We start from the raw sequence: 144,179 nt of genomic DNA, 5'->3' as shown, positions 1-144,179 counted from the left end.
CTGCGTGGCTCTTTTTTTTTTTTTTTCTGACAACTGCTCCCTCACCTGGCAGTGTCTCCTCCTCCTCACAGGAGATCTCTCACTCATAACCCCTGTCTCCTGTTGTCTTCACAATGTCTCTCCTCACTCAGGCTCCTCATAATGGCTCCCTCTCTTCACAATGGCCCCTCTTTTCACAAGGGCTCCTGCTCCCCACAGCAATGCTTCCCTTCATCACCATAGCTCCCTCACCTCACTATAGCTCCTCCTCTCTGTAGCTCTCCAGACTTGCCATAGTTTCCCTCTTTAGACCTGCCCCCCATGCTTCCTCACTGTCCTCACAGTGGCTCCCTCTCCTCACAAAGACTCTCTCTCTTCAACTACAACTCCCCTGCCTTCATGGCTCCCTGCTGTCCCCATAGTGGCTCACAGTGGCTCCCAATGGCTCCCGATAGCTACCCAATGGTCCCAGTGATCTGGCTCCTCTTATGTCTTTCATATCATCTCTCCAACCTCTCTTCTCATTCTTTCTACTTCAACTCTGCTGATCTTCTTAGTCCATGCCCAGGGTAGGCTGGCTCCTCTTTAGGCTTTGTGCTCTTTGTCCCCTCTGCTGGGAGTACTATTTCCCAGATACCATCGTGGCTCACCACCTCACTTCCTCAAGGGCTACTCTGTCAGTGAGGCCTACCTTGACCTTATGTTTGAAATGAAGCCCACCCCATGCATACTTTTTCCTTTATATCATGCTCACCTTCTAAACCACTATGGCAATTGTTTACTAGTGTTAGTTTTATTTTCACCTTCCCCTTCTAGAATGCAAGTTCCATGAAGCAAGAATCTATGAACTTTTTTTTGAGCCAGACATAACTAAAACAATACCTGCTACATACTAGTTGTTTAAAAAAATATTGTGGAATGGAAGAGGTGCATGAGGTAACACCATTTTTTATTATGAAAATGATTTTAAAGAGATAAAATACTAAGATGTTCTTCTACATCTGTTGGATTCCTCCTAAATTAATTAATTAATTCCTCCTAAATTATTTCTAACATTTCTTGCTTCTTTCAGCTCAGCACTTATCCTTAGACAACTCCTTCCTCTCCTGTATTTTAAAACACAAATGTCTCTCCAGTCACTCCCACATCTATGTCTCAGTTCAGTACACTGTCCAGGCTCCAAACTCTTGCATTCTGCAGCCCAACAGGTGTTCTCTCTGGATATTCTCAACACCTCTTGGGTTCTACATGGATGAACCCCATCTTCATCACCTGTTTCTCAAACTTATTTTTTATTCTGTACTTTCCATAAGGGTAATGGTCAAAGCTATTCTCCGATGGCCTCATATAGGCAGAAAGTCAATTTTCTTTGCTCCACGTCAAATTATAGGCCCCTGGAATTATCTTGGATGCTGGATCTAGAAACAAAGGAAGTTGTCATCAGCCTAAGATCTGCAGTTGCAAGGGAAGTGATGATCATGGCATCTGGAGACATAGCCATGGGGAGAGGGCCTCACCTCTTGATCAGAGGATGCCACCAGCTCAAGAAAAAGTCACAAACGATGGATCTCGCCTGCCTTCCATCTCATCTTCTGGAATGTTCACCATTGTTCAGACCCAGCTGAAGCAAAAGGGACAAGGGTCTGTTGAAGCAGCTTCTCCAAGTCAGCCTGCTCCATATAAACTGTGATATCACAAATGTGTGTTGGTTGAAGGCATTACAGCTGTGGCAATTTGTTCTCCAGAGGTAAATAACTTATTCTGTTTTATTTTTCTCCATAAAAAGAGCACAGAGCAGGGATGATGTCTTCAGAGTAGAAGGCAGAGGCACTTTGATGTCTTTGCCAATGACTTCAGCCTGCCACTGAAACCATATGTCACCATTGCCTGCCTTGGGGCAGGATGTTCCTGTACCTGAGCACCCCTTTGGCTCATGGTCTTACATTTCCAGTCTCATGTTATGAAGTTATATCCTCTACTAATTATTCTCACCTCCTCTACCTCATATGAGCATGTCTAAGCTATTTTATGTTGATTTTACATGTTATATATAACAGATTGTATAATTACACAATAATAATTGTATATTATCACTTATTATATTATGTAATTTAAAACATATTTATATTTAAAGTATATTTCAAACATGTTTCTGGCAGACAGACCCTAATATGGCCCTTGATTATTTTTGCCTGGTAGTGTTTATGTCCTTGAGTAACTTCCTCCTAATTTGGGGGGTGAAACTCATGACATGGTCCTAACCCATAAGGTATGGCAACAATGGTAGGACAGTTCTTGGGTGAGTAGAGTATAAATGATTGTGATTTCTTGTCTGTTAGAAGAACAACCCTGCTGCATGCTTTGATAAAGCAAGCTGGAGTCCCATATGACAAGAAGATGAGTGGCCTCCAGTCAACAGCCACTGAGGAGCTGGGGCTCTTAATCCAACTCCCAAACCAGGGAATTGTTCTGACCTCATTAAACTTGGAGGCAGATCCTTCCCCAGTCGAGTCTTCAGATGAAACCTCAGCCAGACTGAGGGCTTGATTGAAGCCTGTGAGAGACTTTGAGGGAGAAGATACTGCTAGGCTGTGCCTGGATTTCTGATCCACAAAGACTATGATATCACAAATGTGTGTTGGTTGAAGGCATTACAGTTATAGCAATGTGTTCTACAGAGATAGAAAACTTATTCTGTTTTATTTTTCTCCATGAAAAAGTGCTTTGACTATGCAGTGAGTGATTGAAAGTGTGCTAAATTCATTTACTCTTCATGATCCTACAGAGGTGGTAGATGGTACTATTAACACATTATAGATGGATAAACTCGAGATTTGAAAGACTCAGCCATATTACAGACCAAAGAGCAAGTACAGGACATAGGAGTTGAACTGAGACAGTCTGACTCCCAGACTGTCCCATGATTTCTGCATCCTCTGTTCCTTCTTGATTGATTAATCTGTTTCCTTTCCATGGCTGACTTCTCCCTCCTAGGAGGAGGGATCCTTGAGAGCAAAGCTTGAGGGCATGCATCACTTATCTCTCGCACTAGGCAGTTTCAATAAACGTTTCCTGAGTAGATACAGTTGTGTTTTGTAGAACCTCTTTCTCAGTGCCTAAGTACTAAAGGCAATCAGCTGAGTTCATCACGTGCAAGCAGAGCATATTTTTGTTTATGGATCACAGAAACGGGCACAGAATTCATAATTGTATGCTTCTCTTTGTTGATCCAGGACATGGAAAGACATGGCAGTTCAGCTACTCTCTGCTATGTTAGGATAATGTCACAGTGTGTCTCTCAAGGACTCCTGTGTTAGGAACTTGGTCCTCGGTGTGGTGATGAGAGGTGGTCAGAACTTTAAGGAGTGGAATCTAGTGGGAGGTTATTGGGAACACTCCATAGAAAGGAATTGATTTGTTCTTGTGGAACCCTGGCTAGTTCCCATGAAAGGGTTTTTATAAAAGAACAAGACTGAGCCCTCCTGGCTGCTCTGGCTTCCTGTGTTCCATCTGATCTCTCCTTCCTGTATGTTGTCCTGCTATCTGCTATTGTGATAAATGTGCCATGAGGTCCTAACCAGAGCTATGTTGGTGCTGGCACTATGCTCTTGAACCTCCCAAACTATAAGCTAAATAAGCCTCTTTTCTTTATACATTAACCAGCTTCAGGTGTTTTGTTTTAGTAAGGGGAAATAAGCAATAATGTCTTATTTAGAGGACCCCATTACTGTATAAGGAGAATTCTGAGCTGACAACAAAGCTTGTTGAGAACAAGAGCCAAGATCAATTAGTGATATCTGCCATGGGGCTGGAAGGGCAGCAGAGGCAGAGCACCACACACAACCCTGCCACTCTAAATGCTGTGCATTTGTTCTCGTTTTCCAGGTCAACATGTGAATAACTCTCCTTTATTTCAAAGTTAAGATCAAAGATCTGTGGTCCTTCATTGTGAGTCCTCGAGAGAGAGGACTTCAGCTCTGAAGTAAACAGTTGGATGGAAGTTAAAACTTGGTTTGGCTCCGTGATAGCAAAATCTCCCAAGGAACAATGAGCAAATACTTCCTTACACAAAAGCAAATGTTCAAACTAAATAGGTTGAACTGCTATGCCTGTTTAAATAGCATGCTTTCATAGTATCTGTGAATTACCACAGTTTCTTGACTGTAAATATCTTTCCAACCTCACTGCTTCAGATGAGGCACTTTATTTTTGCCACAAAATATCACATAACACTGGGAGGCCGCCATGGGACTTAAAGAAATGATTACGTGCATGCAACCCTTGCCATCTTGTCAACTTCACCCTGTCCTTCCTACCTAAAATAATTCAAAAAGCAGAGATATTTTTAGCTAAGTGCAGCACATCCAAATATTTCTGATGATGGATAGAACTGAGGAGGAAATGGAATGCTCATGTTTACAAATATCTTCAAATGCAATGTTTTCCCAAATGCTAATTGGTAGTTCAAATGTGTGTGTGTGTGTGCACGCATGCACATGCATGCGTAGTAGTTTGCACAAAATTAAATTGCATTTTCTTTTTTTTAATTTATTTTTTAATTTATATATGACAGTGGAATGCATTACAATTCATATTACACATATAGAGCACAATTTTTATATCTCTGGTTGGATACAAAGTATATTCACATAAATTCATATCTTCATACATTTACTTTGGATATTAATGTCCATCACATTCCACCATCATTTCTAATCCCATACCCTTTCTCTTCCTCTCCCACCCCTCTGCCCTATCTAGAGTTCTTCTATTCCTCCCATGCTCTCCCTCCCTCCTCCACTATGAATCAGCCTCCTTATGTCAGAGAAAATATTCAGCATTTGGTTTTTTGGGGGGTATTCACTAATTTCACTTAGCATTATTTTCTCCAGTCCCATCAATTTACCTGCTAATGCCATGCTTTTATATTCTCTTTTATTGCTGAGTAATATTCCATTGTGTATATATGCCACATTTTTTTTATCCATTCATCTATTAAAGGGCATCTAGGTTGGTTCCACAATTCAGCTATTATGAATTGTGCTACTATAAACATTAATGTGGCTGTGTCCCTGTAGTATGCTGTTTTTAAGTCCTTTGTGTATAGATTGAGGAGAGGGATATTTGGGTCAAATGGTGGTTCTATTCCCAAATTTCCAAGAAATCTATCACCCTGAACACGCCTGATCTTGTCTGATCTCAGAAATTGCATTTCTATTTAGCAAATTGTCTCCTCTGATTATTGCTTTCCATTCATATGAACACACTTTAAAAAGTTTGCTCAGATCTCACCAACAAGGATTCTAATAGTGTCAGACATTTCATTACTTCAAGAATGGATTAATTTATTTGTATGCAGTGCCACACCTTGAGGTCAGCAGAAAATTGATATTTCTCTGTGAAGCTTTTTTTTTTCTATTGTCAATGTCTTTGACTAACAGAAAAGATCAACAACTGAAAGATTTTTTTTATTGCCCAAATCATGATCTACTTTTCTCCTAAGACTTCTCAGAGTTTGTATGTGGAGATTTGCCAAGAAGATTGGAACCTTGTCATCTTTTCCCATGGATAGAAGGAGGTATAGAGAGCATAGAAGTGATTGGTACCCAAGCCCATATCCTCCCAGATTTATCATCCCACGCTGTGCAAACCAGGTGCTGAGAATGCCAACTGTTGGTATTTGAAACTATTTTGTAGATCATTTCCAGTTTCTTAAGTCAACTCCCCTCACGGGCAGGACAGCTGGGATATTAATATTCTATAGTCAGCTTTCTATTACTATAATGAAGGTATCTGAGATGACCAACTTAAAAAGAGAAAATGTTTACTTTTGCTTATAGTTTTGGAGATTTTAGCCCATGGTCAGTGGCCCTAATGCTTTTGGGTCTGTGGAGAGGCTGCACATCATGGTGGGAGCACATGGTGATACAAGCTGCTTACTTTATGTCACTAAAAAAAGAGAGAGAGATTAAAATGAGGGGCCAGTGTCCCAGTACTGTCATCAAGGGCTCATGAACACTAGGCCCCACACCTAAACGTTTTATCACCTTCCAGTAGCACCAAAGTTGAGGTCAGGCATGACATGGTGCACCTGTAATTTAAAAGGCTCAGGAGGCTGAGGCAGGAGGTTCACAAGTTCAATTCCAGCCTCAGCAATTTAGTGGGTCTTAAGCAACTTAGTGAGACCCCGCCTTTAAGTAAAATATTAAAAAGTGCAGGGGGCAAAGGGGGATATGGATCAGTGGTTAAGCATCCCTGGGTCAAATCCCTGGTAACAAATAAACAAACATCAACAAAGACAATAGCACCAAGCTGAGTACTGACCTTGTTACACCTGGGCCATTAAAGATCCAAACTATAGAAGTCAGTGACTGAGAAAATTTGGCAGATGAAAGCCATCATTTCCTGGTACCCTGATTAGGACCCATGGAAGGTGGGCTCTCTCTGCTCTCCCAGATGGCTCCAATGGACTGAGCTGCAGCTGTAAGCTGCTCAGTCATGTTCCCTCTGTGGGCTTCCTGCTCCTACCCAATTCACTCACTTATTCCCCTACTGGTATTTCCTGAAGTTGCCTCCAAATTAGCTGCTTGGTCTTGACTTGTCTTAGGATTCACTTCCAGGGGAAACCTTTAAAGAGAGTTAAGAGAATACTCAGGTTAGTGCTAATTCCCAGCCTATGTATTTCCAAGGCAGAGAAACATACAGACACAGAGAGACATGCTTGTTTTTTTTTTGTTTGTTTTTTGTTTTGTTTTGTTTTGTTTTTTTTTTGGTGTGTGTGTGTCTGGAGATTGAACTCAGGGGCTCTTGCTTGCTAAGCAAGTGCTTTACCACTGAGCTACACTCCCATCGAGACATGCTTATTCTGAAATTCTCATTTCAAATGCCCAAAGGGCTTCAGAAGATGGACTAGAAGTATTTTCTGAACAGAGGCAAAACTGGTTTCTCTCAGGCAGTATGACTGACATGTGCCTGGACTTTTTTTAGGTGACCTAATACATTTGACTTCTTATAAAAGTTCTATATGAGAGCAGAGGGAGAGATAAAATCTATAAAACCTATAAAAGAACTTCCTTCTCAAAGTCAGAGAAATGTAAATAATAAAATGGACCCACTGAGCCATGTCCATTGTCAATATCCTTTGAGGCATTACTAAAAGCAAGAAGTTTTCAAAGAAACAGAAAGCACTGGAAATTCTAAAGTACCCAGGAGTCTAATAGGACAGTGTGTATGGTGAGATCCCTGCTCAGCCCAACAGCAGTAAAATTCACTCAAGATTTTAAAAGAAATGTCTCTATCAATTGCATACAAGAACCAGACTACAGACTTTGAGCAGACAACTCCTACAAATCAGCCTCAATAAAAATCAAGATTCTTGTGGGTCTCAATTGGTTTCACTCACTTTAGGTATCAGAATCTTGACTACTGCAGTGCAGTAGGATTCTGATCAGCTCAGAAAAAGTCTGCAGCAATATTAGCAAAAGAAGAGTTTCTTCTGCTTGGAACTTTATATAGAGCTAAGAAAATTTGATGAGATTAATTTAGCAATTTATGAAATGTGGATTTTATACACGTTTAAAAGAATTATCTCAGAGTGACATTGGCAAAATGATGGATTAGGTAGCTCCACACCCTTGTTCCCACAGGAAAACATTAAATAAATATCACTGCACAGAAAAATATATACTTGTGAGAACTCTAGAAAACAGTTACGAAGCTATAGCAACTAAGCATCACCTAACCAAGAAAAGGCCATGCTCACGTGGGTAGGAAATGTGAGGACATTTTGCCCACCTTACTGCATCTGCCCCATGTGGCTCCATCATGAGGAGCTAGAACAGAGCTCCATGGACTCTCTTGACCTGTCATTGGTGGGGTATGGGTGGGTCTTACCTCTCCTTAGCTTCAGAAATAGTGGAAATTTCCTCAAAACACATTCCTTACTTTTACTCTCATTTTTAAATAGAGTGTGTATACACACTACACACATTCTCTCTCTCTCTCTCTCTCTCTCTCTCTCTCTCTCTCTCTCTCTCTCACACACACACACACACACACACACACACACATATCAGAACTCCTAAATATATGAAGCAAACATTGACAGAGCTGAATATAGAAACATAGTTCAATAATAGTATGATACTTCAATATTGTCACTTTCAATAATGAAAAAAAAAATACAGGCTGCAGATCAATAAGGATTACAGGACTCAAAGCACACATAGAACAATTGGACCTAATAGACAGGTGGTCCTACCCCTAGTGGATATCCTAGTGGATATGTTCCAAGACCTCTACTGGATGCCTGACACCACAGACAGTGTGTATATATATATAATCTATATCTATCTCTATATATGTGTGTGCACTATAAAGGTTAACTTGTTAGTTAAGCACAATTAGAGATTAGCAATAATAACAGAATAATTTTAACAATATACTATAATAAAAACTATGTAAATATTTCTCAAAATATCTTTTCCAAATATGTTATTGTATAGTAACATTTTCAGACCAGAGTTGAAGGTGGGCAACTGAAATTGCAGGAAGTGAAATTGTGGATGGTGAGGAATACTCTATATAGAATGCTCCACTGGAAAACATCAGAATTCACTTTTTCCTCAAATATATCTGGAAAATTGCCCAGGAAAAGCATACATTAGGTCTTGAAGCAATCTTAATAAATTGAGAAAGACTAAAATAATGCAAAGTATCTTTTCTGATCACATTAGAAGGAAACTAGAAATTAATAAAGAAAGGACAGGAAACCCCACAAATAACTGGTAATCATTTAACAATATTGTTGATTCACTTTAGAAAGCTAGAAGAGGAAGAGAAAAACTAAACCCAAATCTAGTAAAAGAAGAAAATAATAAAAGATTGTAACAGAGAAAAACAAGATGGAAAATAGAAAAAACAATTCAGAAAATCAACCAAACCAGAACTGATTTTTTCGAAAATATCAACAAAATTGACATAACTTTGAGTATGTTAGTTAAGGAAAAAGAAAGAAGAATCAAAGAGCTAAAATAAAAAATGAAATATGGAACATTACAACTGATTTTACAGAAATTTTTAGAAATGTAAGAGAACATAACAATTTTATGTCCCCAAACTAGATAACATAGTTAAAACAAATAAATTTTTAGAAATTCAAGCTTCCATGACTAGATTATGAAGAAGAAGAAAATCTGAACAGACTATGAATAGTGAGAGGACTGAATCAGTAATCAAAGCCTCCCAGAAAAAAACAAAAAGTCCACAACCAGATGGCTTCTCTGGGGAATTCTCCCCAAATCCCAAATATTTAAAGAAGAGTTAACACGAATATTCCTTCATCTCTTCCAAAAAAATTAAAAAGAAGAGAGCACTTCCAAACTAATTTGTTGAGGGCAGCGCTCTGACATCAGAGCCAGATGGAGACAGTAGAAGAAAACTACAGAAGAAAACCTTTCATGAATATTGATGAAAAAAATCCTCAGCAAAATACTAGTGAACCCAATCCAACAACCCATCGAAAGGACTGTAACCCAGGACCAAGTGGGATTTATTCCTATTTTCAACAATGGCTCAACATATGAAAATGAAACAATGTAATGACACCATACTAGCAGAATAAAGAAACAAAACCCTGCAAAATCATCTCCATTGATGTAGAAAAAGCATTTAAATTCAACATCTTTTCATTACTTAAAAAAATCACTCAACACACTAGGAATAGAAGAAAACTACCTTATCATAATAAAGGTTCTATATGAAAAGTCAACTGCTAAAATAGTGCTCCACAAGGTGAGACTGAAGACTGTTCCTTTAAGATAAAGAACAAGACAAGGATGGCAGGATGGAGGGCACCAGGTGTAGGTTGAGCCTTCCCTTTGTTTTGGCAGAGGGTATCCCTTGTTGATTTAGAGTCCAGGATGAAAACAAACCCTCCACAGTGCAGACAAATGGATTCCCTGGTCATTCTATGAAGCACTGTCACAATGCTGCCTCAGCTTTCTTCCAAATTCCAGAGCACTAAGTGGAATCCCAGTCTATGGGATTGCTGCATTCCCCCACCCCCCATAACTTCTCAACTATATTTTAAGGGACCTGAGAATAAAAGCTGTATCTTATACCTGCTATTGTAGTTTAGATATGAGGTGTCCCCCAAAAGCTCATGAGTGAGACAATTCAAGAACGTTCAGAGGGGAAATGGTTAGATTATGAGAGGCATAACCTAATCTGCAGATTAACCCACTGATATTGGTTATCTTGGCAGAACTGTGGGCAGGAACATGGTGGTTGGTAGAAGTAACTCCCTGGGGAGGATGTGGACTTTGGGGTTTATATTTTGTCCCTGGTGAGCAGAGAGCTCTTTCTCTTCTTCCTGGATGTTATGAATTGAGTAGCTTTTCTTCTCCGTACTCTTTGGCCATGATGTTGTTCTGTCTCACCTTGGGCCTAGAGATGGGGAGTCAGTTGACCATTGACTGAACCTCTAAAACTGTGAGCCAAAGTAAGCCTTTTCTCTCTAAGTGGTTTTTGCAAAGTCTTTTATTCCAATGATGAAAAAGCTGACTAAAACACCTACTTTATAATCCTCTCTCATCAATGATGGATATGAAGATTTCACAGTTACCTGTTGTCTATTGAACATAAAAAGAAATGGCCCAATGAGAACTCCCCCCCCCAACAAATGCACTGGACCCTGATAAAATGAATTAATAAAATTAAAAGAGTGGAATGAAAAATGGCATCTAAAAATTAGGAAAGGAAAAAGCAAAATAACAAGAAACCAGAGCGGGCATAAAATGTAAAAGAAAATTGAAGTTCAAATATTGACAATGGAAATAAATTTGTGTGTATTTTTAATCACCCTATTAAATGTGTAGATGCTCAAATTATATTTAAGAATCAAAGTGAATTGTTCCACTCTTTATGAGACAAATATTTCATTATTTGTAATATAAAATATAATGATAGTAATAGAAAAAGTCACAGGTAAAATTTTATTGGGTTCTTACTACAAGGAAGGTATTTTTTTCAAACACTTTAACATACACTCTCTCACCTAGAAGACAGAGAGATTGTCAGATGAGTAACTGGAAACAGTTATGCAGTGCAGTCAGGGAATTGGGTAATTGGAATCCAGAGACCTGACTCTTAAACATCATATATATATTTGGTATGGGGATTGGGAAATTTACCACTAAGCTATTTCCCAAACCCTCTCTAAATTGTGGGATGGGGTCTCACTAAATTGCTGAGGGTTTTTCTAAGTTGCTGTGACTGGCCTCAAACTTGCTATCCTCTTGCCTCAGACGCCTGAGTTGCTGGCATTACAGGTGTGTGCCACTGTGCCTGGTGTACCCATTAATTTTTTTAAATGAAAAAAACATTTTATACTGCTAATAGTTTAGACTGAATGTGTTATGTCACCCAAGGGTTCATTTATTGGAAGCGTAGTACCAATGTAGTCCTGTTGGGGGATGGTGGGATCTTTAAGAGGTAGAGCCTGGTAGGAGGTCATTCAAGCCATTGCCCTTGGAAGGAGTTAAGGTAGTTCTCTTGGTACTCTGGTTGATTCTCAAGAGAGAGTGGCTATGATAAAATGAATCTGATCCCCAAATCACTCTGTGTCTTGCCATGTGTTCACTCCCTCTTGCACATGTTCCCTCATTGATGTCATCTGGTATGATGTGACACAGTCAGAGATGATGCCACATTGTTTGTATTTTTAACCTTCAAAACTCTTTTCTTTATAACATGCTAGTTTCAGGTATTGCATTACAATGAAAGACAATTGACTAATAAGAAATTGAACAAAGGAAGAAAAAGGACAAAGAAAATACCACAAAAACAAAGCAGCAGCACCAATATTGATATTTCATGAGGAGTCATTTCAAGTCAAAAGTAAACTTACTGAGAAAATACAATGCTCAGGAATATATATGAATATGAACATGTATAAATAAATGGGAAGCATCTGCAGCAATGAGCAATAAAAAATAAGAAGAATTCCATTAAAAACATGATTCAAGCTCAGTGTTTAACAAATTCCTTTTAGTTGTAAGTAAATATTTTGCTGAATATTAATAAAAATGCAAAGCATTTTAAGAATTGCACAAGCACACTTCACTTAATAACTCTATTTAGCATTTTTACTGATCACACACATTTTTACTGAGAACACACATTTTATGAATACTCAAGTAATTTTAGCAAAAATTGATTGTTTTAGAGTCAAATAAATCCCATCAAAGTAGAAGTCTGTGTTTTCTAATTACAGTGTGATTAGAAAGAAAGTGTGGTGGTTAATTTTAAGGGTCAACTTGAGTGGGTCACAGAAGCCCAGATATGTGTTTAAACATTATCCTGAGTCTGTGAGGGTTTTTTGGGAAAGGGTCATGTTTAGATATGAGGCGTCCCCCAAAAGCTCATGTGTGAGACAATACAAAGAAGTTCAGAGTTGAAATGATGGGGTTAGGAGAGCCTTAATTTAATCAATGCATCCATCCATTTGAATGGATGAACTGGGTGGCAACTGTAGGCAGGTAGGGTGTGGCTAGAGGTCACTGGGGTGTGCACTTGGGGTTTATATTCTGTCCTTTTTGAATGGAGTCTCTCTCTGCTTCCTGATTGTCTGTCCTGAGCTGCTTTTCTCCTCCACACTTTTCCAGCACCATGTTCTGCTTCACCTTAGGCCTGGAGCATCAGAGTCATTCATTTGTGGACTGAGACCTCTGAAACTGAGCACCAGACAAACTTTTCCTCCTCTGACTCTTCTTATCAGGTCTTTTGGTCACAGCATTTGAGTTGGCCCACTGAGTAGAGCACATGGCCCTACCCAAGATGGGTGAGCACTCTCCAATCAGAAGAAAGGACAATCTGCCCTCTGTTTCTCTTTGCCTGACTGCTCAAGCTGGAATATTGGTCTGCTCTTGACCTCAGGTTGGGGTCTTCTACCATTCGCTCTCCAGGTCCTCAGGTCTTTGGACTCAGAAGGGAACTTATAACTTCAGCTTTCTTTATTCTTAGGTCTTTTGGTTCTGGGTCTCCAGAGAACCCTGACTGGTGCAATTAGAAGTTAAAACAATATTCTTTCCCCCTATCACCAATCTAATTACCTGAGATTTCAAATAATATTTTAAAAATAGCTCTTAGGTCAAACTGGAAATGACAACTAAAATGGCTTGTTTGGAAGTTACAGACAATGAAAATTAGAGCTCATAAAACCAGCCTTAAATGTTTTCATCAATGGCGAAAGATGTTTAAAAATATAGTCACTCAAAGTTACTCAAGAATGTAGAAAATGTACAACAAATTGAAGCAAAGGAAGTTGGAGGAAAGAATTTATAAACACCAAAGTATTCGTTAACTAATTTAAATTTAAACAAAAATACTCATATAAGCAAGAAGTAGGATAAATAAATAAAACCACGTTCTGCTTCAAGAAAGAAAACCAATAAGTAAATCAATTTCTTATACATCTGTTTAGGAAAAACACAAAATGCCACAGTGTCCAACCCTGCAGAGGAGTCAAGAAACAAGGAAAGACACAAAGATTTTCTAAAACAGTGCTCTGTATAAATTTCTTACAAAACATCCAAATGAATTTGATGATTCTTAGGACATCACAAATTATCCAAATTCACCAAGAACAGTTTAAAAAATGAATAGAACAAACATCATAGCAGAGACCAAAAAGTTTGTCAAAATATATCTTTTCAAAAAGTTCTATGTATAGATGGTTTATAGAAGAGTTTTGCTTCATTTTCGAGGGATAAATAATTCCTGTACATAACAAACTGCTCCAGAACTATGTATTTTATGAAGCTATGAACTGATAGTGAAACTTGAGAAGCTGTTAAAAAAATTTTTAAAAAGTCAATTTCATATATGAATACAAAGTAATAATAATAATATAATATGTATAATAATACAATGATAATATAATACAAAATAATAAATAACATACTTTAAATCCAGTATTATATTAAATGAATCAAACTTTTACAAATAGGGTTGGTTTCAGGGCCAGCATGTTTTTTAACTATTGCTGTGACTCATTGAGAGGAAAAAGAGTACATTTAGAAAATAATTCTGAAAAATCATAAAATAAATTCAAAATCTATTTCTTATGATATATCTTAGAAGCCAGAGAGGAACACCCTCCACATGACTATGGATATTTGTCAGAAATCCAATAGTGAAATGACAAGACAGTCCCACAGCACATGGGGGCAGTGGCCTGGCTGTCCATGAATCCACTCTTATTGGACATGCGGATGTGTTGTTTGAAATTTTTTTAAAAAATGCCTTTTCAGGAAATACATCTGGAAGATCTGGAAGAAAATGAAACTTATTCCTACATATTTGTAGACTTGAGCTATTTGTCGATAGTAATGTTTATATGGTGATTATATTTAAGCTTTTGTTATTGTTCTAATAAATTTTATCGGTGGTCCTTGCAAACAGGTGGGCCATCTCCCTGAGCTTAACAGATTGCAAACTCAAACATAAAATTTCACCCACGTGAAGACTCGGGAGTGTGTGAGTCTCTCTAGGCTTCTGTAAAGTTTTCAGTATCTGTAAGCCTCAAGTCAGAATAGTAAACTCATTCCCTATTAGTGCCTGGAAGACCATTTCGAAACAACAGGACATTTGGATGTTTTGCAACTTTTCCATGGGGGGAAAAAAAAACTCCTAGTGAGCTGCAAATCTCTAGTGAATTAGATTTCATCAGAGTTTAGACAAAGTGACATTTCTTAGTTTATAAGCATGCAGCATTCCCTGCTAGTCTATTTTTCAGCTTGATTTTGACAAACTTAAGTGTAAAGCAATACTATTGTCAGTTTCTGCACCAGAAATTCCTTCTTTCCTCCACTGGTGGGATTTTAATTTTCTAGAGGTTTCTTGTGATAGAGAATGACCAACCAAGTGTGTGTGTGTGTGTGTGTGTGTGTGTGTGTGTGTGTGGTGTGAAATGTCTTTCTTTTTCTTTTATTTATATATTATAGTTATTCATAATAGTTGGGTTATTTTTGACAAAATCATACATGTAAGGAATTTATTCCATTTCAGTCCCCAGACCCCAGCTTTCTCCCCCTCCTACTTCCTCCTATTCTCTTTCTTCTACTTTGTTGACCTTCCTTTCACGTATTTATTTACTTGGTACCGGGGATTGAACTCAGGAATACGTAACTGCTGAGACACATGCCCAGCCTTTTTAAAATTTTTGGTTTTGAGACAGGATCTTGTTAAGTTGCTTAGGGCCTTGCTAAATTGCTGAGGCTGATTTTGAACTTGCCATCCTCCTTCCTCAGCCTCACGAGCTGCTGGGATTATAGGCGTGTGCCACCACACCTGGCTTTTTATTTATTTTTGATGGGTTCTTTATTGCTATACATAGCAGTAGAACTCACTGGGGTCTATTTACACATGTCACATAGCATAATTTTGTCATGTTCATTCCTTATTTCTTCCCCTTTCTTGTCCCTCCTCCCTGTCTCTCAATCTTCTACCCGATATTTTCTATATTTTTATGATATTTAACCCTCACCTCCACACTTTTTAATTTCTAAGTTTGAAGCAAATGACTGCTTCTTTTGCTGAGTAAATTATGAATTTACACATGATTCTCAACAGACTGTTGGGCTATATCTTCAGCTAAATATTTTATGTAGTCCTTCAGAGAAGAAAATCTTGATGTGAAAATCCAGGTCCTAATTCTGATGCTTCTCTCCAGTTTTTACAGCAGATACAATTTATAGCATAGTTCTCATCTGAGTTCAGACAAAGCTGGTTTGCTTAGATTCTTTTGAAAGGGATTTTCAAAATACTCTGTTCTGCCAACATCAAAGAGCAACTTTGAGTCTGATTCTTCTTTCCTTCTTCTCTTCATGACTAATAGGAAGTATTTATTTATTTTTTTTACAATTTATTCATGCTAACTACTTCCCCCAAAGACTATAAACCACTTGATGTCAATAACTACTAAACAACGGTACCAGGGATTGAACTCAGGAATACATAACCACTGAGACACATGCCAACTAAAATTTTAAACCTCCTAGTCCTTTATTTTTGGTGGTAAAGAGAAATTGTACCAGGAGAAAGTCCTCTAGTTATCTGTTCTATTGAACTGAAATATAACTCTCAATTTTATACGATACAAAAGGGAAATGAGTTGTGCAGTTTTTCTTATTTAAGTAATAATCAGACTACTTTATCAAGAAAGTCAACTTTTCCTCAAGCATTTAATCTCTTAGACATATCTTTCCCTTGGATCTTCCAAAACAACAATAAAAAATGGAGTGACATAATGGATGTAATAGCCATCAGCCACTTTGAAAGTCAAGCTTTATAAAAGACAAGGCACTCAAGTAAATCCCAATTCCATGGACATATTTCTAGAGAGAGCTCAAATAATGGAGCTGACATGATATAGCTCAGAGCATAGAGAATCTGAAGTAAGACGAGGGAAAGTTTGTGCTAGGTGAGCTGTGAAAAGTAAGGATAGTTTGGGATTGAACAGTAGCCATGAAGGATCGAGGTGTTTTGGGAATCATGACATTCCCCTAAGTAAACATGGATTACTGAATCACATCACAGCTCCAATACACTGGTGACCCTGCCCTTTCACAATTCTCTTGCATATGTAGGCACTTAATAAATATGTTTAGTAGATATCTCACATTCTCTCAATAGACTGTTGTATAAAAGCCCTGTTTTCTCTCTTCATGTTCTTTTCTGCATAAACTTTTGACTGCAAAATAAAAATTAAGCATGTCTCTTGGAGGAAGCATCTTCACTGCATAGCATTCATTCTTTGGGGGTTGAGGTGAAGCAATCTGACTTCCTATTCTTCATGCCTGAGTGTCGCCATCTATTGCATAATATATGTACAGTCAATGGTCAACTGACATTCCTGCAGAAAGGCCTATGTATATTGAGAAACACTAATTTAACAGTGTGCTACATCTTGCCTTTCCTGTGAGAAAGCATGTTGGTAGATGCTCAAGTGCTGGAATGATGATTATTAAAATATCTGACCTAAGAACATACACTGATTTTTAAATAAAAGCCATTCAAGTTATTATAAATTCTACTAATTGTTACTGATGAAATCCTGAGAAAATCTTCTTGGTGTTTCGTTTTTCTGAGAGACTGAAATATGACAATCACTATCTTGGCCTTCAAGAGCCTTTTTTTTCAAGAGAAAGTGATCTCTTTCCGCAGTTTCCTGTTTAAAATTTTTGTTTTCTAAAGTTGCCTAAAGTTCTGATGATTTTCTCCTTCTTGCTCATCATTTATTAATTCACTCAATGATCTGACTGGCAGATATTAAATGTCAAAGTGATACATGAAAACCTAACATAGTCTTTCTTCTCTGAGGTACTCTGGGAAGAGAGGTCTGAAAGTGGTCAGTCTCTCCTTTAGCTGTGAGACTACAGAGAGAAATAATTGCAAACAGCTTTACAGAACCTCAGTCAAACCCAAACTGTTGAACATTCCATGTAATAACTGGTGAGTACTCATGATACATATCAAGGGCATGACAGAAGATCCAGGAACCATCACAGCTTGAGGGAGATGAAGGAAATAGAAAAATTGCATGTAAAATGGGATTCTGGATCAGATCCCAGAACAGGACAAAAAAAAAAAAAGACATGTAGAAAGACTAGCTGTTATAGTAGGATCTCGAATGTCCTTGAAGGTCCATGCATTAAAGGCTTGATCCTCAGGGTGGGATCATGGGGAGGCTGTGTAACCTAGGAGGAGGTGTCTTGGGGGAGGTCCTTAGGTCATGGGGGACATGCCCTCAAAGGTGACTGTGGGACCTTGCTCCTTCATTTTTCCTCTTTTTTGCTCCCAGGCCTTGAGCTGAGTGGAACCACATATTCCTGCCTTGATGTGCTGTCTTATTTCTTTTGCAGGAAAATGGATGGAACTTGAGAGCATTATGGTAAAGGAAATAGGCCAGACTCCGGGTCATATGTTTTCTTTCACATGTGGAAGCTAGAGAGAAAAAAGGAAAATGGGGTGGGGGGGCATGATCTCATGAAAATAGAAGGGAGACCAGTAGAGACCAGTAGACTAGAGGGAATTGGAGGGAGAAGGAAGTGAGGGAATTAGAAGGTATGGGGAATGAAATTAGCCATACTATGTTATGTACAGATGTGTACATATCTATCATAGGGAATTATAGTACATAAATTTAAAAAAAATAGAATTTCAGAGAAAGCAGTGGTGTAGAATAGACCAGGAAGAAGAATGAAAGAACATGTTTGAAAACAACAACTACAACACTTTATCTACAGTTGTTCTGAAGGTATGTGGAAGAGGTATTTGAAGTAACAGTGGAAAATAATGCAGAGTGTGTAAGGTTTGCAAGTGGAGAGGTCAAAAATTATTCCCGAGTAGAGTAGTAATAGACTAGCAATATCATTCAGAAAAAGAGTCTTAGTGGGGAGAGAGTAGATTAAAGAAGGTCAAAAGTGGACTCAATAAAACTAGGGACTTGACTAGAAAGATAATCAGGAGAGAAGTGAGTGTCTTTCAGCCAGGTGTGTGGAGGAAGGAAGTGAAGGAAAGTTGAGAGCTATTCTTTAAGGGCATGATGGATGGGCAAGAGGGCTTGCTTGACCCTCGACAAGTGGCCCATCTACTTATAGCCACTGAACAGTCTTCTGATCATTCTCTGTGTTTTGTTGGTGATAGAAAGTGGCAAGAACCTTGCTAATGAAAAGGGTTAAGTCAGGTGAGGAGTTTGGTGTCCAGTCTCACTTTTGTCCTCCTTTAGGTAGATAATGTGGGGCAACAGGAAAAGGCCACCTCTGAAATGGCTTCTTGATCATCAGTTTGTTCTTTGTCAAGCTTTGCATTAGTCACATGTGATTGAATCAGGATCCTATAGAGACACTTTCTCTTATCTGGACATACAGTTTTAGCATTTTTTGAGGGAAAAGAGTTTTAGGACATGTGCATGAGGGTTTTCTCAACTGGAAATATTGGTTAGATATTGAGAATCTTCAACCCTATATTCTGTTATCTCAGTTTCTGGAGGATGAGCATTTCTTTAGTCTAATGGCTGAATCTCTCACATTGCCTTCCTAGAGGGCATTAGTGAACTACCAGAATGTCTAGAAGAGAGAGCTCCTAGAGACCACGGGCTGCTCTGATTAGATTTCTTGGTTTACTAAATACTTCTTGCAATTGCCTTCTGATTAGCCAGAAAGACAAACAAAGATGGCGGAAAGTCATCTTAGAGCTCTTGGACTTAAGTGGTCAAATCAACATGAAAAATTCAAAGGCACCATGAAGGCAAATGATTTCCAGTTTGCAACATGTGTAACTAGGGAGCCTTATCTCTGACCTAGAAGTCTGCCATTCTTGGAGACATTTCAATCTTGAGAACTGAATGCTGGGACACGGCAGGCTATCTAAGGACAGCCTGTGGGCCCTCGTGCCTGTTAACAGCTGGCTTTTCTCTGAGGAAAGCCTTCACCTTCTACTCCAGATAGCAATGTCAAGAGGAAGGAAAAATTTAGTCGAATGGTGGGAGGTGATGATGGGAGGCTACTTTGTGAGTCATATAAACTTGACTGCTTCCTTGAAAAGAGCAAGAGACAAAGAAAAACCAAAGCCCTTCAGCACCCACCACATACTTCATTGCCAGGAGAAAAAGGCAAAAGGAAAATGATATTTTTGTACAAGAGTTGAAATGCATTCTGCTGTCATTTTAACTAATTAGAACAAATAAAAAACATTTAAAAAGTATACAGATTTTTAAGACCTTAAACAAAAAGGAAAAAAAAGTTAACATACAAGAAGAGAAAGGAGAGGGGAAGGGGGAGGAGAGGAAGACTATGTAGTTCTTGGCTGCACTGGTGTTGGAGTCCAGACAGATGGGGATTCAGATCACTGTCAGGACACAGTAACTAACCTTGCTGACCTCAGATTCTTCATCTGTAAAGTGAGGATAATGGAGGATGTCCCTCACAGAGCTGTTTAATAGTGGAATGTTCCTGGCACTTAGCCAGATATGGAGAGTCTTTTAAATGGGGTGGAAATAAGGGTAGATTTTGAGGAAAGTTTCACCACTTAGAAGATGAAGAAACATAAGAATTCCCAGAGAAGACAGACCAAGAAAGCATGTGGAAATCTTTACCCCTTCCTTCCCAGGTGTAATGAAATGTGCCTGTGCTTTAGAAATAGGTCTGGCTTCAATACTTCCTGTCTGTCCTGGAGAATCTTGCAGACTTAGTGTCCCGTCTCTGGACCCTTACCACTGCTGCTTTCACTCTGAGACCCACCGTTAACTTAGAGCTTTATGGTGGGTCCCTTTGGTTTCTCGTTGGAAGAATTGGGGCTGGCAGGACAATAAGATAAACCTTTTCCTTCCTAGAGATTTTGAAGAGGTCATTTTTTTCCAGAGTTTTCTTTAATCTGGATAATAATAAAACAAATCATTAAATAAATAATTATCTTGGGCTCTGCTTTCCTCTCCTTCATACTTCCTGCCTCCTGCTCACCTTTAAAAATTTCTCCTTTCTTTCTCTCAGCCATTACTACCATGTTAATAAGCCATATGTTATGGTGTTGGGAGATGGGGCTTTTGGGAAGTAATTAGAGTTAGATGAGGTCATGGGGGTGGTGTACCCATGATGGTATTTTATGGCTTTATAAGAAGAGGAAGAAAGCCCGAGCTGGAAGCTTGCTCTCTCTGACCCTGTGATGCCCTCTGCCATGTTGTGATACAGCAAGAAGGACTTCACCAGAAACTAGAACTAGGTTCTTGGATTCCCAGCCTCTGGAATGATGAGGTAAATAAACCACCATTCTTTATAAACTACCTGGATTCAGGTATTCAATTATAGCAACAAAAAACAGACTAAGACATATTAAAGCATACACCATTAGCATTTTGAAATGTTAGGCCGAACTGGAACTAGCATACAAGTTTCATTCAGCTGTTTGGAAAATTAGCTGTTCATCAGAAAGTTCACTTACTCAATGATATGACTCAACAAGACAATATTTTGCAGCCCTCAGGAAAGAGGGCATGCCTGGTAACGTGTTCAAGAAAAACCAACTGTATCTCAAGATTTGACCAGATTCATTGTAGAATTTACCCATCTTTTCACATGAGCTGTAAATATTGAATTATTTGTGGGCAGATATTTTATTTTTCTTCAATTTAAACTAACAATACTTAAACAAACAAATCTGGGTGCAATGGTTCCTGGATGCAATCACAGATACTTGAGAAGCTGAGGCAGAAAAACGTGAATTCAAGGCAACAGAGCAAGACCAAACAGAAAGAGATACTATCTATCTTTTCTTTATGTATAAAAAGTTAATATTTGATGAAATACATCAAAAAACGGAAGCAAAAACAAGTCCTCAATTTTACCACCCAAATTAACCTCATTGATGTGATTTTTCAGAAAATTCTATATATACAAAAAGAAATCAGAAAGCACAGAAAAGTTCAGAGTAGAAAGTGCATCTCCCAAGTTTAGTTCTTGAAAAATATTATTATTTATTACATATTGTATATACAGACATGATTGTTTTCACCTTTATTTTAAGTTTTGGTTGGATTATTATTTATTAATCTTTTTTCATGTAGTAGCTATTTCAGGCTATACATGTTCTTTAAGTTTAGTGAACCCATCCATTTTTATATGTAATGCTTCCAAATGATTGGGTCTAGCTTATCTAGACCAGCAGCTCAGGAGGCTGAGGCAGGTGGATCAAGCCTCAAAAATTGAATGAGGGCCTAAACAAACCAGTAAGACCACCTCTAAATAAAATATATAAAAGGGCTGGGGATGTGGTCAAGTGGCTAAGCAACCCTGGTTCAATCCCCCCCCAAAAAAAAAAAAGATTCATTCTAATAATTTTCACTTTTATTGTTTAGGATAAGAGTTTAATTCCAAACTATTTCTACTTTTTCAATTTCCTCAGGAATTTTCTGTGGATTCACAAGGAGTCTTCTGCGGTAAATAGTTCATTTTCTGTCATTAGAGATGCATTCTGATAGATATCTACCCATTAAGTTTTATTAGTTATTTTATTTCAATTCTCCACACCATGTTCTCAAAGTATGGTCCTAGGGCCAGTGGTCCAGCAGCAGCATCTTAATGTGGTGATCAACCATTATATTTTAACTTTTGCTTATTATTAGCTTTGAGATTTTTATTTTTTTCAATATACATTGTGAATAGCCTTTCCTTTCTTTTCTGCTCTGTTCTTTCTTCTTCTTTTCCCTTCCTTTTTCTGTTCTTTTTAGCGGTGTGTGTGTGTGTGTGTGTGTGTGTGTGCGCGCGCGCACACGCGCACATGTGTTTTGGCCCTCTGGTAATCTATAGAATTTGTGATGTATTTTTAGATTTTCTGAAAATTGTCCTTATACATGTCATACTAAACTTTCCATGTCTTGATTTAAGAAATGCAGATAGTTTCTATGGATTCTATCACACTGTTTTTGCCATTTCTTTTTATAGCTCCCTTTGCTACAGCAATGTACTTAAAACATTCTTTAACTTGGAGACAGTAATGAGAGCCTCCTTTCTTATTTTCTTCTTTGGTGGCAGAAAAAGAGCCAGAAGGGAGTTTCTTAGTCCACCACCCTGACCAGGACCCACCAGCCCCCAAACACTGACTTTAGACTGGCCCCAGCCTGCTCTTGCTGGCAAAATACCAATGCCACATCTTCCCAAATGATGCAATGCCTCCATTTGATGAGTAAATTGCAGTTGTTAATCTTAAAATTTTCTTTGTTGATTTAATCTACCCTTTGGCATGCATAGTAAATAAACAGTTTTTATTTCCAAATGATAAATGTGGGAGGAAATTAGAGGCCCTTATAGTGACATTAATCAGGTCTTTAGAGAAAGGAATGATTCATGATCATGCTGTCTGGAAAAATGTCATTGTGGCTGGTTCATTTTACCAGTTTGGGCTAAGAAATGCCAGCATACTTTTTCTTAGGTTGTTATGGTCTACTGGAAAAAAAAGTGGATCTTAAAACAACTTAGAACTAAATTCTTTCTCATATGGCTGTCTAGTATGCACAGATTTTTTTTTTCTTATAAAGTTTCAATAAAATTTAGTTTGACTTCTCTGAGTCAAAATCACCATTTCCTCCAATTTTCTTGTTGCTCCATCCCTCCTCTGGCTTCTAGTTCATTAGTTAGTACTTTGTCTTTCCTTTTCTGTACCCTGTTCTCCCAGTTTGAAAATGGAGGTTCCAATTGGGAGGTTTGGAGAGCCCCATAAGTGGGATTCAGGTAGGATTCTGCCCACCAGACCAAACTATAAATAACAGATGCCCTGAGCTTGGGGCCCCTGCTTCAATTGCCTTCATAAGAGATCACCCATGCCTGAAAGTTTCTGTTTTTCTAAATTTAAAAAGCAAGATATTTTGCTCTTCTCATGAGATCTTTGCTCACAATAGCATCCTGGTCTATGCTGTTACCTCAGTCTTGACTCCGTCATCTTTGGAAATTAGCAGGAGTGCCCCCCCACAGTGTAAGTGACTCTCTCCAGGTACTTGGATCAAAAGATTGCAGAGGGGTCTGACTAAGAGATTTCATTATGCCAAGTGGCTTCTCTCTTCCCATAAGCAGCCACTCCCTGATGTCTGGTAGCTGGGAAGCTGCTGAAAAGTGTGGAGCATCCTGAAGAAGGAGAAAAGATAGAGAGGATTCTTTTCACTCTTGATTTGTGAGATACCTTGCCCAGGTAGCTTGGCTGTGTGATCATTCCAAAGACAGCAAACCTAGAAATAGCTAGAGTTGTCTTGACAACATTTGATGAAAAAAAAAAACTTACTATTTACACGATTTTTTTTTTTTGTAGATGGTACAATATCCAATGTGTGTTTCCTTTAAAGTAATACTGTAAAATCAGTTTTCTTTCTGTTTCTGCTCTCTGGTGTTTATGGTCATGTCATTTGCTGCAGGTTAGTTGGCATCCTACTCAATTCTACAAGCAACAGTTCCCTTGTGCACTTGTTCTGATTGTGGGAACATAAATTTTATTGCCTGTATGTCATGCCAGAGTGTCCAAGAATCAATGTACCTCCAAGGATGAGAACTCATGGGCCAGAGGTTCTAAAAATGAGAATCAAACAACAGGTAATTATTAACCATAACTCTTAAGTTCTCTCCCCAAGGTGAAAGTCATCTATAGGTGTAGTCCCAGCTATTTGATGATGGGGTCATACAATCATAAAATACTCTCTTTGGTCTTGTCTGTTCTGTACCTACCTGTGTGAACTGTGGTCTTGAACAGTGTGTCCCTGTAAATGCTTATCTACTCCTTCAGCTTCTAGCACCCTGTTTCAGATTCCTTGTGAAGATTGCCCTTAAATATTTGTTTCTGACTGATGAACATTGTCTACATGGTCTCCATCCCAAACTGCATATAGGGCTTACATAATTCATCCATCATTGGCACCCTCATCACTTGTACTGTGACTGGCGCACACAGGTGTTTGTTATCTGTTTATGGTAGGAAAGAAAGTAAGCCTTTGCGTACACTCAGAGGCTACAATGATGAGCATAAGGCATCTCTCTTTCCCTTAAGTTCTCCTATGAAAAAATGATTCCTATGCAACATCAAGTAGGCAGAGCAAGGAGGCAGGTGCCTGATAACAGGGAGAAGAGGATCACAGGAAACTTTCAGGGAAGGTTGATGGACTGAGATATCTTAGTGTGGCACTCCTCAATCTTTAAGATGTATGTGAATCATCTGGTGATGCTGTTAAAACACGGATTCTAAATCATTGGTCTTGGGTATCACTCAATATTCTGTATTTCCATCAAGCTCCCATATATAGTGTTGATGATGCTGGTTGGCAGGACACTCTGTGAATGGCACCGTGTTAGAAAGTTGGTAGGTTTTTTCAAGAAAGATGGAAATTCCAAGAAGAGGCAGGGAGATACAGGAAGCTTTAATAGATTCTCAAATGATCTGGGAAGAAAGCAAATTAATTTATGTTGAGAAAAGAAAAAGAAAAGGTATATAGGGAAAACCACAAGCAAGAAAACAGAAGGCTTTTAGTGCAAGGTAGTGTTGCTTCAATTTTTTATGTTATGGGCAGTAGAAAGCCACCAGATATTTCTTAGAATAGAGTGGCTTGATGGACTTGGGATTTAGTTGGATCATTTGGTATCTGTGCTGTGAGGTATGTGTGTGGAGTTGGGGTGGAAATAGAAAAACTGAAGACCTTTGGTTTATGACCCAATACAGGAATGCAAATTAAAGATATTGAGAGATTTACCCAGGGCTATAGTGATGGAGAGGCAGAGATAGATGTGAGCAATGTTTAATAAAATGTTTCATGATACATCATATGGAAGAAAGTGTAGAGAGTAATATAAAACATGCCAGGTTTCTTGCTTGAGAAACTGATGTGCAGAGTTCTCTGACCAAGGCATCATTGACCAAGATAAAGTGTTGGAAAAGGGAAGCAGGAAGAAAATGAGTTTAGTGTTTGATTTCAAGGATCCTGAGGAGCAGCAAGACATGAACATCAACACACATGCACATTGTACACATGTGGGACTTAGTGAGCCAAGGGCACACAGTGCAATTCAGATGGCTTTTTGACAGAAGAAACTAAACATGTGAATACTTGAATTGAAGAATACAAAAAAATTCAAAGATAGGTTAAAGACAGCCTTTCCTAGAGTGCAGAGTGGTATGTGTTATACCTGCTAGTTGGATGCCTTTTGCTTAGATACTGGATATAAAGGCATCACATAGATGTTCCTGCAGTCTATCCCCGACAAGCTTTTGGACCTAGACAAGTTATCTAACCTTACTGAAGGCACCTTTCTTAATTATAATTTATACAAATCACAATTAAATATAGAACCAGACATAATTGCACATCTTGTGCTCTTTAATAAAAGATCAACATTGAAAATAAAACTCAACTTCTAAAAAAAAAGAAAGAAAGCAAGCAAATTGGAAATCTGCGTTAAGTATTTAGGCATGGTTCCCATTCACTAGAATTCCTATTTTTCTTTCCTTCTCTGTCTGATAACATTATCCCCAAAACATAAACCTTCCCAACTGCCCCACAGACAGACTAGGTAGTTCCTCATCCAGGTCTAGATAAAACTTTATAAATAACATAGTGTTGGATTATCACCCTAAGCATAAAATAAATACACTTGAGTTTATAGTAATATAAATAAATGATTGAATAAATGAGAAGAAGAGACAAAGCTTCATTATTGAAGAATTCCAAAAACATGTGAAGTGATGTGTTTCTCTAAGAGGTGGAGATTAATTTCCTCCTTCACTCAAAGTAGTCTTATTTATGACTCACTTCCAAAGAGCAGAGAATAAAAAGGGAAAATAATAATTGCAGTAAAAAAACCTGGAAGACACCACCTGTGTTAGTCTGTGTACTGTTGCTATGACAAAATATCAGGGCCTGAGTGGTTTTTATAGGAATACAAGTTTATTTAGTTCATGGTTCTGGAGGCTGGGAAGTCCAAGAGTGTGGTGCTGGCATCTGGAGAAGTCTCTCTTAGTACATCATAACATGGTGGAGGACATCACATGGGGAGACAGAGCAAGTGTGCCAGCTTGGGTCTTCTTCTTCTGGGTTTTCATATGGGTCTTCATATGGTACTAATGTTACCATATGAACCCTACCCACATGATCTCATCTAACCATAATTAACTTACAAAGGTCGCACCTCCAATTACCATTGGCATACAAATTTGAGGATAAAGTTTTCAGCACCTAAACTTTTGGAAGAAAAAGTCTGAATCAAATCATTAAATTTAACCACATCAGCAGTAAGTCATGATGATATCATGTCTCCTGTTATATGATGTAATAAGAAGGCCACTATACCTCTATCATTCTTCTCTCATTCCATAATTCCAGTCTAATCATTAACAAAACATTACAAAAACCAAATTGAGATCCAATCTGTGAAATACCTGACAAATGCTCCTTAAAATTGGTAAGTTCATGACAAACAAGGAAAGACTGAGAAGTAGTTGTGACCAAGGAGTTAGAACCAATGAATCTAATGAGAGATCCTATATTGGTTCCTGGAGGAGTATGTGGTAAATCTGGTGGAATTAAGATAACTTTATGCAGTATTTATAGAATTTAGTTAATAGTAGCATGCCAATGTTAAGTTCTTAGGTTTAAAAATGCACCACAGTTAATGTATGATGTTACTATTAGGAGAGGGGTATGCCAGAAATTGTTTATTAACTTTATGATTTTTCTGTAAATCCCAAATTATTCCAAAATAAAAAGCTTATTGATTATTAAATGCAATGTGGGGTCACAAAGTTATCAGTTGTTATATCTTTATATAATATGTGAATTTATATTTTAATACAATATGTTGCATATATACACACATGTGTGTACATATATAAATATATATACATATATGTGTGTGTATATATATGTATATATATTATATATATGATGTAATGAATTATTCTAGATAAACATGGCAGTCACCTTTCATCTGCAGTTTCACTTTCTGCAATTTCTATTAACCATGGTCAACCATCAATGAGTAAAATGGTTGGAAAATTCCAAGTGTAAATAACTCATATGTTTTAAATTGTGCATCATTTTTAGTATCATGATGAAAACTCATGCCACCCCATTTTTTCCACCAGGATATGAATCATCCCTTTGTCCAGACGGTATATACTACCCTCCCATGACTTACTGGGTAGCCATCTGTGATCAGATCTACTGTCACAGCATTGCAGCACTTGTGTTCAAGGAATAATGACCTCAAAGTGCAAGAGTAATGATGCTAATAATTTTATTACAGCATATTGTTATAATTGTCCAATTTATTGTTAGCTATTGTTAATCTCTAACTGCACTTTATTTATGAATTATCCTGTATCATAGGTATGTATAGGAAGAAATTTAGTACTTACAGGGCTCATTACTATTTATGATTTCAGGCAACCACAGATCATTTTGGAATATACTTTGGGATATAAGGGGGGTATTTTCATTGCTGAATGCAACAGAGACAACCAAAGGTGTTTTTCATATTCTTACACAATGAAAATATAATTTATTTTTATTTTGAATTATTTTTACTATATGTTCCTTGGTGATTAAGATAGTTTACCAGTTTTTTAATCCCAAAGAATCTGAGCAGGTTTTTTTTGAACCAAATATGTACTCAGTAATTTTAGAACTGAGAATTTATCAAAAAACATGAATTATTTTATGCCAAAATGTATTTCTTCTTATTGTTTATTTCTTATTTAAAATTATGAGTTTAATTGTTAATAAGTGGATAACATTTTAGTAACTTCCCTCAAACCTTCCAGTGAGAGTTTCCTTGAAGAAAGAGAAAGATTGGATCCATATATATTCTGTCTGTATCCCCAAGACTGAGCACAATGTCTGGCAACAATAGAAATGTTTGAATAAATAAATTCTGCTAAGCCAATTATTCTGCATTCCTGCCATTTAAGATGACAGTTTCTTAGACAATGCAAATATATTTGCATCATGCACTGCCAAGCTTTTCCTGAGCTCAGAAGTATAACAGCAGCTCTAGTGACTATGGACACATTTTGGGAAATCCAGTTTTTAAATGGTGTAATATAAAATTAAAATAAAGGTCATGCAAATGTAGGTAGTGTGACTTTGTCAGGAAATCAGAATCTAGAAACCCAGTGATGGTCAACTAACAGATTTCTCTGTGGACAGAAGTTGATTTGAAAATAGTTCCCATTAACTGAATAAATGGGAAAGAAACTACTGTACACCAGTCACCCTTAAGATGCATCCCACTTTGACTACCTGCCCTTATTTCCTCCCCTGGCATAACCTGCATTAGCTCTACTTTCTATGATGATTTAAGTTAAAATAGTAGTTACTACTGTAAAATAGTAGTGTCTAGTGTTTGTGGTGTTGATACTTATAGAAAGAAACAGTTGTCAGAAAAAATACGAAAATATAAATTTAGAGAATTGGTCTCCATAGGTTTGTACATACTGAGGGTTGCTAGGAGTTGCTAAATAGAAAGGTACAGTAAGAGAATAACCAAATGCAAGCATGTTGGTGATTGAGAACTTGGAAATCTTTGCAGACCTCATGATTCAAATTCATGGTCTCTCTCTTGGGCAGAAGTTAGAGTTGTAGTCAGTATTGGAGGATGAAAAACTGAGAGTGGAAAAAAAAACATGGAGGACTATACAGGTGAGGTCAAGAGGGAAGAAAGGGCAGTGAACATTTTTGGATTTCTTTGGGTCTATGCAACACAGATCACTCTCCTTTCATTTAGAATATGTTCATGTCTTCCCTGTGACTTTTTCTGGCTCCTTTCTATCATCAATATCTGCAAAGATTTCTTTTCCCATTCTCTCCTTATATCACCTCCAAACTCAGCATGATATCTGGCACTGGTGATAATTTTAAATAGATGTAATAGATACTTTTCATATTCCCCTGTATTCTTACACCCAAGATGGTAGCTTCTTAGACCAGAGTACTTCCTTTCACCCAACTCACTCTCCAGCATCATGACCATCTCTATGCCTATGACTCCCAGATAAGTCAATGCTTCTCTTCTGGATAGACTTAAAAATTTAGAATCATCTTTTTTGTGTGCCTCTAGAAAGTTAAAGCACCATGCTCCATATCTTTTACTACAGCACACGTCCATGTTCCTGTTATGGTCTTTGACATCACACAGAATTAACTTCTGAACTCTTAAAAGTCAACATATCCTTTTGTTAGTCCATCACCTTTCAGTGGCTTCACAAACTTTTAGAAAGACGTGTCTGCCCCTGTCTCACTCACTTGACACTCACTCCTCAGTCACTTGGCAGCCATCTTGAGTCACTACAAATTCTCAATGGAAACTTCTTCCCCAGTCGTGAAAGACCTCTTCACCTTGAAATCCAACAAAAACTTTTCAGTCTTTAGCTCCACTTCCTGTTGGTGGCATTGGATACCACTCATATTAAGTTGTCTTCTGTTGTCCTTAGTGGCATTTCCATTTCCTATTTCCTGTAACACTCTTCCGCCCATTCTCACTTGTCATGTTTTGTTGGTTCCTGTCCTCCCATTAAAATGTCGTTCTTGTGTTTCTCGCAGCAGTTTTACCTTCTCCCCCTCTGCCCAAATAATCCTGTGTTTCCCAGAAATATTCTGTCCTCATTCTGTCTTCATTAAGCATCTATATGCAGACTATTTCCAAATCCAGCCCACCCCATATGTAACCCAACACTTCTCCATTAGGTCCAATATAACAAGTCCCAGAATGGACCACCTTCTCCTTCCCCCCAACCTTTTCCTCTGCTACATTGACTATTCAGTAAGTAGAAACATTGCCCACCTAATTTTTTGAGCCTCAGTTTTAGTGTACCTGGGTTTTCCTTTTCCCACATTGACAAGTCTTTTGCTTTTTCCTTCCACATATTTTATTCCCAAAGACACTTTCATCATTTCTCTCCTGAGGAGCTAATAACAACTTTTTAATGAGTTTCATAGTCTGCAGTCTGGCCCCACTGCAATCCGTGATCCAATCTGTAGACAAAAATCTTTTAAAAATGTCAACATGATGATTTTCATTTCCATTTACATGAATCTATGGTTTTCCATTACCTTCACTATGAGGACCACAGCTCCCATGCATCTTAGGTGACAATCGCTGCTCACCCCTCCTCAGTTTTTTTCCATCTCTTCCCTGTGTTTCCCTCCCTCCTGTGTTGTAGCAACATTCTAGAAGACTGCCTTCTAGGAAATTCTATTTTCTCTCATACAAGCCATGCTTATTGCCCCCCCCCTCAGACCTGCCATCTTTAACCTGGTTCCTGTACTACCTTCAACCACTTGCATTGCTTTAGGAGAGGGTTTCTCCCCACCTCATAAATTTCATCTTGGTTCTAATCCTCTGAGACAATTTTCCTGAACGTTCCCAAGGCCAGAACCATAGGTCCTTTCTATTCCTCTCTGTCTCAGATAAGTTCTAGCAGAAGGAGATTCTGAGACAAGAATTCAAGTGCTAACAGTTTATTTGGAAGGTGATCCCAGGAAATACCAGTTAGAGGATGGGAAGAAAAAGGGAGAATATGGGGTTTGTTAACAGACTGGTTATCCCTTTGCGAAGACAGGGTTCATTCTCACCAGAGACTTTAGAGAGAAGCACAGAGCATTTCTGCAGAGGGCTGGGAAAGTGGAAGCTATTTCCCCAACTTCCATGAGTCACCAGTTGGGCAAAGCTCCCACCAGCATGAATCCCTGGTACTTCTTGCCTGACCTACATGCAGATGAAGCTCCTTCCTGAACCAGACACAGCTTTATATGGAGCCTTAGGGATGGTGATAGGAGGCCACAACAAGTATGGGAATGGGGAGAACAGAGTGTGTGTATGTCAGGGGGTGAAGGGTAAGACCTACAAAGAATTTATGAGAGTTGCCTTTTAACTATCTACCTCTAAATCTTAAGACAGACTCCTTTTACAAGAGAAGAATAAATAATCATGCTTGGGGAAAGTTTAGTCTGGAGGCAGAATGCAGAAAGGGTTGCATCAGAGACCAGCTGGGTGGTAACTGTAAAAATACAGGAGGTGATGGATGTTGGAAAGACAGTGACAGTGGAGGGACTAGGCAAGACAGATATGATGCAGGATGTGGAATGATTGAAGAAAGGGAGTCAAAAGTCAAAAATGAGCCTGAGATTTTGAGGCTGGAGAGTTGCAGTCATGTGGGAGGCAGGGGAGCTTGGAACTGCTGCTCCTGCTAATTAGCTGTGTCTCTCAGGAAGGTCCCGAACACAGAAAGACTTTTGTTTGCTCATGGTTTTCATGAAGAGATTGGAATATAAATTTTTAAACTTTTGTGTGCCTTTAACATGCCATGATCTTGGATTACTAATAGCAATTTGAAAATCATATTACTGAATAGAGACCTGAAGAATTCTCAATGAAAGACTGGCTCTTGGCACAGATTTAGGCCAGCGGCTCTAGGCATGGATCTCCTTACACACCTGTGCATCCCAATCAGATGGGAAGTGTGCCAAAAACATTACAACTAACACAAAAGTGCCAATGCTTGGAAGTTATTTCCTTGATTAAAATTCAAGCTAATTTTAGACAATGTTATAACAACACTGCTCTCTGCCCAACCACCATGTTGACAAGTGCCAAGAATATGTTTAAGGAATACAGAGACCAGAAAAAGAGCCTTACATCATTCTTACAGGAAGGAGGTAGACTGTCATGACTCCTAGTTAAAAAATATCTACCAATAACAGATGGAAGTACAACCTTTTTGACCTGTTCCACTCACAAAGGGCATCACCAAGAAACACTTGGTGGTACATGAGAGAGATTTCCAAAATTCAATAGGCCTTCCTAGCCTGCCTTATATACTGAAGGAAAACGCACTTCAAAAAAAAAAAAACATTTTTGCCTAGACTCCTGTCAGAGATCGCTATACCTGGGCCAGGTGTTACCCACCAATGGCAGAGTTGCATGAGATAAAGACACAGTGATGATTAGGTTGCAGCATCCAAGATCGAAGTAAATTGCACAGACTCACACAGCATGAGTCAAGGTCATCTCACAGTTCAGAGCTGGGGGCCTGGCATACAAGCCATTTATCCAGTTGTTCCATGGAGTCCTACTAACAGAAACCCAGGGCGTCATGTGTTGTCACTGATGTCTCAAGCCTGGACTTTAGGCTTGCTTGAGCAGGTGAGGAAGGTGGAATCAACAGAATAAACAATGACCAATTTCTTTTCTTCCTGAGGAACTTTCACAGAGTTTTTTTTTTTTTACTCTAACTATGAAAAATATGGAGATCACAAATAATTAAATTGCTTTATCATTTCACAAAATTGGACAGATTTGTCAAAATTTGGACACACCCATAGGAGTGTATCCCACTTGGGACAGTTGTTCCTCACACATGAAACTATAGGAAAAATTTGAGCCCCACTGTATATGCCATGTCTACCATGACTTCAAAAACTGAATGATATTCTTCATTAAAAATGAAGATGATATTCAGGAATAGAAACTTATAGCTCATCTGCTTGTCTAAGAAATCATATTCATAAGAGCAGAGAGCAAAGAGACACTGCATCCATTTACTTCCCTCTTCCTTCTTGTTCCATCATTTCCCTCCTGCTGAGTTTCATCCATATCTACAATCATTACCCACTGGCTCTGAAGATGTTACTAGCATGCTCACTATAGCAGACACCATTGAGGCCCCACTATTATCTACCAGGCCATGAGTGGTTCTCAAAATTGGTCCCTGGACCAGCAGCATCATGGTTACCTGGAAGTTGTGACAAGCACAATCTCTTAGTACCTCCCTTAGACTTGCTGGGCTATGACTTCTAAGGAAGAGGCTCTGCAGGCTATGTTCAAGAGCTCTCTAGATGATTCAATGTTCATCCAAACACACAAAAGAAGCCCTAGACATAGGCTTCCCATGCACAACCACTGCCTCCCCTGCAGGCACCTGGGGCTCTGCCTGAGGACTTGCTCAGGTATGCTCAGCTCATAGATGTACTCAGACCTTTAAGAACAGATTTCAATCAAGCTAGATGTGCTAAGGAGTTAGTGCCCTGAGAATTAGCTCTCAATCACTGATGGACAGGGATTGGAAAGTAAAAATATAATTACCTCAAACATTGGATGGGTCAACTCCGAAGCATATTCTACCTAATTTATCAGAGATTCCCACTAGAGCTGAGCCCCTGTTGTCCACAGATACAGCCAGCTCACTAATACATCCTGTATTGATTCCTTTCCCTCTTACACTTGCCCACGCCTCCACTAATGTTTCCTGGGATCAGCTCCTGCATACACTCCCACATCCCTTTCCCAGAGTGTACCTAGGAGAAAGAAAATACAAGTAATACTCATTTTAAGTGCTGTTTCAGGTATCATGACATTCAATCCCCATGAGAGCCCTTCATGCAGTTTGACATTGAGCTGATGTTCTCCAAGCCATAGAGCTTTCCATGATACAGGCAGAATCTCTATCACTTTTTGAGCAGATAAGAAACATATGCAAAGATATTTTTACTTTGGAACTTGGGCTAAGGATGTGAAGAGAAGGTAGAGCTGAATATTAATGGAGGAATTAGTAATTGAGAAGATCTGATTCATGAGGTCTCACTGATTTGGACAAGTCATTGATTCTATGGGTTTGAAAATAATATCAGGATCAAAGAGCCTCCTACTCACCAAGACAGACACAGGAAAGAATCATACCTCTGTGTTACAGATTTACTAAGGTTCTTTTTGCTTCTGTTGCTATTTTGTTCTACAGCAAATCATGAGGATGTTATGCTTTGCTGCAAATATGCATGAAACCTTTCACTGATAACTACTATAAAAAATTAGAGGAAAAGATTTTGGACCTTAAAGAGGATATGTAGTTCAAGGTCATATATGCACAAACAATGCTTAATCTTTTAGGGCACCCAAATGGAGACAATATGCTATCTATGGTTCTTCAATGATCCATCAGCCAGAAATAACATCCAGGGACTGAGTCATCTATTTAAATAACCAAATATTTTTGCAACCCATTTGCCTAGTTGCTGGCCTTAATTAGGAACATTTCTGGATCATCAAGGAAGAATTAAATTTTCTTCATCTGGATTTTTATTATAAAGGCTGTTTAATATGGTTTCCTTTGTGCACTGTAATTTATCATGAAAATCAGTTAACTAGAACTATGTACGTTCACATTTAAGATAGGAAGAAGATGAATATACATGGTGAGTGGGAGAAATAGAGAATGAAGCCAAGTCCATGATCTAGAATTCGATAAATAGAATGTTCTTATCATCCTTGTGAAAACTCTTTTTATCTAAATGTCAATATTGCCAGATTTCAAACAGGAAAATATTCCTCAATTTTTAATCAATAATGTTCACTGCTTATAGCAAAGAGTCTTTCCACTCATATTGCTTCTCAAACACATGAAAGAAAAAACAAGTACTGAAGATTTTCATTTCCTTTCAAACAATCTAAATTATTTTAGAAGACAATTGAAAGATGAAGTAAATACAACATCAAAGAAGAAAACAGCTAAAGATTTTGGGTTGTTTTACTTGAGGGAATTTCAAATTGTCTCATTAAATTCTGATCTGTGTCTTCAATATCAACCATGCTTTCCCAAAACTTAAAATTTTGCCTTAGAGGGAAGAAGTCTAAGTCTGGGTTTTCTTACCCTCTGCCTCACATTTCTTTTAGTTTATTTTCTTTAATTTATAAAAGGCAAACTATCTTCCTTGCTTTGCTTTGGAAATGGGTAGGAAATCTTAGCAATCAATTTCTAATCTATTTGATTAAAAATCAGGAAAAGAACAAATGTCAAAAAGGGTTTTTATACAGCAATGAGGTCACAGCTAAGGCAATCACAGCTTGACAGACTGAAACACCTAGGATTGGTTTCATATCACCCTTTGGACAGCTGCAAACAGGCTATTCATTCTGCAAAAAATTAAGAAAATTCTTTTAAATAAGGGAGGAAGAAAGAAAGACGATCAAGTATAAGAAATACCTTGTGGTGGTGATGGTTTCATTGGTGTCTGATGTCACCAAAGTCATCAGATTTTATAACATTAAATGCATGCAGTTTTTATTACTTCAATTATACATCAAAAAAGCTATTGAAAAGAAGTGTTAGACAAGTGTAATCACTTCTGTTTTCAAAGAGACATAGCCTTCTGGCTCTAGTTGTTTAATAGGTAAGGAGGTAGCTGACTGGAGTTTACAGTCAGCTTGCTCCACAGGCTGACGCTGACTCTATTGTCACTATCATCTCTCCTACCCACTTGGTAGCTTGGGAGCTCAACCTGTTCATTGTTCCTTCACAGAAGAGGAAACTAAGACCCAGAGACAGAGGTCTACCTTTCCACTATCAGCACCTGTGCTTTTTTGGTGACCACTTCCACTGGCCACCACAATTTTCTGTGCCCAAGTATGACGAGCAGGAAGTGTTGAAGAGTAGATTCTCTTTGGGGAGCTGCCCTCAAACCGATGCCTGCTGAAGGTGGTGAATAAATACCTGAGTCCCCTTTCCTCTCAGGTGGGAGAGCTCCAAGGTATGTGTTCACCTAGCTCCCAGATTTCCCTAACAAGATCAAGTTCTGGCTCCCTACAGTGTTGTCCTGTTTGGTAATGAACACTCCAGTCCTGGGCCACTTTCCCTTCCCAGTGTCTCTTCTTCACTTTCCTACCAGTACTTTGTGCCACCACCTCCCAAATAAACTGCTTGTCTTCTAATCTGTGTTTCAGGGCTGCCTTCCAGGGAAACTATAACTTTTAATTTTATTTATTTATTTTTTTGGTAGTGGTGCTGGGGATTGAACCCAGGGTCTTGTGCATTCTAGGTAAGCACTCTACCAAGTGAGCTATATCCCCAGCCTCAGGGAAACTATAAATAAAATAATAATTACTGCCTTCTAAAATAAAGGATGCATTCCAACAGACAAAAAATGGATGTTACCTAACGTGGCAGCAGGGAAGGGCCAAACAATTGCCCTACTTCATTCACAAGGTCTATTAAGGTATGGCCCAGCATTCCTGATTCCTATATAGGGAATTTTCCAAGACTGCTGCATTCAGTCTTCAAACTCACTGTAGTTATAAAAGCAGAACATGGTCCTTACCTAGAGAAGAAATGATGCAGAGATAGAATTATATAAGGGAAAGAAGGAAAAAAAAGAGAACAGAAATGAATTCGCTTGGAGACCTTGCCCATTTTTCTATGCTATGGGTGCTAGGGTGAAAACTGAACAGGGACAGGATGGGGCTGGTGAGGATAGTTTCCTTTATTATTTCTGTTAGAATAATTTTCCCCAAATGCCCTGAAAAATGTGGCTTAAGTGCAACCGCTGCTGATCTATTTTCCTCAAGTCTTGCCAATGCTAAGCAGTGATCATAATCATGTCTCAGTATCAGTGGGAGACTGATTGGTTCCAGGACCACCACAGATAACAAAATCCACAGATGGGCAAGTTCCCAATATAAAATGGTGGAGTATTTGCATATATAACTTATACATATCCTCCCATACACTTTAAAATCATCTTTAGATTATAAGAACTGATACAATGTAAATAATTTTTAAACAGTTGTTGAACTATATTATTTAGGGAATGATGCCAAGGAAAAAAATCTGAACATATTCAGTACAGATGTAAGTTGCAGTTGATTGACTCCATGGATACAGAACCCACAGATACAGAGGGCCAACGGTATCAAGTTACAGCTGTTAAACCCAATGAACCTAAATGTGGTGTCCTGGAACACTTCATGTATATCAATGTAAAAACACGGATTCTTTGATCTCAGTGTCTATGTAAGTACTGATTAGGCTGAAACACTGTGGTGCAGTGCAAGGGGGAAAGGAATCAGCATGAACTCAGAAATCATTTGGTAAGCAGCCGTCAAGTGCCTACAGTGGAGAGTTGTACCAGGAATTTGGATTTTACCTCTTTTACTTTAAGACACAGCTAGAAACTTTGGGCTTCAGATGAGAGAAGAAATGCATGCAGTGGGTGGAATGGCAGAGTGAAACTAAGCATGGTTTCCATATCACAAATCTCAGGTTGGCAGTTTTGCAAAGGCAGAGCTCCAAGAGAACACTTTCTGTCTCTGTCATGCCTATGGCATCCGGAGGAGAGTGGGGAGGAGTGAAAGATCCAGTGTGGTATGGTATGGCTTACGGAGATGGAAGTGAGTCTTGAAAAACAATACTTAGTAGATACAGCCTGTCTTGGTTTAATCTATTCTGGGCTTGCACAATGAAATATTTTACGTTTTAAGTTCATTATTTTTTAAATAAATAATAAAGATAGTTTATTACCGAAAAGCCAAGAAGTTGTAAAATGGAAGATTACAAAGCATTACTAATTTGTATTTGCAGAAATCACCATTGTGAGTCCTTTTGTCTCTGTCCTTCCTTGATTTCCTGATCCTTCCACATGGATGAGACTAAGCTATGTATGTAATGTCATGTCCTGAATTTGTCTCTAATTATTAGTATCATTGATATTTCCCATCTTAAGAATTCTTTAAAATTCCATTTTAGAAGCATTTTTGGATAGCTTACATAGAGAAGAGAATATGAATGTTGCAAGGCCCCAACTCTCAAGGAGCTTATAGGATTTATGGGGAGGCCTTGCCAAGTCTTTTAGTATAAGAGGCAAGTGTGTAATGAGAGTGCAAAGAAAGGGATAGGTAGGGTTTAGAACAAGATGCTCTTAAACCTAAAGAGTAACCCCAAGAAAGTTGACTCATAGGACTATCTAAGCATCCAGGCCTCAAAGAATGAGTAGGAGTAGAGAAAGGGTAGGTGTTACTGATGACAGCACAGTACCTATGTTTCTCAGACAGGCCCACAATAATAGCTCCCATTGATCCACAAAGATGTGGGGTCTAGGTCTCCCCTGCACTTCAAACTGAAAAAGTCTTTGGTGACTATTTTGACTATTGGAGTATAGCAAAGGTGATTAAAGTACTGTGACTTCCAACACTACGTCTTAGCTTTCATGTTGCTGTTGGACAATCAAGACTGGAACCCTGGGATATCATGTGAGCTATCTGATTGCCCTGCAGCTATCATGCTTGCAAGGAGCCCAAATCATTCCCTGTGGAGAGATCACATACAGCAGCCCCGAAATGATACATACAGAGAGCTGGCTTGCCAGCTCCCCAGCTGTTCTTTCCCTGTCCACCAATTTCTTCCAACTTCAGTCACAAAATGAATTTAACTAGATGAGAGACCCTCCCCCCCGAGCCAGAATTGCCTTCCCAGCACTTTCCAAATTCAGATCCACAGAGACAATGAGAGAGAATAAAATGACTGATCCTGTTTTAAACCACTAAGTTTTGAGGTTGTGACAAGCAATAATTGAAACTATGAGCAAATGTGTGGGGTGGACAGATATGGTACATCCTGAAACCACTCTCCGCCTACCAATGAGCCCTAGGAATCAGCCCATTTATCTTCTTTGGCACAAACAGCCTTTTTAAAACTGGGCTGCCATGTAAGGTGTGAACTTGGATAATGGCTAACCATAGCCTGGTGCTGACATAATTTGGTTGAATTTTTTAGTACTCTAAATACTATTTAAATATTTTTTTTTGCTCTTTTTTTTAATTATTTTATTGTTGGTTGTTCATAACATTACATAGTTCTTAACATACCATATTTCACAGATTGATTCAAGTGGGTTATGAACTCCCATTTTTACCCCGTATACAGATTGCTGTGTCACATCAGTTACATTTCCATTGATTTACAAATTGCCTTTCTAGTGACTGATGTATTCTGCTGTCTATCCCATTCTCCACTGTCCCCTCACCCCTCCCCTCCCCTCCCCTCCCCTACTCTCTCTCCATCCCCTCTACTATAAATCGTTTCTTCCACTTACATAATTTTCCTCCTACTCCTCCTTTCCTCTTATATGTAATTGTGTATAAACCTGAGGCTCACCTTCCAGTTCCATGCAATTTCCCTTAACTCTCACTTTCCCTCCCGCCTATCATCCCTGTTTAATGTTAATCTTCCTCAAGCTCTTCGTCTCTACCCTGTCCTTGGTTACTCCCCTTATATCAAAGAAGACATTTGACATTTGTTTTTTAAGGATTGGCTAGCTTCACTTAGCATAATCTGCTCTAATGCCATCCATTTCCCTCCAAATTCTATGATTTTGTCATTTCTTATTGCAGAGTAATACTCCATTGTGTATAAATGCCACATTTTTTTAATCCATTCATCTATTGAAGGGCTTCTAGGTTGGTTCCACAGTCTTGCTATCGTGAATTGTGCTGCTATGAACATCGATATAGCAGTGTCCCTGTAGCATGCTCTTGTTAGGTCTTTAGGGAATAGACCGAGGAGGGGAATAGCTGGGTCAAATGGTGGTTCCATTCCCAACTTTCCAAGAAATCTCCATACTGCTTTCCAAATTGGCTGCACCATTTTGCAGTCCCACCAACAATGAACAAGTGTACCCATTTCCCCACATCCTCGCCAGCACTTGTTGTTGTTGGATTTTTTAATGGCTGCCAATCTTACTGGAGTGAGATGGTATCTTAGGGTGGTTTTGATTTGCATTTCTCTGACTGCTAGCGATGTTGAGCATTTTTTCATGTACTTGTTGATTGATTGTATGTCCTCCTCTGAGAAGTGTCTGTTCAGGTCCTTGGCCCATTTGTTGATTGGGTTATTTGTTATCTTATTATCTAATTTTTTGAGTTCTTTGTATACTCTGGATATTAGGGCTCTATCTGAAGTGTGTGGGGTAAAGATTTGTTCCCAGGATGTAGGCTCCCTGTTTATCTCTCTTATTGTTTCTTTTGTTGAGAGAAAACTTCTTAGTTTGAGTAAGTCCCATTTGTTGATTCTGGTTGTTAACTCTTGCGCTATGGATGTCCTATTGAGGAATTTGGGGCCTGACCCCACAGTATGTAGATCATAGCCGACTTTTTCTTCTATCAGACGCCGTGTCTCTGATTTAATATCGAGCTCCTTGATCCATTTTGAGTTAACTTTTGTGCATGGCGAGAGAAAGGGATTCAGTTTCATTTTGATGCAAATGGATTTCCAGTTTTCCCAGCACCATTTGTTGAAGATGTTATCCTTCCTCCATTGCATGCTTTTAGCCCCTTTATCAAATATAAGATAGTTGTAGTTTTGCGGATTGGTTACTGTGTCTTCTATTCTGTACCATTGGTCTGCTCACCTGTTTTGGTACCAGTACCATGCTGTTTTTGTTACTATTGCTCTGTAGTATAGTTTGAAGTCTGGTATCGCTATACCGCCTGATTCACACTTCCTGCTTAGCATTGTTTTTGCTATTCTGGGTCTTTTATTATTCCATATGAATTTCCTGATTGTTTTATCTATTTCTACAAGAAATGCTGTTGGGATTTTGATTGGGATAGCATTGAACTTATAGAGAACTTTTGGTAATATCGCCATTTTGATGATGTTAGTTCTGCCTATCCATGAGCAGGGTATATTTTTCCATCTTCTGAGGTCTTCTTCTATGTCTCTTTTTAGGGTTCTGTAGTTTTCATTGTATAGGTCTTTCACCTCTTTTGTTAGATTGATTCCCAGGTATTTTATTTTTTTGGGGGATATTGTGAATGGAGTAGTTGTCCTCATTTCTGTTTCAGAGGATTTGTCGCTGATATACAGGAATGCATTTGATTTATGCGTGTTGATTTTATATCCCGCCACTTTGCTGAATTCATTTATTAACTCTAATAGTTTCTTTGTAGACCCTTTTGGGTCTGTTAGGTATAGAATCATATCGTCTGCAAATAGTGATAATTTAAGTTCTTCTTTTCCTATTTTTATGCCTTTAATTTCTTTCGTCTGTCTAATTGCTCTGGCCAGTGTTTCGAGGACTATGTTGAACAGAAGTGGTGAGAGAGGGCATCCCTGTCTTGTACCAGATCTTAGAGGGAATGCCTTCAATTTTTCTCCATTTAGGATGATGCTGGCCTGTGGCTTATCATAGATTGCTTTAACAATGTTGAGGAATGATCCTGTTATCCCTAATTTTTCTAGAGTTTTGAACATAAAGGGATGCTGTACTTTGTCGAATGCCTTTTCTGCATCTATCGAGATGATCATATGGTTCTTATTTTTAAGTCTATTGATGTGGTGAATAACATTTATTGATTTCCGTATATTGAACCAGCCTTGCATCCCAGGGATGAATCCTACTTGATCATGGTGTATAATTTTTTTTGATATGTTTTTGAATCCGATTCGCCAGAATTTTATTGAGGATTTTTGCATCTAGGTTCATTAGAGATATTGGTCTGTAGTTTTCTTTCTTTGAAGTGTCTTTGTCTGGTTTAGGAATCAGGGTGATGTTGGCCTCCTAGAATGTATTTGGAAGTTCTCCCTCTTTTTCTATTTCCTGAAATAACTTGAAAAGTATTGGTGTTAGTTCCTCTTTAAAGGTTTTGTAAAATTCTGCTGTATACCCATCCGGTCCTGGGCTTTTCTTAGTTGGTAGTCTTTTGATGGTTTCTTCTATTTCCTCTATTGTTATTGGTCTGTTTAGGTTGTCTATATCTTCCTGACTCAATCTGGGCAGATCATATGACTTAAGAAATTTATCGATGCCTTCACTATCTTCTATTTTATTGGAGTATAAGGATTCAAAGTAATTTATGATTATCTTCTGTATTTCTGAAGTGTCTGTTGTGATATTGCCTTTTTCATCCCGTATGCTAGTAATTTGGGTTCTCTCTCTTCTTCTCTTCGTTAGCATGGCTAAGGGTCTGTCAATTTTATTTATTTTTTCAAAGAACCAACTTTTGGTTTTGTCAATTTTTTCAATTGTTTCTTTTGTTTCAATTTCATTAATTTCAGCTCTGATTTTAATTATTTCTTGCCTTCTACTTCTTTTGCTGTTATTTTGCTCTTCTTTTTCTAGGATTTTGAGATGAAGTATGAGATCATTTATTTGTTGGTTTTTTCTTTTTTTAAGGAATGAACTCCAAGCAATGAATTTTCCTCTTAAAACTGCTTTCAATGTGTCCCATAGATTCCGATATGTTGTGTCAGTGTTTTCATTTATCTCTAAGAATTTTTTAATTTCCTCCTTGATGTCTTCTATGACCCATTGGTCATTCAGTAACCTATTGTTCATTCTCCACATGGTGCATGATTTTTCCTTCCTTCTTTTATCGTTGATTTTCAGTTTCATTCCATTATGATCAGATAGGATGCATGGTATTATTTCTACTCCTTTATATTGTCTAAGAGTTGCCCTGTGACATAATATATGATCTATTTTTGTGAAGGATCCATGTGCTGCTGAGAAAAATGTGTAACTACTTGATGTTGGGTGGTATATTCTATATATGTCAATTAAGTCTAGGTTGTTAATTGTGTTGTTGAGTTCTATAGTTTCCTTATTTAACTTTTGTTTGGAAGATCTGTCCAGTGGTGAGAGAGGTGTGTTGAAGTCTCCCATGATTATTGTATGGTGGTCTATTAGACTCTTGTACTTGAGAAGAGTTTGCTTGATGAACGTAGGTGCACCATTGTTTGGGGCATATATATTTATGATTGTTATGTCTTGTTGGTGTATGGTTCCCTTGAGCAGTATGCAATGTCCCTCTTTATCCTTTTTGATTAATTTTGGCTTGAAATCTATTTTGTTTGATATGAGTATGGACACTCCTGCTTGTTTCCGCAGTCCATATGAGTGGAATGATTTTTCCCAGCCTTTCACCTTCAGTCTATGTATATCTTTTCCTATCAAATGCGTCTCCTGTAGGCAACATATTGTTGGATCTTGTTTTGTGATCCATTCAACTAGCCTGTGTCTCTTAATTGGTGAGTTTAAGCCATTAACATTTAGGGTTATTATTGAGATTTGGTTTGTTCCTCCAGTCATATTTGTTTATTTATGTTACTAAACCTGATTAGTTTTCCTCTTTGGTTACTTTCCCCCCTTTACTGTCCTATCTCCCACTGATGGTTTTCAATGTTATTTTCAGTTTCCTCTTCCTGTAATGTTTTGCCAAGGATTTTTTGAAGAGATGGTTTTCTAGCTGCGAATTCTTTTAACTTTTGTTTATCGTGAAAGGTTTTAATTTCATCTTCCATCCTGAAGCTTAATTTCGCCGGATACACGATTCTTGGTTGGAGCCCATTTTCTTTCAGTGTTTGAAATATGTTATTCCAGGATCTTCTAGCTTTCAGAGTCTGTGTTGAGAGATCAGCTGTTATTCTGATTGGTTTGCCCCTAAATGTAATCTGCTTTCTTTCTCTTGTAGCTTTTAAAATTCTCTCCTTATTCTGTATGTTGGGCATCTTCATTATAATGTGTCTAGGTGTGGATCTCTTATGATTTTGCACTTTTGGCGTCCTGTAGGCTTCTAGGATATGGGATTCTGTTTCATTCTTCAAGTCTGGGAAGTTTTCTCGTATTATTTCATTGAATAGATTGTTCATTCCTCTGGTTTGGAGCTCTGTGCCCTCCTGTATCCCAATGACTCTTAAGTTTGGCCTTTTAATGTTATCCCATATCTCTTGGATGTTCTGCTCATGGTTTCTTAGCAGTCTTGCTGAACTGTCTATGTTCTTCTCAAGTTGAAATACTTTGTCTTCATTGTCTGATGTTCTATCTTCTAAGTGATCTATTCTGCTGGTAGTATTGTCAATTGAGGTTTTAAGTTGGTTTATTGCTTCCTGCATTTCTAGGATTTCTATTTGTTTGTTCTTTATTACTTCTAGCTCCCTGTGAAATTGATCTTTTACTTCCTGGATTTGTTTCTGTAGTTCCTTGTCAATGTGATCTTTCATTGTCTGGTTTTGCTGTCTCATGTCTTCCTTGAGAGTCCAGATCATCTGAAGCATGTATATCCTGAACTCTTTATCTGACATTCCGTCTGTTGCAGCTATTACCTCTTCTAGGGTTGAGTTGACCTGCATTGCTTGTGGTCCTTTCTTTCCTTGTCTTTTCATGTTGCTTGCGTTTCTTTCTGCTTCGTGAAACTGTTGTGTTTTTGAAATTTTTCCCCCTGTTTATTTTTGTTGCTTTTGTATATTTAGGATATCTCTCTTGTAGGGCGGGTAGTGGCTGTGATCCTCCTCTAATCAGGGTGATCTATATACTACGCTGGTTGGTCGTAGGTCTGCCCGCCCCGCTGGCACGGGTGGCTGCTCTACTCTGCCCCCACTCCAATTGCGGTGACGTTCCTGCCACGTCCTCGGATCATTGGTCCTGATCCGGACGTGGGCAGCAGCTCTTCTCCACCCCTACTCCAATTGATGTGACGTGTCTACCACGCTGGTCGGCCTCCAAGCCTGTTCCGCCGGTGGGTCTCAGATCTGCCCACCCTGCGGGCCTGGGCTGCAGTTCTGCTCAACCCCCACTCCCAGTGGGGGTACCTAACTGCCTCTCCAACGGGTCTCTGGGCTCCTTCCGGATGCTGGCGGCGGCTCTGTTCAACCCCCACTCCAACCAGTGTGACGTGACTGCCTCGATGCTACTCGTCCACTACACTGGCCGGCTGCCGAGCCTGTCCTGCCAGTGGGACGCAGGACTGCCTACCTTGCAGGGTCAGACGGCAGCTCTTCATGGCCTCTACTCCAAGTGGGTTGACTTGGCTACCCTGCCGTCGGGTCGCTGGTCCTGTTCCAGGCGTGGGCGGCTACTCTCCTCGGCCCCAGCTGCAGTTGGGGTGTCGCGATACCACACCGGCGGGACCCTTAGCCTGCTCTGGGCACAGGAGGCAGCTCCACTCTGCCCTCCAGGCCCCCACAGTACCCAGCAGGACCCGGACCAAGAAGCAGTCCCTGTAGGATCCCCAACCCTGAGCCAGAGCCGCTTCGGGAGCCAGGAGCCGGTCTCTCCGATCCCCGCCACTTTCTGCTAGGAGCAGGCTCCTCAGGGCAACCGCCGCGGGTTCCCCAAACCCAGGCCAGAGCCGCCCCGGGAGCCCAAGCCTGGCCGCACCAGACTCTCCCTGCTAGGTGCCCAAGCCTGGCCGCACCAAACTCTCCCTGCTCGGTGTACGCTCCCCTTGGAGCAGAGTCTAAGACGCACTTCCCGCGGGCTCTCCAGCTCCGGGTCAAAACTGTTCCAGGAGACAGAGTCCCGCTGCCCCTCGTCGCAAGTTTCACTTGTGGGTGGCCTCAGCTCGCGGTCCCCACAGGCTCCGCGGCCCTGGGCTCAAGCAGCCACGAGGGCCAGAACCCAGCCTCTCCGATCCCTGCCACACTCTGCTCGGAGCAGGGTCCACAGAGGTACCCCAACCTCAGGCCCAGGCGGCCCCCGCCCGGGCCTGGCAGCTCCAACCTCTCCCAGCTCAGTGTACGCTCAGACAGGGGCAGGGTCAAAGACGCAGTCGCCGCGGGTTCCGTAGCCCCGGGCCAAGAAGGATCTCCCGCCCTGGGCCAAAGCAACCCGGGGAACTAGAATCTGGCCGCTCAAAGCCCGGCGCCCGCCTTGCCAGGGGTGAGGCCTGAAGAGTATTCTCCTCCGAGTTTCCAATCCCGAGCCTGAGCGATCTGTCTGCGCGACGCAGGCAAATACCAGCCTGGAATCACCTGTTCTGTAGTTGAATGAGCTGAGATCAGTAGAAAGCAGGGATGATTGCATCAGCTCTCCATGATGGCGGCTGCAGTTCTCCTGCGTGTTCCGACCGGTGTCGGGAAACGAACTGGACCGATTCTCTCCTGTATTTCAAAGCTGGAATTCAGCACTCAGCGCGGCTAGTGTGCCACTGGCAGGAGCCTGCAGAATCCGCTTCGCTGTAATCCCTCTCTGGTAACTCGCGGCTAATTAACTCGGGCGCGTCCCAGACTCCATCCATGGGGCGGTCCGCCGACCAAGTACTGCTTCGCTCCGTGTGGAAAAATCGCCCGCTACCAAGCCCCTGCAGCCGAATCCCGCGCGCTGGAATTTTGACCTCTAGATTCTGGAGCACTTCAATTTCACTGGGGATTCCCACCAAGGTAGCCTTCAGCCATTTCACCTCATGTTTCTCCCACACCGTGGCGCAGCGTACTGGTGTGCTGTACTCCCTTGGCCGCCATCTCTATCTCAAAAGCTCCTATTTAAATATTGAAGGAGACCTGAGCCCAATGCAAAATATCTCTTATCATATGGATCTAGTTCTGATCTCCATATGTAGGAACCAGAAGTTGTGGGGTGTTGTGATAGTAGGAGCAAATGTGACTCCATTTTGTTTTATGACTTCATCCTATAAAACAACCATGCCAAGTAGAAGAGTCATGACTGGAGCAAGATGTTCTTTTCCTTTTGCTATAGAAACCTTTAAGAACATGGAACTACCTAATGGGGCTCTGTTTCTATAACTGGGGTGACTGGGCTAACTGTGATGGGTTAGGCTTCCCTCCACTTGACTGCACTGTCCCGCTTCTGTAACCTGGCTTGCTTGCATTGGCTAGACCCCCCGAACATCCCTTTTGCGGTTTTCAGGCTTATAAGAAGTGCCCTTGCAATTGTTTGGGGCTGATCAGGGGAAGAGCTTTATGTTCTGGTCAGCCGCCACCCGTGTGCTTCAATGAAGGCTTGATTCGATTATACGTGAGTGGTCTGGAAGTCAGTTTGTGAAACCCTGGGACAAAGCTTTAACAGTGTGGGTTAGAAAGTGACAAGAATGATGAATCCTGGAAAGGATGCTATGTTGAATGGGGTGTTATAAGGATGGCTGAGAGCTGTCTTTTGATTTTAAAGGATCGGATCTCCCCATTGTGTGAGTGAGATTGGCTACTCACCTTCTTTAGAGTTTCTGTGAAGATCTGTGCTATGGAAGCAACTAGTCCCTTTGAAGTGACATATAGTCTTTTGTTAAATCATAAAACAATTCTTGCTAGCTTTTGGAAATTTTTAAAAATAAAGAAAAAAAATAAGTAAGAAAACAAAATCTTATCAATAACTTCACCAACCATTGTTACTATGTTCATGCGCTTTTTCTAGCATCTTTCATTGATACATGTTGATTTAGGACAATGAATATATTAAAAGAAAAATGAGCTTATATAAATTCAATTCTGATGTCATAGCACTTGCTCAGGAAATATATAAATGCATACATAAATATGAAAACTTATCTATGATGTAAATGATTCTAGAAAATAAAGTCATAATGTCTATACAAGTTGTGATTTTTCTTTTCACTTCACATTGTTTCATGGACATTTGTATGGAATGAAATCATGGAGGAACAGAGAATAAAAGGTCAGTGCCTTTCCTTTCTAACTTGAATTCTGTCTTAGGCCCCTATACCTTTTAGTTCCTATATGAATCATGGGACAGTATAGGACTCTAACAGGCCTCATAGCCTAGGGACATGTCACCACCTCTGTCACTTTGGAAATTCCCTTGATACAATAATCATCTCCAAGTAACTTCAAGGAAGCTATCCCAGAGCTCATAAACTGAATGGACTTTAAAAACAGTAAGAAGGCTGAGGGGGTAAAGGGGCAGGAAAGATGATGGAATGAGATGGACATCATTACCCTAGGTACATGTATTACTGCACAATGAATGAATGAAAATGCGTTCTGCTGTCACACATACCTAATTAGAACAAATTAATTAATTAATTTTAAGAAACAGTAAGAAGGAGTGGGGAAGATATGGGGTCAATTATGTACCTAGAGTGCCAGTGGGCCAGAAGGACCCACTTCCTCATGCTGCGTTTCTAATGTCCCCAGCAGCTTTCCTTCCTTACTGATGGAGTGGTGATGAGAACCTGAGTTGGGATTCAGTGGATGGAGGTACCTGAACCCAACACTTAGTTTCTCCATCTGAGGGATGCTGGAGCAATTGTGTCTGAGGACACACCCCTCTCTGTGTTAAAGAGGGACACATGGTGTCACCAGTGAGTGGTCATTTGGAGGTCTTGTGAATAGCTGTGTATATCTTTGGCTTTTCTATGCCATTCTACCCATGTATAGCAGTGCACATGCTCAACCCAATTAGTAGTTCATGATGCCCAGGCCACCTGCTTCTGCACTTGTCTCTCATCCTTATTGGATCATCTCTCTTATTTTCTAGAGCAGAGCTGAATATTCTTGAACCAGATAGCAAACACACGTGAAGGTAGGAAAATGGCAGACTTCTGCAGATAAGAGCTGAGCATTCAGAGCTGAGTGGATGAGGCTCGATGGTCTCTTTCTCCCACTTAGAAGAACTTCAACATAATAAAAATGTGCAGGGATTTCAACAGTACTGCTGCCAACCAGGAGGAGGTGTCTCCTGGGCCATAACATGGGTTAATGGAATGGTGAAGTCAAGATAAGGAAAACAGAAGCTGCTGGGTGTGATGGCACATGTTTTTAATCCCAGCAGCTTGGGAGGCTGAAAAAGGAGGATCATGAGTTCAAAGCCAGCCTCAGCAACTTGGCAAGGCACTAAGCAACTCAGTGAGACCCTGTCTCTAAATGAAATACAAAATATGGCTGGTAATGTGGCTCAGTGGTTGAGTGCCCCTGAGTTCAATCCCTGGTATGGAAGGAAGGAAGGAAGGAAGGAAGGAAGGAAGGAAGGAAGGAAGGAAGGAAGGAAAGAAGCCATTTTGGGCATAATTAATCTTTTCTACACTTTATAATAATGATGTTATTTAAATCATGGCTTGATGATATTTAATTATAAAAAAAAGTGTATTGGACCTCTTTCTTTTAAAAAGGCTAAACTGATTTATTCCTGTTCTAGAGGCAGTTCCCGATTTCTATTGCATCCAAAATGAGCTTGATCAATTTGTGAGACACATGTCTTTTAGAGATTAGCACTTTTTATCCTTGAATCTCTTGAACAACTGGTCCTGATTAAAAGAAAAAAAAGACCTAAATACAAAATTTCCCCTACATTTAAATCTTACCTTTCAATACTTAAAATGGAAGAGCAAGAAGAAATACCAAGCAGCTCTTCCTCTCCTGTTATTTTTCATCTTGTGTTCCCCAGTGTGTCCTGGTTGGAATTAGGACAAAATCTAAAAGGTCAAGTAATCATGCTGCTCACCAGGATATTTTCAGATTAACATTTAACTCAAAATTCAAGAGGCCTGGGAAATGAGAACAATGTTAAAGCCATCACCACCCATCCAGGACCATCCAAAAAAAATCTAACTGCTTAGGAGTAGGGGATAAAGTCAAGTATTATTGAACTACAGGATGTCGAGACAAATCTGTGCTATTCAGAAAGGGGAGTGTTGCAGGAGAGAACTACTAATGAGCTGCTGACAGACCTGGAGGGCTGTGAAACATGCATGTTGATTTTCTCCAATGCCAAAAAGCAGCCAGCTCAACTTCTGTCCATGGGGTGACATGAGGAATGCTGTTCCCTGTCAGCTTCATGACCTTCACATCAGCCTGCCCAACTCTGGCAAGGATCTCAGGGAACCTGTGGACCTCAGACTCATTAGCAGTGAATGATATGTACAATCCTAATGGAAACCACCAAAACTAACTCAGATTCAGTATTGCCATGCTGTCTGTGTTCCAAATACTAACAGAGAAAAGCATCCATAAATCAGACACCACAATTAAATTTTTGATATTGTGTAGGAAGTTTGGATTGGATTTGTCTAAGTGAGAAAGCACGTGGATTTATTTAAGAAGATGGCAAAACTGACATCAGAAAACAACCATCTTTCAGGCATTGGAGTTGCATGATTCATAGACAATTGACTGTCTACTGATTATTCTTACCCACTTGTGATTGTTCCCTTGGAGGATTATTGCTGCTGTGTTACGGATGGAGTCCCAGAAGCTGTATATCCCCCCAAAGCAGTGAGGCTGCATCTCCTGAGATAAATTCTGTAACTCAAGCTTTCCACTAAATTAAATCAATGATTCAAGGAGAGAATTTTCTGTGATTGTCCTAAAATGCAATAGATATTAGAATTTAAGAGTCCATTTTTTCTTTGGAGTTTCCTGACATTTAGTGGCATCACTCCTGTATCACTCCTTATACCCACTTAAGAGTCTAGTTCTCACTTTAGAAGCCATCCCTAAGGTGGGCATGGGGATGCATGTGGTTTATTTGGAGGTGGTTTCAGGGAGTACTGGGAGTGGAGTGGGGAGGCAGACAGAGAGAGAAGGCAGTGTTACTAGTCAGTTGCGATATTGGACACCTGGGATCAGGACCATTAGGGAAGATAATGTAGAAACATGGGTGGTCTCACTAAGGGGCAAAGAGATTGGGGTGTTTATGGATTAGCTTGTGCCCCCATGGCCTGAGGCCACGTCATTGACATCTGCATTGATGTAGTCTATGGTCCATCACATTCAGGATGTCCTTTAGTGTGATGATAAAAGGAAGGACAAAAATAACTTTTGCTGCTACTCTGCTTCTGTTTCTACAGCTGTATGTAATGTCTGTACTCTAGGCCTGTTTGGGGTTGCATTCATACATCTAGTATTTCAAGATGTCCTCATTTTTAAAAGTCTCCTCAGTAATGGGGAAAACAGAAAATATAATCAAAGACAGATTCAAAGCTTATAATGATTTCCTTGCACCGGGAAAAGAAATTCAAACCAAAAAGATGAAATGCAACGCAGATAAATATCCATTTGTGTTTTTAAAGTCTCAAAGAAGCTGTACAAGCAGAGAATGAAGAACATGGGTATGAGGGGCTCTTCAGACCTGAGTAGACCACCAAGCTTAACACACTGCTCTGCAGCTGCTAAGGTGACTGTGTGTTTCAAGAGGGGAGATGGTCCTGCTCAGGGAAAGAATTGTCCATAGGGTTTTATCTTGCTCAAGCGGTAACTGAAAGTCATGGGTGGGATGAGGAGCAGAATTTGAGAAGCAGATTGACAAAATAAGGAAGGGACCAATCTAAGAAGCAGTTCACACAAATAATGATGAAGGAAAAGAGAAAATCTTTTTCTCAGAAAAGGTAATATTCATGGGAATTATAAAAAATTCAGTTACTGGAAAGGCTGTCATGTACCAAAGGGTGTCTATGGGCTCTGTGCAGTTTCAGAATACAAAACAGGAACAAACCAGAAAACATAGCAGGGGTGAGTTTAGCATTAAAGGGGCTTCTAACACCCAGGGCCACCTGACAAAGAAGGTGACCCTGATGTTTTGAGACTTGTGATCTGTTAGTGCTGCAAAGCAGTGTAAGTATTTTAAACATGGGAGTTTAGAAAAGTCCATTTTTCACTATGTTTTGTTTTGTTTTATGGAGTAGGATGGAGGGTAGGAGAAATGAGTGGCAATCTCTGGAGGCAGAAATTTGCTTTCCCCTAAGATCTGTCCCCAATACTTGCTATTACTGTTTTACACTCAATTTTAGTCTTCCCAAAGGAACAGGGATCTGATGTGTTATGCATTCCTTTGTATGCCGCACAATGGAATAAGGTTGGAGGGTGTGATGTTTGTGTCAGAGCCAGCTTCCCCATGAAGGGAATGGCTTGGTTGTTCCTGCTTAGTGCCATTGGGGCTCCTTTCAAATTTGTCTTGTGAATGCCAATTACAAAGGACTGTGCATCTCTCTTATCCCAGACCCCAGAAAATTCTGTCAGATTTGCTTAGATGGAAAACAACTAAGAAGTGGTATTTCAGCTTCTTATCTGGCAACGTGACAGAATGAAACCATTTCACTTCTCATTTTCAGCAGCCTTGGATGCTAACATCCCTCACTGGGAGTCATGGGTGTAACACTACAAATGACCAGCCAAGCTCAGAAGATAGAGTGTATTGTGGCAGGCCTGTGTCTAGGGAAGTAGGTTGGAGCACTTTATTGGCTTTAGGTCAAATGATTTTTAATGTGCACAGGGAGGTGAGCTGAGGACAAGGCAGAAGCCAAAGAGAAAGCATAGCTATATGGTTGGGTTGTGAACCTAAGGAATGGGGTGTTTAAAGGGCTGGAGGTGGGAGGAGGCTTCACTTTGGGGAATCATTTGTGAGAGACCTGAGGCAAGAGAAAATGTGAAGGGAATGAAAATCACTCAATAAGGTATAGGCGGGAGTAACCAGATAGTGAGGGGCCTCATGAACTCTCTGGGCCTCATAGACTCAAGATGTTGTAGACATGGAGACATTAGGTTGTTCTCTAGGTCAGTTTAAATAGTTAGGGTATGTTCCTGCTTCCTCAGCCCAGAGTGAGAATTTCAACTTAAAAGTCAAAGATCATTTGTTTTTTATATCTAGAGTGAGTGATTTCTATATGGTTCTCTAGATGTATGTATGTGCATGTGCATGTGTATGCTGAGAATGGGAAGGGAATGAAGGAGACTTTTGGGTTGGAAGTGAAAAAAAAGGATTGAAGGGTCATGAGAGAGCACATCAATATCACCCCATCACATTTCCCCTGCCCCATAAGATCTTTTGTCTCCACAAAATAAATTCTTTTGAAATCTCCAAGAGAAGCTCCAACACAAAGGTGGGTCTCTCCAAAAGTTGTGGTGATCTCCACTGTTGTGAGACCTGATCTCCAAAGACCATTGAACACAAAGAGCCGTCAATGCAGTCACTCACCAGGGATGGTAGTAGGTGGCTCAGCACTGGCAAGCTGAGGAGTACACGCTGTAGGAATGTGTATTGTGGCCAGTCTGTAACCCAAGAGGTACTCCAGTATCTGCTGTTGGAATTGATCAAAAATACCCAGAACTTCTAAATTCTAGGTATTCCATAGCCTCATGTTCTGACTGATATTTGCTTTTGATACTCATTATCTCTTTCTAGGCTCACAAGTCTTTCACAAAGGTAAAGTAAACCTTGGGGGGGGGTATCAAATGCAAAGACACATCTGTATTGGACATTGTACTAAGACCTCAAGCAGCTGGTTAGAGACCCAGCCTTAGACTCCTTGAGGCCCCTGGAACTTGCTATCCTGTTGGCTTTCTTCTCTTTGTTGAAAGATTTCATATGAAAACATACTTAAAATAGTTGTATGGTTTACCAATCTGCAAATATTCATCTTCAAATATATTATATCCATCCTTATAACTCCTTTATAATTGATGGATTGAGGTCATTTGATGATAACCTGCATTGCTTTTCTTGTGGCCTTTCTCTTGTTTGTTAGAAGTGGTCAAGATTCCAAAAGAATTCCTGATTTATGGTGTTATTAAGTTAGTAACTTAGGAAAACTGATCTGAAAACCTATAAAAACACCTAGGTATTTTTGTGTTTCTTACAATTCACCAATTGTAGCTTGAGGTCATTGTTGGAGGTGGACAGACTTTCAAGGTCAATCATCTCTTCAAACAAGAACCTTGTATATCCACTCTATTAGCAGAGGTTCAGCAGATTTGACACATATCCAAGGACAACTTTAAACTATTCCCCTTGGAGGACCAGATATCCAAAGGACCTTGCATCTGTTCTTCTGATACTGCTGAAAATAATCATCTCATCTAAATAAACAAATGCTGTGATATATTTCACATCCTCATTAACCTTTTCCTTTACCTCAAGGTTTCTTTGTAAATTGACAAACCCAACAGGGAAATGAAGACAATTTGTGTCTCTGTTCTCTCCAACCAAGGACATTCCTCAAGTTTAACGATACTAGCCCTTAGTAATTAGTAAAAGCTATCCTGAAATCAAGCTGAAATGTAATTATCTACTTTAGTACTTTTATGGCTATATTCCTTTTGGACCACAATAGTCCAAAGAACTCAGTGGGAGAATTCATGGTGCTTTTGGATTAGAGATTATGTTCTTAATTAGCATCACTTCAATGTGTTCTTGCAAGTCCTTGGTTTTAGACAATTACTTCCTCTTAGGCTTTTCTGGAAAAGGACAATGTCCTTCTCCTCTGTCCTGTATCATCAATATGAAGACAATTTATATCCTATCCCTGGAGATTCCTTTTTCATTGTTCATTACTAAGGAATCGTGAAAATAAACAGCAACTCTATTCCTGTTGATAACTTAGATCCTCATTTCAGCCAGTAAAAGGAACCACTAGTTTAAATAAAAGAGATCTAAATGTCAACTTCCAATTCAATAAGGCTCCTGGTTGGAGTATTCTTTCTTTGGGGGACTTAGACTTTTAAAACAATTGGTCAAAGTTTATGGAGTGAAACAAGAATTTTATGAGTAGAGTGTTGAAAGATCAATTCCTGCTAACATCCCTTGGTTTTTCCCCTGAAATCACAACCCTTATCCAACCATGAGAAAAATATTAGATAAACCCAAATTCAGGGAAATGCTTGACCCTACATCAAAGTCAATATGAATAAGGAAGTTCTGAGAAACTGCCACAGAACAGAGGAAGCAAAAGAATGAGGATGACTTAACTATAACATGGTGCCTAGATGGAGTTCTGAGACAGAAAAAAAGGACATTAAGGTAAAACCAATGAAATTTAAATGAATACAGAGTTTCATGAACAATAATGTGTTAATATTGATTCACTAGCTGAGAAAAATGTATCATTCTAATGTAAAGTGCTAATAATAGAGGACACAGTCGGCAGAATGGTTCTCTACTATCTTCATGGCTTTTCTGTAAATCTAAAGCTATTCTAAAATTAAAAAAGGGAAAAACACACTTGTTCAAGCATATGTATATAGGCAAGAACATATATTAAACATGCTAGTGTGTATGTACTACAGGGGTAAGGTGCAAAGCAATAAATGAATTAATGAATCCATCAATAGATAGAAGTAAGATAAGGGCATTGCATGGATCAACGATGACACTCAATGAACTGAACATTCTGATCAATTCAACTCTTTGTGAGACTTTTGGGTGGGTGTGGGAAAAAAGCTTAGATATAATCACACTGCTTCTTTCCTGCTTCAGTAGGAAGCACTGTCTTGAACTTGAGGACACAAGTAAATAACATTAGTGTCAGCTTTGAGTCTGTAATGGTCAATTTGAATTGTCAACTTGATTGGATTAAGAGATATTGAGGATTAAGAGGCTTATGGGTGGGTCAATGAGGGTGTGTCTAGGAATGATTGGCACGTGGGATAGCCAACTGAAGTGGAGACCCTCCCTAAGCATGGGCATCTTCATCTAATAGGATAATGGCTTGGATGAAATAAAAGTTGGAAGAACAAGGAAGCAGCAACAGATGCAAACTCAGTTCTTCTTGAGCAAGTTCTTGATTGCTGCTGTGACCTCTGAAAATATTGGACTCTTGTTTCTTCACTCTTCCAAAGCAGACTCTGCCAGTGATTCTCCTGAAGGCTTCTGTCTCATACTAGGGTAGCACTGTTGATCCTTCTTGTTCTGGGTCTTTAGCCTCTTGAACTGTGCAACTACTGGTTCTTCCAGCATTCTCCAGCCTTTAGATGGCCATTGCTGACCATCCAGCTTCTGGTCACCTAAGCCAACCTAATAACTCTCCTTTTTATAATTATACTTCCTGTTGATTCTGTTCCTCTAGAGAACCCTGACTAATACAGGGTCCTCTTGTAACACCAGAGCCACAGGGAGTGCCTACTGTGATTCTACTGCTAACCACCTTCAATGGCTATGAGTAAACAGTCCCACTTCTTACATTGTTGATAGCTACAACCACTCAGCATGCATGCCCAGGGTGTTGGAGTAGGACAAGAGTTTTGATTCCTGAAAGGTATCCATGTAAGAAAGTCTGTTGAACCCAATTTAAAGCAATAATAAGTAGGTCTTCAATTAAAATTCAGTGCACAGATTCTGAGGAGCATATTAACTTAAACAGTAAGTCACACTTTCTGTGGACTTGGAGCTATGAATAACATAAGCTGCTGCATAAATTATGTTCATTTATTTTGTGTTACATTTGTTTGATGGGAGTTGACCTGAAAAATAAGAGTTAATCTCTAATTTTTCTCCTTCGACTTTCATGATTTGTTGTTTTGTTATTGCAATTTATGAAACAAGAAGTGATTTTAACAAAGACAGGATTGTGTAGTAGTGGGGTTCTTTATCAAAATTTAAATAATGTCAGGATAAAACCCAATTTTCAAAAGAAGCTATTAAAAAGACAGGGTAATTTTAAAATTTTAAAACTCTAATTTTAAAAACAATTTTTAAAAAATGAGCAGAAAGTACAGAAAATTTCTCCATATACACTCCCTCACAATTTATGTGATTGTTGACATCTTTCATTAGTGTGATATTTAGCTGTTAAAATTGGTGAGCTAAAACTTTAGCATTAAATAAAGTTCCTGGCTTACATTATGATTTATTCTTTGTGTTGTATTGTCCTATTGGATTTGCAAAATGCATTTTATATATCCACCATGGTGATATTGCACACTGTTGTAAAAATTCCCTGAGCTCTACCATTTACTCTTCAACATACTCACAAACTCCCAGAATATTAACTCTTTAGGAAATTCACTTTGTCATTGTGTGGTGCTAGAGACTGAGCCCAGGACCTCATGAATGAGAAACAAGCCCCAGCCCAGGAAATTCACTTTTATTAAATAAATTTTTCGGAAGATTTTTCATCCTATAATCTCTAATATTTCATTCATAAATATTTCATCCAAAATGAATGTAAAAGATCTATATATAAAAGACACAAAATGTTGATGAAATAAATCATAGGGCATCTAAATAAATAAGGAGATAAGATAGAAAAACTCAATATTGTTTAGATGCTTTTCTTTGCAAATTGAATTATAGTTTTGACACAATCTAAATCAAACTCCCATAAAACCACTTGGTGGATATCAGCAAACTTATTCTTTTTTAAAAAAATTTGATACTAGGGATTGAACCCATGGACACTTAACCACATAGCCACATCTCCCTCCCTTTTTTGTATTTTATTTAGAAACAAGGTCTTGCCAAGCTCCTTAGGGCTTAGCTAATATGCTGAGGCTGGCTTTGAACTCGTAATTTTCCTGCCTCAGCCTCCCTCTGAGATCACAGGCATGTGCCACCACACCTGGCATTCAACAAACTTATTTTAAAGTTTATGTGGAAAGACAAAAATTCTAAATAGCAAACATGATATTGAAGCAGAGAAAAAGAGAGGACTGATTTTAAGATTTACTATGAAGCTGCAATTATCAAGACAGTATGATACTGGTGAAACATTAGACAAACAGATCAATAGAACAGAGAAGAGAACCCAGAAATACACCCAATGTCTCTTCAGTGCTATTTGGTTTTGTGTTTTAGTATGCCTTGTGATTAAGAGTGAACATGATGTATTAAGTAAGAGGAATGGAAATAAACAGGACTTTAGTGTGATATTTGATTTTTAAGTTTTATTAGTCCATTATAATTTTACATAAAGTGGGGTTCATTTTGACATATTAGTAATTGTATATAAGATAGTTTGCTTCACTTCAGTCCCCACTACTTCCCCTTTCCTTCCCGTTCTCCATGCCCCTTTTTCTATTCTATTGATCTTCTTTCTGTTTATTTATTTATTTTTAATTTGTGCATTATGTTTATATAAAAAATAGAACCCATTGTGATATTTTCATATATGCACATAGCATAATTTGGTCAATTTCACTCCCCAGTTTAGTGTGGTATTCGGTTTTGTTGCTTATTTATCTGGCTAGAAGTTAGGCTATATTATTGCTTGCTATAGTTGTAGGTCTCATAAGCTAAAATACCCCGTGAAGACTGTTTTTATCTCCCCTGTTGTCTTTTAGTTCTCCTAAGGATATTTTTTTTTTTTTTAAAAAAAAAAACATGTTCTCCTGTATTACAGTTCTTTCAGTTGTCATACTCCATTGCTATGCTGAGCCCCACTGATGGGATACTAAACTGTCAGGAGAGGAAGCATTCTGTAATCCAATGATGAGGTCTGGATTTTTAATAGGTCTGTGCTCCTGGATTATGACCTGCACAAATACTTCTCAGAATTTTCTCCCCTCCAGTGAGACAGTAAGTCCAGAAGAGGCTGAAGTTGGGTATTTCCCTTAACCCAAGTTGAATAAGGCTCTGGCTAAACAGTTTTCCTTGCAGGGGATGTCTTTGTTAAGGAGAAAATAATGCTCTGGGTTTATTTCAAGAGGATTACTTTTTTACCCCCTGGTAGAGGCATAGGAAAGTTTCTCTGATCTCCACCTTGTGAACTTGAAGGGCTCCTGGAGATACACTCATGAAAATGTGGGTCCCATTAAGAGTGGGACTCTAGGAGAAAACAATCTACAACAATTAGTTAATTGCTCTTCATGGTTTCTGACCAGTTGCTGGCTCCAGAAGCAGTTTCTTCTCCTAGTAATCTCTGATCCTTTGTGTCTGTTTTCTCTACATTTTGGGGGGCAGCAGTCCTGTTACATCAATGCTCAGATAAATCAAAGAAGGGAGTTAATTTTTAGTTTGTTCAGCTTTCTTTCTCATTGTGAGAACAGGAGTGATGGTTTCCAAGCGCTTCACGTGGCGGACCAGAAGGATTATTCTTCTGAAGACAAGAAATCACAAATTAAAAATCTTCAACATTATCCATCATTATATAATCATTACATTCTCTGTACATGAAAGTATTTAATAAATATAAATAAGTTACTGAGCAGTGAGAGGTGGGAATTTAAGATAATTGACTAGGGATTGTATCAACTTATAATAAAATTAAATCAGAACCAAAACCTAAATTTTAAAAGAATAATGAGAGACTAAATGCCATTTGAATATTGAAATGAGAATAATGAGGACTAAATGCCATTTAAAATATTAAATTTGACCCTTTCTACCTTACTTGCATGAGACCCTGGGTTCTATCTACAGCACTGCAAAAACAAATAAATTCAATTCCCTTAACTTGACACATGGAGGCCTAAGACAATGGAAAATAAAATCTTTTGGTCTAAGTAGTGTAAGGGTCCGGCGAACGTCGGAGGAAGAGACCACCAAGAGACCGGCTCACGCAACAGCAAAAGGGGTTCATTGCAGATCCAGCATGCTGGGGCTCCGTGCTCACTCAAGAAGGGAGAGCAGCCCAGAGCCCCAAGCAGAGGTCAAGCAGAGCTTAAGTACACTTTTTGGGGAGGGCGGGGGCTTTGCATACATCAGAGCAAATCATCATGAGGCGCGGGAAAATTGAACAACAACTCTCAAACATGATTAGTCCATTCATTGGCGGGAACAGGTCGGGCGGGGGTGATAGGTCACTCCTAAAGAGGGGGATACATTTAAACTGATTGGTTTGGGCCCTGAATGCCTACGTGCCAAGCTGCACAGGGTCCTAGGTTATTTAACAACTAAATGGTCAGTACCTGGCATTGTCTCAATTGCCTCAGGAATTTCAGGTTCTGTGTGCAGTTCAGAAACTTTACAATACCTAGTCCTTTACATTTTAACTCAGGCTTTGCAGCTTAGAAACTTTACCCTTTCAGTAGACAGATGTCCAAGTACATACCCAGGCAGACACATTCATAGACTGTATAGCCCTGTAGCAAACTTTGATACAGATCTTTGGTTTAAATTTGTTGCCACTATATTATAATGCATTCAATAGTCCATGGGATGTCTCAGGTATCTGCCCCACTCGCTGCTGATCTCTATTTTGTTTTTGTTTTTTAAATGTTGGTTTCATTTTCAGGAATGCTTTCCCTATGAGGCAAAGACACCATTTGTCCTCCAACTATGTATATGTAAATAAGTATGCCTGCCATCACTCCACATCTTTTTTTTCCCCTATTTAGCCACCCACCCATCCATATGGATCCATCCTGCCTTTTGTCTCCAGGTCATCCAATATTTCTTTGTTTATGCCTACCTAATGCATGCATGCATGCTTCCATCCATCCATCTATCTCTTGCTGAGAAAGGAAAGCATAGAGAAACAGACTGACAAGATGGGTCTGACACATCGTAGTTTAGGATGTTGACACATCATACCAGGAAACTAATTATTGTGGCTTTAGAACTTGGGAGACTAGTTCTGTTGAAAAGAAAAACGTTTCCATCTCTATTTGTTTTTGCAGTGAAATCAGCAGATATACAGTTTGCTACTACATGACTTGTATTGTTTTGAGATCAAGTGTCATACCTGAAATGGAAACCTGTGTGCCAGAACAGCTTGGTGTAACACAGCTCAGCCTTGGGCAACAAGCCAGCTCAGGTTCCTGCACTGTAGGATTCTTTTTTTTTTTTTTTTATTGCTCAAATTGACTGTCCTGATGTCTGTCTGCTACCTGGATGTCTCTTGAGTCACTATAATCTGGACATTATTTCTGGCTTTCAACCTATAATCTGGTGTGACTTGAGTGTGGATTTAGCCTTCTGAAGCTGGAGTGAGTCTGTTTACCCAAACCCTCATTTCAGAGCATGGAATTCATCCCTATTAAGATACAGTGTAAGAAAGTATCCTCTCCTCTTGCTGTCTTTGGACATGAATTTCTAGAATCCTGTGATATAAACCCATGAGATACCTAACTCTAGTTACTGTATACATTACTCTTGGATGCCTTTCCCCTTGGATGCTAACCTCCCACTGGAGGAGGCCTCATCCTGAGATGGCCTCATCATCTGGATATGTGTCAGTCTTCTGATTCCACCCTCCAGAGGAAGGGCTACTAATGCAACTTGTGCTCATTTTCCTCAGTATCTGTTTGGGGCTGCTTGGTGTGGTGTTTGTGATAGAAGGAGATCAGTGGTGGCATTGCTGAAGTTGGGAAGCTCTCACAGGGGTGGTATTTTTGTTTCTTTTCCACAAAAATGCTTCGAACCTGATCCTGCTTTTTGTTCCTTACACCCTTGCCTAAAGGGTAATTTTATTAGCCAAGGTTTTTCAGAGAAACCGAACCAATAGCTATATATTCATATAAGAGGAGATTTATTAGATTGGGTTACATAATCATGGAAGCTGAGAAGTTCCACGATGGTCATCTATAGGCTGGAGAGCCAGACAATACAGTGACAGCTTAGTCCAGAAGTTGGAATCTTCAGAACAAGGGTCTTCAGGCCAAGGCCAAAGACACAACCACCAGTGCAAGTTTGAGTCCAAAGGCTTAGAAACTTCTAGTATGAGGTCTTAGAGCAGCAGAAAGAGTAGAAAACGCACCTGATTGAGAAGGAAGACCTGGAGAGAGCAGCTATTGAATGGTGCCATCTACCATCAGGGCACGTCTTCCTACTCAGTTTGCCAACTCACATGCCAATCTTCTCTGGAAAAACCCTCACAGCCATACCCAGAAGTGTGCTTTACCAATTCTCTAGGCATCCCTCAATCCAGTCAAGTTGACACCCACAATTAACCATCACAATCCTCTTGCATGTCCTCTCTCCCGTCTTTAAGGTGATAAAGCATTTTTCATAAGCCACTTCCCTAAATACAGGGCCTGAGGTAAGAATTCTTCCCTAGGTTATTGTTGAAGGAACATTCTTAGGAGAAGAGACAGGAAAGAAGTGAGGCAGGACAGGGGAAAGATACAGGTGAAGATCAGGTGTTGGCTGGGGTCTAGTCTCAGCCTGCTCCCATAGGAAGAATGACAATATACTGCAGGTTTGAACCACCTCAAGGAAAGGAAACCAGTCCCTTGTTCCTGTCTTGGACACTCACTGACTATATACCCTTCCAGGTATTTCAGGACAAGGGTTAGTCACTGGCCAAAGGCAGTTCTCTTGAAAAGTAAGCAGCTGTAAGCTATCAGCTGCCAACACATCCAACAGCTAGGGCTGAGTACTTGGTTGAGCAAAGGACAAGGCACCAATTAGTGTTAGGAGAATCACAGCTTCTTCCTTTGTTTTTTTTTATTATGCCCTGTATTGAACCCAGGTACCTAAGAGAATTCTGTAAAGAATAATGAGTTTATTGGGGAATGAATTAAGATTTATAAATCTGGGATATGCATGCTGTGACAGACCGTAAACATCTCTAAGGAGGCTATCACAAGGGGAAGCATTTACAGGCAAAACAGAGAACTCCACATAAGTTGTTTTGAAACAACAACAAAAAAAATTGATCACAGAAGCTCATTGTAAGAGTTTGCATGTGCTATTGGCAGGACTGGCTGTTACTAGGGAAATGAATTCATAGAAAAAAATCTTAGCTGAACAGTTGTGGTTTAGCAAATGTATTTGCAAAGTTGTAGTCAGGACTGGCAGAGTAACTTAGGATAGTTCTTGTTATCAGGAAAATTATGAATGAGCATTGTCCCTTCAGGACCTCTTGGCTCTACTTTTCTGGAGTCTGATGGGAGTGGCTCCATTCTAGTACTGACAACTTTCACACCTGAGAAACTCTTGTGCGTGTAACATGCTCTTAGGGAAGAAATACATGACCCATGAGATTAGAGTCTTTATAAACAAACAAACAGAACAAAACCTTATGTCAAGGATCATACCGATGATCTCCGTGATGTCCAGCACAGTGGCAAACAAAGGTAATATTATATAAATGCAAAAAAAAATGGGTATGTTGCCAAGTGACACTTAAAGAAAAATGAGTACATAATAAATATCTCCAGAGCATCTGTACAGCCCAGGGGTGATCTCGGGCAGCAGAAAGGCAAAGAAGAAGTGGTAAATGGACTACATAGGGAATAACACGACATGCTCATTCCTGCCAGGGTCCAGCCAGTTTGTGCCTCTTTCTGTCAAAAGACATGAAAATGCTTTATTCATAGCCAGAATCATGATAAAATAATTTCAAAAGCCTAGGCTTTTCAGGTCCAAGAAATCAATTCTAGATATATCTACAGGCAGCTGGCATTTTGTAAAGCATTAGGAGGAAACAAATCCCCCTCCAAAGAATAAGGACTTTTTGCAAATTATAATAAGAACCTTAAAACAGTGATATAACCATGCAATAAATATCATACCAGGTGAGCTAAGAAGTATACGAGCTTCTTGGAAGAACAAAAAAAAAAATAAAAAATAAAGGAACATGGACAGAAGCATTCCCTTGTCTAGGAAGAAATAAATACCTGTGACAGTACCCATTAGAGTGACCTCTTGCAGTTATTGAACAAATTTATGTTTAAATTAACTTCATAGTGGAAACACATGGCACATTTTCCTAATTCAGACACTGTTGTATGGCAGATAAAGAGTCAATTAATAGAAAAAAATATTTTTTTGACTGTTTATAGAGGAAAGGAGCATGACTTTAAATTCAAACTGTAAAATGCATATCAATTTTGGGAACACAAAGAATGCGTGTGTTGTGGGGGAGTGAGGGTGTGTATTCATATTTGGGAAACATAATGATTTTCTTTCCGTAGTATAAGATCAACAATGCTCTATTTAAAGTTTTGTTATTTCACAATACTCCAAGGTAAAGAACATATGACTTGTTTTTTCCTTACCTTAGGAAGGATCCTTGTGTCAGGACTGGACAAAAACAGAGCAGAATCTCATTTTCCAAGGTCTATTCATGTCCAGGATTTTGTCTAATTAGGAGAGGACAATATCCATTTCTTGTGTCTGGACTGCATACAGGCGTCAGGAAACTGAATTGTGGAAAAGGAACTTGGAGCCCTGGAGTCGCGAGGCCCTATTCTGGCAGCGCTGTCTCTCTGGGTCTTTGGCTTTTCAGGAAGAGACATTGCTGGGGTCTGATCATCTCAGATTCCAGGAAGCGTTCTTATTATTACAATGTTTGAAGGCAGGGCTGTGGTTCCACGTTTCTTAGGGGCAATTCAGACTTGGGGCCTTCAGCATGGATGTGTATTTCCTTAGAAATCCCAGGGGGTAGAATATTTATAGTCATAGATGGAGCTGTTTCCAACTCAAGGTTATAATTCCTACAGCAAAGTTGAAAATCAAAGTATAATTGACTTAAAGGAAATTGGCGAGGCCAACCCATGTCGCTGCAATTGGTGCAAGTGTACACTGTGTCCAGTAGGATCACTACCTCTCCAGGCCTGTGGCACTGGCATAATTAATGAGTTTGGCCCTCATTAGAGGCTGTGTAGCAGATATCAGAGAGTGAGTCCTTAGGGGAGCACGAATAAATGGACATTTGAAAAAAATAATCATGTGCCTAAAGCTAATTCCTGGGTTCATTAGAACTCTTTAAATAGAATGGATATCCCCAAAGAGAACAGGGTTTAAATCTTATAGGAAGGACAAATGATATTAGCAAATACTGTTAATTTGCTACTTGTCAATGACCAACAGCTGTTGAAGAAATGAACAAAACACTGGAGCACTATCAATCCTTAATTATCCATGTGAATCCAAAGAAATAATGGATCTACGTTCCTTCAGTGGTGATCTAGACCTGTCACCTCTTTTCCTTTCTGCTATTTTTTTATAGTATATTTGTCTCAGGGGTAAAAAAATAATTGAGGGAAATTTCTTGGATTTACCCATGAAGAGCATCAGAACATTTGCCTTAAGATATAATTTTGAACACCTACTTTGTGAATCCCAAAATTCTCTCTAAAGATAACATATGAACTAGCAAATTAGTCTCCATTTACCTCTGTTGATTGTTTATCCTAGATTTCCAGCAGAGGCTGGAATACCCACTCTTTTTCTCTGAGCTAGAAAAATGGGTGTGAGTGGAGGGGAGGGTCCCATCCTTGTCAAAGAGGATATTGATCATATCCTTTTCCTCTGGGTCATCTTGGGGATGGCTGTTTCAGGAAATATGGCTCCTCCCTAATGAGCCTCAGAAATACAAGTCCACAGCAGTTCACATCATAGCATGACCCCTTCCTGTTCATCTCAGGATTCAGCCTGGCTCCCTCTGCTCTCAAGAAGCAAGACTTGCCTGGTCTTTTGTGTGTCACAAGGGTTAAGTTAAAAAAAAAAATCCACAACATCAACAGTCTGCCTCTGGTTTGCATGTTGTTGATTTCTCTCCTCACACAATTGCAAGAAATATACCTATGTTCAGACATCTTAAATTAAATGATTCAGTAGTTTCCTGCTGCTTCATAACATCAGTTTCATGCTGAGCTAGAGGGATTGTCTTTGGAACAAAGGAGGCCTGTAAGGACAGGTGCAGATCATGGTCCACACATTGGCATGACTTCCCTTTCTTCCTTCCAGCTTTAAGCTTCATGAATAGCCTTGCCATGTTCTTCCTTTTTAACTTTTTTATGTATATAAAAATGTCTATATAATTTGGAGTTAATCTTGACATACTCATAAGTGAATGTTACATAGTTTTCTCCATTTCAATCCCTGTACTATCCTCTTTTCTCTCCTCCTTTCTCCCCTGATCCTTTCCTCTACTCTATTGATCTTCCCTCTATTAATTTATTTTTTTATTTGATGCATAATAGTTACATATAAAATTGGATTGCATTGTGGTATATCTGTACATGCTCCGAGTATAATTTAGTCAACTTCATTCCTTAGTTGTTCCCCTTTCCCTCCTCTTCTCCTCTCCCTTGTTCTCCCAACTCTACTCAGCTAATCTTCCTTCTTTTTTCATGAGATCCCCCTTTTAATTTCTTTATTCTCTTTACCTTCTACATGTGAGAAAAAAAATTGACTCTTGAGTCTCAGCCACCATGGTCTGATGCCATACCATTAAGGAGTTGATAATTCAGACTTCATTTAGACTTCTGTTGGCTCCCTGTTACTTTTCTAGGTTAAGAACTGAATAAGATCTCTTCAATGAAGGGACACGGGTGGCCACACCTCTGTTAGGTGCATAAACTCTAATTTACAGGCACAGAAAACAGAAGGAGGGATGAAGAAGGCAGGCTCTTCTCTACTTGTAAAAAGCAAACTCACATGAGTCCCTCTGATTATGCCTCGTTGCTCTGTATTGCAGCCTATTCCCTATCAGCAAAACAATGGCTTTCCAACTAGGTTGTACCTTGTTCTCATTATTGGGGGATTATATAAAACACAAAGAATATAGCTTCCACACTAGTGTCAGTAATGAAAAAGCCATGGGGGTGATGTCACTGTTACTTATTTTTGAGCCCCAGTAGAATATTTAGCATTTATCAGAACAACAGATGACATCATTTATTACTGCAAGGACTTCCAGTCTTGTACCATAGATAATGTGCCCAAGGTGTACAATAAAACGAACCAGATGGTGTGTAATATGAATGTGCGGTCCTCACATGGAAATTCCTATCCTGCTCCTATTAATCATTCAGTTCTGACCCTTCATTCCTAAGGTGAAGTAATGCTGTAGGTGCCTGTTGGGATGTTTGCACAGCTTGCCATTGGCCCATAACCCCCCACTATCACCCATGAGTGGGGCTTAACAGCTTTATGTTTTTATTTCATGATAATTTTCATACCCTCTGAGCTGGGAAGCCCAGGTTTGGGCTCAGATTCCCAATCTTGGAAAGTCTCGTCAATGGAAGCGATATTTGTCATATTTTATACCCAGCAAGGTCACTAAGATAAAAAAAGAAAAAATGAGATACCCCAAGAAAGGTCATCTTGGTTGCTATGTGCTTAGTTTTGTTCCTTTATCAGCCATGTTCTCAGATTCTGAGACACAAATTTCCCCTTTGACTTAAGAAAGCTCAAGGTGGTTATTCCTTGAGAATGAAGGAGCCTAATTTAGTCTCTCTCAGAAACTCCAAAATGGTATAAGTATGAGCTTGCTAGGCATAGCATATGAGCCGAAGGCACCCAGGCTGTTCTCAGCCAGTGGGTTGCCCATCATGGCCTTGTCCTACCCTCCTATAAAGCCTGTCCTACTAGCCTACATATAAATGCTAAGAGCAGGGCATGAAAGTAGTGATCTATACATACTCCTGTGGTTTTGAAATGCTGCCTACATATGCAGTCATCTACAAAAACATACCCAAGAGCCAAGGTGCTAAGGGCCAAGCCATCAACACATTTCAGATTTTCACAACATTCCAACAAGGGCCAGATGCTAAGGGGCTTTCAGGAGACCTGCATCCTCTACATACTTATGGATCTCTTCCAAATTTTGCTGTCACCACACTGTGATATTTAGCCCTTTTATTTCTGGAGCACAGGATTGAGGGAGGATTTTTCTATGCCCTGCTATGAACGCTAACCCTTAAGTTTCCCAGGGTGTTCCTTGCATTGCATGCACTGGCCAGATCCAATTTCTTTGGAGTCTTTTGTACTTTGCACATTGATTGTGCGAGATAAGGAATAGGGTGGAGAACAGTGGAAGCCCAGAGATGCTTGGATCAGCCCTAGAGTTCTAACCTGAGACCTCTCCTTGACATCTCTTTCTCCTCCAATGCCCATCTTCCATCCATTGCTACATTTGTTTACCTTTGCCTCCCCAGTGACTCCTAAATCTGTCCCCTTCCACTATACTCACCATCTCCTGCCATAGGGCCTTTGCATCGTTTACCTGGAACACCCACCCTGTCCTAATCAAACCTCTTGGCCCACTTAATTCTGCATATCTTTAAGAGTCAGCTCCCAGTTCCACTTTCCCAGGGAACTCTTCTGAAAAATCTGCCTTTCCCATCATATAGATGTAATGATTAGTTTGCTATTTATCTCTTGCTTTAGGGAGCAAGTTTTACTTGTTTCATTTGTATTATTCTCCATCTTGTCCTTGGGGTCCAGGATGCTGGCAAGTTCACAGCAGAAACACTATAAAATATGTGTTGAATGAAATAATTAAGGAATTGGGGAGTGTGGGGTTTGGATCTTATTCATTTATATTCATATTCTCTCTCTCTTTCTCTCTCTCTCTCTCTCTCTCTCTCTCTGTCTCTCTCTCTCTCTCCCTCCTTCCCTCCCTCCCTCCCCCGCTCCCTATCACCAGTATGATAACCAAGTAGATAAGAAATATAAGGGTTAAAAACCCTCAGTGTAGTAATGGCAAGATTTGGAAGAAATTCGTAAGTGTGTAGTGGGTACAGGTCTACTGAAAGCTCCCTTCAATTTTGTGAATATGAATAAGCAGTCAAATATAGACTTGTCACATTTTATTCATTAGTTACATTACAGATACATATTTAAAGTCTCTTATTTATGTAAAATATTGTCTACTATATGGAAGTTACTGCTTTTCCTTCCCTCTTTAATTTCACATTATAATTTTTATTTTATTCTGTACCAAATATAGATGCATAAGTAGGTGCAAAGAACTGTATAGGGTGGTCCTGCACTCACTTTCCCAGTTTCCACACCAGTAAAAACTTAAGCAAATAAACCATAAAATCCACTCCAGAAAACTGAAATTGTTACAGTCCATAGGGCTTATTTAGATTTAGCCAGTTTTACATACATTCATTTGTGTTTTTTCCATGTGTTATGTGTCTGTGTGTTGTGTGTATGTATGTTATGTGTGTATGTTGTGTTACGTGTATGTTGTCTTTTGTGAGTGTACATGCTGTATGTATGTGAGTGTTCTGCAATGTGTGTTAGGTGCGTAAGCAAGCTGCACATGTTTATGTTGTGTTGTGTGTGTTATGTGCATTTGTAATGCTATGCAGTTCCATCACATGTGTGGCTGCATATATCCATCATCACAAGCAAGACTCTCAACTCTACCACCACTATACCTCCCTCCTTATGCCACATCTTTACAGCCACCCCACCCCTTGGGCTCTCACCTTCACTGGTAATGACTAACCTGTTCTCCATCTCTACAATTTTATTTCACAAATGGTATGTAAGTACAATCACACCGTAAATAATTTTTCAAGATAGGTTTTTTTTTTAAACTCTGCATCATTTGGTAAGGGTTTATCAAGTTGTTGTGTATGTCAATACTTTATATATTTTTATTGCTGGACAGTACTTCATAGGATAGATGTATTATGGTTTGTTATCCATTTGCCCCTTTGGGATAATTTTGAGTGTGGGAATATCATGAATAAAACATTTGCAAACAAGTTTCTCTGTGAATACATTTTCATTTCTCTGGAACACACACCCAAGAATTCAGGGCCATATGGCTATAGTTTAAGGGGAGCATGAAAAGATCTCTTCATAATCTCTAACACCAGGTTCTTTATCTTCTCCAGAATGTCTCAAAAATGTAATGCTTTTGTAAAGCAATCTTTGAAATCTCCATAGGATCCACATTCATGAAAAAATTTAGAAAAAAAAATTGATACTGGAAATTGAAGCCAGAAGTGCTTTACCACCGTGTTATATCCCCAGCCTTTTTTATCTTTCTCTTTTGAAACAGGGTGTCATTAAGTTGCTGAGGCTGGCCTCAAACTTAATATCTCCCTGCATCAGCCTCCTGAGTAGCAGGGATTGTAGACATGCACTGCTGTGCCTGGCCAGATTAAAAATAATTCTTAAAAACTACATCAGTATCAAACATGTACTGACCTTCCTTTTTTTGTTATTACCCCATAAAAAATACAATACACCAACTATTTACATAGCTTTTACATAGTATAGGTATTATTATAACCTAGAGATAGTTTAAAGAATATAAAAGGATATGCACAAGTTTTATGCAAATACTATAGCATCTGATATAAGGAGCTTGAGCACCCATCGATTTGGGTGTTTTGGGAGGACCCTGGAACCAATTCTCCATGACTATCAAGGAACAATCATTTTAGTTTTGGTGTCTGAAAGTAGCAACTGCACACTCCCAACTTTGAGGGCATTGCCCAATACTATCTAACTTTCTGTTTCAAAATTCGTCTATACTCATCTCAAGTCTCACTGATTGAGATCACTCTGGCCCATATGTCTTCTCCAAAGAGTATTTTGCTTTTTAGGGTAGAATAATTAAGTGTCTGTTGTAGTAAGGCCTGTTCCTTGCTTGAACACTAGACACTCTCTCCTTCCTGAGGGATGACTCGGGCACCTGTAGGAATCTGGGGAAGCAATGATGTCTGTGTTCACAGAGTGAATAGCAGAATGAGGCCAGCTCCCTCCCAGATGGGATTCAGGACAAGTGAACACTGACAGGAGGACAGGGCTGGAGAACTGTTCTATGAAGGGCAAAATGCTCAAAGACTAGGCCAAGTGATTTTCTGCAATTTCAGGGTCCCTTTTTATATGCTATACACTACCCAACGCCAAGTAAAATTTCAACTAAATAATTTTCTAAGCCATAAACAATCCCCAAGCCTTTGTCTAACTTGCATTTAATTGAACCTTTTTGTCCTTTACTCTGTGATATCTATTGTCAGGTATTAGGAATAATGTTATGAGTTTTTAATAGTATTTGCTGCTCAGTGCAATAATTCCATTTAATGAGTATTTCAGAGTGAAGGAAATGACCTCATCATTCCAAATTATAAGCAATTATCCCCCCTGGATACACCCATGATGGCCGATGCTAAGGATACATTTGAGTGCTCTGAAAATCCGCACACAAACTAAGCCTCATTAAGATGATTAAACAAACTGAAGCCACAAAGGTAATGTCATCCCACTTCAAAAATCTGCAGGCCAGTAGTAGCTTGGGTCTGGGTATAGGCCTATCATTACCCTTGGAAAGAACTGTGATGTTTTCTTCCTATTTTCACCTTCTCCCTCTTCCCACCCCAGGTTTATCAAGGTATGATTGTCAAATAAAAATTCGTTAATTTAAGATGTAATGATTTGATATATGTATGCATTGTGACATGATTACCACAATCAAGCTGTCATATCTACCACTTCACATAGTTAACACATGCTTAGAATACTTGAGTTCTACATTCTTAGCAAATTTCAAGAATACAATCCAGTCTCCTTAATTTTAGTCACCATACTATTCATTAAGCCACTGGTAGTTATTCATTCAATAGCTAAAATGTTGTGTCATTTAACCAACAACCCCCACCCCTCATCCATGGTAAGCACCATTGTACTGTCTGTTGCAAGAGATTCACTTTTCTTTTAGATGCCATTTGCAAGGGAGACAATGCATTGTGTCATTCTGTGCCTTGCTTATTTTACTTAGCATAAGTCTTCCAGGATCCTCCATACTGTCACAAGTGACAGGGTTTTCTTTTTCTTTTTTTTTAAGTCAAATAATATTCCATTTTGTATATATGTATACACCACATCTTCTTAATCAATTCATCTGTCAATAGATTATTGGTTTGTTTTCAGATCTTCATCATTGTATATAGTGCTACAATAAACATGAAAGATGTAGGTATCTCTTTGACATGTTGACCTCATTTTCTTTGGATATATGACCAGATGTGAGATTGTTGAATCATATAGAAGTTCTATTTTTAATTTTTAATTTTTTAGGAACATTCATTATCTTTTGAGTTTTAGATAATAGCCATTATAACAAAGGCGAGATAATAGCTCATTGCGGGTTTTCATTTGCATTTCCTTGATGATTCAGTTATGTTAAAACATCTTTTCATATACCCATGGGCCATTTGTATTCTTCTTTATCAAAAATGCTTATCCAGATCCTTTGCATATTTTCATTTGGGTTATTTGTTCCTATGCTACTGAGTTCTATGGATTCCTTATGTATTTAGATATTAATCTCATGTTGGATGTATAGTTCGTAGACCTTTTTTTCACAATCTGTAGACTGCCTTTTCATTATTCTGATGGTGTTCATTGATGTGTAAAAAGTGTTTAGTTTGGAATTGTATTACTTGTTTTTTTCCTCTGTGCTTTTGAAATAAAATCTAAGAAATCATTGCCAAAACCAATATTTCAGCCTTTTCTCTGTTTTTGCTAGAAGTTTTATGATTTCATGTCTTAATATTTAAGACCATAATCCATTTTAGTAGCTTTTCATGTAAAGTTTAAATTTCATTCTTATGCATGTGGATATCTATTTTGAATAAATTGATATTGAATAAATTGATTTTAAATAAATTGATTATTAAATAAATTGTTTTCCTGTTGGGTAATACTGGTATCTTTGTGATAAACTAATAGACCATATAAGCATGGGTCTATTTTAGGGCTTTATATTCCATTCCTTTAGTCTATGAGTCTGTTTTTTTAAATAATACAATAATATTTTGCTTACTATAGCTTTGTGATACAATTTAAAATTGAGAAAGTGTGATGCCTGTGACTTTGTTCTTGCCTAGAATTTCTTTGGTCATTTGAGACCTTTTCTGTTTACACAATAATTTTAGGATTATTTTTTCTATTTCTGTGAAAAATTTCATTAGAATTTTCATATGGATTACATTTAATCCATAGATCACTTTCCGTAATAAGGACATTATATCAAAGTTAATTCTTCTTATCCATGGACACAGAAGGTATTTCTGTTTATTTATAATTTTTTCTGTTTCTTTCAGCAATATTTTATAGTTTTCAGTGTGTTGATCTTTCACTTCTTTGGTTAAATTTATTCCTAAGATTTTCATGCTATTGTAAATAGGATCATTATCTTTATTTCTTTTTTGGAGAGTTTATTATTATTATACAGATTAATTTTGTATGTAGATTTTTCTATCTTGAAACTTTATGGAATTTTGTTTGTTAGTTCTAACAGAATTTTTTTAGTGGGGTTTTTAGAGTGTTCTGTGTATAAAATTATGCCATCAGCAAACAGAATTTTATCACTTATTTTTTGATTGTAAGTCTTTTATTTATTTTCTTGTTTAATTGTGCTGGCTAGGATTATCAATATTATGTTGACTAGAAATGTTGAGAATGAACATTTTTGTCTAATTCCTGAAGTTAGAGGAAAACCTTCCAGCACTTCATTGAGTATAACATTGGCTCTTGTGGTCATTATTATGTTGAAGTACATTCTTCTAACTTTCTTAAAACTTAAACATTGCTGATGAGTTATATCATAAAGTAGTCAATTCCAAGTCATTGTGTTCTTCCTTTCATCTGCCTGCTACAGGGAGGTCACAGAGTTATTGACGGTGCTTTTCAGGACCACTAAGTACTTACTCGATTATTTTCTGCATTCTAGATATGCCATTACTTATATAGGGATGTTGAAGTCCTCACCTATGATATTGGCTTTGTCTATTTCTCCTTGCAGTTCTATCAGTTTTTGCCTTATTTTAATGCCATATTGTTAGGAAGATATATATCGAGAATTTTTGTGTCTTCTTGGATGTCTTAACAAGAAGTGAAGAAAAAAATAGACAATGTTTGTTGACTTGTATCTGAATTCTCTAAATTTCTGTAGTAAAGCACTAAAATCCTACATTCCTAGGCAAAGTCAGGACATTGTAATTGTTATATTACACATAACACCAGCTAAGGCCCCACTGTGTTTTCCATGCTTCCCAAGATAAATGCAGATGGCGGCCATAGATTTATTGGCCTACACAGAGTCCATGCTGTTACATCTGCTAGTTGCAGACCCAAGCCTTATGGTAGAAGGGTAGAAAAGGAGACTGAGATATTCTGTCATCATTAACATGTGTGTGTGTGTGTTTCTTCAAAAACACAGGATACTAATAAATAAGGTTCTCTTTTACTAGCCCAGATGTCAAGTATACTTTATTTGATAGGCACCACATAAATCCTAAAGGAAATGAAAAATGCTGGAAACAGCTAAGACTGCTAAATGCTCATTAATTTTGACCTAATGGGAGTTTAATACCAAAAAAACAAAATTTTTCTAAAATCCCTTCAATTGCACATGCTTACAAAAGGACCAGCAAAAATAACTACCTAACTTTAAGGGCTACAAAATACATTCTAACTAGTCTCCAAAATCCTTCCAGATATGCTGCCATCTCTTCTAGCAAAGTATGTCTTTTTTACTTTGAAATCAAAATTTTAGTGAATACTAAATGTTAGTGAAATTGAGTGTATTGAAACTTATACTAACATAGTAGCTATATACAGACACATCTCATGTTTTATTTATTTACACTTATTATCGTTTCCAAACTGCTCTCACACATATCTTACTAATCCTCTAATATTATAGCTTACATTTATTAGCAAGATGAGATAATTCTGTTAATACATTGTGCAAAGAACATGAAACAAGATTTCTTTACTACAAGTTAGTACAACTTGTTGTACCATACAGGTCTGATTCCTTAAAAAAATAGTGCAATGCTGGTTTAATATGCATAATTCCATTTAAATCAAAAACTGGAGGAAGTATTTCTCCCACTTACAAAGTAGGAACCAGTAGATACTAAGTATCTTCCCTATGGTAACACAGTTTATTACAAGGGATGGCCTAGCACTGGAGAAAAAGTCTTCTGGCTCCAATTCCCATGTATGTCTACCCCAACACACTGCCTATATATAAGTATGTGTGCGTGTGTGTGTGTGTGTGTGTGTGTGTGTAACATGAGTCTTATGACACTTTAGGAAATCATTCCAAAATGTAATAAATAATCCAGGGGCTTAAAGCAAGCCTAAGAGTGCTAATTCCTGGAGCATAGAAAATTGGGACACATGACTCAACCAGAAGATTTCTGGGAAGGAGATTGATGCTCTAGCTGGTGTCAAGTAAGCTGAAGGTCTCCTGCCCACTTGGTCTATGGCTGGGCACTGTGACAAGGAGCTTGGACTGTGTCTTAAAAGACACACTGAGCCTTTCTCCTGTGGCCTCTTTGTCCCTTTGAGGTTGCTCTGAGTACTCACTGCTATTCTGGATTTGGTAGCACAGACCCTTTAAGAGGTGAGAGATACACAGTGACACCTGCCTCTATGATTTTCCTATGGCTGCTGTGACAAGTACCAAAAATTAGATGGCTAAGAAACAGAAATGTAGTCTCTGATGCTTTTGTAGGCCTGGAGTCTAAATCAAAGTGTTGGCCAGGCTATATTTTCTCTGATGGTTCTAAGCGGGGATCCTTCCTTGCCTCTTGCATCTTCTGATGTTTACTGGCAAACAGTGGGATTCCTTGACTTATAGATACAACATATCAGTTTTATGACCTTTTCTCCCCCTGTGTGCCTTCCCATTGTCATCTGTGTGTGTCTATCTATATGTCCAAATTTCCCCATTTTATAAGGACAACATTTCTCATTGGATTTGAACCCACCTTACTGACTCATTGTAACTTGATTACCTCTGTAGAATCCTATTTCCAAATAGGGTTATCTTCTGAGGTCCTAGTGGTTAAGAAATCAACATCTTTTTAGGGACACACAATTGGTCTCCAACACAGTTCTTTATGGGCTTATATATTTGGGAAATGTCCCTGGCTAGAGTCCCACTGACATTTCACAGATTCAACTATGGTTGTCTAAGAATAAGGAGTAATTATATTTTTGGCATGGTGGATGTTTATTCCTAGTCATTGTTTTGTCCATGTTTTCCACTCAACTTTATTATGTACCTGAAATTCTAACAGAAAGTCAAGATTCTGATTCACAAAGTGCAGAAAGAAGAGTTAAGTTAGCAGCTTTCCTAACACAAGGCTGGGCTCCCAGTTCTTCACTGAATCATTTGCAAGTGCTCATTGCTATATGTCTATCCACACCAATGCATGATGACACCATTCACAAGCTACTAGAAGAAATACTGACCACACAATGAGCAGCACAAAATGGACCCTATGTCACATTTATAAGGCAATATTTTCCATTTCTGAGTAATTCAAAACAAGAAAGGTGTCTTTACCCAAAAGCACTTTGTTTGGTCTATGGGTAATTTGGTAAACAGATAATGAATGTGCTGAAGATTGCTTTGGAAAGGACATTTTGCATCATTTCATGAAGGCTTGGAAAAGTAGGTTACAAGTGTTGACATAAAGACAAGAAGTGATATTCTTCTGAATAAAGAGAGTCCTTTGAATGTTTCCCTCTGCCAGCTCTAGGTCAGTTTCTATTAAAAACAAAAGAAAACGCTGACCCTTTTGAGTGTGGTTTCTGGCTTTTATAAATTGCTTATTTGATTTTTAAAGGTTGCTCCAATGAAAAGACTCGATACTTTAGCTGAGCTTTCTTGAAAGAAATTAATCTTCCAGTTTATAATGTGTGTTTTGTGTTTGCAGTTTAGTCTCACCATAGGAAGGACCAAGTATATAATGTGCTTTTTTTAAAGCCAGAAGAGCAGAGCTCCAGAGAAAATCACAGTGGAAGGACAAATAAGGAAAGGAAAAATAGCCTCTTGCTTTCTAGCTGAGGGTGGGCAAAATCTTAGGCGTAAACAAAACCCTGCTGCTTCTTGAAATGCAGTCCTTGAGTTTTCTATCAAGAAAGACTCAAATCGTGTCAAGTAAGATTTTGAGTTATTTCAGTATTGATCTTGATATTTATAATAGGATGGTGATCATTTTGTTAGCCTTTTGTATTAGAGTGGCTGTCATGGAATGTACCATTGTTTGTTAGGAAAGCCAAGGGATAGATTCATGTTGAAATATTTAGGAATTGCCATCGTCTCTAGAATCCAATGTTAAGAGTAGTCTTAGGCTCATATGCTATCAACTAGAAATAGTATTTGCTGATAATCAGGTACTGGGACTCCACATGTGGGAAAAAATGACTTAGTTCTTCCCTAAATTTATACCATGATTGCTGTGGGCACTTCACCAAAATGAACATTATCTCTGCACTGCCTTCAAGACAAAAAGCATTTTTTATTTAGCTATGTTAATAAACACTGAAAAAAAAGTAGCTCAAGGCTAGTATGATAAAAAACATCATTTACAATGTACTAATTCAGCACTTTTTTGTTAATTTTGCCTTCTAGTAGATTGCATTATGACATTATTGATCTGCCTGTGCTGGTCTGATAAGGCAGATCTGTGAAAAATCTGAAGCTTGGAAAATATAGATTGTAGCCCAGACAGTTGAATTTTCAGTTTTCTTTCTGTGGTTAGAGTATTTTGCAATTCCAAGAGCTGGTAAGAAAGCTTAGTACAGATGTCCCTTTTAGGAAACTCTCTTACAATCAAAATTATAGGCAATTTCCGTGTCGTACTTTTATTTGCTAACAGGTTTCAGAAGAAATTTTTTTTTTAAAGTTCATAGGTTTTCTTTGAAGCCTTGTATTCTGGCAAAAATAAAAAGAAAATGATTTTACTGAAAGGAAAAATAACATTAGTTTCAATGAGAAAGTGACTGAATGGCTTAATAAAGAATGTGGTTTCAAGATAGGAACTATAATGTTACATTTTGATCCTGTGAAATTGCAGAATGTTATGTCTTTATCATAGCGAGACTGATGAGCTCATCTGTCCTGCTAGATCATTTTCCCTGTTTCTTCTCCTCTTCCTCCTTCTTCTTCCTCACTAAAGCTTTCTTTTTGTTTTCTGCCCTTTTCTCTTCTAAAATCAATTTATAGTTTTGCTTTTGAGCAGCAAAAAAAAAAAAACGATAATTTCTTCAGCTTTTCATTCTTTTCTTTCCATTTTATTGAAAATGTTACATTAGAGTAGGACAGTATCTTCTATAGCTGTTGAAAAATATTAACAGCAAAGCATGCAATGGAGGAAGGATAGCATCTTCAACAAATGGTGCTGGGAAAACTGGAAATCCATATGCAACAAAATGAAACTGAATCCCTTTCTCTCGCCATGCACAAAAGTTAACTCAAAATGGATCAAGGAGCTTGATATCAAATCAGAGACTCTGTGTCTGATAGAAGAAAAAGTTGGCTCCCATCTACATATTGTGGGATTGGGCTCCAAATTCCTTAATAGGACACCCATAGCACAAGAGTTAATAACAAGAATCAACAAATGGGACTTACTCAAACTAAAAAGTTTTTTCTCAGCAAGAGAAACAATAAGAGAGGTAAATAGGGAGCCTACATCCTGGGAACAAATTTTTACTCCTCACACTTCAGATAGAGCCCTAATATCCAGAGTATACAAAGAACTCAAAAAATTAGACAATAAGATAACAAATAACCCAATCAACAAATGGGCCAAGGACCTGAACAGACACTTCTCAGAGGAGGACATACAATCAATCAATAAGTACATGAAAAAATGCTCACCATCGCTAGCAGTCAGAGAAATGCAAATCAAAACCACCCTAAGATACCATCTCACTCCAGTAAGATTGGCAGCCATTATGAAGTCCAACAACAACAAGTGCTGGAGAGGATGCGGGGAAAAGGGTACATTTGTACATTGCTGGTGGGACTGCAAACGGGTGCGGCCAATTTGGAAAGCAGTATGGAGATTCCTGGGAAAGCTGGGAATGGAACCACCATTTGACCCAGCTATTGCCCTCTCGGACTATTCCCTGAAGACCTTAAAAGAGCGTACAACAGGGATACTGCCACATCGATGTTCATAGCAGCACAATTCACAATAGCTGGACTATGGAACCAACCCAGATGACCTTCAATAGATTAATGAATAAAAAAATGTGGCATTTATACACCATGGAGTATTACGCAGCACTAAAAAATGACAAAATCATGGAATTTTCAGGGAAATGGATGGCGCTAGAGCAGATTATGCTAAGTGAAGCTAGCCAATCCCTAAAAAACAAATGTCAAATGTCTTCTTTGATATAATGAGAGCAACTAAGAACAGAGCAGGGAGGAAGAGCAGGAGGAAAAGATTAACATTAAACAGAGACATGAGGTGGGAGGGAAAGGGAGAGAAAAGGGAAATTGCATGGAAATGGAAGGAGACCCTCATTGTTATACAAAATTACATATAAGAGGTTGTGAGGGGAATGGGAAAATAAACAAGGAGAGAAATGAATTACAGTAGATGGGGTAGAGAGAGAAGATGGGAGGGGAGAGGAGGGGGGATAGTAGGGGATAGGAAAGGTAGCAGAATACAACAGTTACTAATATGGCATTATGTAAAAATGTGGATGTGTAACCGACGTGATTCTGCAATCTGTATTTGGGGTAAAAATGGGAGTTCATAACCCACTTGAATCTAATGTATGAAATATGATATGTCAAGAGCTTTGTAATGTTTTGAACAACCAATAAAAAAAGAAAGAAAAATATTAACAGCAAAATGAAAAAGACAGCACATGCCTAGCTTCAGTCAAGTCTAGCAGATACTCATCTGACAGAGTCAGGAGATGGGTAGGAAATTGTCCCCAAACACTCCTGTCTCTGCTGTCTGATGTATTCTGCAATAATCAACCCAATTTTATAAATTAAAGATTCCCTTTTAATTCATTTTATGAGAATAAAATTTAAATGAGCTTACCAATACTAGATGGAGTGGATTTTGTTCATTATCTCAATTAATTCTCAGAATGCTATATGGCAGGCATGAATACCTTGTTTTACACCATTTGTTATTGGGCTCCTAGATAGCAAAGGATGTCTAAAGTTATACAATTCAAGTGTGGTTGTTATCTGGCTATAGTGCTAGGATTAAAAATGGATACAATTCACAAGTCATAAATGTACTTTTAGTAAAATTTTGGTATACTTTGTTTTCACTCTTTATTATAAAGTGAGAATCATTAAGAAGTATCTGTCAGGGAACTGGGGATGTAGCTCAGTCGTATGACATTTGCATAGCATGGGGATGTTCAACCCCCAGCACCAAAAAAAGAAAAAGTTTTAGCTCATGGTGGCATGCAACTGTAATCCCATCTACTGGGGAAGCTGAGGGAGGATGATCACAAGTTCAAGGACAGCCTGGGCAGTTTAGCAAGACTCAGTCTCAAAACAAAAAAAGGGTTCAGGATGCAGTTCAGTGGCAGAGTACACCTAAGTTCAGTCTTTAGTACCAAAAAAATCAATTGAGAGTACTTACAGACCCAGGGGTCTCAAAAGGATGCCTGGCTTTGTTAAGGTCTTAATGTCTATATGTCCAAGAAATCACAAAGACAGAAGAAGGACTATTACAGATATTTAAAAACACAGGCATCAATAATATGAGGGGAGTGCTAACAATAGAAAAAGGTGCAATTCAGAAACAAAAGAGGAAAAAGAATTGGATTCTTCAGTTACAGCTTCAACCGCATTCACAATAGTGCAAATTTCCTGAATTTAACAATGCATATACCCTGCAACACTTAATAAATATTTTTCAAGATAGTACAACAACCTTTCACAAAATTATGTGGTCTGTCTCAGAGAATAATCTATTAATCACAGCCTCAAAGTTAAATAACTAAGTCTTATTCATCAACTTACATCTCTATGGAAAGATTACAGACTCCCTTGGGCTTTCACTCCACTGCCAGTAGAGTTTCCCGTCCGGACAGTCTTCATTTACACCTAATTCCCATGACTACCTTGTCTCAGGGAAAGAAACAGCTGTTCACCATCTGGACATGGGACTTTTCCTATTGGAACACACTATGGGATCAGCCTTCTTTTCACAAGGGTAAATGATCCCAGCACCTTTAACCTCCGACTTAGTTGTAATTTTTAATCCTGACAAGGATCTGCATGCAACTCACATCACAAGGAAGTCCTGATGTTGGCAGGGTATCTCGGTTGACAAGGGTGACAGAATTCCAGTCCCACCAGCCTGTCTAGATCTTTCATTTAAAGCAATTACCAAACATTTATAAGGGCTCTGGGGTTCTGAGCCTGGAGCTACAGTGCTGAATTTCTCATGGACACCATTTTAAGCCTCCATGTGTGAGCTACTTGCTTATGTACTCTTGCAAATTCTGACTATTCAAAATCTGCTGTTTATTCTTTTCAATTTAGGTAAATTATGTTTGGAACCGTGTTGTTCAGTAAGTAATTAAGCTGTTTCATATTGATAGAATAATGTATCCTATTGTATTTTATTGTGTCTCAGAATGTAGTCAAATGGCTTCACCCATAGGTGCATTTTTAAAGAGGAGGAGCAGGCACTATCATTATTTACCTTCTGTGAGTTTTACAATTTAGTAAATAATTTAGAACAAACAGAGTTAAGATTAAGGTGTATGCTTTCCCAAAGGAAGTGTGCTTGATAGTTTGGGGTAGTTGAATTGTAGTTGGCAAAGCAAGCATCTGTGGATGGGAAGTGGATGAGACAGGGAAGGTTTTCTGCATGAAAAGTATCAAGGTGACATTTTCACGTCATGTAAAGGTAAGAGAGACAGTGTGCTGGCCTGTGTCTTAGGCTGGGCTCTCCCAGAGAGGTTTTTGGTTTACTTGGGAGCAATTCCAAGACGTATCTGCAAGAGAGGGGAAGTGATACAGAGAAGATGGGAGTCAGGTAAGTTTTCATTGTGGACAACTGGAGTTTACTTCCTCTAAGGACTCAGGGTCAAGTTGTTTGCAACAATCTCTAGAGATGTCCCACCAAAGAACAGGGACCTAAGTATTTAACCATGATGCCCACACACAATTGCTTAAAGAATTAACCCAGTCCTCAGCTCATCACACACATGGGTTAGCCTACTTGCAGCCAGAGAAAGTCAGCAGGTAGAAAGCTTGATTCTTGTAGTAGGAAACCATTTTCATGGTAGCAAGAGACTGTGGGCATATAGGTGGGAACTACCTACTTCTGTTTCAATTTTCCTATTCCCAGTGCTGCCATACTGTCCATCCCTCCAAGTTATAGGGCCTGAAATAGTCCACCAGTCACTTGGGGATAAACAGCATTCCCTCCCCAGAACCTCTTCTGATCTCGCTGTGTGTGTGTGTGTGTGTGTGTGTGTGTGTGTGTGTGTGTGTTGGGAGGGTTACAGGGGATTGAACCCAGGGGTGCTTTATCACTGAGATACAAGATCTTACTAAGTTGCCCAGACTGGCCTTGAACTTGCAATTCTCGTGCTACAGGCTTCTGAGTAGCTGGTGCACACTTGAGCTCTGGTCTTTCTTTCTTTCTCTTTCTTTCTTTCTTTCTTTCTTTCTTTCTTTCTTTCTTTCTTTCTTTCTTTCTTTCTTTCTTTCTCTCTCTCTCTCTCTCTCTCTCTCTCTCTCTCTCTTTCTTTCTTTCTTTCTTTCATTTGTTTTATTGAGAATATATTTGTTGATAACACTTTGGGCCCAGAACAGGTTCAAAGGACAATTTTGAAGGACTGTTCCAAGTCCAGAGCCCACCATGGAGTCTGTTAAGGCTGTCTCTGAGACTGCACTATAGTTCAGCTCCTCTCTCTGCCCAATCCTGTCATCATCCTGTCCTCCTTCACATGTTGATCTCAAGTTCTAAGAATCTTTATAAACATCTCACATACATTCTCCATTCTGCTTTTTGGGAACCCAGTCCATGACAACACTGTTTCAAAACACACATAAAGCTTGCAAAGTCCCTTCTTTAAATCACACAATATCTTTCTACTATACTTCATGTCAAGATGCTGCCCCTTAACTTGGTCTGCAGGCCCAGCAAGATCTGCCTCCATCTCCAAGAACACTGTGTACCTTAATAAAAAAAATAATTTTTTCAGATTGAGTCATATTCTTTTTTTTACCTCTTATGACCTGGCTCTTTTCCTTCATCCAAATGACCAGTTTACAACTCTACTTCTCTGTGGGATATATATTTAATGTCAGATTAGATGTTACTTCTTTTCCAGTTGGAATCCAAACTGTACAAGGGCAGGACTCACACATGTCTCTGCTTATGTCTCTATATATCTAACACAGTACTTGGCCATATCAGATGCTGAACTAGTGTTTCCTGTAGAAGAGATGGAAGGGAGAGATATCAAGAGGAAAGAAAAGCATTGTTCAAAGATTACTTGTGGCATTGTTGAGACAGACTTTATGTAAGAGTTCACCATGAAAGATGGACAGAGTCAGTTTTGGAAATGGGATCAAACTTTCTAAGCAGGGAAGAACCCTAAAGGTTTGTCCAGTTGTTCCTGCACCATTTGTTGAAAAGACCATCTTTCTCTATTATGTTGCCTTTGCTCCTTTGTTAAAGATCAATTGACTATATTTATATGGGTTTATTTCTGAGTATTCTGTTCTGTTCTATTTATCTCTTTGTGTTTTTTTGTTTGTTTATTTATTTTTTGTTAACCAGTATCACCATCTTAATTACTGTAGCTTTGTTGTAAGTCATGAAGTTTCACAGTGTCACTCATTCCATGCTCTTCTGCTCCCTCAATATTGTGTCTGCCAGACACTTCTCAGAAGAGGGTATACAATCAATCAACAAATATATGAAAAAAAATGTTCATCATCTCTAGCAATTAGAGAAATGCAAATCAAAACTACTCTAAGATATCATCTCAGTCCAGTCAGAATGGCAGCTATTATGAAGACACACAACAATAAATGTTGGCGAGGATGTGGGGAAAATGTACACTCATACATTGCTGGTGGGACTGCAAATTGGTGCAGCCAATATAGAAAGCAGAATGGAGATTACTTGGAAATCTTGGAATAGAACCACCATTTGACCCAGCTATCCCTCTCCTCAGACTATACCCAAATGACTTAAAGATGGCATACTACAGGGACATAGCCACATCAATGTTTATAGCAGCAGAATTCACATTAACTAAACTGTGGAGCCAACCTAGATGCCCTTCAGTGGATGAATGGATAAATAAAAATATGACATATGTACACAATGGAATTTTACTCAGCAATAAAAGAGAATAAAATCATGGCATTTGCATGTAAATGGATGGCATTGGAGAAGATAATGCTAAGTGAAGTTAGCCAATCCCCCAAAAAACAAATGCCTAATGTTTTCTCTGATATAAGGAGGCTGACTCATAGTGGGGTAGGGAGGGGGAGCATGGGGGGAATAGATGAATTCTAGATAGGGAAGAGGGGTGGGAGGGAAAGGGAGGGGCAGGGTATTAGCAAGGATGGTGGGATATGATAGACATCACTATCCAAAGTACATGTATGAAGACACGAATTGGGTGTCAACGTACTTTTTATACAAACAGAGATATGAAAAATGGTGGTATATATGTGTAATAAGAATTGTAATGCATTCTGCTGTTATTTTTTTAAAAAAATCAATTAAAAAAATATGTGTCTGTCATTCCAGGTCTTTTGACTCTCCATATAGGGTTTAGAATCAGTTTTTCAATATCCACAAAATAATTTGCTGAGCTTTATATTCAGATTTTATTTAATCTATAGAATATTTTTGGAAGAACAGACATCTTAAAAATGTTGAGTCTTCCTATCCATGAATATGGAACATTTCTTCATTTAGTTAATCTTTTATATCTTTTATCAAAGTTATTAGATTTATACCTAAGTGTTTCATTTGGGGGTACTAATATCAATGATATTATGTTTTTAATTCCAATTTCTACTTGTTTATTGTTGGTATATAAGAAACCTATTGACTTTTGTACATTAACCTTATATCCTGCAAACTTAACTATAATCACTTATTCTTACATTATTTTATCAATTCTCTTGGAATTTCTTCATAGACAACATGTCAAGCCACTGGTTTTCTGATAAGTAGGTAATAATGATCACATTATGGTGGACAGGTGAGAACCCACCTATGAATCCAAGGCCACCCACAGTACCATCTTCTATTACTGACCACTTCCTCCCTCAAAAGTGCTTTCTCCCAAGACCTGATAGCATTAAAACTTTTCCTAATCTCCAGAAGTCAGCTGAATTATGACCCTCTCACCAAAAGTATTATTTGCAATTAATGTCAAATTAGAATTAATGTGGAATAATTCTTTTAGTCACTTTAAAAAGGATAATGTAGACAAATCAGAACACTAGATGTGAGGACAAATCAATTTATTATAAGGGTTATGAAATGCAAAGTATCACTGGCCATGAGGGTGAGCACATGGGTGCTGGCCCCAGAACCCTGAATCCAATGAGTGAGAGTGGATGATTGCACTCTTGTGCCTTTTGGGGATCATATGGAAAGAACAAGTTTTTTTCCTTCGGTGGATTCAAAGGATGCCCTTGTAGCCTGCTTTGCATTTTTTTCCCCTTTCAAGCCTTTTTCTGATGGGAGAGTAGAAAGCAAGGGCAGGCACCTGATCAGGATGTAAACTGCCTTGGTGAGAAAGGAGAAAGGTGTCCTCTAGCCCACACCACACAGAGCCTATGACCTAGGCTCTGATCTCAGTCTCCAGGAACCCACATGAGCAAATCCACCTAACTCTGCCTTAATAGTGAGCTGTAGCCAAGGGCTCAGCTGCTTGGAACTCTGTGCCTCCCATCCATGGCACCTCAGGAAGCCCCATTCCTGAGGGACTGTGGCATTTCAGTAAAGGTTAATTAAGCTGAAAATAAAATGGAGTGTTTTTTTTCCTACCCATAAATTTAATGTAATGTTTATGTCCAATAAAATGTAGTGCAATCATGGCTCCCACCTTCTAGGACAGTCTCAGGAAGAAACTATAAAATGACTAAACCCTGTCTTAGATACCTCAGCTGGGTGTTTGGAGCTCATTTATTCCCCACCACTACAGGATTTGTTTTTGCGATTACTCATAAGGAATCTTTAAAAAAACAGAACCCAACCCTAAACCTCTCAGTGCTGCCTGACCTTGGGCCCATTTTAATTAAAGCCTCTCTTGAGGATTTCCTGAGCACCTCTCTGCTTGCTCTACCCCATAGCAAAGGCAGGGGGCAGGGACAGAGGCCCTGAGGAGAGCTATCCCAGCATGTTCTTCCTGTGAGTACTGTGCTGTTTAGATTTGGACAAGGAGCTGAGAATTTGAGTAAGAGAAGCTCCAACTGAGCACTAATTGTCTGGTCATGGCAGTTCAAGGGAGATCAGCTAGTGAGCTAGCTCCAGGGCAGGACTTGGCCTTTTTCTTTCTCAGGAATGTCCTTCAGGAGCAGGGACTAGGCAGCCCCTCCTCACACTTAGAAGGTTGAATAGGGAAAAATGGTGTCCATGGGAGTGAATGGAGCTGGGAAATAAATTCAATCTCTTCCCTGCCTCAGGGTCTGCTTTATCCACTACCCCTGCAGTGGCCTATGATTGAAAAGATGTGCCTCTATCCCCAAGGCTCCATTCACCTTTGCTAATAGAAAAAAAAAAATACAAGGAGATCACTGTTACCCATGGTCAAGGCACCATGGTTAGTGTGAGCTCCCCCATTTGAAGAGACCTGAGGCCAACAATGGCAGCAGGAACTGTATTTGGAAGGTGACCAGGGGCAGTAGGAGGGAATGGAGGAGGGAAAGGAGGAAGGCTGATGGAAGGATGGGAAGGATGAGCTGTTAATCATCTCAGGCAACTGAGGCTTCAACCCACAGACCCTCAGGAGACTGTGTATGATGTGCCTTAAAGTTGTTCCACCGATGGCCAAGGAAGGCGGGGTTTTCACCCATCATTTGTATGAACATTGCTCATGTGAGGTATGCTCCTTATTCACCCTCTGAGCCAACCACACACAGGTGAGAGAACCTCAGGAAAAGAGACCTGCTGAGCCTTTGACATACACAGATATGTCTGCTGGTGACCTTTAGATTCTGGAGGTAGATGTGGATGGGGCCAGGCAGCATTTACCATTCCATTTTCTTTCATTCCAAAGATACCACTGCAAGTTGGAACATGGAACTCTAAGTAACAAATAATTTAGTTTTTAAACTTCATCTCCTTATAGCTGTATCTCACATTGAAGGAGAGAAAAGAGAAGAATGATAGTTGACTCCAGGGTTTCCTGAATGGACCTAGCCATGTCTTTGGGCCCTGCACCTATTCTTGCAGCTCAAGTCATGCCTCTTCTTCCATGAAGCTTTTCTGGACTAAATTCTCAAGTCAGAGATGGCAAAGAGGCTTCTGCTTCAAAGAATGGCAGTGGCTACATAGGTCCTGAGACCTCTAAATAGCTTGGAGGAAGAGAGTGCAAGGATTCATTTGAGATGCTGCCAGGGAGGGGGCGGTGGAAGACAGAGGCTGCACTATGTCTACAACTTGATATTCCTCAACCCTTCCTATTGTTTCTCAGAAAATAGAGTCCTGGCAGAATGATCACAGAAGATGGGACATACCTGGTATAGGAGACTTAAGGTTGAAATAGGGGCTTAGAATCTTCACTTTTGCCTGCAAGTGAACAATGGGTGGCTAAAAGCAGGATAACAGACTTGACAAATTTACTATCATTTTGCATCTGTCTCCTTTACTCTGAGCTACCTTGGATTCCAGGAATAGGTCTGATTAATAAATATCTTATGATGAGTTGGAGCTACTTTGTAGGCAATAACAACTTTCTGATGCCCACAAAGACCCATATGATCAATCCCAAAATCATGGCCACTCCTAATCAAGATCATCTGCTTTGGCAGCTGTGAGAAACCTTTGGCTATGCAAACCCCCAGCCCTTGCCCTCATTCATCCCTTTCTATAAAACCTCAAGGTCATTGTCAACCCCTCAAAGACAGGGATGAGTACTCAGCTCCTCCATATCTTTCTGGCATAGTTACATTGATTAAAGTGACTTTCCTGTTTTTTTGTTTTTGTTTTTTTTTTTTTTTTACCATTACTATAACCGTGGTTCACTTAATTCTTTGAATATAGTTTTTGCGATTCTGCTACTGCACTTATTTTTAAAATGGACATATTTCCTAGGGAGGAGGTATGATCAACACGTTTGTATAATTAGATTTTTTGGGGGGTGGGCAGCCAGGGGGCAGGTATGGTTGTGAGCTAAGAAGACCTCCTGGGCAGAAAGGAAAATGAAAGGGCCTGGGGACTTTGCTTGATGAGCTCATGGTTTGAGCTCCAAATGACCTCAAATCCAAGGCCTCTGTAAGAAATCAAGTGACTCAGACTAATATTTTTATCCTCTTATTTTTTCTTCAGCGTCCTCACAGCAATGCAAACCAGATTTATGCAAATCACTTGATGGCCACAGAATATGAATGGTTCTAAAGGGATTTGAAGGTGGTGGTTCCAGCTTTCAACAATGCTGGGGTTCTGATAAGCATCAGTGCTCCAACCCGGGCCCCCTCAAGGGATGGTGAGCCACAACGTACCCGGTTTTTTTTATTATTTTTTCCATGAAGAAAAATACATTCTTGTCATTCATAATGTTCCCTGTCACTAGATGGGCAGTTAGGCTGTAGCATCCCTCTTTTGTTGGGAATGTGGGTATTCATGCCCCAAGCAGCCTTCCTGGAGGGGCAGAGCAGAGAAAAAGGAAACAATTCCCTGAGAAGAACAAGGGTGGGGGGGGAGGCTGCCACTGCTTTAACAAAGATGAATTTGCAGAACTACTGGCCTGCCAAAAATACAGTTCCTATTCTTTTATCAAAGCAGAACTCGCATCTTGAGATTTAAGTGAGAGGCATTCAGAGACAGGGCCGGGTCTTTTGGCTAAGGGCACTGAGAATTGGCCTGTGATGCAAGTTTATAAACAGCCTATCCAGAGTAAGGCTCATTCTATGAAACTGACTTGGAATCATCAAAAATGGCCAAGCCATGAAATATGAAACAAGGTGAAGAGTCATTCCAGGTTAAAGAAGGCCAAAGAGATGTCAGCAAAATGCAACAGGACCCAGGGTTTCTTTTCCCATCAGGGACATTATTGGGACAATTATGAAATCTGAATATGGTCTGTAGATTAGATCATAGGTTTGTATTGGTACTGACTTACCAATTTAGATTTTTTTAAAGTTAGAGAGTGTTTGTGTTTTAGGGGACATTCACTGAAGAATTTAGAGGCATGGGGAGAAGATAGAATAAAGAATAGTAAAGATGCTCACATTTGAGTGAGTGAAAGATAGATGGGAAGTTAGGCTCTAGCCTCCTTCTTTTGCTGGGAACATGGGTATTCATGCCCCAAGCAGCTTTCCTGGAGGGGCTGAGGAGAGAAAAATAAAACAATTCCCTGAGAAAAGCAAGAAGAGGTGGAAAAAGTTTTATCTTTCTGAGTGAAAGATACATCTGGGAATTCTTTGTACTCTACCTATAAAGGTTCTTCAAGTCTGAAACAGGTTGTTTTTTTTTTTTTAAGTTGTGTCTAGACTGTTCCTTTTTTTCTTTTTAGTCAACACATAATCATTGCACACTTTGATGGAGCACAGTGTGATATTTCCATGGATGGTCACCTTCTGATCCAACTTTCACTTCTGATTTTGTCCTTATTACTCGGTACAGAGAGGACTTTGACATGGCTTTGCATTGTTAACTTGCGGTTAGCTGAGCAGCACTTCTATCTGACCTGGAGGAGCTGGTAGGGGGCCTCTTAAAGTTTGGCTCTTCTCAGCCATCCCAGTGCGTTGTGCTTCCTGATGTCCATGGGAGCTCCAATCTCTGCAAAGAGGTCCCTTCTCACAGACACAGTGCCCAAGGAGGGACCTGTTTGAAGTCCAGGCCATGTGTGAAGCCACAGACCCTTGTCACTAAAGATTGCCTTTTGGCTGCCACCTGCCTTGACTCCACCAGTTGCCAGGGGACTAGTGGGTAGCCTGCATTCCACTGGGCCTGGGGCTATATTCCACAATCAGAGATGAGATCTGTTGGGAGTCTCCCTGAGAACTCCCCAGGCCTTTCAAACATGGCGGTGGGCAAATTGCCAGTGGGCGGCTAGAACTCCCCAGGCCTTTCAGATAAGGAGCCCCTAATGCAACATGGCGGCAGGCAAGTTGCCAGTGGGCGGATGACAAGTTGTTTTGAAAATTTTCTAATTGGTCCTCCGGTCTTCCGTGATCGTGGACAGCTCATGCCCCCCATGAATCTTATGCAGGGTGGACGTGCGTACACCGTAGGTGATGATCTGACCTTTACTATGATTGCCCCCGGGAGCTTCCTGGTTTAAGATAACTGACTCTCACTTTCTATATAAGCTAGAATCAGCTTGCAGTAAAGTGCTTCATCTTTGTCACTGCTATCTGTGTGTGTGCATTTTAATCTCCGACGACGAACCTTAGCCTTTCAAGATCTATCTTGTGTTTTCAGTGGAAGACACAGTGGTCTTAAGGATAAGGCATATTTGATGAGGCTGAGTATAGCCCAGGTAGCCTGATCATGTGAGTGTGAATAGGGGGCATTCCTGGGTGGGCACAAGAAGCAATGAAGAAAAGGTTCTATCAGGTGTCTGGAGGCATAGCCCTTTTCACAGAGCTGGTATTACAGGGCACTGCCTGCTGTTAAACTTTGACAGCTACTAAGGCCCCCACTTTTCCCTGATTCTTGCAATCACACCAGAAAGATTTCAGACATGTCACTTAGAGTAACAGGCATGAGTTATTAGAAGGAATAGGGAAAGGGAAAAAGCAACACTCTCAAGGGAGAATGTGGTCTGTATTAGATTAGATCATAGATTTGTATTGGTACTGACTTACTAATTTAGATTTAGTCCTTCTCACAGAGGAGAAGGACTGTGTGCTCCTCTTGCCCTCTAGTTCTATTGGGGTTCCCAAGGAAGTTTCTAGAAAATCCCACCAAGGTCCACCTCTTCTTGGCTTTTGACTGACAGCATGGGAACTGCATGGACCTCCTGTAGACAGAAGGGTATGGTGATCACAGAACAGGAGTGAAGGAAATTGAGTAACCTACCCCCCACACCTGTTTGGCTTCCATTTCCTGCCCTTTTCATCATTTTATGATCCTTTGAGTAGCCCTCAGAAAGCATGCTTTGTAAGGATCTTGATTTTTTTTTTTTTTTTTTTTTTTGCCAGAGTGATGGGAATGGTGATAATTTCATGATAAGGGACAGTCAAGGCCACCTGGTAGGGTGTGACATGATCTTGAAATAAGTTTTTCTTGAAGGGATATAATTATGCCTGGCGGGGGGGTTAACCTTAGCCCCCACCTCTCAACCCCTATTTATGGCTGACTAGCTACCTAACACTGGAAACCAGCCTGGACACAGGGACACAGTCCTTTGTCCCTGTGAGTCAAAAGTATCTTTACAACTTATCCTCCTTTGCCTTTGCATATCCTCTCCTGGGATACTAGGTCCTGGGTCTGCTGTGGTCAGGGTATCAAACAGGATCCACCACAGCCCCTGAACTGCTCAGGACCCTATGTGTCCACCATTCTAGAACACCTATCTTCAGTGTGTGAAAATCCCTGCCACCACAAGTCCTGGTCTCACTCCAAGTCCTGCTTGCTTCTGTTCTTGTATGTTGATGACATGCCTTGGCTTCCTGCTCTCCCTTCCCTACCCTCACCCCTCCTCTTCCTGGGACAGCCGGTGGAGTCTTCTCTACCATGCCGAGCCCTTAACCCCCATTCTGTGCTTGGTCTGTTCCCTGATTCCTCCAGTGCCCATCCTCCCTGGGAGTCTCCTGAACTGTTGTCCACAATCCAACTCTTGCATCTAGCAGAGTAGTGGCCTCCAGATGGAAAGGCAAGGTTGGGCACAGAGCAGAAGTTGAGCTGCAGTTGTGGTCCTGCAACTCCGATAAGGCTAATCAAATCTCACGCTTTGTGATTTGGAAAGCTTTCTCCCATGCATGGGGCTCCCCAGGCTGTCTGAATTTGGCCAGCCGCTGGCTCCGGTACTGTGGGAGGTTTAGCCTTTGGATCTACCCATGCTGAGGGGGAAAATTCCAGCCTCTATGGATCAGGGAAGTCTAGCCCACAGTGTCCATATCTTGTGATTCTGTCTGCTTTTTTCCTTCTAGCAGCTGGGGGTCAGCCCAGAGCGGGAAATGCCCCAAGAAGCAAGCACATCCTAGCTCTCAATGTCTGGGAATGTCTGTCCTAGGCCAGCACCTGCCCTTGTCTCGCTTCTGTGGTCCCTCTTCCTTCACAGGCCTCTGTGGGAGAAAAGCCTGAAGGAGGCTTTACGGGGATTGGGACTGTTTGGCACAGCAGGACACATGCTTTAGACTTTCTATATTGTGTCCAAATGAGATAATACACATTACCAGAAAAAGCTCATGTGTGTTTAAAGTGTCTTTCAAAGTAAACACTGAAAATAAGCCAAAAATTTTACAGCCTTATTTAAGATTTGGTTCATTTTGAAATGCATATGGACTCTTAGGGAAGGGACCAAAAACCCAGATCGTCCTCTGAGAAACTCAGAAATGTCCCTATGAATGTGCACATCCACACAGGCACACAAGCACTTACAGACACACACACACACACACACACACACACACACACACACACACACACGTATAAATTGATTAACTTTGGGATATTCTGATTGTTCCATCAAAACATAAGTAAAATGATGGCGATTGTTCCTTTTACCATTCCATTTATTTAGTTAAGAGGCTTCTGTGGTTCCCTGCCTAATTCAAAACTCTTTTTAAGTGCTGGAACATTCAAATGGCCTCCTGGCAAATCCTCTGTGTTTTTAGCATTACAAAAGACACCATTAAATTGGTGCTCACTGAAACCTGGAAACCTCAGCACAACAGTGCCACTTCTCTGTTGCCAAGGCAAGCTCTCTAGCAAGGGCTGATGACTTTCAAAACAATGTGCCTGTTCCCAGGATGTAGGCTCCCTGTTTACCTCTCTTATTGTTTCTTTTTCTGAGAAAAAACTTTTTAGTTTGAGTAAGTCCCATTTGTTGATTCTAGTTGTTAACTCTTGTGCTATGGGTGTCCTATTGAGGAATTTGGAGCCCGACCCCACAGTATGTAGATCATAGCCAACTTTTTCTTCTATCAGATGCCGTGTCTCTGATTTAATATCAAGCTCCTTGATCCATTTTGAGTTAACTTTTCTGCATGGCGAGAGAAAGGGATTCAGTTTCATTTTGTTGCATATGGACTTCCAGTTTTCCCAGCACCATTTGTTGAAGATGCTATCCTTCCTCCATTGCATGCTTTTAGCCCCTTTATCAAATATAAGATAGTTGTAGTTTTGTGGATTGGTTACTGTGTCCTCTATTCTGTACCATTGGTCCACCCGCCTGTTTTGGTACCAGTACCATGCTGTTTTTGTTACTATTGCTCTGTAGTATAGTTTGAAGTCTGATATCGCTATACCGCCTGATTCACACTTCCTGCTTAGCATTGTTTTTCTATTCTGGGTCTTCTATTATTCCATATGAATTTCATGATTGTTTTATCTATTTCTACAAGAAATGCTGTTGGGATTTTGGTTGGCATAGCATGAGCCCTAATATCCAGAGTATACAAAGAACTCAAAAAATTAGACAATAAGATAACAAATAACCCAATCAACAAATGGGCCAAGGACCTGAACAGACACTTCTCAGAGGAGGACATACAATCAATCAATAAGTACATGAAAAAATGCTCACCATCGCTATCAGTCAGAGAAATGCAAATCAAAACCACCCTAAGATACCATCTCACTCCAGTAAGATTGGCAGCCATTATGAAGTCCAACAACAACAAGTGCTGGAGAGGATGCGGGGAAAAGGGTACACTTGTTCATTGTTGGTGGGACTGAAAATTGGTGCAGCCAATTTGGAAAGCAGTATGGAGATTTCTTGGAAAGCTGGGAATGGAACCACCATTTGACCCAGCTATTCCCCTTCTCGGTCTATTCCCTAAAGACCTAATAAGAGCATGCTACAGGGACACTGCTACATCAATGTTCATAGCAGCACAATTCACGATAGCAAGATTGTGGAACCAACCTAGATGCCCTTCAATAGATGAATGGATAAAAAAAATGTGGCATTTATACACAATGGAGTATTACTCTGCTTTAAAAAATGACAAAATCATAGAATTTGGAGGGAAATGGATGGCATTAGAGCAGATTATGCTAAGTGAAGCTAGCCAATCCTTAAAAAACAAATGCCAAATGACTGCTTTGATATAAGGGGAGTAACCAAGGTCAGGGTAGGGACGAAGAGCTTGAGAAGAAGATTAACATTAAACAGGGATGAGAGGTGGGAGGGAAAGGGAGTGAGAAGGGAAATCGCATGGAAATGGAAGGTGATCCTCAGGGTTATACATAATTACATATAAGAGGAAAGGAGGAGTAAGAGAAAAATAATACAAGTGGAAGAAATGATTTACAGTAGATGGGGTAGAGAGAGAAAAGGGGAGGGGAGGGGAGGGGAGGGGAGGGGAAGGGGGATAGTAGAGAATAGGATAGACAGCAGAATACATCAGTCACTAGAATGGCAATATGTAAATCAATGGAAGTGTAACTGATGTGATACAGCAATCGGTATACGGGGTAAAAATGGGAGTTCATAACCCACTTGAATCAAACTGTGAAATATGATATATTAAGAACTATGTAATGTTTTGAACGACAAACAATAAAAAAAATAAAGTCCAATCAAAAAAAAAATGTGCCTGTATTGCAAACTGAGGAAGTGCAGCTCTTCTGTAACTATGGGAGAGGCCAGGAGACTAAAATAGAGCTTGACCGTGTGCGGAGGGGAGCTGGACTTGGGCTGTGGGGCACCGGCTCCCACATTACAATCAATGCTGAGATGTGTGATTCAGCTGCAAGAGTGCAGTCAACAGGCACTTCCAGATATGCCTCCCTTGGTCTGCTCTACTGCATGGAGACACCTAGAACAAGTTGGCTTGCAGCTGGTGACACAGTTAGACAGAGTACAAAGGGTACCATTGGGCTATTGGGCCAGTGAAGTAGAGGTGAACAGTTAATGAAAATGTGACAATGTTGATAAACATTGAAGGCCAAGTTACTCACTGAAAAGAACAACAACAAAAAGTAATAATAATAATGTCACTCATAATTTTACTCCCATAAAAATTACAAAAGTAATGAAAATTATTAGTGAACGGGTAGATTTCCTTTCAGTTTTTCTCATGCCTATATTTATACAAATTGCTTTGACTCATAATCATGTCAATTGTAATAATTGATGCATAATAATATTTAACTGACACAATAATATATGGAGTACAGTGTAATATTTTCTTACATGTATACAATGTGCAATGATCAAATCAAGGTAATTAGCATATACACTACCTCAGACATTTACACTTTTTTTTTGTATTGGGAACATTCAAAATCTTCTCTTCTAACAATTTTGAAATATACAATAAATTATTGTTAACTGGTCACGCCACTGTACCATAGGACACTGGAACTTAATCCTCCTATTTGTCCTTGTAACCAATCTTTCTCTATCCTCCCTTCCCACCACACTTCCTAGCCTCTGATGACCACTCTTCTACCCTCCACTTCCATTAGACACTTTTTTAATGGACCTTCAACAATATGCTCTATCCACAGATTTTGAATCTTTGTTTTTTCCCCTTAACATTTTAGTGGACATTTTCCCATGAAAAGATGAAGATTTCTCATAAGCATTAAATTTCAATACAATAACAATGTAGAACACTAGCCTTTGCAAATTATTTGACATATAGCCATTGTTTCCTGGCCTGATTCATGGCTATGACATAGCTCAGGTCCATCACTGAGTGAGAAGTTGTGGTATGGAGGGAAGAACAGGGTACTGGGGCAAGTACCTGGAGTTCTTGTCCCTTCCTGCCACTTTCTGGTTAAGTGAGCAAATCAACTGACATTATTTGCTCAGTAGCTCCTCTGTATTAGATCAATCGTATGTCATTACCGGAAGGGTAGTTATATTACCTCTTCTTTTAGGACTGCCTTCATTCATTCATCCATTCATTCATTCATTCACTCACTTATTCAGAGCACACTTTTTAATTTGTAAGTCTGTTTCTGGGTCTCCTGAAGACCCAGAAGACACTGGGTCTTCTCTGGCAACTGACTGTGAAAGACAGACCCAGTCCTTATCCCGAGAAACTGTTTTAGCAAAAATCATGATCATGTTGGTCTATTCAGTACGCAGTGACAGAGACAGAAGAGGCATATTCTCTAATATATAGAATTAGATGTAATCTGGCTAAATTCCCTCTTATCATGGTATAAAACTGGTATCCAAGGAGTTTGGGTAACTCAAAGTTAGACAACCAATTCTCACTCTTTGCAATTCAGTATTCCTCGTGACAGGTAATGATTAATAAATTGTGCATAGTGCTTATTTTTTCAGGATATCTACTATGTTAAAAAGTGCTTCTGCAAATGTGTCCCATGAAATGCTAATTGCACAGAAAGGTAAAAAAGTAAGAAGGGACTCTGATCAAATAAGTTTGGCATATTTGGGGTTAAAAAAGTTAATCAAGTCATTTTCCTTCAGAATTTATAAGAGCTTTAATGTGCAATATGTTCTGTGGAACTGTCAAGGGGAAGAGATTATGCATCTGTTCTCAAAAATTATTTCACAGGACATACGCAAAACACAGTTTGGGAAACTGTATTCTGAAATTGCATTGCCCTTTTGCAATTAAGCCACTCAAATACAAACAAAATTGCTTAAAAAATGCCATTTAAATGACAAATTGTTTCTAACGAAAATCATCGTCATTTCTTAAGAGCACACCAACTGTTTCCAAGTTTGGAATCCAGCTGTGCACATTTGATTAATAAAGATCTTTATAATTACAAATACCATAAATCCATGAGGATCTAAGAATTATTTGATAGTATCATAAGTAGGCTGAACAGATTTTCAGTAATTTTGCTTTCTAATACTTGTATTCTAGACTTCAACTTGTCTTCCCATATCTATTCTTCTTTATTCCTGTTCTTTGTAGAGCTTTAACAGCCCCAGACATGCCCCAGATGTTTCCTGGTATCTCTTACAGCTAGATGAGGCTGTAAGACTGTTCTCGCTAATGAAACTGACCAGAAATAACCTGTACAACTCCCAAGTCTCGTCTTCAAAGAAACTGCCCATAGTACACATGCTTCTTCCTTCTCCCACTGGCTTAGATGCAACTGAGCTGATGCTGGGCCAGTTTTGAACATATGATAGAGGCACCAGCTCAGGGGCTAGTGGAGCAAGATATCGGAAGGAAGCCCAGTGCTGTTTCCAGCACCCATTTGCTACCTCTTCCTTTGCCTCTATATCAGTCTTAGCATATACTTTCCCAGCTAGTTCTAGACTTAGATAGCTCAGTGCAGCTATGTGGCTACATTGAAACTAGTAGTGTTGGAGGAGAGGTTGTACCTGAAACTCCCTGGTTATGCATTTAAAAGGAAGCTGCATGCTCTTCTCCTCTTCCTGGTCCTGATTATGGCCTGGATTCAGACACTCTAAGGGGTGAACCATCTTCAAACATAAAGACAAAGGTACAGCCTGGGGATGATGGAGCAAGACCACTACACAGTGTCTGAGTTCCAGGACCACTTGGGAAAAACAAAGTCATCTGACTCCACAGGATCACCTGCTCAAACAAACAAACAAAAACCCAAAACAAATAAACAAAAAACCTTCTATTTTTTAGGTAATAAAACTCCTACTGGTTCTCTTTCAAAGGATGTAGACCTAATTCTTAACTAATATACCTCTCTTTTACTTTATAATTTTTGACATTTTTTTTCATCCTGTCTTATGTGGATCTGGCTTATGGGTAACAGTGAACTTATTTGGAGTGATTAAAAAAAACAGCTGTTGTCCTTGAAATCTTGACAATGATGCAATATCTTTTCAGTTCCACTCAAAGCATTACCATTTGTAAATTTTTAAAATTGCATTCAGGCTTACTTTGTATGTAGTGTGCATTTAAATCATTGCAAATGATGGCTCTGTATGACCCCAATTTGATGTTGCGCTTTCCCTTTTAATTTTTTTTTCCCTCTGGGTCTCAAAAGAGCTTTAAATGCTACAAACCAGACCCAAGCACTAATGAGGGTCCATTTGAATTTCCTTTCCTCTGTGTTTTAGCCAACTCCTCCTTCTTGCTAACGAAAGCTGGTGTGGTATTTTTCTCTAATAACTGGTTCATATTCCTTTGGCTCATCAAAGTGAGCTACAGCTGTTGGACAGCTCATAAATTGCCTTGCCTTTTTATTTTATTCTTCCTTTATGTGCACTATTTACCCCAAGCCAGTTTTAATCTTACTTAATCTCCGTGCTTTTCTGCATCTTTCAAATTAGAGGGACTTCTATCCTTTCTTTAAAGAGTACATATTGCAGAGTATTATGAAGATGGAAGCATTTGGGGGTCAGGAGCATGTTCCCACAATTCTGCACAGGACTTGGCAGTATCCAGAGACAATGGCACAACTCCCAACCCCATGGAGACCTTGATTATGAACAGAATACAAAGGAGTCTTATTTCAACCCACAGGACTATTCCTTCCATTTTTCTGCTTAGCAGAGCACACATGGTCTAAGTGGGCATAACTGGACTATCACACATTGGAATACATGCTTAAACTTCCATTTTTGCCCAGTGAGTTCCTCTTCCAGGCACTAATGAGGCTTTTCCATCAGACTGGAGCTTTTCTGTTGCTTTATGTGCTGGACCTATTGTTTAGAACATCAACTTCCTCCTTTGGATAAATACATACAATTATTTCTCTGCATACAAAATTAACCAACTTAGTTGCATTTAAAAAATAGGCTTGCTTCTATCAGAGTGTCCATCATGGTTTCCCAGGCCATCCTTTGGACTGAGGACATATATCCCCAGGAGCAGGCATACTGCTGAATGGCAGTCCTGTCATTCATGCAGAGCAAGAAAACTGGATTTCAGTTTCTTGCTTAGACCTTACTTTTTCATCATTTAGACCAGACATCCCTACACACACAAATCAAGGACCTGAGGGGTTTCAGAATGAGCTCAAGGTTTCAGAGGTTTCAGTCCATGGTTAGCTGGTCCCATTCATTGTTCTGGGTTTAAGGTGAGGCAGAACATCATGGAAGAAAAAAGTGGTTGAGGAAAACTAATCAGCTCTCTGCAGCAAAGATTCAGAGAGAGAGAGAGAGAGAGAGAGAGAGAGAGAGAGAGAGAGAGACAGAGACAGAGAGAGAGAGAGAAGGAAGAACAGGAAGAGGAGCAAGTAGAGGAGGAGGAAAAATAGTAGTAGTAACAATAGTAGTAATAGTAGTAGTAGTGAGTAGGAAAGGGAGCAGAGACAAGATAAACCCTTCCATGGTAAACTCCTAGTGACTTACTTCCTCCAACTAGGTCCTACCTCCCCCAAAATCCATTCAAATTATTAATCCATGAAGTGGATTAATTCACTGCTAAGGTTAGAGTCCTCGTGATCCAGTCATTACTTAAAGCCTCACTTCTGAACATTGCTTCATCAGGGACCAAGTCTCCAAGTACATGAGCCTTTGGGAGACATTACCCATCCAAACCACAACAATGGCATAACTGTGCTTCCTCACTTAGCCCAAAGTCTCTGCCTCCCATTGCCATCCAGTGTGATCTCAGGTTTCGGCAGCTCAGACTCTGAAAGAACCCAGAGGTTGTGTTTCCTGCCAAGAGTTATCTGTTTGCCTTGAGCTTGTGACCTTCCTTGGAAGAATACTTTTTCTTATTGGCCCCGTGACCTCCAGTATTATGCATTGTCATCAGACAGGTTTCCTCATCTGCATCTAATTTCCTCTTTCTTAAGATGTGTTCTGATCATTCTGTCTTTTCCTAATTTCTTGACTCTATTTCTTATTTTCTTCATATTTTCAGGCAAGTGTAGGAAGATAGGGGCCAGAAACATTCCATCTCTTTCCACATCACCTACCAACACAAGACAGGTTTTTGGCCATGCAGGGCCATCCTTCAGTGCCCCATATACCCAGGCTCAGTTCTGTGGGTTTTTTGATCACTTGTGTGAACCACACACATATCCCATCTCCTCCAACTGCTTCCTTGTCCTCCATCCACCCACTCATACCAGAAGGTTTTCTGTAGGTCTCTTCTTGGGAAGGTATTCCTTGTTTACCCTACGTTTATTTCCAAGTTTATTTTAAAAGTATCTTTTATGTTGCTGAAGAACAGATAAATATGTGACTTTTGCTTCACACTGTGTCTTGCCATTTTCATGTCTGGTCACGAAAATGGAGAGTTTATAACCACAACATGGGGATGCACAGTTGAGTTTGCATTCTTCTTTTTCAGTACTGATTGTCTGTGCATCATAGTTTTGGAGGTTCCAGCCTTTGATTGATTGATCTCTCTGATTTGGGTCTTTAATAAGGTAGCACATCATAGGGGGCAGCTCATGACAGAGCAAAACTACTTACCTCATGGCTAGGAAGCAAAAGAGAGGAGGAAGAAGGGACTAGAGTCTCACAGTCCCCTACAAGGGCATGTCCCAAATGACATAAGGACCCCCCACTAGGCCCTACCTCTCAAAAGTTCCTCCTAATAGCACTACTCTGAGCACCAAGCCTTTAACATATGGACCTTTGGGGTACATTAAACATCCAAATGATAGCAGCAGAAAATTACAGAAGTTATGTTGATCCTATTGCATCTTTTCAGGTGGTAGGCAATTTCGACTTATTCCATTGCTGATGGTATAATATTTTGGAGGACTTGCTGCTTAACCATTGGACCATTTATCCTAGAGCCTAAGTAGTAATTTACTTTACCTGTTTGTTACACACGTGGAAAAACACACTCATCTTCATTGGGACAGTTACGTGGAGCTTTGACACATTCTACCCTTGATTTCCTAGTCCAAGGCTGCAGGTTCACAGAACACAGAATGAACACAACTAACACTTTACCTGGTGGGAAATAGCAAGCTTACTGACTTCATGTTCTTCAAGACCAAGTTGTTTTTAATAATGACAGAATAAATTTCACATAAAAACACAGTCAATTTGTTAAGATTTAATTCAGTTCTACTGATCCTCATTTAAGCAAAAAAGTGGATAACCATTAGGTTTCTTTTTTAAGATGAAAAAAAAACTGTGCCTTGATTTTAAAGTTGAGAGTGTTTCTTCCCAGGACTAGAAAAGCTGAATCCAGCATAACTCTTAGGCTCTGAAATGGAGGGAAACCAGCAGGAGCCTACACCCATGAATTAACTTTCAAAGAAAAACATTTCCAACAGATCCAATAAAATATTCATTTAAAGTCAAATGATAGCCCCTCAGAAAAAAAAAAATAGCTGCTATCCAAAGTCTCATGAAATAAGATTCATGGACTTTTCAGTTCCTGGCATTCAATTATCAAGCCAGCAATTCTTTTGAATATTTGGCTTGCATCTCGGAAAACTGTACAATTGTACATTTTGCTGTGAGACAATATGACTGATCTAAAGTCCAGAGTAAAATACAAGGAATGAATTGTTTTAAAGGTTGCACCAAAACAAGTTCTTCTATTACTATTACTATAGCAAAGTAAGAAATACTTATCAAATTACTGGGGGAAGTAGAATAAGAATTGTATTTGACTGCTGTGTCTAATGTGTTGGATGTGATTTCATCTCTCAAAGACCACCTCTTTGAGCCAACACCTAAGTCAGTAGATCAAGGAAGCAGGATCCTGGCTCAGCTTGGTGTCTGGCATTAGGAGGGATGCAATATAATCCTCAGTGAATGAATATATCAGTCATTACCTTCAATGCCAGGAACTTAGTGATTAGGGTAGTAACTCACTAAGGAGTACAGTTTATTTTTGCATATCTTGGAGCATTTACTCTCTGATTCGTGTAGACTTATGACCACTAACTAAATCATCTATACATAGACATAATTCTTAAAATATACTGCTCACTTTGCTTATTGTAGAAACTCAAGAGAAAAACCAGATAAGGCCCCTGCATTTGAGAGATGCAAAAGTTGGGAAGGAAAGCAACAGATGTATGCATTATCCCAACTTACAATCAATAGCATAAATGCCCAAAGTGAAGAGTAAAATATTGCTAGAGGACCCAATTAATATCACCAGCTGGAAATTTGAGGATAGTCTTGTGGAAGAAGCAACATAGAAGGGTAAAATGAAACAGGTCACCTCTTGATGACCTGTCCCTGTTGTTTAACTATGGTCACCTTCTCCCATAGGAGGGGTCATCTAGGTTCCCATGTTCACTTCTTTTATTTGTGCATTACAATTATACTATATATTGTGACGTATTCAAACATGCACATAACATAAGGGCCTCCCTTTTCCCTGTCCTCCTTTTCCCTGGTGTCCTTTCTCTACTTCATTGGTCTTTCTTTTGTTTTCATGAGTGTCCATATTCATTCTAAAAGCCCCTGCTCCCTAGACCAATCAAGCAGGGCTATGCACCTGGCCAACGAACCAGTCAGAATTCTCCTTGGTCAAACACATGTGATTCACTTACAAGGAGGTTTAGAAAACCCCACTGCTTAGGCCCCAGAGTTGCCTAGTCCCCCTCCTAAACCAGGCTTTCCAAAGGCTCCTTGGACTCTGAGACACCTCAGGAGCCTGCCTGTTAGAATCCCTTGCTGTTTAAATTTGCTTGGATTTGAATTCTAGTATTTGCAAGCAAGAAACTAAACCTTGATTAAATCTAAGAAGAAGGAAGAATCAGCTAGCCTTTGCTTATCTCTGATCATATAATAATGTACTTTATAGCCATTATTTTATTTATTGGTCCATGAAGTTGTAATTATTCCCAGTATCAAATGCAAACATAAAACCTCTGCTGGGATAGAGTAATTACAGTCTGTGCCCGGAAAAGGTGGCAAAGGAAGGTGGTTCAGGAGCAGGACTTTTCATTCTATCATGGTCTCCTGGCAGCAGATGGGGACCGGCACACAAGAAGGAGTTGTTCAGCTTTAGCGAAACAGGAATATAGCCCTAGTTTCTTGTAGATTGACCTTAATTATTCTTTCTTCATTCTTATTGTTTTCTTTTTGATTTTATTCACTGTTCCAATTCATCCTGAGGCAGACCATGTGCCAGGCTTTGGGGCTACAATGGGGACAAAAACAAACATCAGTTCCCTCTCACAGCACTTACTGACTGACGAATGAAGGCTGGGGAAGTGTAGAATTACTAAATATGGCAAGGGCTGTGAGAAAGACGGAGAAGGTGCAGAAGAGGACGAGAGTGGAAAGAGACCTGGGAGGGAGCTGTGGGTGGGGAATGGAGCAGCCAGCACATGCTCCAGCCCATTCACACGTGTCAGCTCTTAGGGCTCTTGGAAACACAGATGTAAGTGGATTCCCAGACAACAAGGGCTGATGCTGGCCCTGGAAACCTGAGGCCAACCTGTTCCAGCCCTGGCAGAAGTGAATTTTCTAGGACCTTTAAGGAAAGTGAAAAATGATAAGTCCTGGAGGTTTGGGAAGTGCCATGGCTGGCCAGGCAGCCCTACTGGGCCCTTCTGAGCCCCTTAGCCCTCATGGCTTAGCTCGTCCATTCCCTAGGCTTCTCCTAGAACTGATTTGCTGATAGACTTCTGGATTTTGAGTTTGAACTATACCCACTGTTATTCCCAATAAGCTTTTGAACTCCCTTTCCCAAGAAATGGAACAAGGTATCTTTTTTCTTTATACAGCCCCTCCCAGAACGCACCTAGGGATTTCCTGTGATTCAGACAGCCACAACTCATCTACCTGCTCCTTCCTAAGACAGATGATTCCTTCCACCTGTCTGGAATTACTCTGGTCTTGGCCACCATAATTTTTACCCCATCTATAATCCCCAATCCCATCCTAGAATATCCTTAACAACCAGGTGTTTGGGTCACACATATAATTTTAGTGACTTGGGAGAGTATTACAAGTTTGAGGCCACTCTGAGTAATCTAGTGAGGCCCTAAGCAACTTAGTGGGGCCTTATCTCAAAATGTAAAAAAAAAATTAAAAGGACTGGGGATATAGCTCCGTGGTAGAGAGCCCCTAGGTTCAATTCCCAATACCAAAAAGAAAAGAATGCCCTTCCACAGCCAGTCTATTTCCTTTGTTCCTGGTTTGGTTCTCTCTCCCTTACAACTTACACAAGTCCCAGCACATGTAACAAGAAAAATACACCCAGGTTATGAACCACCTTTGAACCTACTTCCAAGATAGAACTGGAATAGGATATGGGAATCGAAGGTCTGATTTGGGGTCCAATGGAAGGTCTGTGCCTGTGTGGCTGAAATAAGCACCCCTGCATGGGCCCTACAATGTGAAGTTACATAAATAGCTACATCAGATCCTATGCCATCATTGAAGCATTGACCACTCTCAGTTCCCCAGCTCTGTCGGCTCCACCTATCACAAACTCAGGGGACTCATTAGAGAAAAGGAGAACATGAATTAAAATAAAGACCATTCTCTTTCAGTACTTTGGTAACTGTTTCACTGTCCACTCTGGTCCTGACATCTTGACTAGGTGTGGTACCTATTCCCTAAGGTAATCATAGTCTAGTGAAAGACTATACTAGACATGCTTTGCTGTGTCACCAAGAACCCCAACTCCTCGGTGACTATAACGTCACACTTCCTTTTACTCACTCCCAGCTCTGAGGTTTGGCTCATCTTGTCTTGGTTTGACTGGGTTCCACTGAGCTCACCATTAAACTGCTTTTGGGGTTTGGATCTGCTCCATTTTGGGACCCACCCTAAGGATAAGCTGCTTATGGGATGGCAGAAGCCAAGAGTCTGAGCCAAACTGCAGAGACCACATTTGAAATCTCTTCTTCAGTCACTTTCTACCCACATTCCACTGGCTATCACATGCTGAGCCCAGCTTTCCTGAGACAGGGAGAAGTTCCATCCAACACAGAGGGACACACTACAAAGGACCCAGGAACAGTGATCCACCCTACCCCAGACACAAAGACACACACCCAATCATTGCTAGGCCAAGTGATGGCATAAGGAGACTGAAGGTCCTAAGACCACAATGGTGGGTGGGGGGGAGCAGTAACTGCCCTGAGTGGGCAGTGTGGAGTTCTGATATGAGCCCTTGACTCAGGACAAAGGCCGTGCTAATGGCCTCACAGAAGATTTTCTTGTCTGGGTTATACCAATGACATTTGAAGGAATTTCTCATTGCCCTTCTGAAGGGCACAGCAAGGGAAATGCTGACTGTAGTTGAGGAGGGGTTCTAAAAGTCAACATGGAAGGCTGTCACTGCCTCTTAGTAACTTATTTTTAAGAAGAAACTTATGTCAGATTATCTTTCTATTATGGAAGAAAATTCCAATTCTGTTCTATTGAAGGAAAACAACTCACAAGGCACAGCTCAGGGGTGCAAAAGAGCAAATGAAGCTTTCTCTCATCACTTTTCTCAAGCACATGAGTGTTCCGTGTTTTCCTGTAAGACCACCTAGAAGTGTTGAAAGCAGACTTCTTTCCCTATTTGCTGCCTATCTGGCTCCCAATAAGGAGGAAAACATCTTGTATGACAGGGTGGCTTTGATAGAGTAAGGTCAAAGGTCAAAGGTCACCAAGAGATAAATGTGACCCCAAAAGAAAGTTCCATTGACCTTTCTCTTTCACTCATATGTTGACCTGCCCAAGGTACTGATGAGTATTGGTCATTACTAGTATTAGTCATGAATTAGGAAAATTTTGAGAAGCATGGAGGGGACTTAGAAAACAATGAGAGCAATCACAGCATCTAATATTAAAAGATACCTGGACAAATCACAGATGCTTGACATGGGTGGGACCTGTCTTGTGACCTGCGGTGACAGGTACTTTTAGTATCACATTCATAGATGAGAGAATGGAAGCCTAGGAAGGCTAGAGCCACTGTTATATGTCATCCAGAAGTGGTGAAGAGATTTTGAATGCACTTATGAAGTTGGGAATAGTGCTCCTACTGGAGACCAGGGAGGCTCACCAGCAGGCATTTTTACATGTGGAAAAGGTGAAATTCTCCACCCTGAACACTGACCTCAGCTGTAAAATGAAGGGACTCGCCCAGCATCCTCAGCCTCAAGCCAATGCTTCTAAATCCTGGAATTGTATGTGCAGTAGACTGCATAAAGGTTCATTAAGATGTCTACATCTGAAAATTGTGTCACTATTTATGGAAAAGTTTATGCAGATGTGATTAAGGATTTTTGAAATGGGGATAATATCCTGAATTATTTGCATAGGCCCCCAAATGCAATCACATGCATCATTAAGCAGACAGAATAAGATTTGATGCAGAGAAGAGCAGGCTGGGTGGCCACAAAAGACAGAGATTAGAGGGATTAGAGAAATGTGGCCATAAGCAGAAAAGGATGGCTGCAATCAGGAGCCAGAAGAGGCAAGGAACAGATTGTCCCCTGGAGCCCTCAAGGAGAGTACAGTCTTGCCAGCACCTTGATTTTGGACCAGTAAAACAGATTTGGGACTTTTGGTCTTTAGAACTCTGAGAGAGAATACATTTCTACTTTGTTAAGTCACCAGATTTGTGGCAATTTATTACAGGAGCCACAAGACACAAATACATATGCTAACCAGTTTCTAATTATCTTTGATAATACCTTTGATTCAGCAAACATTCACCAAAGATTTAATAAGTGCCCAGAATTAGGGATTAGAGATGATTAAAGTTTAATTCCTGTCCATCTCCACTGTGGAGGGTGGAAGAGAGCTGGAGAGGGAATAGCACACAGAGTAGAAGGTACAGACCTGCATTGAAGGATCTCAGGTCCAGTTTCAGAGCCACTATTATATATAGCAGGATAGAGTTGTCACTGGGTTTCTTCAGAGATCTTGGTGCAAATTCTCAGTTGGATACCTAACAGGTATGTGTGACTTTGAAGAAGTCATTTAATTTTACTAAAGTGGGCCATTTATTTTTTTTTCTGTAAAATAAGGATATGACACCTACGTTGCAGGAAGTGTAAGACTGTTAAAAGAAAAAGTGGTCCCAGACCAGGTTCAGACACAAGGGAATTGCTCAGAAGATATTATGACTTGAAAGTCTAAACCTATGTGGTGCAACCAAAGCCTCTACATGAGTGCTTGGATGGTAGTGAGGAAAACTTTGTACACCCCAGTGCCATTGAACTGGAGAACTCATCATAGTCATTTATCTCTTCTTCAAGTTCTTTTTGGAAATCCAAAGTCTTGGGCAATACTGCTGTTATGGGGAGTCGCTCCAGAAAAGCACTCTAAGTCCGAATTTCAAATCAAAAGAGAGCTTTATTTACCTGGCCAGGGACTGTCACCCACTGCAGAGACTCAAGCTCTGTGGGAGGACAGCAGCTCCCTGGTCCATCCAAAGAGAATATAAGCACAAAAAGCACAACTCAGTGACTTGCTTATCATCATGTAAGCTAGCCAATCATAGAAATTAAAAAATTAATAAGTGGGACCTGTGGGCTCTAGGCAGGACTGGAATTTTCCAGTCAGCAAGCAAATGATAAACAGAAGCTAAAAAAGCATTAGCTTTGCAATTCAGTGGACCACAGTCCTGGGTTCCAGCAGGTGCTAGACAGTCGCATCCTGAATTTGGGTGGGGTTCAGCGGGCCGAGAATCTACTGCAAAGTCACGTAGACCCACGAGGGCATTCAAACTCGGAATGTAGCTCACCATGATCACTGCTGCATCTTGAGTAGAATACAATTTGTGGGGTACAAAGTACAGAAAGATAATTTTTTATATAAGAAAACAGCTTTCATTTCAGTTTGTCAGAAACAGCTTTTGTAATAGTTTTATTAGAAGGCAGCAAAACGGAGTCTAAAGCCTGTCTATGACAGTTCTTGCTTTATAATTGTCTTCTCACTTATCAAAATCTTATATCTATAATCTATATTTTTACTAATCTATAACTTATAACTTACACTCTCATTGATTATATTTATCAGTTCAAACCACAACACTGCACTTTTATCATTAGCATCTAAAGGTGAATATTTAGCAGCTTCTCTTCCAGTTATCAGTACAGAGCCACTGGGCACTTCCAGGTAAAATAGGCAGGAAAAGGCAAAGTAATGGTTCAAGGGCAGGGCTAAACTGAAGGTTCTCAAGAGCCCATGCAATTTCAGTGGGTTAGTCCTTAGCCCCCAGACATGGGGTTAGGGTCTCCAGAGTATAATGCTATAGAAGGGGGACACTGAAGAACCAGGGAAAATCCAATTATTTGTCACTTTTTTTTAACCTAGGGGAGGTTACGAAAAATAAATTATTTGGAAGCTAGAGGCTAATTAAGGAAATGATAGGAAAAGAAAGTAACTGCTGGGAATTTCCCCATTTGGATTGATAGGAGTAACTGTAGAGGGAAGAGGAGAAAGAGTCTTCTTAGAAATGGTGGCAAATCATCCATGTCCTATTTCAAAATGTTTTTAGAGGCTAAAAGACAAGGGGATCTCTGAGCCAAAAGATAAAACTTTTCCCAGAAACAGATGGCCCTGAATAAGCTCACTTTACATCAGCTGCATGGAAATCTTCACACAATGGGTGTCTGAGCCCCAAACACCAGGGGTGTGGTTAGAAAAGAATTCTGTATGCAGTCCACATCCCAAGCCTGCATGCTCATGGTGCCTCTGGTGGCACCCCCTCAGGTTCCTGAAAGTCACAGAAAGCCTTACACAAAGGAAAAATATAATGTTTAAGGAGACTGGGGTCTTTACAAGATGATATTTATACAAGGTGATCCATGTGTTCGCTCGGATCTCTAGTCCCCAGGTCAATGTAACACAGAGTTTTCTCAAAGTAACACTCAGTCTACAGTTGAACTCAGGAATTGGAGAAGTTGTCATGGTTCCTCAGGTTCATCTGGAGCAGCATCTGCAGGTCATTCATGGAGAAAGTGGGATCAGGTCTCCAGCTAAAAAGTCCAGCTCTCAGGAACCTCCTTGATTCCAGACAGACATGGCCAGGAGAGTAAAACTGACCTCAGAGGAAAGAGGTTAATGGAAAGAATCATATGCACACATTTGTGTATTTAGAGGCCCAAGTCCCCAGTTTGCAAATTTGCTGAGATGCAAAAGACCTTCTGATAGATCGAGAATCATCTTGTATCAGGGCAGGAAAATCTATTGCAAACTTTCCACTATACCCTGTCACATGTCCGTGGCAGGCATCATTAATCAACAATAGCAAATTTTCTTGCTTGGCATAGTCACAGCCTCAGAATCCTTCTTAACACATTGTTTTAAGCACCCATCCCCTGAAGAACTATCCATGGTGCTGCCCCAGTCCCAGCCCTCATAGTCTCCCTTTTTTGAGACTTACACTTACTAGAGTTGTTTGCCAACCCATAGGAGTTCTTGCAACCGGATTCTTCATTCATCCAATTTTTTTTGTACCATTTCAGGAGGTTCCATATTGCTCAGTAGGTTCCTAGTCCTTTATCTGAGGCACAGGGTCCCTCATCTCCACATTGATCTTGACCTGCTCATCAGGCCTCTGTAAAAGTCCTGTCCCAGATCTTTTTGTCTGACTGACCACATTTTCTGCCTCCCTGTGAGTGATGGCTGCCTCTCATCTGCAGTAGATATGGCTCTCCTTTTGGCAAAAAGTGTAGCACAGATGAATGACCACAGTTCTCTCCAGTCTGAAAACATAGTGGCCAGCCCACTCAAGTTAGAGTTCTGAGATGGATTCCTGACATGCCCAATATCACACTACAGAGTCAAACCTGATGTGACTCAGTACTATTCATTGTCATGTGTTACCCTGTCCCTTTCTAAGTAGGAACTTGATGAGGTTTCATGTAGAAGTCTATTAGTCAATTTTCTTTACTGTAACAAAATGCCTGAGGTAATCAATATATAAAAAAAAATAAAGGTTTATTGTGGCTCACAGTTTTGGAGATATCACTTCATGATCAATTGGCCCATTGCTTTTTGTTCTTAGACAGGCAGCATATCATGACAGAGAATGCATGGTGGAGGAAAACTGCTCACCTCATGGGGGTCAGGAAGCAAAAGAGAACGATGAGAAGACCACTGCCTCACAGTCCTTTTCAGAGGCACGCCCCCAATGACTTAATACTCACCTCTTAAATGTTCTACCCCTAGACACCACCTCTCAACAGGTCTACCACCTTCCAGTAGTGCCACACTGAGGACCAAACCTTTAATACATGGGCTGTTTTGGAGGACATTCCAGGTCTAAACTATAGCAGGGTCATCCCAACATGGAGCTAAGCAGCCTTTGGGGAAAATGTTTTTATTTTCTCCTTCTGCTTTGTGAACTATAGAGAAGCCTGAAGGTTTATTTTCATTTCTGATTTCCATTTTGGGTCACATTCCATTTCATTTTTATGATCCTTTTTTATCTTAAAAATGATTCATTCAGTTCTTTATCCTAACAAAGGATTTACTCAATTGCTACTCGATGTTGCTTAACAATATTTCCTATTTCTGAAATCTTTCCTCACACTTTCAAGAAACGTTCACATTCTGGAGAAACTTGAAGCTTTGAAATGTTCTGGATTCAGACACCAGTGTCGAAAATAATTCCTAGTGGGCACCCATGAAATTATGCTAAGACAGAAACAAAACACATGCAGATAGAAAAACCAATTCCAGTAAATAAATTTAAAAGCAGAACTATTCTAAGTGGCCCTGACTTCAGATTCCATTGTCCAAATCCAGGGCCACTATGCCAATGTGTGACAGTAACACAAATAAACACTAAAACGGATATGGCTGTCCTAAATGACTGTTCTAAAAGCTATATAACTAAGTTATTTAGCCATGAGTCAGGTACAATGTGGCCATCTGAGGGCAAGGACCACAGGCATAGGGGAGGGGCAGATGCTGTACCCAGGTTTTGTGGTGGGAGGGAAGTGATTGACAGAGGCAGTGTCACAGCTATGAGATTAACTCTGCAGTCACCTTATAGACCTCCGCACTATACAAGATGTTGGAAAGAAGCTGGGAATTTTTTTAATTACGTAGATTTGCTGAAACTATTGGAAGATGATCAAACTTAGTAAATTCTGTCTGGGATAGAATAGCGACTATTCCTGACTTTATTGAGATCTCGAGTCTAAGGAAAGAGAGCCATGTCCATATAAGACCCCTCCCACAGCATCAGGTTAGATCAGGAGGCAGGGCCTCCCACTCCAGCAGGGCCTCTGTTTTCCCAGGATCTATCAGTGGCCACATCAGCCTTCACACTAAAGGGGCCACTTAATCCTTCCAAGATTCCAGCACCTGAAATCTCAAGAGCCAGTTTATGGTATCACAGAAGGGAGGTTGGTGGGATCTATTAAGTTGACCCCATTCCCTGATGAGAACAAATTCTATTGTATTGGGGAGAGTACTGTGGTTACATGTATTTTATTTATATTTTAATTGTACCTTTAACAAATCCCACTGATGCAGTAGGGATCAAAATATGACAACTTTGAGCTTCACAAGTCATTTGAACTCTCTCATAATGACAACTTAAATACTGCATGTCAAATTGGCTCTCTGAAATCCCAGTAATTTTCATTAAAGGGAGAACAAGGCCACTCTGACACCCACCCTTGTAGATACCCTCCTCCTTCTTTAGCTTGTGTATGCTCCTGGGAAGCAAAAGCATGAGAAGAAGAGATCAGGGTCCCACCACCCCCTGCACAAGCATGACCCCAATGACCTAAGTCATCCCAGTAGGCCCCCCTCTTTGTAAGGGCAGATCATCCACCATGAGGTGCCCTTCCTGATTCTGTCGGTGGTTTTCCGCTGGTTTCTGAATCACTTCCTACCTACGTCTTAACCGCCTTAAAGATCTGGGTTTCACCCTCACCCAGTAGCCTTCTTATCAGGGCAATAGTCACTGAGCTTCTCAGGACCTCCCTTTTCTGATTCGAGAAATGAGCAGAAGAAATGAATGAGTACAACTCTCTGATCTCTGGGTGTTGTAAATCATAGGTCCCTTTCCACGTAGGTGGAGGCAAGTAAGACCTACCTCACTCTACATGGAAACACCTCTTGGTGTTGCCCCAAACCAGGATTAGGCTTGAAACTCTATCAGATCTTCTTTCCCCTCAAGCTCCTTTCCTCCTGTCTTCTGACATCCATCCATTCAGATCCCCTCCTTCTTCTTTAGCTTGTGTATGTTCCAGGGAAGCAAAAGAGTGAGAAGAAGAGGCCAGGGTCACACAACCTCATGCCCCCAATGACTAAAGACCTCTCAGTAGGCCCCCACCTCTTAAAGGTTCCCACCACTTCCCAGTAGTGCCAAGTTGAGGGCCAAAAATTTAACCTGTGGCCATTAAAGGCACATTCTACTAAACTATAGCATATTCACAATTGATTCTAATACTGGAAACCAGAAAAACATTGGGAAATATGAATTATTGGGCTACAGTGAAATTCACACTAGATGTAGTCCTAACTTTGAGGTCACCTTTGAGCAGCTCATAAGCTTGAGAAAGCTCCTGAGTTCTCTGTCTTCAAGGAGAGGATTGGGGTAGCTGCTCTTCTCGGTCCTTCTGAAGTTAGGACTCTGTGATATTCTCTCCACCCACCTCCCTCTCAACTTTCTCCCTTGGCTCTTCCTCTTTCCCTTCCCCTGTACTTTTCCTTCCCCAGTCTCTGATTCTTTCCCCCACTCTTCTCCTCTTCCTGTCTGTCTCTTTTTCTTTCCTCCCTCTATTTTCTGCTCCTTCCCGTATGCCCAGAGATGGGGGGGGGGGGTCCCAGTTCCCATTGAGTTGGAACATTCTATGACTTCACGCGAGAAGGAACTCACTTTTGCATTTGTAGGTCCTGTGACGTGTACTGCCCTGGTGCACTCAGATCTTCTGTTTTGATCCCATGGCTACCACCCAATCCCAGCCACTATCCTTCCTATCTTTCCAGCACTGGTGTCTCCGCTGGCCTCCTCACTTCCACTTATCCCTGCCTGTCATTCTTTGACTTCCTTGTAAACTGAGTCTCTTCTTCCTCCTGATAGAAACTGGGGACTGACTATCCCCCCTAGAATAAACCCAAACACCTTTATTTGTAATAAATACCTACTTTCAATTTTACATTTGAAGAATGTAAAATGGACTAGTGAGGTATTGTCACTTCCACATTTAATTTATCAATATGAAAACTACCAAACCCTGTGATGTGTTAGGTTACACCAAGAAGAAAAACAGTTGTTTAAAAAATGATGAATGTTTAGTGATATTCAAAACCTGTTGAAATGTCAGAAGGGGATTATACATGATAAGAATAGAAAAGGTAGCTTCCTTGGAAAGAGAAAAGAATTTTAAATGGCATAGGTAAAATTGTCAGTGTTACTAAAATTGGCTTTGAAGGAATTGAAATGCAAGGATGGAGAGGAGAATTAATCCTTATTCAGGAGGGAAGTTTTTTTTTTTCTTCTAATTCCAATTATGAGTCACAGACAATCCTCAGTGCATAGAAGATTCCTAAGTGCCTCTGTTTTGCAAAGACAAGTTATTTTGAGCATCCCTCCTTTGAAAATTGAGTGTCAAGTGCTGCCAAATTCAAAGCCCAGGTTCCATCAATCTGTGGTTTCCCAGAAGCTGGGTATTCAGAAACCACAGCTGGAAATCATTAGGCTCTCAAGAGAGAGTTGACCATAAAAATCGCAGGCCACCCCTATTGTTCTGATTGTGCTAACACTGACACAGTCAGTTGCACATCAAGGATGACATTCTTTGGCTGTGTTCTCAAGCTCAAGACAATGTTCAGATGAGACTGAATTTTCAAACAGGCAGAAAATGAATCCTGGGACATCCCAGTAGAAGCCAGTCCTATGATGCAGGACAATGATTCCCCAAGCAAATTCCAGCCCTGCCACTCATCAGCTCTGGGACCTGACCCAGCTCTTCCTCCCTTAGGGGCCCCTGAATGTCTTCACTGATACCTGGCAAAGGTAGGGGGGTCCTTTTATCTTGTTATCTTTCTCCTTAAAAATGATTTATAATACAAATAGGTAAACATGTGACAGGATAAAATAAATAAGAGCATGGGAGGAATATAAAGGATGGCAGAGAAAATAGAAGCAACTGGGGAGAAAATCATGGAAAAAAACTCAACTCTTTGTAAGATGTGAGCCACCAAATTTGGATTTGAGTTTCCCAGCAGGCCATGTAAAGAGAAAAGGAATAAAATGGGGTAATACTCCACAGCCAGCCCTTAGGAGTTTAACAATCTCCCTCTGGGGCTGCCTTCTCCTCCCTAGGTGATTTCTGCACCACCCACCTGGGATGAAGTTTAAGTTTAGATGGGAACACAGTGACTCTGAGCCAGCATGTGAAGGTTCATGTAGAAGGCTCAGCTCTTCTGACTCCTGCAGGCTGCTCTTGAGCTCTGGTGTTTTATTTCCAAAGCAGAAAACAATGTCCCTTAGTATCTGCAGGAAATTGGTGCCAAAACTCCCTGCAGATACCAATATTAGAGGATGCTCAAGTCCCTCAAGTAAAATGTATAGTATTTTCATGTCATCTATGTAATCCTCTCTAACACTTATAATACCTAATACAATGTAAATGCTATGTAAATGCTTATTTTATTGTACTGTTTAAGCAATAATGACAAGAAAAAGCTATCTTTACATGTTCAACAAGGCACAACAGTCAGAGGTTTAACTATAATTTATATGCAATTGATGGAATCCATGAATGTGGAACCTACAGATTCAGAGGCCCAACTATATGTTAATACCATAGAACTTCTTATAAAATAGCAATATATTGTTGGGTATACCATATGGTACTCTTGGCTATGTACTATGAAACCTGGTCTCAGCCCTCAGAAACTTAAAAATTGGCTTGTGGAGCCATGTCACAGTATATTGGATTTTATAGTGGTAATGTGTTATCTCAGACTGAGTTCTACCAGAAGCCAACATTGAGACAAGGATTTGAATGCAAATAGTTTGTTTGGATGATCCCAGAAATCACAAGTCAGGGAGGGGAAAATGAGTCAAGGAAGGAGGCCAATTAATTGTGCATTCCAGGATAGAAAAAGCAATCATTGCAAAGTGTAGTAGGTGGAGAGAAAGGAGGGGGTTTTTAACAAGAAAGGCAGGTCCCCCAGTCATCTCTTTAGTACACAATAAGTCATTTCATCCTATTTTTAACCATAATATCTATAGGTGGAGAGATGGCAGAAAAAGCCAAAATAGATTGGTACCATGGAACCACTGAGCAGAAAATGTGAAGATAGATGAGTTGAACATTGGAGTTGGACATGGTAAGATGGTAAGTGACAGTAAATACTATGCCCATGGCTGGGATACTCAGCTGTCTGCAGGTTACTGTTCAGTGTCATCCCACAATCCTCAGACCCTGTCAGCTCAGACCCTAGACAAGCCAATATTTGAATACATTCTTTGTGCCTATATATACTAAAGTGATCTTTGTAATAAGGGGTATTCTGTTTTGTTTTGTGTTTTGGTTCTGGACATTGAATCTAGGTATGCTTTGCCACTGAGAGACATTCCCAGTTCTTTTACTTATTATTTTGAGACAGAGTCTCCTTAAGTTACTGAGGGCTTTGCTAAATTGCTGGAGCTTGCCTTGAACTTGTGATCCTCCCATCTCTGTCTCCCGAGTCCCTGGGATAATAGGCATGTACCAATGTACCCAGCTGGGACTATTTCCTTTTTTATCATATTATTAAGGAAGAAAAGGTATTTTTCTTGATAAACTTTCAGTGAATATCTTGACATGGTTTATGTAAGTTGTTCTCATGTACTTAGTGTCTCTAAACACTCTTTTCTATGACTTCATGCTCACTGACAACATTTGTGATTCTTTGTTTGCATTTTCAGATGCTCTGATTTTGAGATAGAGATACCCATTGGGGAATGAGCAATGTACTAGTTGAAAATCTAGAGCAAGGATGGAGACCTGTGTTTGAGAGTTTCGGCAGAGCAGCCTGGTCTTGGATTTCAGCTATGTTTGCCTATTCTAGAGCATAGGCAATTTCTTAACCTCTCAAAGCCTTAGTTTCTACACCTGCAAAGTAGGGATAAACACTCTCATCCTCAACCTAGATTTATTTTGACAAATGAGTACAGAAGTCACTTGGTTTTATTATCTGATGCATAATTAGGGCTTAGAAAATTAGAGTAGTATTCTCATGTGTACATGAGGATCTTATACATCAAAGTAGTCTAAGTCATTACATTTGACTGTGATTAATCTTAGTGATTTAATTTGAAATGACAAAAGAGCCACATAGAACCAGTTTACAGTTAAAGTAGAGAAGAGAAAACATGAATAAAACTCTGATAACAAAGAAGAATAAAACAAGAACGTCTGGATGTATGTCCTCCTCTGAGAAGTGTCTGTTCAGGTCCTTGGCCCATTTGTTGATAGGGTTGTTTGTTATCTTATTGTTTAATTTTTTGAGTTCTTTGTATATTCTGGATATTAGGGCTCTATCTGAAGTGTGAGGAGTAAAAATTTGTTCCCAGGATGTAGGTTCCCTATTTACCTCTCTTATTGTTTCTCTTGCTGAGAAAAAAACTTTTTAGTTTAAGTAAGTCCCATTTGTTTATTCTTGTATTTAACTCTTGGGCTATGGGCGTCCTATTAAGGAATTTGGAGCCCGACCCCACAATATGTAGATCAGAGCCAACTTTTTCTTCTATCAGACGCAGCATCTCTGATTTGATATCTAGCTCCTTGATCCATTTTGAATTAACTTTTGTGCATGGCAAGAGAAAGGGGTTCAGCTTCATTTTGTTGCATATGGATTTCCAGTTTTCCCAGCACCATTTGTTGAAGATGCTATCCTTTCTCCATTGCATACTTTTAGCCCCTTTATCAAATATAAGAAAGCTGTAATTTTGTGAATTGGTCTCTGTGTCCTCTATTCTGTACCATTGGTCCACCTGCCTGTTTTGGTACCAGTACCATGCTGTTTTTGTTACTATTGCTCTGTAGTACAGTTTGAAATCTGGTATCGCTATACCTCCCGATTCACACATCCTGCTTAGAACTGCTTTTGCTATTCTGGGTCTTTTGTTTTTCCATATGAATTTCATGATAGCTTTATCTACTTCTACAAGAAATGCCGTTGGGATTTTGATTGGCATTGTGTTGAACCTGTAGAGTCAATAACTACATGAAAAAATGCTCACCATCTCTAGCAGTCAGAGAAATGCAAATCAAAACCACCCTAAGATACCATCTCACTCCAGTAAGATTGGCAGCCATTATGAAGTCAAACAACAACAAGTGCTGGCGAGGATGTGGAGAAAAGGGTACACTTGTACATTGCTGGTGGGACTGCAAATTGGTGCGGCCAATATGGAAAGCAGTATGGAGAGTCCTAGGAAAGCTGGGAATGGAACCACCATTTGACCCAGCTATTGCCCTTCTCGGTCTATTCCCTGAGGACCTTAAAAGAGCATACTATAGGGATACTGCCACATCAATGATCATAGCAGCACAATTCACAATAGCTAGACTTTGGAATCAACCTAGATGCCCTTCAATAGATGAATGGATTAAAAAACTGTGGCATTTATACACAATGGAGTATTACAGCACTAAAAAAATGACAAAATCATGGAATTTGCAGGGAAATGGATGGCATTAGAGCAGATTATGCTAAGTGAAGCTAGCCAATCCTTAAAAAACAAATACCAAATGTCTTCTTTGATATAAAGAGAGCAACTAAGATCAGAACAGGGAAGAAGAGCATGAGGAAGATTAACATTAAACAGAGACGAGTGGGGGGAGATAAAGGGAGAGAGAAGGGAAACTGTATGGAAATGGAAGGAGACCCTCATTGTTACACAAAATTACATATAAGAGTTTGTGAGGGGAAAGGGGGAAAAAACAAGGGAGAGAATTAAACAACAGCAGATGGGGTAGAGAGGGAAGATGAGAGGGAAGGGGAGCGGGGATAGTAAGGGATAGGAAAGGTAGCAGAATACAACAGTCATTAATATGGTATTATGTAAAAATGTGGATGTGTAACCGATGTGATTCTGCAATTTGTATTTGGGGTAAAAAATGGGAGTTCATAACCCACTTGAATCAAATGTATGGAAGATGATATGTCATGAGCTTTTTAATGTTGTGAACAACCAATAAAAAAAAAAAGCCAAGACTCAACCAAAAAAAAAAAAAGATTTATTATGTTTTCTAATTCAAAGAGTTCCTATAGCCAAAATGTCACAGATCTAAAATATCATGCTTTTGCATTCTTTGCTGTTTCCAATTTGCCAAGTACTCTTTGAACCTTGCCAGACTTCAACAACTATGTCAAGATGATGACCTGCTGCTTCTAGTTCTGATTCTGTTAATTCTAGCGGATCAAAAGTTCATTGTGAAGATGTAAAAAGTATTCTCAGTAGATATATGCAAGTTTTTACTAGTTATTGTTCTGTGTAATTTTATTAAAAGTAAAATTGAAAAAAAATGAAGCTAAAAAAAAAAAAAAAAGAACGCCTGGATGGACTTTTCACATACAGGATATTTAGCAGCTACTGTCATGGTCCTCCCTCTCCTCTTAGTACCTATTGTTTCCTTGCACCTGACCCCGCAGCTTCTTACAGCAAGCATTTGTGACTGCCTGAAGTTTCTTTCTGATCTCCAAGCCAGCTTAGCACATGAGCTGCATAGGGAGTTAATGGCCCAGAGGACTACTTCTCCTGCTGATGGAGCTGGTGAATAAATGCCACCACTGCCTCCTCCAGGTGGGAGCCTGGCAGGACTGAGCCCAGAATGATCAGCTGGTCATTAGCACAACTAGTAATGACTTTTTTCCCTGCTCTTTTTGCACATCCCCAGTATTCCACAAGAGCCACTTATGGGGATAGGTGCCAATGATAATCCTGAAAAATATAATTACAAACACCATAATCCCCAAAGATCAAAATCCCTTAAATCTGAAATTCTTAAAATCTAAAATCCTGAAAATCACAACTCTCAAAGTTTAAAATCCTGAATGTCAAAATCATGAAAGCTGAAATCCTGAAAATTATAAAATAGTGGGAGCAGAAGCCCACAAAAATGGGTAGAAAGCAAAATTCTGGGGAAAGGGTTGACCAGTTGAAAAATGTATCCATTTCCCACATTGGAATTTCTTCCAACTGATGAAATTCCAGGAGTTTTTAATGAATTAAAACCACATTTTCCTGAAGAGGCCAGCAAAGCAACAGACTGTTTGGAAAATACTTATATGCCTTGTAGGATAGGAGTCACTCACACAATGGTGCTCCTGTTCCGTCCCCAGGACTGCTTCCACAAAATCTGGGTTCTGTATGTGAATGAATTGGTGAAAGGCATTTCCATTTAACACCACCCCCCCAAAAAAAAAACATAAGCATGGCACAGAGGATGGGAAAATTGTAATAAGGAGTGCTAATGTCATTGTATAATAAATCATAGAAAAATTCAAGAAGAGCTGTGCCTTGTAGATAATAACTAAAGGTATTCTCTAAGAAGAATCACGCTCTAAAATAAAAGAGAAAAGCAGCTATATACAAAATCTCAAAATACAGTTAATGATCATCAAAGTCAATCCAATCCCTCTATGCTATCACCTGTCCCCTATTCCTGTGATACACTTTTTTTTAATCTGTCAACTTTTCTTAGTTCCTTTCTTTCCCTCTCTCTTCCTTTTTTTTTTAAAGAGAGAGGAGAGAGAGAGAGAGAGAGAGAGAGAGAGAGAGAGAGAGAGAGAGAGAGAGAGAGAATTTTCAATATTTATTTTCTAGTTCTAGGCAGACACAACATCCTTGTTGGTATGTGGTGCTGAGGATCGAACCCGGGCCGCACGCATGCCAGGCGAGCGCGCTACCGCTTGAGCCACATCCCCAGCCCCTCTCTTCCTTTTTTTTGTCCATACAATTTTAAATTGTCATCATTCTTCTTTGCAATTCACTGTGCTATGTATATCACCTTTGCTTAGTTCCAAATTAGAGTTATAATTTTTGTAAAGACTTTTAGAGCATTTTAACTCTTTTTTTTTGGGCCAATTTGACTATGTAAAAGCACATTTATCACAATATTGATTTTATGTGTAAGCATAGTGTACTGTTGAAAGTTTTCAAATAATTGAAGAACTGTCCTGTTTGTACACCTGCGTTTGTGAAAGATAAAATTTCTCCAGATCTCAGCTTTTTGAGTGACTGCATATGGAGTTAATGACCCGTTGTAGCTTTTGGATCATCTTGCTAAAAGACTTAGATTGGAGCTGAAAGTGTCACTCAGTGGTAGAGCCCTTGCCTAGCAACTCTATTGTCCTGAATTTGATTCCCAGTACTTCGAGGGGTGGGAGGTATTATTCATCACAGTATTTCAGATGACCAGTTTCAAAACTGGGTGCAAAAAATTACCAACCATAGCAACATGCATTTAAACATTTAGGGGTTTTAAAAATCTATTTCTTTATTAATATTTTGTCTACTCAAAACCATCATACCCATGCAGTTTGACAATCTACTCTATCCCATAGCACTCAGTAAACTTTTGAAAGTTGAAGTCAGCCTAAATACAATGACAGCTGTCCATAGAACTTCAAATAGATTTGATGCTCTGTCATTAGATTACTGAGTGTTTATGCTCTCAAAATATTTATTATTGCCTACTTTATTGTGTATAGTAGCATGTGAAGTTTTCTATCATGCTTTATGTTTCTCAAAAAAGATCTCAAAGCAAATATCTTATTTCTTATTTTTTCCAGAACTGTATTTTCAGGATTTTGCATGTTAGGAATTTCCATCTTTCAATATTTCAGCATTAGGGATTGTGTCTTTTGGAATGATGGCCCAAATCTGCTGACACCAACTCCCAAATTAATGACTTATAGCCAAATCTTCATCACAGAGTGTGTTTTGGGAGAACCAAAAGCCAGACAGATAATTAGTTTGGAGAAAATATTTCAGGTGATCAATATGTCTCATGATTGAGATAAAGAAATATTTTTCCTCTAAAAAAATATATTTCTCAGGTGAAGGTATTGCACAGAATTAAACTCATGGGCAGAATCAGAGCTGCCACTCTGTTCATATCTATGTGGCATAGATAAATAATATGCAGCATGTCATGTAATATTCAGGAACATTAAAATACTTAACATAAGACATTAAATAGAGTGTCTAATAGAGTAATTCTTTTGGATTTTTAAAATCACCTTTATTGAAATACAAATTATGTTCAATAAGTATGTACAGTATAGTTTGATGAATCTGACAAATATATACTATATGCTATCTGACAGTGCCCCAACAAAGATAATGTTTTTGTCACCTTACAAAGTCCTTAGCTCCCTTGCAGTCAATCTCCACCCATTTGTACTCCAAGCAAACATGGATCTACTTTCTATCACTGTGGTTCAATGAATTTTGATTCTAAAACACGAGTAAAGGTTAAGTTCAGTCTAATATGTGTTTTGGGGAAAATGTTGCTCTGTCATTTACCATCCCTTTGTAATCATCCCTTCTTTGGGTAATAAAGAAGAAGAGAAAGCCAGTTTCAGAACCGATGTATTTTCTCTCTCTCTTTTTTAAATACACAGCAGTGGAATGTATTACAGTTCTTATTACACATATAAAGTACAATTTTCATATCTTTGTGATTAGAGTATGTTCATGCCAATTCATGCCTGTATACATGTACTTTGCATATTTTCTCTTAACCCTGATAAAATGAGGTAAAAGGTACAACAGGAAGGCAAATAAAAGCGGAGTTGATTGGAAATTTGGAAGGACTTTTGCTGTGAAATTTCCAGAAAAACAAATCCAAGATCCATGTATTAAATAAGAGAAAAAAAAACATCATTACTCCTAATTTTCAACTTTATTCTAAATTCTTGAATTTTTTTTGTTAGGGGAGGGTATTGGGGATTGAACTCAGGAGCACTCAATCACTAAGCCACATCCCCAGCCCTATTTTGATTTCTATTTAGAGTCAGGGTCTCACTGAGTTGCTTAGCACCTCACTTTTGTTAAGGCTATCTTTGAACTTGAGGTCCTCCTGTCTCAGTCTCCCAAGCTACTGGGATAATAGGTGTGTGCCAACGTGCATGGCTATCTTCTTGGAATTTTAACAATCATATGTAACTACAACCATATCTTCACCTCTTACCTAGATAGGCCACAAGATACAGAACCTATGAGGGATACATGAGCTGTCCACTTACTCAGTCAGCTGTTCAACAAGTATTTGTAAGGGTGTCCCTTGCATACTGAGGTATGTTCCTGTGATGGTCAGGAAATGAAGAAACACAAAACAGCAATGAACAGTGAATGTTCAAGGAGAAAACCAGTTATGGCAGAAATTTGAACAAGGAGGACACACCAGGGGGAACTACTATAGCACAACTCTGTGAAGGTCATCTGTAAGCTGATTCTGAATGACATGGAGTGCGGCAGAATGGAAGAAATCAAGCAAAAGACAGAGCCATTTATGCAAAGGACATGGCATCTTCCAGACTCTGGGGTAAGATTGTCAAACATGGAAGACCAAAGTGGGAAAGCAGTTTGAGATGAGGTAGGTCTCAGAGAGGTCTGCATCCCAGGGGAAGAGGGGTCAAAATCTGTTTGATGTTCTATGGGCAGCTGTCATTGGAGATAGGGTGACTTATACTTCTAGAAGTTTACTCTGAGTGTTATGGGGTAGATTATATTGTCAAGGGACAGGAAGAAGAAGATGGAATCTACTTATTTAGCCAGGAAAAAAATGATGGTATCTTGATCAGTGGTGCAGATAGAGTGACCAGCTATACATCTCTTTGGAGATAAAGCAAGCAGGATTGACTGGCATCAAAGCCTAAAGTCCACCTGTGAAATATACCTGAGACGTAAGAAGAGGTAATATCAAAGACTTAGGTTGGGGATTCATCAAATTTTTCATGATATTTACAGCAATGGACTGGGTGAGGTCAGCCAGAAAAACCAAAGAGAAGGAAAAAAAGAAGGCAGCATCCTGCCTTTAGAGGACAGGTAGAGGAGAGCAAGGGACGGGAAGGAGTGCCCAGTGGAACTGGAGCAAAATGAGAAGCAAAGATATCATGAAAGACAAAATATTTAGGAAAGTAAATTCCAGGAAAAAAAAAATCCTTGTGTTTATTAGTGACCATAAGTCACCAGTGAGGGTATCATGAATCTTACCAGGAGCATTCACTTAATCTTGCCAAAGATCACAGTACCATCTTGTTCTCAACCTCTCACACCTTGTGGTTCTCTCCACCTTCCTTGTACTGTTCTGGTTCTCTGCTTTGCACCATAGAACACAAGGTTCTGTTTCAGCATTTGCTTGTTTTCTGCCTTTTATTCCACGTTCAATTCTCTGAAGGAATAAGGAGATTTGGCATAGTTATCATATAGCAAATTTTTTATTGGCTTTATGATGTCATGGTATAGGATAAGGATTTATTTAGCCAAGTCTTTAGTCCCAGTGTTTACCACTTGTTTGGAGAAAACTTCCTGGGTCAACTAGTTATCATTTCTGTTTCATTTTACATATTTGCTTTTTAAGAAAACATTCTCTTGTGCAGCTCAGAAACAAAGAAATAGAGGATGTCCCAGGAGACTATATTTTGGAAATAGTTCTGATTTAGGCACGTGGTATCATTCCCAAACCCTGGCATTACGTTTCTCCTGCATAAATATTTCACTCCTTTATAGATAATCTCTCTTAGCATTTTCTCAAAACCCACTTCAAGAATGATAAATCCTAGTTAAAAATCAACACTGCTTTTATTTTTTTGTTTTTTCTTCCTGTTTTGTGTTTTAATATACACTTGGCAGTCACTAACCAGGCTGTCAAGTTCACCAAAGAGTCTCCCTATTAGAACTGACTTTTTTCTTGATGCTTTGTTGTCATCCTTTGAGGAAAAGTCTGTTATTTTGAATGGCACAGACTTAACCTCTTGCTTTATTGATGGTCCTTTAGCTGGTGACATGAGCCACGTGATGTCATCAAGGAAGAATGCTAATCTCCAGCAAAGCACTCAGCTTCTCAATCCATGTTTGAGCAACTTGGAAACAATTTCGTCAATATGATTCAACTGCAAAAAATCAACAGCACAAACATTCCCAGGGTGGCTTCTGCCCTTGGCCTTAGTGAGGAATGCGGGCGCTGCTTGCTTCCCTGGGAAGTCAGAGGCAATTGCATTACCTTTAACCAGATAAAAAGAGATGAGAGAAAAATAACCTTTCCCTCCAGGTTCTTTCTTGCTCTCTATTAAAGGGTAGGGCATTAAAGGGCTGAGTCTGGCTACTTCTTTTACTTTGTTTCTTTTTACAGATTGCTCTTTACTGTAGTCAGTCATGCATTAAGGGGCAGCTTTGAAGAACAAGACTATTTCTTTGCCCTGTTTTCCCGAAGATCATCAACAAACTCCTTTTTACCAAACTGTATAGCCCTTCTGGTTTTTAACTTTCCCTGGCCTCTCTGCAGCATTTAGGATTCCCCAAGCCCAGGTTCTCCTCCACCCCCTGCTGCCCTTTTCCCCTCCTTCATGGCTCCCTTCCTGTCTGCCTCATCAGTGTTGACTTGTCCCAAATCCTGACTGCAGTGGTACAATTTTCTCATACACAATTGTCCTCTTGTCCCTTGTGTGGCTTCTCTCCATCTTCAAGTGGTGATGGACCATATTCATCTGCATTCATCCATTCATTCACTTATGTAATTAACAGCTATGGAAGCCGCTATGGTTTGGATATGGCTTGTCCCACAAGAGTCCAGTGCTGCAGCTTGGTTTCTAATGTGACTGCATTGGAAAAGAGTGTCTTTAGGAAGCGATCAGGTCATTCAGAAGGATTAATGCTTTTCTTGTGGAGCAAATTCTTACTCTCTTGGAAATGGATTGTTACTTTAAGAGTAGATTGCTATAAACCATATTCAGCTTCCTCAGCTTGCTCTCTTGCTTCCTCTCCCACCATGTGGCATCTCTCTTACACAAGCTCTCACCATATGATGCTGACATGTTTGACCTAGCCACAAGGCCTTTGCTAGAAACAGAATAAATGAGATTGCCAAATCTTGGCATTACAGCCTCTAAAAATGTGAGCTAAATAGACTACTTTATAAAGGTATTTTGTAATAGCAACATACAACATACTAAGACAGATGCCCACTTACAAGGACAGGGAGGTAAGGAGGGAGACATTGCCATGAACAGGCCAGCACAATCTCTTTTCTCATCCACTGAGTCAGTGTCTATTACCACTGGTACATCTAACTCAAAATGATCATTACAACTCAGCACAGAGGAACACATCTGTAATTCCAGTGACTCAGGAGGCTGAGGCAGGAGGATCACAAATTTGAGGCCAGCTTCATCAAGTTAGTGGGACACTCTCTCAAGAAATAAAAAGCGCTGGGAGTATAGCTCCATGGTAAAGAACCTCTGGGTTCAACCCCCAGGACTACCAATAAATAAATAAATAAATAAATAAATAAGTTAAATAATTAATTTAATAAAAGTGAAAGGTCACTGAAGAACTCAACATCTTGAATCTCAAAACTGTATCCTTGTCTATGAAATGGTCCCCAGTACTCAAGGCATAAATCTCAACAATTCATCCCCAAATCCTGGCACTTCTATTTTCTGTCTTGAATTGTTCACTTTCCTCCATCCTCATTTTTCTGCTATGGCTATTCTTAGAGTAAGCTACTGCCAAATCTTGCCTGAATGATAGTGACGACGTCCTACTTTATTCCTCTTTGAGAATTTGTAGTATCATCTCAGGGATACACTCCAATTTCCTTAATCTGACATGGGGGCTCCATAGATCTGTCAGTGCTATGCCCCACACCTCCAGTATCAGACTCCACGTTGTCATATTGACAGCTCCTTTCAGTTGCAAAAATGTGCCTGGCTCTCCATTAGCCCCGTACCTTTACCCATGATGTTCCCTTCTCCTAGATCCTTATTCTCTTGCAAGCTCCTGTCTCTCCTGGAGGTCTGGAGTTCAATGTTACCCTATCTATGATACCTTTTTAAATTCTCCAAACTGATTTTGGAGCATCCTCCAGTTATCCCCACTCCCCAAATTTACCCCTCATAAGATACATTGTGTTATCATGGCTGTTGCCCTGACCAGGCGATACAAAAGTAGGGGCCCCATTTCATTCACCATTCTAGCCTGGTGCCTGGCACATCAGATGCATCAGCAAATATTTGCCAAATTAATGAAAGGGATAAATTTTTAAGCTAAGTCACCTGACAGGGTATGAAGGAGCAAAATGCAATGCACTCTCAGAAAGACAAGGAAAGTTTGAAGGAATGAAAATAAACTGAGTAACCTCTCTATGAAGTGGGAAAAGAAGATGCAGTATGAGCCCCTGCTTCTCTTTTCCTATCCCATCTAGAAAAAAAGAATCAAATTATCCTTAAAGCCATTTAGGAAATTCTTGAATATAGAGTAAAATAATATAATAAGACGGCTCAGAGAAAGGGCAATTTCCTCCATCCTTATTTATACATCGCAGTTTGAAGAAATTTTTTCCTGCCCCTCACTCCACATTCACAAAGCAGGGATCTGAAAATGATATAATATTATTCAACTAAGCTTTTAAATGTATTTGTTGTTGGAAATACCCAGTTTTCTAGAAATTTGGTGTCAGAGTTTATCGAGCTGGAATTGGCTGCATTTGAACTGGATTAATTTCTGGATAAGTCTTAATTTATAAATAATGAGAAGTTGTAATGAATTCATATCATTTAAATATATATTTGCAAAGTGGTTGTAAAGTGCCTATAAAATATATGTAACTGTTTTTTTTTTAATTAACTTGTGAGTCTTGGGCTTCTATGCTCTGCAAATCCTAGGAAAAAGATTAGCTATTCCATCAGGAAAGATGTTCACATTTTCTTACTTGACCTGGAGGCCAGATTACAAGACCAAAGACCTGGGCTAAAAAGTAGAGTTAAGGGAATCCTCTCAGGAAATGTTTCTCTCTTCAAATGGTTGTTGTGAGGAGGGGAATTGGAATACTGCAAGAAATGAATTTGCCAACCAGTTAGCCTGCAGAGAAGGTGGGACTTCCTTCAAGTAATTCTGTGCTGGATACTTAAGGAAACATATGGCTTGCTCCACGTATGCACCTTTCACAAAGATGTCCCAGGAACCACACTCTACTTATGGATTCCTCACCAGAGGCCTAAATTGCTTTCTAGTTTTAGTCCAAATGCAGAGCTTCTATGTGGTTACTTTTGTGCCTGATTTGCAGCCATATTTATGACTTAACTATTATGCCAGGGTTTCCAGTTTGCACTAATGTGGAAAAATAAATATCCATTGAAAGATTGAGCTAACAATTCTAGATCCATAACACTCTACAAAATGCTTTTTATATGAATAACTGAATGTTAATCTTCACTGAAATCCTGTGAATTGTTTGTATTTTGCCCATGTTAGAAATAAGTGCTTCTCAAAGAAGAGGAGTGACCTGTTCAAGAACATGCAGATATAAATAAAGGAGGAAAGGAAAGGGTGTTTAACAACATATGGACTGCTAAATAACAAAGGTAAGGTATAAAAGGAATGATCTATTTTCATGGGGTTTCATTCAAAATGGAAAGTAATAGGTCTCTTCCCTCTGCACCCATCCCAGGATTCTCTTTCCCTGCTCATTTTAGAACGCATGTCAATCATCAACACTGCTTGGGGTAAGTATTGACAGTTCTAAAACTGTCAGAGAGCTTTAAAATCTCACCCATTCTTTCATTCCACAGTTAGACCTTCACTTGACCTTACCTCAATCTGAATTCTCTTTAGGGTTCAAAAGCTGACAGCTGTGTTTCATATGATGTCAATCCTAGGTCTTTATGAAAACTTCCTCAAGATGTTGGGTTGGACTTCACTCTTTCTAAGAATGTGTCTCCAAATTGAACACTGAAGACCTTGAACTCTTTCCCTGTTGGGGCTCTGTACTTGGCTCACATAGCAATAATAAGAATACAGATTTGCATGACTTGCATATCATGAGAATCAATGTACAGTAGGATCCTGTGTGAATTCAACAAGGTCACCATGGATTAGCTATTTTGTGCTGCGGGCCAAGGCACGAAAAATTAAGCCATTCATTCATAAATAATTCCTACCTCATAAGTGGGAACAAAGAGGATGTTTTGATAACTCTCAGTAAGAAAGCCTGAAGACAGAAGGGTGCTACTTCTCTGTTATTTATTGGACCTACAGGCATGGGAGAGGGTTGTATGGTTTCTCTGTACCTCAGTCACTCTTCTTTTAAATCATCAGGTATACTGAAAGACCAAAAAACCCCAACTTCTCTTTCACCTCTGAAAGGCACTGAATCTACCAGAAATTTCAATTTTCCAAATCATCCCATGTAGTTTCTTATAAAGTTAAGCATACATTTAATCCAGAAACTCCATTAGACCTGCACTCAAGAAACATGAAAGCATAAAACTGTAAGAAATCTTGCACAAGATTTCATAATGGTCTTATTTATAATGACCCCAATGTATAAGTCACCCAATTGCCTATCAACTGGGTGTATTCAGGGACCCCTATTCAATACTAAAAATAAATGAAGTACTGATACACACAACCATATGGATTAACATTGTAAATATGTTGAATGTGCACCTACATAACAATTGGAGATTCCCCAAAGAACAATAATACCTGTTTGGGAATAAAACAACATTGCAATAAGATTATATGTGTCATAGTAAACTATGAGCACTTTCAAGGAGGTTCAGGCAAGGGGAAATGTTTAACAACAAAAATGAGAAGTATAAGATATATTTTGAAATAATAGTCCTTTAGCACAAAGATTAATAACATGTGATGGCAGTCTGAGGTTGAACAGAAAGTACCTGGGCAGATGTTATCACAGAAGTATTGTTTTGGTTACAGTTGCAGTGGTCTTTGTGCAAGACTATGGTTCTGGAAGAGTCTTTGGTGATGGTAACTATCAGACAGACATGCCTAAGAACATTTCCCTCATAACTAACATTATTTCTTGCTTGCTTGCTTGCTTGCTTGCTTTCCTGTTAGGGTTGACAGAAGTGCCTCCATTTTGATTCTGATAACTTTTATATAAGTGAAATAAACCTAGTATCCATAAATGATGTCTTTTATATGAAGTTGTAGAACTGGAAAAATTAATCTGCTGATTCTGGAAGTAAGACTGTGGTTGCTTTGGGTTGGATCAGGTAATGCTTAATTGGGAGGAGACACAGAACTGTCTGGGTGATGTAAATATTCTGTATCTTGAATAGAGTGGTAATTATATGCAGGTGCACATTACTGACAAAACTCATCAAATCAAACACCTAAGAACTGTTTACTTTATTTCATATACATTATAATATATTTTAAGATATATTATTTAAACCTTATCACACTCCTAACCAACAAGTCCAAATGTTGGCTTGAAGATCATGTTGGAGAATTCAGGGCACACCATCTGCATTTTAAAGCACATGTTTGGTGTTATTGGGTGCACCTGGCCCACCAGGTAGAGATGTGTGCTCAACTAACAAGAGGTTCAGTGTGAGGTTCTGAGTCTGGGCTCAGGTCCCAGGCTTTTCTGTGTCTTTTGAGCAAGCTCACCTTCCTCTCTCATGACCCTGTACAGTCTCACAGCAAATTTGTGTGGGTGTGAAATAAACATGACCTTGGGACTGAAAAACAGAACTAAAGTTCTTCAATATTTGGACCCCCTAGGTGAGGGTTGCAAAGCCTTGTGAGAAGAAATCTCAAATGCAATTTTAACATGGATGCAGCAGGGTAGCCACACCATAGTCCAATCTTAGCTTTTGGCTTGCAGAAGTCCCAAAGCTGCCAATGTACTTTATCTCAATTTTACAAGTGCTAAGTACTAGAACTCAAAGCCAAAAACAATCCTTTCAGAGTACGAGAAACACATGTTTCCCAGCCAATGATGGAACCAAAGCTTATGACCTTTGGGGGAAAGTCTGCACAGCTGCACAACTATCTGGGTAATTCCCACTAAGGAGATGTGGAGACTAGAGATAGAAACTCCAAACAAAGAAATAGCAATCTGGGTAATTCAAGCAGCACTGAAAACCCACAGTGTGTCTGAATTCTTCCTTCTGGGAAGGGAAAGAGGCCACCTGGTAACAGTGATGTAGAGCTTCCACTGACTTTTGTCAGGGTCTTCAGCAAACACTGGGAGAGGGTCCCCTTATTACTGGGAATATCCAGAAGATAAAAAGAGGGTTCTGGTAGAAAGTTCTGGGCATATGCTTGTCCCCCCCATCAGGGCTCGTTCCAGTATGTCCATCCAGTGTTTGGTAGTGTAGAGCTTTGAAACCCATCTCCCGAGCTATGCCATGTAACTCATGCTTGTTTTGCAAATAATCTTTTTCTGATTTTAAGACTAATTCATGCTCAATACATTATACTTGAGAAATAGATGATTTTTTTAAACGAAATTCTTGATAATATCATTACTCAAAGATGACTTGGGTTAACATGTCAATGTATGCCTTTTGTATACTGATGCTCCTCAGCTTACGATGGAGTCAAGTCTCAATAACCCATTCCAATTTACAATGGTAAATTGAAAATGTTGAAAGTCATAGGTATAGTAAAAATGAATTTAACATACTTAGCCTGCCAAACATCATAGCTTAATCTAGCTTATCTTAAATATGCTTGGAATTCTTATTGTTCATTGCCTTACAAGTTGGGGAAAATCACCTAACATAAGGCCTGTTTTAAAATAAAGTGTTGACTATCTCATGTAATTTATTGAATACCTGTGTCCAAAAAAAATGCTGTCAATGCAGCACACGGTGGACAAACATTTGTTGACCATTGTAACAGTGGGACCACCTGGAAGCTGTTGTAGAGCAATTTGTTAACCTGGGAAAATATCCACATTCAAAATTCAAAATGCAGTTTCTACTGAATGTGTATTTTTCTTGCAAAATAATAAAGAAAATCTTAAGTCAAACTACAATAAGACAGTCTGGAATCTTCTGTATATGAAAAAATATAACATAAAAATATTGCCATTTTTTCCTCCTTTTTCTGTATAAATTGATCATGAGAATTTCCCTTGTCAATAAATGTTTTCATACAAGGTGATTTTTATTAGGAGCACAGGATTCCATACAAATGTGTTTTAAGGTTATAACTTAATCACCTATTATTAAATCATAAACATAGAATAATTTGTTAGGGAAAGCTAGATTTGATGTTTTCAAATAAACAGTTTGCTTTATTTTAATAATTAAAAATCCCACTTGATTGACACTTCTAACATTTTACAAATTTAAAGCAGGAACTCCTGGGTAAAGATGGAGGGTTAGGCCACTTAACATTATGCATATCACCATTAACATCAAATGTGCAAAGCCATCACAAAGCATCAGATCTTAAGACAAGTCCCTCTCTGCAAATTGGCTTTCCCTTTAGACATGGGAAAATACACTGGAAAATACCCCATTGCTTCTTCCAGATTAGGAGGACCTGGGAAAAGGAAACCATAATAGTCAGAGCTGTGGATCTCCAGCCACCAACAGCACATTAACAAAACAAAATACCAAGGGAAACCTCAGCAGATCATGTCCTCTGCAGGAGCAAAGCACCCAGGAGGTAACGGCACAGACACATAAGAAACCCGTCCTCAAGCCTGTTTGAGTGGAAGGATGGCTCAGAGAAGTTGAGGTTGACAAGACAAGCACATGCTGAACTCCCTGAGGGAGATGCAGGGCTATCTCCTGATGCATAAGGAAATCAGAAGAATGTGTACCTAAATATGTTGACAGGACCTGTTTTAGAAGACCTCTGGTACAATAAAAAGAGAAAAAGCAGAACTCAGGACTCCCAACCAAGTCTACAGAATACTAAGGGGGTCAGACCCCTCTCACAATTACACAATGGTAAACCACATCTGTACACATTCATTTAAAAGATATAAGTCACTAATCATAATCACATATAATATATCATCTATAGGATATCATCTACTTTGAATAATATATCATCATAAAAACACAATCAAAAATATCTGTTATGTATAACTATACTGTACTAATAACAACATTTTTTAAAATCTATAAACCTTTGTCCTTTTATGATTGAAGTTTTGTGCAATCTCAAAGAAATCTTAGATACTTGCATGAGCCTAGGTATCTATCAAAGTTTAGGTGAGCAATAAAATTCAGACATACTATAATTTATAAATTATATTATAAAAGAAGTATTTATTAGAGTATTTATCTTCTTGGCATTTTTGTGAAATTATGTTGTCTAATCATATCTTCACATGATCTGTGTTCTTTTGACAATAATAATCTGATGCAGGGGTCCTAGACTGAGGTGATTTTCCTTCCAAATCTGACAATGTCTGGAGACATTTTGGATTGTCACTCCAGTGGACAGGGAACAGTTGCTACTGGCATCTGGTGGGAAGAAGCCAGGAATGTTGCTAAACACCCTAAAGTGTAAAGGACAGCACCACAACACAGCATTCCCTGTGCTGAAGTGTATGTGCATATGTCAAAGTTGAGAAAACTTAATTTTAAAACATTACAAATGAATTTTATTAAACAAAAAATTTAATTACCCAGACTTGAATTTATTTTTATTGAAGGTATAAACTGATGCATTTAGTCTTTTTAAATTAAAATACATTTTCCTTGCCAGGCACAGTGGTGCATGTCTTTAATCCCAGTGGCCTGAGGGATGAGGCAGGAGAATTGCAAGTTCAAAGACAACCTTAGCAACTTAGTGAGGCCCTGTATCTAATAAAAAATAAAAAGGGCTGGGGATATGACTTGGTGGTTAAGCACCCCTGGGTTCAATCCCTGGTACAACAAAAATGGTTTTCCTAGAAGACTATGTTTCCTCAAAATGATCAAGATTATCTACTAGAATTAAAAGAGAAAAATACAAATTATCACAAGTATACATAAAAAGTAGAAATAAATTTTGAATAGAAATAAATTTTAAATGTTATATTATTTGTAAATAATTATTTTTATGAAAATTCAAATATTTGCAAACCTGTCATTCACTGTCCATCTATGCATCAATGTCACTCTTTCCTTATGCCAAAAATTCATACCTGTACATGTTTAAGATAACAAGAGTCTCACATTGTTAACCTGGGAAAATATCCAAATTCGAAATTCAAAATGCAGTTTCTACTGAAAGTGTATTTTTCTTGCAAAATCATAAAGCCAGGGGCAATGATTTGGGGAGCTGTGCTCACTCCTGACGGTTCCCAGACTCACAAAATGGAATATAAGTATGGACTGGACTTGGTGACTCACCTCTAATGAATACAAGTGACAGAAAAGTCTTATGATTTCCTAGGCTAGGTCATCAAAAGAATATCGCCCCCACCTGGTTCTCTTCTTCTGTTTCTCTCCTTGCTCTCTCTTCTTCCTCTCTCTTTCCCTCTTCTCTTCCTCTCTATCCTCCTTCCATCCCTCTTTCCCCCTCTTTGCTCACCCTTGGAAACTGACCACATAATGTGGGGCAGCCTAGGCTGTGGCGAGAGACCACATGTAGGTGTCTCTGTTAACAGCCTCAGTTAGGCTTTCAGCCAACACAAGCATCAACCACCAGACTCCAGGCTCCAGCCTTCAAGTGTTCCAACTGAGGCCCTGAATAGCATGGTGCAGAGATGAGCTATCCTCCTCATGCCCTGTATAAATTCCAGACATGCAGAAACAATCAGAGATAATGACTGATTTTTAGTGTTTTAAGCCATTTATTTTAGAATAATTTGTTTTGCAACAAAAGGTAATAAAGCCATTAAATAGTTTAAAGCAACTTTCAATCAAATGCTTAAAGTTATACAGGCCCTGCCTCCCCCCAAAAAGTCTACAAGTGACAAAACCAGAGGAGGTACAGGGCTGTGGCAAATAGTATAATACCATCTTTTTTTAAAAAATTTTCAGGAGGCAACAGGCAGCATTTAAAGTTAATAAGTTAAGAAAAAAATGTTAAAAAACATTCTAATAATAATCTACAAAACAAAAAGCAGAAAGTACATATTGTGGCAAAAAAAACCCTGTAGAGACTAAGTTCAATTATAAACATAGATGCAGAAATTATGAATAATAAAAAATTTAAATCACAGCAAATTAAGGAAATGGTGCACTTTGAAGAAATGTTGTGATAAACAGCCCCCCAAAACCAGAAAACCTCTTAGCATCCAGCATCATGGAAATAAGCCATGGAAGTAAAAATCTGGGAAGAAGGTACAACCATATCCTCAAGTCCCTGTTTCACTCCTTCTAATACAGATTCTAGATGATCAAAAGATTTTGTTTTGGGGCTGGGGATGTGGCTCAAGCCGTAACGCACTCACCTGGCATGCCCGGGGTGCTGGGTTTGATCCTCAGCACCACATAAAAATAAAATAAAGATGTTGTGTCCACCAAAAACTGAAAAATAAATATTAAAAAATTCTATTCTCTCTTTCTTTAAAAAAAAAGATTTTGTTTTAACAAAAATGCCATATGTATAGGTATTTTTATCATCATATTGGAGTTGAGAAGGTCTTTCTCAGAAAATCACAATCTCCAGAGCCACTAAAGAAAAAATTGAATATTGTTACTTAAAGATAAAATCACTGACAAATTCAGATGACAAATAATAACAAATTGTTACATACAACAATTTAATTTTCAGAGTTCATATAACTTAATACAAAAAATCACAACCCCCAAAGAATAATGGGTAGTAGATATAAAACTTTTTACAAGCCAGAAATACAGATGACTTATAAAAATATTAAAGAGACTCAATTTCACTCATGGATAAAGGAATGCAAATAATAACAGTATTGAAACACCATTTACTCTTATTCAGCTTGGCAGAAGTCTAATAATATCAAACAATGATGAAGAAAGACATTCCAAGAGTAAATCCATGTGACCCTTGGAAGGGTCCTTTGACAGTATTATCACATTTTTTTAAATGCACATGCTTCCAACCACTCTAATAGTCCCAGGATGCTCTGTTCATTCTATGGCACATTTATTTTGCAAGACAGTTTAAGAGACATCTTTACCTCAGGGAGGTGAGAGTATTTCATACTATTCTTAATTCTCAATCATTCATGTCATTTTCAACCCTGGGAGCCAAGGCTGGGCAAAACACAAAGAGATTTGCTAGACCTGATCAGTCTCTGTTACTGTTCCATATGATGGTCCTTTTCTTTCAGAATTTTTGGGTGAACAGCTACCATGAGAGGAAGACAAAATACCTAGTGTGTGTTCAATTAATGATGGGTGTTAAGTTTCACTCATGGTGTCTCATATGTTGGGCTGTGTTTTAAATTTCTGAATGTGAATGGCCCATTCCCCCAAAAGAGGCTGTGAATTGCTTTAACATTGTGTATAATCCTTCTTTATTATTTTAAACTGAAATTGCATGAAATTCTTCATTTTATCTCAAATAGGGTTTTAGTATGTTCTCAACAAACATTAGGTTCAGATTAAAGGTATTCGATTCTTCCTTATATTCCAACGTACAGAAATTTTCCTGTTGGAAGATAGTAATCTATGGTATCTAGTGGTCTTTATCAGAGATCTCCACATCGTGGAAACAGAGATCAGAGCCCCCAGAGCTATGGATGCCAATGTCACCAGGATCCTGTGGTAGGTTGGTGTGGTAGGTTATTATAGTGATTACTCCACCTATATCATGGCTCCTAGTATCCACTCCCACTTTACTCTGGGCTGGGCCATGTGACCTGCTTCAGTCAATAATATGTCAGAAAACACAAAAGTCTCAAAAAGCTTGTGTGCTTGGAGTTTAGGGACTTGGAATGTCACTACCTCAGCTGGTGCCAAAGGAGCAACCAGCAGGAGAGATACATCCAACCACCACAAAACTGAAAGTAAAAAGAGAGAGTGGTTGTGGTGAGCCACTAATTATGAGGCTGACTTATTAAAATGATAGCTCACTAGCCACTTTTCTTTGTTCCTCACAGGTGGACTGAATGAGAGACCAGACCCACCCATGTTGGCTAGCAGATCTGCTTGTCACCCTTGAAACTTTGGGGTTTGGAAACTCTTTCCTGAACGTTGGTAGGAACACCCTGAGTAAGATTTCTAGTGGCTCTAGCTCCAGATCACGGGCAAACAAGTTCTATTCTCTAAGACCAGGGCAACAGGATGCCACATTTGACTCCTCTGGTTTCAAGTTCCAACCTCTGGGGTCAGAAAGTGGAGCTCTCTAGAGAAAGGAAATGGTGAATTGAAGAGAAGAATTGGCAGAAAAAGCAAACATCACTCACCAGGTCTCTGTGCCCTGTGACTTGTGAACTGATTCTCTGGAATTTATGAATTGCCTGTATACTGTGTAACAGGATGAAACTGTTCATGAACTGTCTTATCAGGTACTTACGTCATGAGCCATTCCTCTCTACTTGGAAAAGTGCACATCACTGCTTCCCCTTCAGTATTTCTATTACATTTATCATTTCCCTTTACTCCCACAATCCTCATCGTCATGTTTCTTCGACATCCACAGGAACCCTCCCTCTCTGAATGTTACATTTACTTGACCCTGCATAGTCACCCTGCTGAGCCAGTTCAGAAGGGCAAAGAATTTCAAACATGCTTACCAAAGCCTGGGATTATCTCTTTAGCTTTCATCTTAGAAACTTCCCTCCCATTCCTTTCTCATTTCCTCATAACTCCTGCTAATTGAACACATGCTTGAATACACAAACACACAGGCATGCACACACACAGTCTCACAATGATGCACACATACAGATGCATGCACATAGAACTGAGTGTAGAATGTGTGTGTTGAGGGAAGAAGGGCTGATGGCTCCCAACTGATTAATTTTCCATGATGATTGTCCTTACTCTTTGGGAACCAGCATGTGTACTTACTAATTGATCATTCCTTTTCCAAAAGATATTCCATCTTATACATTCATACTGCTTTGCCATTTCTGAAAAGTTGATTTAGATTAGCTTCTCAGGTCCAAAATGGCCCCATGAGAAAGGCATAAAAAAATTTTCAACTTTCTGTGGGAAGGAAAAAAGTTTCAGAAAGTTAAAGTTAGCATCAGAATATGGTCAAATATGGGCCTACTTTGCCTTCTGAACCCTTTAAATTCAATAGTCCCAATGAGCTTACCACAGCTCATCTTACCCAATAACCTAGGGTTTCCTTTTCAGACTCACCCAGTTACTTCACTCAAAATTGGATTTGTGGATTTGCCTTCTCCCTTCCCCACATCAATCCAACAACAAGTACCCCAGAGCCACCTTAAACAGATATCACACATCTGTCTACCTCTCTTCATTCTGTGGGCTCCACCCTAAAGCAACTTAAGGTCCTTTCTTGTTACAGAAGCTGCTTCCTCGCTGCCCTTCCACACCTACTCTCCTCCTCACATGTTGTTTTATATAAAGTGACCAAACTGGGCTTTTCAAGTGAGGTAACAACTAGGTTAAGCCTTCCTCACTGCCTTTCCTCTGCTTCATGAAACTTTCAGTCCTCAGCATGGTCATGGAGGCCCTCTACAGTCTGGCCAAAAGCCCACTGCTGGCCTATCTATTCCATCCACACTTACCTTTCATATTTGTTTTTTTTTTTTATTGTTGGTCGTTCAAAACATTACATAGTTCTTGATATATCATATTTCACAGTTTGATTCAAGTGGGTTATGAACTCCCATTTTTACCCCGTATACAGATTGCTGAATCACATCAGTTACACTTCCATTTATTTACACATTGCCATTCTAGTGTCTGTTGTATTCTGCTGCCTTTCCTATCCTCTATTATCCCCCCTCCCCTCCCCTCACCTTTCATATTTGTGAGCCTGCTTATCCCTCCGGGTCTTCATATATCCTGGTCTTCTAGCTTAAACACTTTTTCTCTCTTAGGGTTCACTCCTGTGCACTCTTCAGATCTCAGCTGAAATACAGCATCCTCCAGAGACCTTTTGGATCCTTTCACTCCCCCAGGGAGGTTTTGTGCCTCTCCAGTGTGTTTCCATAATTACCAGGGGGCACTTGCTATCACTTTAATGTAAGACTCATCCTGCCCTGGTCTCCACTGTCCAGAGCAGTGGACACACATACACTGTGCTTGGTCAGCATTCATCGAGTTCAAAACCAAAGCCCCTAAACTCTCTACTGGGCCACAACTGCTTCCCAAAGGGATAAACTTCATGGATTGGAGGACTGAGAAGTAGCTTCAGGAAGGCAGAGAAGGATACCAACCTGTAGGGTCAGAAGAGTGAGACCCAAGTCTCCTTTTTAGCCTTTTTGATTATTTTCAATCCCAGGAAGACACAGAAGGGAAGTGTGTGTGATCACATGAGTCAGGGAGAACAAGGGGAATGAGGACCCACCTCTAGAGAAAGAGTTGTTTCTGTTTGGAGGCTGGCCATGGCTTTCAGCAGGAGAGAGGGTTATGCAGTAACCTACTAATGACCCTGAGGTGCACATCTGGTGGATTGAATTTTTCACTTTACAAGCATGTTTGGAAGTCATTAAAATGGTTCACATGACCTTGACCATGAATTTAACAAATGCCAGGTTCTTTCTTTACTTTTTGAAAAAGGTATGGGCTATTCTCACTTTTCGGGAACAGCCTGTAATTGAGGGGTCCACTAGATGGTCTGCATGCTGTGTCCTCTCCCAGAGTCCATACTTTGTCAGACTTCACAGGCTGGGACATGTGTCCCTAAGGTGACACCCCACCTTCTGTGAGGCTCTCACATTTGCAGTTGGTTGGATGAGCTGTTCTCGTCCACGATGATTTCCAGGAAACAAATAGTACTTTGTTTCTACTCTCCTCAAGTGGCCCAGGATTTCTGGTTTCCCTTAAGAATCCTTTGTGTTTTCTATTGAGACATTCTGTAATTTACCATCTTCCTCACAGTCCTGGAAATGGAACTGCCATTGGCCTTGCTCCGCTGAGGTTCTTGTGGCAGACAGCACCACAGTGACATGAGCATGTATGGGAGGAAAAGATCATATCTCAAAACAAGAATCCAGAGAGTAATTCAGGAGTCAGGCTTATGACAACTCATTTGCATGAGAACTAACTGAGGATCCCAAGAGAACTACCTGATCCCTTTTGAGGCAGGTACCTCCATGACCTAAAGGCCTTTTACCAGGCCCCACCTCTTAAAGGCTCATCAGCTCCTAGCATCACCCACACTGCCTCCAACACAGGGACTCTTGCAAGACAAACTATATCCAAACCATAGCAGCACCCAACTCAGAGCAGCTAATATTGAACACTACACATGCAATCTATCAGCAAGGAAGAGATTCAGTGTTTTTTTTTTTTTAATGTAAGTGTATATGTGAAGTGTATATTCTTTCTGATATTGATAAAATATATGCTTTATCTCCATAGGTGATCTGAAAGGAGACACACTCTAGGATGCTTTAAGAGTTACTTCTAAAAAAAAGGTGAGATTTCTTAGGGGTCTGTCCACTTTCTCCAGTTTCCATTTATTGCTGGATGTCCATTGATTGTTGTTGAATATATTCTTCTTACTCCCAGCAGTCTCATAACAAGGTTAACAGAAGACATTTACACTTTTATGGCAATTTGACCATTTATCCAACTTAGGAAATCCCTGTGGAGAGAACAGGATCCATTTGCCCTTCCCACTTGTTTTTCATTTGATGTTGTTTCTTTTCTCTCTTAAATTTGGTGTGGTTTATTTTACTCATTCCTTCTTCAACTTCATGATAGGACTCTGATTTCTACCTAGAAGTGAAGAATTCTCGTTCTCTATGGAATTGGTGTCATTGGACTCAAACACCCTGGATTCATATTTTCTCCTTGGACTGTCTTCCTGGAAGGAATTTCACTCTTTAAATATTCTTGTTTTGGGTTAGTCTTTGCCTTCTCTTCCACAGCTAGGCCAAATCATGTCTACCCCATGAAGTCACAGCCTGCCAAGGTGCTAGCGTATGTATTCTGTATGCTGCACACCTGAAAGTGAACTGATCAGATATAAATGCATGTATCCAGGACAGGTGGCTGGAAGTGGGACTGCCATTGACTTGGCTCTGGTGAAGTAGAAAATGCTAACATGATGCTTTGCTCTGCCTGTGCCAGCTGTTTGCTCTTCAATCTATCCAGATCCCTGGTACATACATGGAACCTGTGCCATGTACCCTCACCTCCCCTGCTGCTGATGAAGGGCCTTAATCTTATAATCTAGCTCCTGCAGCCCTCTTCCCTCAGGGCTGACTCTTGCTTTGGCTCTACTTTATACTGTTTCAGATAGTCTTGGGAACAAGACATCCCCTAAGGCTGAGGTCTCTCTTTCCAAGCATGTCCCCATCAATCCACACACTCAAGCCATCAAGTCTGTCCTGAGAAATGTTAAGTCTACTGGACTTGGCTTTGAACTACTGCCCCAGTGCATTTTTCCCAAGCTTTTGTTTTTCCTTAAATGGTCCTGATTTGCTGTCCTCCCCAGTGTGATGTAGAGTGAATTGTTCTCAATTCCTCATTCCCTCCCTGTTACATATTAATACACTCTAGTCCTTTATCTTGCAACTTTGTAATATATTCTACTGATGTCAGTCTTGGCAGTGTGTCTTGCTTTGATTGATAGAATGTGGATACAAGTGATGTTGTGCCAGTTCTAAGCCTAGGCTTTAAGAAGTATAGAGATAGTGAGCTTCTGCTAGCTGTTCTTGCACTCCTGTAGGTTGCTATGAGCAAAACATATCTCAAGGATTTGCTGTCTCTAGAGCCTGTACACCATAGTGAAGTCATCTGAAGATCTGAACTCAACCCAAAGCCTGAACTCCCACCTAATGCCTGACTCCCCCCATCCTTGAAGGGCCATCTTCAGACCTGTGAACATGAAAATACCCGTGTCTTGTTAGAAACCACTGGGATTGTAAAGTTGTTTGCTATGTAGAAAAACGGGCCAATATATGAGAACCCCAAGTCCCTGCGTATAGTTTATAATGATATCTTTTCCATGGAAAGGTAAGAACTAAATACTGACCACAATATAATTTTTTTTAGAAAGACTGGCTTCTTTCTTTTCTCATGGTTGACCCTTTACTTGCATGAGGGAATTCACTTATTTTATAAGAGATCAAAGGCATAGACTGAATTTTCTTTAGTTATCCCCTTTACTCTCTAATCTTCATTCTTTTATAATTTGGGCCAGTAGATCTCCTGTAATACAGTAGGATCTTGTCCAGTGGTCCCCAAATTTGGTTATGTACCAAAAATATGGAGGGTTTTTCTCCTTCATTAGGGCAAAATACACATAACATAAAATTTTCCATCTCAAGCATTTTTAAGAGCACAATGGTATTAAGTGTATTCTCACTCTATAGAGCCAATCTCCAGAATTCTTTACATTTTGCAAATGAAACATGGTACCCATTAAACAACTATTCCCCATCCCCAATCTACCCCTGGAAATTGCCATTCTACTTTCTATCTCCAAATTTGACTAGTCTATGACCCTCACATAAGTGAAATCATATTATATTTGCTTTTTGGGGACTGAATTATCTTACCTAGTATAATGTCCTTAAGTTCTTCCGTGTTGGAGCAAGTGTCTGAACTGCCTATTTTTCAGGCTAGATAATATTCCATTATATTTATATATCATATTTTTTATCAGTTCATCATCGATGAATACTTGGGTTGTTTCCATCTTTTGGCTGTTAGACTAGTGGCAACTATGAATATGTGTGTACAGACATCTCTTCAAGACCCTTCTTTGTGATTTATTCCTAGAAGTGAATTTGCTTGATCATATGGCAATTCTATCTGTAATTTTGTAACCATCACATTGTTTTCCATAGAGTCTGCACCATTTTACTTTATCAACAACATACAAGAGTTCCAATTTTTCCAAATTCTCTCCACTGTTTTATATTTTTGTGGGATTCTTTTTTTTATAATAGCCACCCTAATGGGGGTGAGGTGGTATTTCACTACAGTTCTGAATATTAGTCATGTTAAGCATTGTTTTCATCTACTTACTGGCCATTTGTATATCTTCAGTGAAAGGTCTGTTCAAGTCTTTTGATCATTTGTCTATCTTTTTGTTGTTAAATTATAGACATTCTTTATATATTCTGGATAATAACACCTTGTTAAATATATAATTTACAATATTTTCTCAATTGAGCAAGTTGCTTTTTCATACTATTGATGGCATGCTTTGTTTACCAGATATTTTAATTTGTTTAATCCAGTTTATTTAATTTTTTTTCTTTTGTTGCCTTATGCTTTTGAGATCCTACCCAAGAAATAATCGCCAAATTCAATGCCATGCAGGTTTTTTCCTAGGTTTTCTTCTAAGACTTTCAGTGTATTAACTGTTATATTTAGATCTTTGCTCTATTTTTATTTAATTTCTGGGTACAGTGTAAGGTAAGTTTCCAAATTCTTTTTTTTTGCATGTTAATATCCAGTTTTTCCAAAAAAATACCATTTGTTGACAAGCAGAGAGCTTTTAAAATGTCAAATTCTTCCACCCCACCTTAAGTCTGTGGTTGATACCTCTGGTGCCACAGGTGGTTTATCTTATCCCAAACACCTGAAAACTTCTACCTGCAGAATTTTCCTGTCTTGTCATATACTTGGCTCATGTTCAGGGGCTGCCAGTGGTGCCAAGGCATTATTGCCCTAGACATGTCACTCAGCCAATGATGGACAGCAATTAGTGGAATATGCCTCAGCTTCTTGTCTTTCTGAGGCACATCCTTCACAATCTCCCAGAATTGTCCAGCAGGGTGGAGTCCCCTGTTGCCCAAAACAGTAACCCAGTTAATAATGTACCCTCTAATGGTTTGTTTTCCTTCTCTGTCCCTTTATGGTGCTTCATGGTATCATCTCCCAATGTCATTTGCACTTGGACACTTACCATTTCAGGAATTGCTTCTGGGAGAGCCCAACCAATGACCTCTATTGAACCAGAATATCTAAATGGGATGTGTGCAGAAACACTGCTGTGGTGGATACAATATGGCACAGGATCTGGCTGTATCAAGATTCAAAACCCTATGTCTTGGGATGTGGCTCAGTGATCGAGTGTTTTGTCTGATTCAAACCCTACTTGGTCTTGAGCAAAGCACATAATTTCTTGAGACCCATTAACATGGGAATTATAAGCTACTCTGAAAGGTTATAGTGAGTATTTGAGACAATAAACAGAGTCCTGGCTCAAGGTAAACATGCCACAAATCATGGGCGTTGTTATCATGAATCCTCATGACAGGAGACACTGCTCTATAATTAGTGAAATGTGAGAATCACAGGTTACTATAGAAACCACCAGCAGGTCTAAAACTACAAAGAGAGGATGACCTGTTTTGTGCAATAGACTCTGTTTTCTGTAAAAATGAATCTTAGTATACATACTGGCATATTAAGTCAGATAAGAAGTGCATTGAAGCCAGTTGTCTGTCCCCTAAAGGCCAATAAGAGATGTGTACTCAGAAAATGGGAGGCCAGCTCTTCAGAGATCTTTCTTTTCTCCTGTCTATCACCATCCCAGTCTCCCTCATGCAGTAACCTTCTCCTATCCCAGAGATGAGAGAGGAATCTCTATTTCTTAATTAGTCTCTCATACCTTATTGAGAGTAATGGCTTCTTTTAAGCACCTTCTCTTCTGAAGGTTCCCACCTTTCTTCATACAGTGAATAAAATGCTGCAAAGGCTCCCTTTCTTCTTGGTAGCCAAAGGGCTGTGGGAAAACCACTGTTCTTCATTGTCTCTAAGAAAACTCCTCCCATAGACTTTCTCCCTCAGAGCTTCTCAGTCTCCCTCCTAGTCCCTAGGTGAATGTGTTTTCTAATTCTGTATCTAGCCCCATTCATATTCCTTAAAAAAAGCTTGATAAAGTTACTGGTAAATTGTGCAGCTGGTAGAGCAGATTATCATCTAGCTGAAAGAGATATACAAATTACTCCGAGTTAAAAAAATGAAAACGTAGAAGGGCTCTTCCTGTGCCTTTGCCTGTCTATGTAAATAGCCTCTGGTGCCCAAATAAACTGAACTTGGCTTAAAAATATTTTGCATAACACAGAAGGTTAGCCTTTGTCCTCATTGATTCTGTGTGTTTGTGTGTGTGTGTGTGTGTGTGTGTGTGTGTGTGTGTGTGTGTTTTCCTTGGTTTTAGGTAATGAGTAAGAAAATAAGATATTATCAACTCTTGATTAAATTAGTCCTGTTATTATTCTTATATTTTAAAACACAGTATAGTTTATCAAGCAAAGGAAAATAGGGAGCAGTGTAAAGTAGCTGACTGCCAACAGCAAAGTATGCTGTTTCTGAGTTGGGCTACTTAGCCAGCATCACTGGGCTTTGTCCCAAGCTGGAGAGCTGCCTGATGAAATCTAGGAACCTAAAAGCAAAAGTCACTCTCTCCCTGTCCTTTTTCTCATGCCTTCAGAGTAGATGGGTTCCCCCAGACTCAGATTCTGATTCCAGAATGTCAGCCCAGGCAGCTTATTTGGAGGTGACCCCTATGAGTACAGATAGGGAATGAGGATGTGTGACAGGGAAGGCAGACAATAATGGTGGTATTGAAGGCGTATCATTTAGAAATGAGGTGTATCCAAAAAACTAATGTGTGAGGCAATGCAAGAATGGTCAGAGGTGAAATGATTAGATTATGACAATCATAACCTAATCATTAGATTAATCCATTCATACAAATTAACTAAGTGGCATATACAGTGTGGGTGGAGGAGGTAGGTCACTGGGGGTGTGCCTTTGGAGTGCACAGAGCTTTCTCTCTCTCTGCTTCCTGAATGCCATGTCCTGAGCTGCTTTTCTCCTCCACCCCTTTCTGCCACGATGTTCTGCCTCACCTTGAATCCAGAGCAATGAACTCTTTATGAACTGAAACCTCAGAAAC

Source organism: Spermophilus citellus (assembly GCF_964194105.1).
Source record: "Spermophilus citellus genome assembly, chromosome: 4".
NCBI classification, from domain to species: Eukaryota; Metazoa; Chordata; class Mammalia; order Rodentia; family Sciuridae; genus Spermophilus; species Spermophilus citellus.
Note: the sequence above shows the minus strand (reverse complement) of the source record.